The 144,179-nt window shown below is 41.8% G+C and overlaps 1 protein-coding gene across 4 annotated transcripts; it reads right to left on the reverse strand.

Annotated features, from left to right (window-relative positions):
* Positions 1-2,665: 2,665 nt before the first annotated feature.
* CLIP1 (CAP-Gly domain containing linker protein 1) lies at positions 2,666-117,984 on the reverse strand. Of its 4 annotated transcripts, XM_065904941.1 has the most exons (26): positions 117,845-117,984; positions 86,474-86,664; positions 82,753-83,324; positions 72,134-72,258; positions 70,703-70,925; positions 66,806-67,003; positions 65,436-65,539; positions 63,412-63,472; positions 61,945-61,977; positions 58,191-58,295; positions 53,586-54,530; positions 51,473-51,589; positions 49,221-49,278; positions 47,932-48,015; positions 46,852-47,008; positions 44,825-44,990; positions 44,502-44,717; positions 38,491-38,607; positions 36,310-36,416; positions 30,717-30,837; positions 14,880-14,932; positions 8,381-8,498; positions 8,152-8,302; positions 7,588-7,637; positions 5,171-5,295; positions 2,666-4,360 (listed from the first exon to the last, which is right to left on the reverse strand). In XM_065904941.1, the coding sequence occupies exons 2-26, from the start codon at positions 86,556-86,558 to the stop codon at positions 4,135-4,137; spliced, it is 4,317 nt and encodes a 1,438-aa protein (XP_065761013.1). In that variant the 5' UTR covers positions 86,559-86,664; positions 117,845-117,984; the 3' UTR covers positions 2,666-4,134. The 4 variants fall into 4 exon arrangements, with proteins under 4 accessions (XP_065761013.1, XP_065761016.1, XP_065761014.1 ...); XM_065904944.1 differs by lacking the exons at positions 58,191-58,295; positions 61,945-61,977 and adding an exon at positions 39,722-41,989; XM_065904942.1 differs by lacking the exon at positions 61,945-61,977.
* Positions 117,985-144,179: the final 26,195 nt, after the last annotated feature.

Below are 144,179 nucleotides of genomic sequence, written 5' to 3' on the forward strand. Positions count from 1 at the left end.
AGCTTCAACAGTACGTGAACCGTGCACTTCCAGATGTTCTAGTTGGATTTAGAAAAGGCAGAGGAATCAGAGATCAAATTGCCAACATCTGTTGGGTCATAGAAAAAGTGAGTTCCAGAAAAACATCTGCTTTATTGACTACACCAAAGCCTTTGACTGTGTGGATCACAACAAACTGGAAAATTCTTCAAGAGATGGGAATACCAGACCACCTGACCTGCCTCTTGGGAAATCTGTATGCAGTTCAGGAAGCAACAGTTAGAACTAGACATGGAACAACAGACTGGTTTCAAATTGGGAAAGGAGTACGTCAAGGTTGTATATTGTCACCCTGCTTATTTAACTTATATGCAGAGTACATCATGAGAAATGCTGGGCTGGAAGAACCAGAAACTAGAATCAAGATTGCCAGGAGAAATACCAATAACCTCAGATATGCAGATGACACCACCCTTAAGGCAAAAAGAACTAAAGAGCCTCTTGATGAAAGTGAAAGAGGAGAGTGAAAAAGTTGACTTGAAATTCCACATTCAGAAACCTAAGATCATGGCATCTGGTCCCATCACTTCATGGCAAATAGATGGGAAAACAGTGGGAAGAGTGACAGACTTTTATTTTGGGGGGCTCTAAAATCACTGCAGACATGAAATTAAAAGATGCTTGCTCCTTGGAAGAAAAGCTATGACCCACTTAGACAGCATTTCAAAAAGCAGAGACATTACTTTGCCAACAAAGATCCATCTAGTCAAAGCTATAGTTTTTTCAGTAGTCATATATGAATGTGAGAGTTGGACTATAAAGAAAGCTGAGCGCCAAAGAACTGATGCTTTTGAACTGTGGTGTTGGAGAAGACTCTTGAGAGTCCCTTGGACAGCAAGGACATCCAACCAGTCCATCCATAAGGAAATCAATCCTGAATATTCATTGGAAGGACTGATGCTGAAACTGAAACTCCAATACTTTGGCCACCTGATGTGAAGAATTGACTCATTTGAAAAAGACCCTGATGCTGGGAAAGATTGAAGGCAGGAGAAGGGGACTACAGAGGATGAGATGGTTGGATGGCATCAGTGACTCAATGGACATGAGTTTAATAAACTCTGGGAGTTGGTTATGGACAGGGAGGCCTGGTGTGCTGTGTAGTCCATGGGGTCGCAGAGTCAGACACAAGTGAGCAACCGAACTGAATGAGGCTTGAAAACTTTTGGTCTTGCCTGGCTCCCTTCAATCCTCTATACACTGTTATGAAGAAAGGATGCAGTAAGCAATTACCTTGGTGCTACTAATGCTAAAGCATCCACTTGCTAATGCAGGAGACTTAACAGAGGTTTCAGTCCCTGGGTGGGGAAGATCCCCTGGAAAAGGGAATAGCGGCTACACACCCAGTCCATCCTAAAGGAAATCCGTCCTGAATATTCACTGGAAGGACTGGAAGGATGCTGAAGCTGAAACTCCCAATACTTTGGCCACTTGATGCAAAGAACTGACTCATTTGAAAAGACCCTGATGCTGGGAATGATTGAAAGCAGGAGAAGGGGATGACAGAGGTTGAGATGGTTGGATGGCATCACTGACTCAATGGACATGAGTTTGAGTAAGCTTTGGGAATCGGTGATGGACAGGGAAGCCTGGCGTACTGCCGTCCATGGAGTTGCAAAGAGTTGGACACGATTGAGCAACTGAACTGCAGTATTATTACCTAGGGAATCCCATGGAGAGAGGCGCCTGGTGGGCTACATTCCAGGGGTCACAAAGCGTCAACCAGCACTGAGCAACTAACACACTCACTTTTTTTTTCTCACACATGAATAAGCAGAGTGGAATTTGGAGGTGATAATCAGTTACACATATTTACATACATCCACTCTCAACTTGACTCTATCAAAAATACTTGACTATCAAAAATTTTCGGACTCACCATGCATCATTAGGATCCAACCAGGGATGGAAACTGTGCCTCCTGAATTTAAACCACTGGGCCTCAACCACTGGGCAACCAGTGAAGTCCCAAGCATATTTAATTTTAAAATAATTTGTTTAGTGTTAGAAACTCTTCTTTTTAAAATGTATTTCTTATTGAGATATAATTGACATTTAACATTCATTTTAGGTGTACAACATGATTTGAAATATATATATATATATATATATATAGAGAGAGAGAGAGAGAGAGAGAAATGATCACAATAAGTGTAGATTAATAGTTTGAGTCTTTTCATCAGTTCTGTCAATGCTGAAGTCAAGGACTACTGTCAGGGTACTTTCTTGGTCATGTTCAATGTTCAACTGGTATCTCTGCTTTGGAAATATCCACCTGTGGGGGGATTATAGCTCATAAAACCAGATTGCTTGGTTCAGTCATCATTTTGGTAAATATCACAGCAGCTTTCACAGTTTCTTTGCACACTTCATTCTTTAATAGGTAGTTGGTACTCAGTGCCACTTACATTTCTGTCAGGTAATATAGTGAGACAAAGCAATGGATAACCACCTTGGGTATTTATTTTATGCTGAGTGGGTCACAGAATGCTTTGAGATCATTTCTTAAAAGCAGTTTCTCAACAGGCTGCAGTAGAAATTGCTATTTGGACCTCTGGTGCTTGCTCATTTAAAGAAAAACCATTAGGACAAATAAACCTGAGAATAATACCAGTCTACTACACTGTCGAAAAAGAATAACCATTTATTCAAGTAGATACAGAACACCTGTTTGCTTGGATTTTAATACTGCTTTACATTTTGTGTTTGTGAGACAGTTCCTATTATGATATGTTTGTTTATAATCCCAAATTTCAACTGATTACATATTTATTTTTCACTTGTCAAACACATAGCTGATAATCTGGAGGGGAAAATACATCAAAGGCATATATACAATTATAGAAGTTCTTATTATACATGTCTCCTGGAAGATACATTTATTTATTACTTTTTACATATTCTAAAAGACATTCAAATGAAGATAAATAGATTCAAACTGGTTGCTAAACTTGTGGTTGAGGTCCTTCATTTTATTTTTTGTGATAAGAAAATTCAAAACTATTAATGTTGAATTTCTCATCGTACATTCATCTAAAAACACAGTAAAAAAAAAAAAAAAAAACTTGTAAAGATTGTAGATTGGTTCATTTAGGTGTTTTAGAGTGGCTTATTATCTAATTAACCGACTGCTGGGGATATTTGTTGGAGAAGAAAAACAAAATCTGGAGAAAATTCTCCCAGTTACTTATTCCTGATAAAGAAAGAAAATGAAAAGAGAGAACACACAGCTGCAAAGCTACGTGATGCTGATCCTGGCCTAGCCCGTGATGTCCTGATGTTTTAAGTGTTTCCTTTTTCATAAAGATAAAAATCTGAAAAGAAAGACATACTGTATAGGTTTTTTCCCAAAATATAGATTTTACAAAAATATATACATATAATATATAGAGCTGAAATTATGCAAAACTGATAAACAAAACACCACAGTAAAGTGGGTGCAGCATCGAGATTATAAGAAAACGTCCCCACAGCAGTCTGGGGGCTTCCCCCTCCCTTCACCTGGTTCAAGATTTTATAATCACACCTAAAAGTCTCATCAAGCCTTAAATAAAGGCACTACTGACGTCGGGTAGTGCAAAGAACTCAGCTATTTCTCTGACTAAAAATAAAATAAATGAGTAGATGAAAATGCAAAGTGGCATACTTTTTTTTCAACTCATTCCAGTGTCAAAGCTTAACCCAAACATCTAAATATACAAATGCAGCCTGGAAATATTTTAGTGCAAATATGAAGAGGAACGGCATAATTTAAAGTTAACTTAAATAAGGTACTGGCAGGGTAGGAGTCGTTCTGTGAGGTCTCCCTCATAGGGACGATGAGTGTAATGGCATCTGGTGCAATGGAATACTTTTTAAAAATCAAGAAGACAAAAATCAGAGGTGAAAACCCCCCTTATTTATTATTCTAACTTATAAACTTAGAGGGGGAGACGAAAAGGGCGATTTTGTGGAAGATCAAAGTATTTTCTTAGATTTGTTGATGGGGGTCAAAAATAACATGAGTTCCCCTGAAGTCTGCACGCATAATGCTGGTGGTCAGTTGCCTACACGCTAGCACATCTGAGAGAGCCCAGTTCTGGGTGGGAGGCTTCATCAGAAGGTCTCGTCGTCATTGCAGTTGGTAGCCCAGTGCCCAAACGTCTCGCAGATTTCACAGTATGGGCGTTCCTCGCTCCGACTGCCGTGGTGTGTGGAGTGGGGAGGGTCCTCAGACATCAGGGCCTGGGTGGGACAATCCTCTGTGTCGTGGAGATCAAAGCAGTCACATATGTCACAGAAGAGGCGGGGTTTCTTCTTGGACTGTTTTTCCTGGTCATCGCTGCAAATGTTACCAATGTGTATGATCAGAAACTCATCTCCCTCAGCAGAAATTCAAGAGACAGTATCATTTGTAATGAATAAAACACAAGCAAGGATTCTGGCCCAGTCTGCAGAGCCTCAAGTACAAGTACTAGGGTCCACATTTAAAATCTTCAGATCAAACCATTTCCACTCTCTTGCCAGATTTGTGGAAGTCAGTTTATGGCCAAATAATCACAAAGCAATTGTTTCTCCAATCCATTGGAGAACCTAACTTTTTAAAGAAATATTGAAGTACAATTGATTTATAATGTTTCATTAATTTTCTGCTGCATAGCAAAGTGACTCAGTTATATGTATATTTTCCTTTTCTTTTAGTTTTTATTGGATTATAGTTGATTTACAGTGTTGTGCAACCGTCTGCTGTACGGTAAAGTGAACCAGCCATATACATGCATATATCCACTCTTTTTATAGATTCTTTTTCCATATAGTTCACCAGAGTATTGAGTAGAGTTCCCTGTGCTGTAACACTAGATCGTTATTAGTTATCTATTTTATATATAGTAGTGTGTATATGGCAATCCCAGTGGCAATCCCAGTCTCCCAATTTATCCCTCCTCCCCTTACACCCTGCTGACCATAAGACTGTTTTCTACATCTGTGACTCTATTTCTGTTTTGCAAATAAGTTTGTACCATTTTTTTTTTTTTTAGATTCCACATAGAAGCAACATCTGTCCTTCTTTGTCTGGAGAACCTAACTTTAAAAACACACACGTATTCAGACCGAACTGAGGTTCCACCCAGCATCGCTGAACACGAAATACCTGTCATAATTGTTCAGGTCGTCCCCGTTCCCGTTCAAGGCTGCTTCTGACATCATCTCCAACTTCATCTTGAGGTCCTGATTCTTCCTCTGAAGGTCTACTATTACTGAATTGAGGAAGTCAATCTAATTTGTTTGGGGGAAAAAATGTGTAAAATGCCTGAAATATGTACCCTGGAGCATCAAGAAGCAATTATACTCAAGCTGTGGATGCAGAGTGTGCTGAAGTCACAGGGGCCAGCAACAGCCGTGACTCAACCCCTTTTAAATATGTTTACACACACACACACACACACACACACACAATTGCACAAAAAGCACAACTAGTTACTTGTTCAGCTAAACTGTAGAACCAATCCAGGACTTTCATGTGCTGTAGATTTGAAAAAGCTTACGTAAATTCTCCTCAGACCACAATTTAACATTCACTTATTAGTTATGGTGGAATGGTAAGTGGGTCTTCAGAGAAAAAGGAAGGAGCTGTTTTGGGGTTTTTCTGTTTTTGGCCACACCCCATGGCATGTGGGATCTTAGTTCCCTGACCAGGGATTGAACTCGTGCCCCCTGCAATGGAAGAGAGGAGTCTTAACCACTGGACTGCCAGGGAAGTCCCAACAGAAGGATTTTAAAGAGAAGACTTAAGCTCTCCTTCAACTGATGCAGGCACACACTGAGAGGGCAGCGTTCAGGGGACCGGGGCCCAGACTCGGGGCAGTGGGGTAAGGAGACGACCACCAGGAGGAAACGCTCTTGTCCGACGTTTCAAAGCAAGGGCACTTTAACTTAAAAACGGTTTCTCCTCTCTTCTACAAAAATGAAAACGTCTCATTTCTCTAAATGTCCATCAGGAAAAAAAATCCTACTTTACAATCTAAAAAAATATTATGTGTATGTGTGTGTGTGTACACTCATACATACATATTGGGTTGGCCATAAAGTTCATTTGGGGTTTGTCTGTAAGATGAAAAATCTGAACAAACTTTTTAGCCTATCCAGTAGTTATTTTTCAAAGAAATATTTGGCCTTTTTCTCCCACTGGGGCAGTTACAAAACAAAGCTAGAAATCACTGGCTTTTTTATTCTCTGCAGAATATCCCTTCTGACCTTGAAGGCAGACCCACTGACTCTTATCTCACTTCTCAAACTGTATTTTGTAAGACTATATCCTGTTGGGAGCTACGTATCATATCAGGAAGGGGGAAAAATGCCATAAAGTGGAAGTACAGTGGGAAGCCACACATACACACACTCACATACATGCTCACAAATTAGGAAACATAAAACAAACCATTTGCTGATGGGAAGCAAAGTGTTGGCAGTGGCAGATGAAACAAACGGAAGCAGAAAGGAAGAGAGGGAGAGAAAACACTGTTAATTTTGTGCTCATTAGACATATAAACTAAGCAGAGACAATGCTAGCCAGGGTTAAAGTTAGGCTATTGGTTGAATTCTTACATGCCTTTCAAAGGAGATGTCACAACAAACAAATCACCAACTCACTGAGTTTCTCTTTTATTTAAAAGTGAAAGATGGCTTTTGTACCTTTGAATTTTAATGGGATAAATATGTCCAAAATATATAATTAAAACTGAAAATACATGTTTATTACTTCTGGGCCATCAGTTCAGTGCAGTTGCTTAGTTGTGTTCAACTCTTTGCGACCCATGGACTGCAGTACGCCAGGCCTCCCTGTCCATCACCAACTCCCAGAGTTTACTCAAACTCATGTCCATTAAGTCTGTGATGCCATCCATTTCCCAAAATAGAATAGCTTACCTCCATGTAATCCCACTTTTACAATTAAAGTTCTTTTGATAATTTTGGCTTTAGGAAACAGTTTTCAAGAACTGTCTTTTTAAGGTAAAGATGAGGAAGGAACCTTTAACAGAGTAATTCTACTTCTAGGAATTAATCCTAAAGAAATATCAGTACAGCTATAATATGATAGCTGTGCAAGACAGTACACTATAGCATTGTTTATAATGCACCTAAAAGATCAGAAACATCCCAAAGTCATGTCAACTAATAAGGACTGATTAAATTATGGTGTGTGTCTGTATATATATCTCTCTCCATATAACGGAATACTATACCCCTGTAAAAAATAAGAGATCAGTTTATATGCCATTTGTGTAACAAAGAAGGGGAAAGACTATTAGTCTTGGTTTGTATATACATTAAAAAAAAATCTCTGAAAAAATTTAAAAAGACAGTAATAACCCTGATTATCTGTTTAGGGGGTTGGAAACTGAGTAGGAGAGGGATGGTGTTTGGAGGGACAGTTTTTTTTTTTTACAGTGTATATATTTTTAATACTGTTCAATGTTCAGACCATATAAATACATTACCTAGTCAAAAGATTAAACGATTAAAAAAACAAAACAAAAAATCAAGCAAATCAAAAGGAAGGCATATTACCTGACTCTCCTGAGCTCTTTCGTCCTCTTCTGCCTGAGTATCAGTATTACCTTATGTTAAGAAAAAAAACGGGGAGGGGGGATATTTTAAAAAATTGCCATCCCATCTTGTTTCCTTGTTCTTACAACGAAAGGGCCAGCGGGAGACACTCATTCTGGTGTGGAATCCCCAGAGGCGCCTCTGAGCACACGCCTGGAGTTCCTGTCCCACATCTGGCCCCCCGAGGCACGGCGGCGCCCTCTCGGGCTGGCCCTCTGCCGGGTGGGTGGCCTATCACGTCCGTCATGTTCTCCTCCCGGCGGGGCACTCTCGACCCCCGGTCGCTCCCGACATGGCAGCGGTCCCCTACTGTCTCAGATAGATTTCCGCCAATGCTCAGGACCGCGGGAAGGTCCGGAAGTGCGCAGAGGCAGGCGCGCCCCCTTGAGTGGGGCCTTCCTGGATGAAGGCGCGGGAGAGCCCAGGCCCGGGGGCCCGTCGCGGGGGGCGGCGCGGGTGCCTCCTTCCAAGGGCAGCTCTACCCCGGGAAGAGCTCCTCCCTGGAGGCGGCGGCGGTCACGTTACCTGAGGAGCTGCTGAGCTGCCTCTTGTTTTCTTTGAGTTGAAGCTCCAAGTTCTTTACCTTGAGCTCAAGCTTCACCTTATCAGACTCTAGAGACTGAACAACTGAATGCAAGGACTTGGCGGACGCGTTCTCTCCCCTGAGCACCGTGACCTGAAACACATGGGCTGGCTTAGGCTCGGCCCGGGCGCAGGCAGGCCGCGGGAAGGCTCCCTGAGGCGGGTACCCTACCTCATTTCTCAGCTTTTCCAGCTCCGCATCCTTTTCTGTGAGTAAGGCACTAGTGATACCGATGGATTTCTGCAAGGAAGCTTTTTCTTCATCTGCGTCTTTTATTAACTTGGATTCTCTAAAAGACCAAAGAGTTCAAAAAAATTCCAGAAATCAACCGAGAGGGTGGTCAGAGTACAAGGGTCGGAGAAAAACATTCAATTAACTTTAGTTTAATGTAAGGGGAGAAAGTATCACAGGGAAGTCTTACAGGGGGTTAAGGCTATTATGCTGGTGAAATTTTACTTGAAGTTTTACTTACTGTGAGGGGAGAAAAAGTTTACCTATGCAGAGATATACCAGAATCTGCATATCATTGTATCCATTTGAATTTAAAGAAACAAGTTAATAACTTCGGAAGACGAATTAAAAAAACAAGACTGTTGAACCCCGCAAAGAATTATTAAAAAAAAAAAATCTAACCCCCCTCCCAGATGAATTCTGTTATTTCTTGATTACCAGGCAATAACAACAATTAAAAAACACACATGCAAAGCGATTATACAGACATCATGCAGAGCAGTTTTATGCTGGAAGTATCGATTGGTTCTCACTAATTTCAGTAACTTTGAGCAAGTTCCCAGAGTGTGTTTTGGAGATCTTATGGGCCAAAACAGTAGCAGAGATTATGACCACTATTCAAACTGAAGGATCATTACTTTTCGTCCATAAAGACTCTGAAGAGGACCTTCACTTGCTCATAGAAATGAAAGGTAAATTACCAAAAAAGCTAGGACAGAAATGTGAAGATGGATTTCCAGCTGCAGAATGGAAGCTTGGGGGGACACCTGGAGGGAGCAGGTCAGTGCATAGGGAGCCTGTTCTCAGGACGCCCCAGCATCTGGTTACCAGCACAGGGAGGGGCACCAGTCTTTCCAGGAGAGGAAGATGTTTCTTGGAGCCAGGGGAGTGGGAAAAGAAAGGGAGAGATGAAGGGAAGACAGGGAAGGAGGGACACAACAGAGACGACCCCAAAGGGCAGGAGGCTACTGTGTGTTTATAAATGTGTGTGCTTTTATTTACATTTTTGTGGTGAAAATTCAAAAGTGCCAGTGTCACGAAAGCCAAGGAAAGACTGCGGAGGTGTCATAGATTGGAGGAGACTAAGGAGATGTGACAACTAAAGGCGATGGGGTCTCCTAGATTGGATCCTGGGAGAGGAAAAAGGACATGAGTGGAAAAACTGGGGAAATCTTAACAACGTCTAGACTTTGGCTAAGAGGTCTGGACCAATGTTACTCTCTCAGTTTGAATCAAAGGCCCAGGGGTGCTAAGGTGGGCATGTGAAGGAAGATGAGAGAAGGGAATGTAGGACCCTCTGTACTAGATTTGTGGCTCCTGGAAACCTCAAATTTTGAAATAAGTTTTTTTTTTTTTTTAATTACATGCAGTGTGAAACAAGAGGAAAAAAGACCTTGTATCACAAAAATATTTGGGGAAAAGCATCACTGGAGGAAAATTTCCTAGCTAGCCCTCGGGTCTTACAACCTAAGGCACTGCCTTCACATGGATAACCATCAGTGAGAGTTCATGGTGCAGAGAGAAAAATCGCTCCCGGTTCTGTTGGGAGGAGCTGGGTGAACATGGAGCATGTAGTGGTTCGGTCTGTCTTAGAACCAACTGGAGGGATCAGAAACTGAGGCCCAGGTTAGAAATGGCAGAATGTATGTCTGGTTAGTGAGACCCAAGATATCCGGCACACGAATTACAGAATTCTCATGGTTTATGGTAAATTGAAGTTCTACACAAAGATGGGAAATATAAGTGTTGTATTTATCTCAGTGTGTGGCTTACACTTACACCCCGGAATAAGTAGTAAGAAAAGAATCTGAGACTTACAGATAATGTATTGAATTCAACACCAAGTGTTATATGAACACTTGGTGCTGTTAAATTACTAACTGCATGACACCTCACTACGAAAGAGGATCGTGTTTAAGTAAAACAAAAAACAAAACACCCCCAAAGAAAAAATTCCCTTTAAGTGAAAGGAATGTATAGGCATCTTTTTCTATCTGGAAAGTACATACCTGTTTTTATCTGAAGATTCAATAAATCTTCTGCTCCTTATGTTTCTATTAAAGGATATTTGGTAGTTCATTCTATTGTAAAATCTATTTCAATTCCTTGCTATATACAGCACATTAGGCAAAGTGTAATAAGGCCACGAAAAGTAAGAGCTTGTATTTCCATGATTTGGCCATTTTTACTTTCTGCTTCTTTGTAAAATAATAAAGGAATTATTTCAAAGCAAACAATTTCAAGAGATACACTTGTAAATTCAGCTCAAATTTGAACAATGTGATTTTAAATATTTTTACTGAGAAATACCAGGATTGGGGAATTAGCAGATTTAGATTCTTCTAAATCTTTGTGTTAGGGAGGACAAGGACGCCATCAGCTGGCAGAAGAAAAAGGCACAGGTGTCTTTGCTTATCCCCACATACATATGGCCTCTAAGCGAGGCTGCCTTCTAAGAAGATAGCAAACAGATATTTCTTGGACAAAAGTCATCAAAAGGTGGGTGGTTAAGAAAGGGATCTGACTTGTGATTTGTATACCAACTTCTGAAGGGACAAATAGACCCTGGCAGCTCCTCTTGGTGACAGGTCTTCAATGTCAGCATCTTAGGCGATTCCTCAGCTCAAATCTCACTGTGCAAACGAAGATGGTCTAAACTAAACTAGTTCTGCCAACATGACTGACACCTGAGTCACACACCACATTGACAAGAGGGCCTGTGTTACTTTAAAGCGACTCTGGCTTGAGTGACTTGGCCTTACTAAAAATATCAAGGAGGGAAGATAAACATAACATGAAAGAAGGGCTTCGGGGCCAGAAATCTTTCCCCCAAGAGAACGTGTAACCCAGATTCTTTCCTTACTACTTACATAAGAAATAAATTCCGGTAATGAAGGAAATACCTTAAAGTGTTACGGGGCAAGCTTTAAAAATGCAAGATAACAAGAACCAAATATTAGGAACATGAAGAGAACTGCAAATACAGCAAGGAGAGCTAAATTTGCACTGAAGTTCTGTGCTGTATATAGAGATATAAAAAAGATATGTGCGTGCGTGTGTGTGTGTGTGTGTGTGTGTGTGTGTGTGTGTGTGTGTGTATACTGCTGAGGATATTTTTCAAAACAAAAGCAAGACACAGAGGGACAAAGGCAGCCAAAAAATATATACGACAACTTGGTTTACTAAAAAATATATGAAATTTATTTATTATAACGTGGATAGACTTTCTTTAGTCTTACCATTAAAGACACACAGATAGAGCAAGGGAAGCAAGTGTAGGAAAGGGAAAAGAGAGGGGGTGAGATGAGCATTGATAAGTAGCGCAAGCTCGAGACAGTCAGACACTTAGCAACCCACAGCGAGCGGAGTGAGCTGGAGGGGCAGTGCCCTCTTCAGGACTGGCAGGCGGGAATGCCCACCAGTCTTCCTTCCTGACGGGAATCTTGGGGAGTCGCCCGCAGAATTAATCCTGACTCTAGAGGGAGCTCTGGGCTCCCTTCTCTGACATCAAAAAGCCTACAAAAGGGAGGGAAGCCAAACTGGTTCCCAAATCTGCCATAGGTTTTCTGGCCAGAGGAACATGTTTCTCTCCTTCTGTCAATTAGAGCAAGTCGAGGTCAGCCCTGCTTCATCTACTGGATGCCTTGGAAACTGCTTTGAAACAGGTCTGCCTAACTCAGAGTCTGGTTTTTCAAAGAAATGATTACATTTTCAGGCTAAGAGAAAAAATTTCACTGCATGTTGCCTGCGATTCAACGTTAGATAGCAAAAAAACCAGAGCAAATACAAGAAGGGGATACTAATGTCTTAATGATAACTATTAAGTTTCACTCCATGTCAGGAGTAAGTACTGCACTTCAAAATAATGAACAATATAGTTTGAATGAAGCAATTATATTCTTTCTTAGCTATGTATGTTGACTAAGATCTCAGTTCTTGCTTGAACAACCACATTTCAAATATCTTTTGTGATTTTTAAGTACTTTCCAGATTTTTTTTAAGGTTTTTTTTTTAATGTGGACCATATTTAAAGTATTTACTGATCTTTCTATAATATTGCTTTCTATAATGTTTTGGTTTTTTGACCACAAGGCATATGAGTGGGATCTTAACTCTCCAACCAGGGACAGAACCCCCACCCTCTGCACTGGAAGACAAAGACCTAACCATAGGACTGCCAGAGAAGTCACTCCAGACTTATAAGGAAGTATCCAATTCTTTTTAGTACTCTATGCTACATGTACTTAACTGTTACACACCTAGATCTACATACAAATCCTTTATAAAACTGACTTTCAGAATGCATTCATGGTCCCCCCAAATTAGCTAAAGCATATTTGCATCCAGACTTCTCAAACAGACCTAATTTTCCATAAGGGTTAATTAACAATTTGAGCCCCTCCCCCACCAAAGTTCTAAATATCAGAAACTATGTTTAAAACTTTTTCACTCCCAGAAAAAATTATCTTTATCTGCATTTTTCAATTAAAAGAATAATTTTCAAGAGAAATTCTCTTAAGCATACCCAGGACCTAACAGGGGAGCAGAATGAAGTAAGGAGAGAGGGCAGACAACTATCCAAATTTGTTCTATCTTTTAAAGCCCGGAAAAAAAGTCACATGTCTAATCACACTTGGAGAGGCATGTAATTTAGTCAAAGTCACAAGGAAAGGACTAACAAAGCCTCTCACCTTTCTTTTTAAAAAATATTTAAAAGTAAAAATAAACAAACATTAAATGTACAATGAGAAAAGACCCCGGGTCTTGTGCCGGCATCTGAATTTTTAATCAAGTTGCCCAAGTTTGGGTTTCATCATTTTTAAATGCAAGCCCCAAAATACATTTCAATGGTTTATTTAGAGATATGAGAAATCTATGAATTACAAGTGCTACATAAATGCAAAGGGATTAATTACATCAGTACTCACATCTGCTGATTTTGATACATTCCCTTACCAGAATGCCTCAAGAGTAAGTGCTATTATGTTTTCACATACCCTTGATAACTGCATATACGGGGTTCTTTTTAAAGAAACACAGCCCTTTTCATGTAAAATTAAATATCCCAAGGCCCCCACGGGCGGAGCTGTGCTTGTACCCAGGCCCCAGGGTAAGTCAGAGCAGGCCAGTCACTACAGCTCACGAGGGGCACTTGGTGAAGACCTGGCTGGACCAGGGGTGCGGTGGTTGTGAAACACATATGCAGTCTGATGTGAAACTTTAAAGAAGAAAGAGTTTAAGGATGTCTTAAAAAAAGAAAAGAGGGAGGCACCCCTGGACGGAGGCCTGATTTCCTTTAGAGTGTAGCTTATGGAACCCAGATATCTTTGTGGGCTAAACAAGGCCCTGGATTCTGCAGCAACTGCCATGCTCGCAGGAGGAACACTGTCCGCGTAAACCCCGGTGTCAGCGGTCAGCAAGGGAAACTCCCTCTGCCCTGACAGTCGAGAAGAAGGTGCTCTGCAAGGCTGTGAAGGAATTTTTCTTCCCTAGTTTCTTATGTTTTTAAAATTGAGGTATGCAGAAATTCTTCTCAAAAAACTTATTTATTTACTTTTGGCCGTGCTGCAGAAGCACCATGTGGAATTCGAACTCGTGCCCCCTGTCGTGGAAGCCAGGAGTCTTAATCACTGGACTGTGAGGCAATTCCCCAGGAATTCTTGATTGTACTATTTCTAAAGGTTTATTCCTCTTTTTGCATTTAATAAGACAGAAAAAAGCACATCACTGTTGTGATGTGCTCTATAGCAAACCGCTGTACAGGCTGTGGGTCTCAGCAGCAGTGCGCGCTAAACCTGCTTGGCATGCAGAGTAAAGCAGAGAGCTTCTCTAGACACAAACTGCACATTTTAAAAGAGCAGACAAGACCATCAGAAAGCATAAGCATCAGGCTTCTAAATGATTATTCCTGGGGCCCAGTTATCCTTACTCAAAAAGTCCTGGAAACTTCCATTTGAATAGCATTTCATTATCATCAAAGAATAAACAAATAACAAAGCTCTTTTTCAGAAAAAAAAAATAGAAATGTTTAAAATGGTGCTTCCCGTTACGGTGAAAAAATTAAACTTTTTATATAACTGAAATCAGTATTTATATGCAGATCAATTACTCTAGGTAAAATGGCAGTATTTTTAGTTACTGAAACTAGGAGGTACAGCAGTATGTGATATGAGACAATCTGACTTTAGGATACTTCTGAATAAATGCAACTGAACATGACTTAAAAAATCAAAAATCTTCTGTTAGTAATTCATACTGAAACTTTGCAAATTTGTCAATTATGAGTACCAAACTATCGTGATGCAATTTTCTGAGTATAAGAAGGTCGTATGTTTTCTACAAGTCACTTCACACAGCATGTTCTGACATTTTCCTTATTAAACACGCGCACACATACACACACACACACAAAACAATATACACAAAAAGAAAAGCCTACCTCTTTTTCATTTCTAACAACTGATTATTGAGCACAGATCTCTCTTCTTCCAGCTGGAAAAAAACACACACACACAAAAAAGTTCAGTTCATAACAAGCCCTCAGACAGGCTGATTTCTCATCCTGCAGGTCACATTCCCACGCTCCAGTGAAGCTAAAGCAACTGGCTTTCCCAAGAGGCAGTGAGAAAAGACCAAGTGTACATCACCATATGGATTGAACCCGTCCCCCTTGCATTCGAAGGGTGGAGTCTCAACCACTGGCCCACCAGGGAAGTCCCACAGTTACTAATTTACAAATCACTTATCACCTGAATGACTCCCCTTCCTGCGGGGACCTGAGAGTTAAAGTATTAAACAACACTGTGTACGTGCCAGATCTTAAACATTCAATAAATGTTTCCTTCACTTGTTAGATGCATGAGGGAAGGCTTCACTATTAGCATTCTACTTCCTTTCCTGAAGTAATAGAAGGCAAATGTCACTAACTTGAGTAGGGTTAGGAACTGGTAATTTATTCTACAAGGGCCTCATCTTAGGCCTATTATATTCCACGCATTTCTTTCTCACCTATAAAATAAAGTTACAAAAGAATTTCCAGTGGCCCATTAGTTCTAACATTCTGTTCTTCTATGGAGGATGAAAAAATAAAAGATTCAGCTAGTCAACCTTGTAAGAGAAGAAGATACACCTCTCCTCCCAAACTACACCACACAGAGTTGAGCCAGATACAGTCACACTAACACAAAAAGGTAGAAAAACTCTTACAGTTAAAAACATTATTTATTTTTTGGCTGTATTGAGTCTTGTGGCCATGGGCTTAGTTGCCCCGCAGCATGTGGAATCTCCCCAGATCAGGGATTAAACCCAGGTCCCCTGCATTGCGGGGCAGATTCTTTACCACTGGGTCACCAGGGAAGTCCAATTTTTTTTTGTTTATTAATCAAAGGATAACAGCAAAGACTCTGTAATGGTTTCCATTTATTTAAGAATTTATGGATTCTAGAATTTAAGATTCTAGATTCCTAGAATTTAAGCTGCTACTCACAGTAAGTAGTTGTGGTCTTATTTCTGATTACGTGTCAGTTATGTATGTGCTTTGCTATAAAGGTCTTTATACTTTAAAAATTCTTAAATATAAACATGCATGTTTTGAACAAAAGTCTATCAAGAAATCTACAGAGGTTAACATTCAGGTTTCTCTTCCCACTCTAGACATTCCTTTCCTAGTCCATTAAGAGAAATCCTTCAGCTGCATGAGTAGTTCATTTCACGGAAATATTTAGAAATTTTTAAAGAGTAAAAGGAAGGGAAAAGAGTGGGAGGCAAACTTTAAAAAATGAAATGAGAGGGAGAAGAACATCTGGAGAGTGTGATATGGAGATGAGAGGGGCTCTCATTCTCTCTGCGTCCTTTTATGTGGTTTGTATTTATTTTCTAAACAAGGAAGCCTGTTTTATTGTTATAAAAACTGAAACAAAAGAAAAAAATTAACAAGACTGGGAGATGACTACAAGGCAGATACAAATACATAAGTGTCATGGCAGGTAATAATTCACAGCAGAGAAAATACAAGCAATCAATTAACACTTGGAAAATCATTCAACACTGCAAAGAACAAGTATGAAGAGATTCTCCCAGTTTCTTAGAGGATGACGTTCTTGTGCCTGAATTCCCATGGAATCGAAATTTAAGGTACTTATTGTACTGACTCCTTTATTTATTTTTTGGCTGCGCTGGGTCATCGCTGCCTTGTGGGCTTTCTCTAGTTGTGGCAGGCTGGACGGCATTACTGACTCAATGGCCATGAATTTGAGCAAACTCCAGGAGATAGTGAAGGGCAGTGCTGGAGAAGACTCTTGAGAGTCCCTTGGACAGCAAGGAGATTAAACCAGTCAATCCTAAAGAAAATCTCAACGATTCCTATTGCAACTCTTTGTTGCGATATGTGGGTTTCTCACTGCAGTGGCTTCTCTAGGTTCAGAGGACGGGCTCTAGGGCTCATGGGCTCAGTAGTTGTGGTGTACAGGCTTAGTTGCTCCTCAGCATGTGAGATCTTCCCAGACCAGGGGTTGAACCCCTATCCCCTGCATTGGTGGGGGGATTCTTAACCACTGGACCACCAGGGAAGTCCTGTACCAATTCTTCATTGGAAACAGTGGTTTTTTTTTTTTTCCTTGTTCTGGCCCAGGATCGAATCCAGATAACAAGTTTCATTTAGTAGTCATATTTCTTTAGTCCAGCTGGTTCCTCATTTTTTCCTTGTCTTTTGTGACCTTGACTTTTTTTTTTTTTTTTGGCTGCACCACACAGCTTGCAAGATTTTAGTTCCCCAACCAGGGACTGAACTGGGTTGACAACACAAAAGAACTTCTTGGCCAACCCAACAGAGAGGCAAAACTATAGCACCATAGAAGAGAGAAATCGTGTTTAGGAATTGGGAAGTGATGATTGACTATAAAAAAGAGTATGAGAGAACTTACTGGGACAAAGAAAATCTTGATTGTAAGGGTATATTATATGACTGTACATGTCAAAACTCACCAAACCTATGAAATGTGAAAGGTGAATTTTATGTATATTTTACCTTAATAAATATAACTTTAGGGGCGGGGAGGCAAACCTAGACAGTATATTAAAAATCAGAGACATCACTTTGCCAACAAAGGTCCATATAGTCAAAGCTATGGTTTTTCCAGCAGTCATGTATGAATGTGAGAGTTGGACCAAAAGGAAGGCTGAGCCTGAAGAATTGATGCTTTCAAACTGTGGTGCTGGAGAAGGCTCTATTTTTTTTTTTTTCTAAATTCTACCTTTTTTTTTTTTTCATTTATTTTTATTACTTCACAACATTACTGTGGGTTTTGTCATACATTGACATGAATCAGCCATGGAGTTACATGTATTCCCCAACCCGATCCCCCCTCCCACCTCCCTCTCCACCCGATTCCTCTGGGTCCTCCCAGTGCACCAGGCCCGAGCACTTGTCTCACGCATCCCACCTGGGCTGGTGATCTGTTTCACTTTAGATAATATACATGCTGTTCTCTCGAAGGAGAAGACTCTTGTGAGTCCTTTGGACTGCAAGGAGATCCAAGCAGTCAATCCTAAAGGAAATCAACCCTGAATATTCATCAGTGGGAATGATGCTGAAGCTCCAATACTTTAGCTATCTGATGCAAAGAGCCGACTCATTGGAAAAGACTCTGATGTTGAGAAAGATTGAGGGCAGGAGCAGAAGGGAGCAACAGAGAATGAGATGGTTGGATGGCATCACTGATTCAATGGACATGAGTTTGAGCAAACTCCAGGAGATAAAGGACAGGGAACCCTGGTGTGCCATGGGGTCACAAAGAGTAGAACATGACTTAGCAACTGAACAACAGCAGGCAAATTTGAGTAATATATACAATATAGGTTTTGTAAAATACAAAAACTATTATTATATATATAAGCTGTTACACAAATGAAGAGCAGTATGGAAAAAAGCATTCAACCATTTATAATGGTGCCTCAATGAAAGAACAATAGGAGGAATAACTATTTGAGTAACCACTTCAAAATAACTTTGAAATGGTATGTATTTGTATAGTTTCATGTCACAAACATGTATCAGTTCAGTTCAGTTGCTCAGTCCTGTCCGACTCTCTGTGACTCCATGGACTGCAGCACGCCAGGCCTCCCTGTCCATCACCAACCCCAGGAGCTTGCTCAAACTCATGTCCAATTATTTCTAATTTAAAAAAAAATTACAATTTAAAAGAAATGAATAATTTTATTTTTAGAGGTATTAAGTTGTTCACAGATAAAATGATAGTATGTCTAGGATTTACTTCAAGTTAATCCATGAAAGAGTAGGTCAATGAGAGTAAAACTGAAACAAAAGTGACCAACAGGGACTTTCCTGCAGTCCATTGGTTAAGACTTCACCTTCCAATATAAGGGGCCAGGGTTCGACCCCTGGTCAGCGAGTTAAGATCCCACATGCCTCAAAACCAAAAAATAAAACAGACACAATGTTGTAACAAAGATTCAATAAAGATTAAAACAAATTTTTTTAATTTAAAAATCATAAAAAAAAACTTTACCAGAAAAAGAATGACCAAGAGCTGACTGCCTTTGGAGTTGGATATCTGGGAATATCACTGAACCTGTTCGTAATAAAAGGTTGAATAAAACGGAGGGTTATTTTACAGAAAACTAGAGTACATCATGAGAAACGCTGGGCTGGAAGAAGCACAAGCTGGAATCACGATTGTCGGGAGAAATATCAATAACCTCAGATATGCAGATGACACCACCCTAATGGCAGAAAGTGAAGAGGAACTAAAAAGCCTCTTGATGAAAGTCAAAGAGGAGAGTGAAAAAGTTGGCTTAAAGCTCAACATTCAGAAAACGAAGATCATGGCATCTGGTCCCATCACTTCATGGGAAATAGATGGGGAGACAGTGGAAACAGTGTCAGACTTTATTTTTTTGGGCTCCAAAACCACTGTAGATGGTGATTGCAGCCATGAAATTAAAAGACACTTACTCCTTGGAAGGAAAGTTATGACCAACCTAGATAGCATATTAAAAAGCAGAGACAACACTTTGCCAACAAAGGTCCATCTAGTCAAGGCTATGGTTTTTTCAGTAGTCATGTATGGATGTGAGAGTTGGACTGTGAAGAGAGCTGAGCGCCAAAGAATTGATGCTTTTGAACTGTGGTGTTGGAGAAGACTCTTGAGAGTTCCTTGGACTGCAAGGAGATCCAACCAGTCCATCCTAAAGGAGATCAGTCCTGGGTATTCATTGGAAGGACTGATGCTGAAGCTGAAACTCCAAAACTTTGGCCACCTCATGCAGAGAGTTGACTCTTTGGAAAAGACCCTGATGCTGGGAAGGATTGGGGGCAGGAGGAGAAGGGGACGACAGAGGATGAGATGGCTGGTTGGCATCACTAACTCGATGGACTTGAGTTTGAGTAAACTCTGGGAGTTGGTGATGGACAGGGAGACCTGGCATGCTGCGATTCATGGGGTCACAAAGAGTAGGACAGGACTGAGGGACCTGAACTGAACTGACTGATTAAGAATACAATGTTGCAGGGAAATAGTATACAAATGATCATGACTGGAGGGAACACTGGACCAGAAAACCTCGAAGAGCTCATCTGTCCACAAAACCTGTGGGTAATTTGTTTTAAAAGTATCATTTAAGAAAAATAGTAAAAAAAAAAAAAAAAAAAGAAAGAAAGAAAGAAAGAAAAATACTAGCTTGTGTGAAGTGAAGGATGTGCTAAAGTTCAGAATCAAGTCATACCTGCTTCTGCAGGTCCAGTGGAACCACTTTGTAATTTGTGTTATACATAATTATTCTTTTCTTTTGACTTTCATTTCAAAATGTGTATTTTCTGATTAGTATTATGAGCTCTAAAACAAGGGATCAATATCTGAAATTCTCCCAAATAACAAATTTTCAGGATTCAAAAAAAAGAAACCCAAAAACCTACTTGAATAAGAATTTTCCTGGATGGACTTCCCTGGTAGTCCAGTGGCTAAACTCCAGGATCCCAATATAGGGGCGAGGGTTCAGTCCATGGCCAGGGAACTAGATCCCACATGCTGCAACTAAGAGTTTGCATTCCTTAACTAAAGATTCTGCGTGCTGCAACTAAGACCCAGTAGAGCCAAGTAAATAAATGTTTTTTTAAAAATCTTCAAGGAGGAGGAGCAATGTTCTGTTTTGTTACTGGCAGGCACACAGTAGGTATTCAATAACTTCCCAGGTGGTGCAGTCACTAAAGAATCCGTCTCCCAGTTCAGGAGAGGTGGGTTAGATCCCTGGGTTGGGAAGATTCCCCAGAGAAGCAAAGGGCAACCTACATCAGTACTCCTGCCTGAAGAAGTCCATGGACAGAGCAGCCTGGCGGGCTGCAGTCCAGGGGGTCACAAAAGTCGGGCACGACTGAGCACACACGCACGGGCACACGGCAGGCACTCGATAACTACGTGGCACGTGAGCAACTGTGTCAGATAGTCAGTGAGCTGGCGCTGTCCTTGGGTGTGAGTGGCAGTGGCACTGGGGAGCCCGGGTCCTCCCAGAGGGAACTCTGCTCAGCTAGTCCAAGGGAGCCAGGGCTCAGCGGCTGCTTTTGTCTCTGACTTCCCCAGGGAAGTGGTTCATGCGTGGGCGACTTCAGCCTCTTCTCTAAGCTAGTGTTCTGAGGTCTAAAATAGCAGCTCTACCTTGACAGCACAAGACATGGCCCCAGCCCCAGCGTCTGAAGATTTCTAGTCTTGCCTCCCACACAGACAGACTCCTGCTTTCAGAAGTGGAGAAGGTAATGGTGGGGGGAGGAGGAAGAGGAGGATTTGGAAATTTCGGTGGAACAGCCCTTTCAGAGAAGAAACAATTAACATTAGCTGTCTTGCCTCACATACACACACACACACACACACACACTTCTTTTTGTATACAGAGGAAGGAGGACAGAGAGGGGAGAAAAAAGCAAATTTAACTTTATATGAATTTAACAGAAGAAAGAAAAAAGCAAAGTAAATATAAAAAATGATTGAGGGCAAAAAAATGTCTTTTTTTAAAAAAAAAATCTTTTGGCTGCAACATATGGCATGTGGGAATCCTAGTTCCCAGACCAGTGATCGAACCCCACCCTCTGCACTAGGAGCTTGGAGCTTTTAACCGCTGGACCACTGTGGAAGTCCTATAAACATGTTCTTTACCACAAAGACATATTCTTTTCTAAGAACTCCCACTAGGTTTATACTATACATTTATTTTGTAAAATTTTAAAGTAGAATATATTTTCTTAAAAACCTAAGATGTTAATATCATCTTCCTACATATAAGCAAATTTTAATTTTAAATACTATCAGACATCATCCTGATGGAAAAGATGAGGAAGTTTGCATACTTTCACTTGCTTTCAACTCTATCACCTCAAATTTTGTTAGTCATATTCTGTTTTTCTTATTTCTCCTTTGTCTTTGATCTTTTTTTCTTTCTGTCTTGCAAATATTTTGAAGTTACCTCCACTAAATGATCAAAACTGACATCACCAATAATGGGATAAAGCAATAATGGGTATCACTTATGCTATTTTTCTGCTAAAAATGAGTGACCCAAATATCATCATGAGGAAACACTTGAGAAAACCAAAATGAAAGATTTTATATGTACAGGCCTGTTTTGATTTTTTATAGTCATAAAAGACAAAGGCAGAGAACCATTCCAGATAAAGATGACTGAAGAGACCTGAGTCAACTGGATCCTGAATCAGGTAAAGAAAAATCCCACAAAAACTATAAAGGACACCACCACCAACTGCCTAAGCAGGAATAGGGCCCATACATTCGATAATAGTGTTCCACTTCTTGAATTTGACAATTGCACTATGGTTAGGTAAAAACAATTCCTTAGCCTATATGAGTATTCTGTGTTTTATTTTCACAACTTGCCACAAAGCATGAAATGATTTCCAAATAAAAAGTTGAAATCACAACTCTATCCCTCATCTGTAGTTTCCTAAACTGTCAGCTTAGCTGTCTATTTGCCTGGATTTAGTATTCACCTCCAGTCCCGTTGCCCAGCTTCCCTCAATCTATTAAGTCTTTGGGTTTTTTCTTTTCTTTTCTTTTTTTCCTTTAATGTTTTGGCTGTGTGACATGTGGGATCTTAGGTACCTAACCAGGGATTGAACCCACATCCCCTGCATTGGAAAGTAGGTTAACCAGTGGACCACCTGGGAAGTCCCAAGTCCTGTATTTTGAATCATGTCTTGAGTTTGACTAAATTTTATCAGCAAGTAGCTACTTTCCAGAAGGACTCACAGATGCTGCAGCTTCCAAGTTCTTTCATGTTCGGAAACATCTGTCTTCTTACCTGAATAATAACTGCCTGGATATGATGCTCATGATCATATTTTCTGTTCCTTAGAACTTGGGGAAAAATGCACTACATTGTTTTTCCTTTTTTTCTGGCATTGAATGCAGCTGCAGTTGGCTGTTTTTTCACTTTTTAAGGAATCTGTTTTTTCTGCCTGGGGACCTGAAGAATTCGCTGTATGTTTTCAGAAACATCTGTCTGGTCCATTTCTGACATATTTAGCAGTTCTGATACTGTATAGCTTTGGTTCTCAGTTTGTTTCCTTAACTCTTCCTTATCTCCGCTCAGCTTGTATTATTTCGTCATTGTCTCTTTAAACAGTTGTTTTATTTACGTCACTAAAGTTGTTTCTTTTTTTTAATATTTATTTATTTGGCTGTGTCAGATCTTAGTTGAAGCACGCAGAGTCTTTAGTTGTGGCATGCAAACACTTAGTTGATGTATGTGGGAATCTAGTTCCCTGACCAGGGATCAAACCCTGGCCCCCTTGCATTGGGAGTGTCCGATCTTAGCCACTGGACCATCAGGGAAGTCCCTACATCATTTAAATTTTTATATAACACACAGCAATATCTTACTCTGGGTAATGCTTTCTCATGGCCTGAATTCCTCATCCCTCTTTGGATTCCTAGGTTCCTTTCTTTACTTTTTTCCTCTTTTGGTACAGTATGTTTTCAGTTGCTCATCCTACCATGGGCAGCTCCACTTAGACCTTCTATTTGCTCACATGTAATGTCAGTGAATTGTCCTTTATGTCCTTCCTACTTTATCTGAGCCCTTTCATCTTCATGTTCAAGCTACAACTGAAAATTGGGTGCTGTGGTCTATACTTTCTGTAGTCAGAGGGCCTGGAGCAAGGATAGGGAGAGTGCAATTCAGGTGATGCATAGAGTCTGCTAGAGGTCTTTCTCTGAGTTTTCTCCTCTAGATCCTGCATCTCACCCACTGAGACACCCACTGAGATCCTGTCTCACCCCGGGACAGAGGTAACTCTATTACCTGGCAGGTATTAAAAGTTGGAGGGACTGATGCTGAAGGTGAAGCTCCAATACTTTGGCCACCTGATGTGAAGAGCTGACTCACTGGAAAAGACCCTGATGCTGGGAAAGATTTGAGGGCAGGAGAAGGGGGCAATGGAGGATGAGATGGTTGGGTGGCATCATTGATTCAATGGACATGAGTTTCAGCAAGCTCTGGGAGAGGACAGGGAAGCCTGGTGGGCTACAGTCCAAGGGGTATCAAGGAGTCAGGCACAACTGAGTGACCGAACGACATCATAAGTTGGCTCTTTCAACATCTACTCTCATCTCCTCTGTGTTTCCTTCCCTTTCTGCAGGAATGCAGACTCATTTCTGCAACTGGTGACACTATCACAGAGATCTGGAGGGTCCTCTCCAGATGAAGAGATAAACGCCGTGAAGAGGAGTCCTCTGCTTGTCCTTCCCCCTGCTTCCTTCCAGAAAGTTCTGCAATGTCTGAATGTTTAAGTCATTTAAAAAAAAAAAGACTCATTGAGATTGAAAGGATGAAAACTATACGCTTAAGGATGGCAGCAGAGCCAAGAAGGAGGGTAGGCATTCCTGAGGAAGTTCTGGAGGGGCTGGACCCACTCCAGAACAGGTAGGAACTACCTACCTGTGCATTTATCATCATTTGAAGGGGGGAAAAAAAACACCCATTCCCACCCAACCCTCATTTACGTAAGCCATTCTGTTGGCTGAACTAGCTGTGGAAAATGACAACTAGCACTTTCTTCCAGGTCTGGTAGAATCCTGAGTGGTAGCAGAGGACTCCTTAGCCTCAAAGATCTTTCCTTGGCTGCCTACTCACTCCCTTCGGTCTAATTTTCTCCAAACTGGGGGTGAGGGGAGTGAGAGTGAAATTCTGGGAATTTTGCTATCTGTTTTCCTTTCTCTTACCACTATGAACACAGAGTCAGGCCACAATTTTGTTTCTTTCCCTGTCAACTTCAGTGTTTACAACAGGAAACTACTGGTTGGCTTTGCTGGATTTTCCTGGAGCTCTTGTTATTTATTTATTCTTTATTATTTTAAAAAATTATTTAATTTGTTTATTTACTTATGGCTGAACTGGGTCTTTGTTGCTGCGAGTGGGCTTTCTCTGGTTGAGGAGCATGGGCTCAAGGCAGTCGAGGGCTTAGTTGGCCTGTCACATGTGGGATCTTCCCAGGCCAGGGATCAAACCCGTGTCCCTTGTACTGGCAAGTGACTTCTTAACCAGGGAAACCCCTGGAGTCCTTTTTAATAGTTGAAAAAGTGTGTGTCTTTCGTTAGGTATTGAGGGAGAGAGATTCTGTGATCGACCTTCACTCACCCCTTACTTGACCATGAGCACCCCCACTTCAGCCCAGATTAAAATTTGATGGCTGATGATCACTACATTTCCCAAAATGAAACATGACAAGCTAAAAATAGTGCTTCCTTTCTAAACATTCAGGTTTGGGAATGCAGGCTTATGTAAAAGGCAGGTAATTATTCATGGATCAATTGAGATGATAACCACAAGTCTTTTGTTTACTGCATCTGTTATATCCTCTGTGAGGAAGCACTGTTGATGAAACACCGCTACTGAGTCATCTAATATCTGTCCAGTTTCCATAAGCCAACTGTGACCTCATTTTGTGAATAACCAGGGGGGGGAAATCAGCACTGTTTCCATAGTGACAGTTCAGTGTCCCTGCAGCCCTCCCGGGGGAGAAAACACGTGCAGTTTGGGAATGATAAATCAGACATTCTGAAACTGACTCCCTAAGGTGACTGCCTCTATAGAAGAACTCACATCACTTGGATTATTTTTAGTATTTTCTCTATGAAAAGAAATAATGCACTGCATGGTTTCCTTAATCCTGAAACCAAGTGACCCTGCCTGAATTCACTGTACGAACCGACCATCCACACGGGGCGCATGGCCCGCTTATGTTGTGGTTGGATTTCGGCAACCATGAACTCTCTGCAACAAAGTCAGGAGACTGGAAGTGAGTGGACTCGTGTGAGAAAAGTGGAAGGGGCAAGTCTCACAGTCTCTGCATCTTATTCTGCAAAACAGGACTGAAGAGCCTGGCTGAAAATGAGGAACTTATTTCATCACCCGTTCACTCCTTCATTCATTCAACCTGCATGTCTTGCTCTAAGAGTCTTACTGTCTCAGTGCTGGGTGGGGAGAGAGCCTGAGTTCCGAGTGCCAAAAAGGAGACTGTGACCCGAACCAGGGAAGGCAGCGGCCACCTGGAGAGGAGAGATGACGACCAGCGGCAAGGCCAAGGGCACTGAGTGGGGGACGACCAAGAGGACACGGCAAAGCAGACACACGAATAGCAAGTGATGCGGTGTGGTGGGAGATGCAAGAGGAACACGAGCACATGGTGTGGAGGAAGCTGAAGGAGGAGAGTCAGAACGTCCGCAGAGGGTGCAAGGAGCCACCCGAGTGTGCAGACACCACAGGGAAGCCATCGTGCACGCCAGAGTGCGCTGGGAATGGCAGGAAGAGACTGGAGGGAGCGGAGAAAACCGGGGAGGTGAGAAATAGAGCAGAAAACAGACTATTCCAAGTTTGGAAGTAAAGATGAGGAGAAGACAGGGCTGCGAGTGTCAACAGTGTGGCTACGCTGAGCACTGCTTTTGGGAAAATGAGGAGGCCTTCCCAGCCCGAAGAAGACCCGAAAGGGCGGTGAGAAGCAGCAGCCCCTGTCACGGACGGAGACTTCAGGAGAGACGCGAGGCAGTCTGAATGTAGAAGGAGCCTCAGACACCTGAAGTAGACAAAATGAGGTCTCTCCCTTCCGTGAAATATAACTTGGCCACGAAAAGAAATGAAGTCCCGACACAGGCTACAGCACGGATGCGCCTCGATACGCTATGCTCAGTGAAAGAAGCCAGATGCAAATGGACGTGTACTGTCTATTGCCACTTATGTGAAATGTCCAGAATAAGTAAATATGTAGGGATTAAAAATGGATTAGCAGTTGGCAGGGCTGGGAGGATGGAGGAATGGGGAGTGGCTGCTTACGTGGAGTTTTCTTTGGCGGGGGGTGGGGGTGGGGGTGGAACATGAAGATGTTCTAGATAGAGGTGATGGTCTCACAGCGCTGTAAATGAGCTAAGTGCGACTGACTTGCACACTGTAAATTGGTTAAAATAGTACATTTATGCAGTGTGTATCTGAGCACGTGCACACACCCAAAACCCGAAGCAGCATGAAACCAGTCAGCCATCAGGCGGGAAACAACGTGAGAGCAAACTGTCCACAGCATTATAATGACAGTCCTCAAAACCGTCAGTCATAAGAAAGGATAAATTATGTTCTCTAGTCGGTTGAGTCATATGAAGTTGCAAACAATAGCAATTCCATATGTCCAATCTAACACAGCCTCTTTGAAAAGAGGAGGCACTCTGTAACATCTTATAAGGATTTCTGTCACAGGTGATGCCAGCTAACGCCAACACTTCCACCTCTCACAACCCTAACTGATCTTGGTTATCACTCCCCTCCCCTCTTAAAATGAAAATCCTGCTTGGGAAAGGGGACTTAAGAGACCCATTTTTCACTGGAAGGGACAATGTCTGATGGAGCAGACCACAAAGAATGCGCACATGTGGGTTCTGCTTCTGGCTTGGTTAGCTGGGTTCTCGAGGGCTACGAGCCAGAGCAGGTGAGCCTGCCAACTGTTCCAACACTTCTTCCAGAGGGGATCATGGTGCCCATGTGTCAATCAAGGCAGATGTGGGTTCTAGTGAAGCACAGAGTGGATCATCTCTCTACCTTCCATCAGCCAGTCCTGCTCTCTGTTAGCCCTCGTTATTTCAGAGCTTCCTACATCAGCTTTTAAGATGATAAAAAGAGAGGACATTCTACAAAACCACTGTCACAGGGACACAGGGATTCCTTTATTGCAACAAATCATCTCACTTGCAAATAACATACAGGAAATGAAATAGTTCTCTTCACCAAGGGCTTCTTGAGGAAATCAAAACCCTTGGCCAATATTCCCAGCAACAGCCTTAAGATGCAGAACGGATTCTGGGATCCCTTGGGTTTTCTAAGCAAAATAAGTATTTGAGGCAGAAAAAAAAGTAATGGTAGGATTGAAAGCACATTTTTATAGTACTATTTGACCCCACCTACTCCATTTTTCTTTTTTCTTTTCATCTTAACACTTAATGATGAAGTACAAAGAAATAAGTTTCATTCTCAGCAAAAGATAGTAGCAGGCCAACAGACTTACAAGTTAGTCAGACATGAGTTCTGAACTTGGCTCCTCTGCTCCCTGGCTGTGTGTCCTTGGTGGATTGCTTCATGTTTGAGCCTCAGCTTCCTTTCTATAATGTAGCCTCACTATTGCAGGTATGATGATTCTATGAAACAATGGCAGAGGAACCTGCTCAGCGATTGAAACATGGTCAGCGAACTGTGGCACCACTGAGCAAAGGGAACAGGAAGGAACTCAGGTCCAGGTCAGTGTTTATCTGTCCCACATTCAGTCTTTACTGTCTTCACTTTAGCATGAAATGCTGGATATTCCTACAGCACTATAATTAAAATTCTTTTTTTAAAACAAATTTATTTGGCTGTGCTAGGTCTCAGTTGCAGCATGCAGGATCTAGCTCCCTGACCAGGGATCGAACCTAGGCCCCCTGCATTGGGAGCATGGAATCTTAATCACTGACCACCAGGGAAGTCTCCCCCTCGCCCCAGCTCTTTTTCTGAAATAGGGTTTCAGACCAACTCTGTAGTATATTTCGAAACAAAGTTGATGGATAGGTTGGCTCAGCCATAGCAAGCAAAGAAGTGGAAATTCATGATTTTACACAAGTAAGCAGCTTGTGTAGACTGCTGGAGTCTAGATCTCTGGACTCTTGGAGATTATGTAGCAAGAGTAATAAGAGCCGATGAATGAATCAATCTTCTTTAGCCTAAGGTTGCTTCTAAGTTACTTTCAATGGGGAGATTCTCTCCACTCTTTTGAGACATACGCTCGTCAAGTGAAGTGTTATCTGCAGTCTTCCTCAGTGTTCACCATGAACAGTCTCTCATGTCACAGCCTATCATGGTTGGGTTCCCAGCCGCCTGCTTCTCTCTCCAGAGTAAAACACAAAGGACAAAACCACCCCCTGTTTAAATGGAAGTCAACTGCCCCGGCTGCTTCTTGCAGGTGTTATCTTCACTTCACTCTTCAAAGTCTCCGAGTTTCAAATTTTTAGTCACAAAACCTTTTCAAAAGGAAGGTAAACTTGAATCCCAAGGCAAAAGAGGAAGAGCTGGTGGATGGAGAAGAGTCCTGAAAACTTCTGCCTGAGGAACCATGAGGCGTCACTCCTAAGTCTTGCCAGTTCTGAGTGACAGACAAGAGAAATGTAATCAACGGTCCAGTCAAGGTCACAACATAAGACGAGACGCTGACCTCTGTGTGTTCCTCCCACCGGTGGGATCCACGCTCTCCACCAAGGATGTCCGGTGAGATGAGATAAAAGGAGACAGACAGACTCAGCGCTTGGCTGAGATCCTTCCCTTTCAAGTCCTTACAGACACGCTGATGGCAGAGGTGCACAGTGTTTCACACGCTGGTTTGGGCCAGGAAGAAGAGAACCTCGTCCAGCCCGAGGGCTTCTGTTTTTCAGGAACCCCACTCTCTCGCACACTGACCAAAGCAGGGTGCAGTGACCCTGTTTAAGTCACCCACTCTGATTCTCTCCCTGACCCAAATCAGGGAGGGCTTCTGACCCGCGTCTCTGACACTATCGGCTGAAGGAGGCTGAGCACGTGACTACCGTCTGGTGCTTCCGCTTCCTCTTTAACACGTGGGAGTGATGACGCTGCCGGCTCACGGGAACTACAGGACGGCTGTCAGGCGTTTGTGCCTGTCTCACAGTAAGGTGAGAGCCACTGAGTCTGAGCGATCATCACCAAGAGTGTCACTTGTCATCCTGGAGTCTGGAGAGATGGGCCATTTCTCCCACAAAGGAGGGTCATTGTGGAGAGCTCTAACGAAGACTTACAAGTCTGAAATCAACTCTCCAAAGAGTGCTTTCACCACAAACGATGCCACGTCAATGGACAGTCAGTATAAATTACTCCAGAATACTCCATCCAAATGAGAATTAATGTTTGCAAAGTATGCTTGGGGAAAAAAATTTTCCCCTTGACATGCAAAGCAAAGAATGATGACCACATGGTAAAATTCTCTTTAAAATGTCTTTTTTTTTTCTTTAGTTTCTGCTCTGAGGTCAGATGTGGCTAACAGTCTAGCATTTTGAGTCAAGAATTAAAAAAAAAGAATAGGGCATTCTCTAAAATCAGTTTTGCTTCACTGTTTAATGAACTTGTCAGAAACCTTTTTAATTTAAATAGGGAAACAAGTGGGTTGTGGTTAGCTTCTAGTTCATTCCAGGTATAATACACATTTCATAAACCAATGCATCAGTGCACAGGTATACACAGTTCCCTTAGGAGCTGTTTAAACATTGTTTTTTACTTAAAAGAAAAGCACAGTTCTATTTAAAAACAGCTTCCAACCTTCACACCAAATCTGTATTCTTGGAATCTTCTTAAAATCAATTTTAATGAAAGAAAAAAAAAATCTTAGAGAAAAAAAACAAAACTGAAACCAAGGCAGGAGGGAAAACATACTGTCCCTTTCCGTTTAAATGCACTGCCATAAGATCATCTGATAAAAATCTTATTTTCTCCTTGCTTGCAAGTTCCCGGTGGTTTGTTTTTTTTTTTAAAGGACCTGTCAACTCACTCCTACCCAAGTACTACAGCAGCATGCTTGAAAATAAGGGGACATAAAAGACAGGTGACTTGAGATCCCACTGGAATGACCCGACCACATCAAGCACAGTCTCCGAGGGGCCTCCGCGAGCCCTGCCCAAGGCAGCAGCAGATGCGGGCCTGGCAGGGCCAGGGGTGCCCACCCCAACGGACGCCCACTGACCTTTTGGTGACTGGTGACTTCGTCCCTGCTCCTCCCCAGCTCCTCGTTAAGTTTGACGTTCTCTTCTTGCAGCGCTGAAAGCTGCTGGGACTTCTGAGCTGCTGCCTGCTTTAAGGTTTCTCTGCAAGGACAGCGAGTGTGGGGTTACCATAGAAACAAGACAGGCAAGGAAACTGTGGGAGACGACCAACTCCACAGCACTGGGGAAAATATATCTGGGTCACGTGCTTGATAGGATCTGTAATAACAGGAGGCAGTATTGTCTACCTGCAGGAGGGGCCAAACGGCTTTAACCTCTTAGGGGGAGGACTGCTGCCTGCAATTATTACATTTTTTTTCCAAACCTAATCAACACTACATCTACTCTCTCACCACCCACACTTACCCCACTTCTAAATACTCCCCATACAGAAAAGCCATGTTACTCTCTAAAATAAATGACATATGAAATGGCCGGTATTCCCTTTGTTTCCATTAGAAAATTAAATTCACTACGTTGACAGTGATTTCCATCGCTGCCACAGTATTCTTCTCTAACTGTACAAATCTGTAATCTTTTTTTTTTTTTTTTTTGGAAGAAATGTAAAGCTGATAGTTCCATTTGCTAGTATTTGTCAGAATCAAGTGTTGCCGTAAATCTGGGTATATTTTCAGGACGACTAAAGGTGAAATGCCCAAAGGAAATGTAGTTTTCTAATTACAGAACAAATGTTTAATTTTGATTGTATTCTTTCCATACTGTTGACTTGTAAATAAAAGAAGCAAATAAAAATACAGCTTGCTGACCATACATATCATGAATATCGGCATATAAAATGTTAGCAGGGTAAACATATGTATTAAACATCTTCCCATTATTAAGCTTGACTGAAAATATACATCCCAAATTATCCTTTACATGTGGATATTCAAAATAGTTTATTGGATTGTTGGATTTTAGTTTTAAACCATAGAAGGTGGTTTTGATGCAATTATGAATTTTAAGTCTGGGTTGGCCACACTCCATTTAGTGAGCTGTCATACATGGCTGAATTCTGAATCAAGTCATCTGGGTATGATTCCATCTGCTGATGCATGAACACGTCTATTTTTAACCTCAGTTGTCTAATGGGTGGCAGTACTTGGTACCTGCAGTTTTCTTGATTTTTAATTCTCCATGTACCTATAACATACCTATGGGGCTGACCTTGTGAAGATATAGGGGAATATGTCAACACGAAAATTCTCTTAGCACATTAAATTTGGCATTTGACAGAGACATTTATTTAGCAAGTGAAGAAAAACTAAGAAGGAATTTCAGACTCAAAAGCTGGGAGGCTTGATTTCAATTATGGATCAACACACACACACACACTACAAGTAAAGTTTATCTTCTGGCTAAAATCCATCAATTCTTGATAAATTAGAGGATTTTACTTATGATGAAATCATCATAAGTCAAACCTTTCATTCCCAAGTGGTCACAACCTTCATTAGGAGCTATTTGGTCTCAGCATTTGTGTGGCCTATCAGTGGTAAGTTCTTGATCCTGTTCTTTCTTTCTTACAGATTTCCATCCTTTAAAAAATTTTAAAACCTTGGTTTCCATTAAGAGTCCCCAGTAAGGAAAATTAAAACAAGGAGTCAGGGGAGAAGGCGAGAGTGGGATGTTTCGAGGGAACAGCATCAAAACATGTATATTATCTACGGTGAAACAGATCACCAGCCCAGGCTGGATGCATGAGACAAGTGCTCGGGCCTGGTGCACTGGGAAGACCCAGGGGAATCGGCTGGAGAGGGAGGTGGGAGGGGGGATCGGGATGGGGAATACATGTAAATCCATGGCTGATTCATGTCAATGTATGACAAAAACCACTACAATATTATAAAGTAAATAGCCTCCAACTAATAAAATAAATGAAAAAAATAAATAAAACAAGGAGTCAGGAGATATTAAGATGCCCTAAGATTTATAAAAATGATATATGTTCAATGTTTTAAAATCTACAGCATGATTTCATGTACATTTTCTCATTTAATCCTCAAAGCCCAAGGAGGCTCATGTTATTATTTATATTTTAAAGATGGCAAAACTGAAGCTCAGGGAAGTGAAAAGATTTGCCCCAAGTAAGTTGTAGAATCAAGAGAACTAGAGGTAAAACTGGCAGACAGACCTCAGTTGTGATCTGAATATAGAAACACCTTTCAACTTTCCTTTAGACCAGAGGACATATGTACATTTCGTAGATGGAGGAGGCTCCAACAGCCCAACTCCTGGACATACTCTAAGGAATAATTCTGAAAATACCTACAAATATATTTCTCACAATTTTATAAGTTACTTTTTTTTTTTTTTTACTATATAATGATATCTTGCAAAACAAAAGTAGACTCACAGTTTTAAAACTGAGACACAAAATAAACACTGCTGATATTGACTTGCAAACATTCTACTGAGGAATCTATCATAAATTTAATAATTACCATGCTAAACATATTCTACTTCTTAAAAATATTTATTTATTTATTTGGTTATACCAGGTCTTAGTTGTGGCATGTGGGATTTAGTTCCTTGTCTAGGAATTGAACCTGGGCCCCATGCATTGAGGGTCTAGTCTTGGATCACCAGGGAAGTCCTAGTATATTTTAGTTTTACTACTCAGCCAGGTGAGTAATTAATGGCAAAAATTAGATCGCTTATATCGTTTTCCCTCAGAGTCAAAAGCTACACACCAGAGATAGACAATTCTGTTCTCTTTCCAACTAAAAATAGGACCTGGCTAGCCAAAATCAAGAGTTTTCCTAAAACCAGTTTAGGAAATGGCATAGGGGAAAAGGAACGTTTAGTTGCAAGGGCTGAGTTTCCAGGGCCAAGGGCAAGATTCTCACGGCTGGTTCCCATTAGAACTCCTGGGTTTGCAGAGACGTCCCTTTTCCTCCAGGAACTCCAGTCCTGGCAGGTAAAGAGAAACACCTGAAAAGCTCCAGTGGCCGTGAAGAGCCCGGGTATGTGGTCACAAAACACAAACAGCTGCTCCTTCTCCAGCTCAGAGCACAGTAAAATGACTGCTGGTCTCTTTCTGAGCAGCACTGTCCTCATGTCACAGTACATTTATATCAGCTGGTCCCTGAAATGTGGCCAAGTCTCAGGCAGGGAACAATGAGTCACGGGGTGTGTTGCGGGGGGCGCTTTCAACCCACTCCTCACACCTCCCTCCCGCGGCTTCTCACGAACGTCACCGCTTTGTCTCCCGCTACCCCTGTGTCCTGCTCTGAGTCCTGGCCATGCTGTGCCAAGCTACTGATACGAGGCAAGGTTCTCGTAGCCCTGGCGAGCCAGGAAAAACGGCAGACTATCAGTAGCAGCCCCTCCTCACGTGAACTTCTCCCCTCGGGGAAGGGAGACGTGGGAACCCAGCCCCTGGGAGGAAGCCAGGCCCAGGTGAGGTGGGCGGCAGTACGGCTCGTGGGTTTTTGCTCCCGTGGGCCTACAGGTGCAGGGCTCAGCTTTTGTTATTCAACGGGGTCTTTCAAAGAAGGGCACACACAGTGAGCTGCTCTCTTGGCAGAAGTGAGACCACCCCATGCTGACTACGGGTGGAGACAGAACGGAAAGACTTGAGTGAGGACAGCGACATATAAACCCTAGGCCAGTGTGACAACCCTTATGGGAGGCTCCTGCGTGGTGCACCTCTTACGGGAGGTGCTGCAGGACAGGGGAATTTTATCTTACTCCGCGGGGCTCTCTGTGATACGTCCGCTCTGGCCCTGCCCCTCCATTACCATGGCCCAGGGAGCTCAGAGGTGGGATTATGGCAGAGGGAAGTTGGTGAGGGAATCTTCTCCTGACGCTCAGATCCTCCCTCACCAGCTGCCTGTGTGACATAAATGAACTGAAGTCAATGTAGTGCTCCAGACCCTCAGGCCGGCAGAGCTACTGTGTCATGGGGTGGGGGGAGATCCTTAACTGTAGCTGAACCTCCCCTCTCTGAACAGCTTTGAATTTTTTTCCCCATCATAGGAAAACCAACAGTTGTTTCTATTTGTGCTGTTTAGCCTTAGCAGACCAGGAGAGTCAAGCCTCTCCCACTGGCCACCACCACAACTCTACACATATACGTAGGTGTAAATGGAACCGTTGGGAGCTGTTTAAATACCTTTTAGAGAAATATCCCTAAAACTAAGACTGACGAAAGGATCCATTGTCAGCGTTGTGAGCTGTCCATCTCCTCAGGTAAGTAGCCCTGAGAAGACCACTTCTAGGAGGATTTTAGGAACTCAGAAGAACTAGAGATAATATACTAATTTAACCCAAGCTTGATCAACAGATAGTACTGAGGATGGCAACTTGGTTTTGGAAATGACACTTTTGTTTCTGTTTATATCTCATCTATTTGTTTGATCAGAACTGGAAATAAATAATACAAACCCTTGAAGGGCAGAGTCCACATACAATTCATTTTTGGATCCTTCCTAGCTCAACTGTACCTAGCAGAAGGGGCTTACTCAAATGTTCACCAGATTAATTGGCTTTAAATGTTCGGTTCAGAGTTGATACAGAGCAGTTCTCAGAACAGATAAGCAAAATGAAATCTACTCTGTAACTATCACTTACAGCGCCAGATAAATAACCATCTGCAGCAGTTATGAGAACCAAACTGGAAAGGCGGTATTGACAAAGGAAACATGGACAGCCTGTCTGCCTAAAATATAGGCAGCAGACTGATGAGTAAACTTGGATTGGAAAGAGGCTTTCAAAGTTCTGCTCATTTAATGTCCACGCCAGAAGATTAGATTACTCTTAAAATCAAGACTATTTGATAATCTTCAAAGTGCATGCTTTCCCCCACCTCCTACTGAAAGAGTTTTAAGGGATTAATTAATAGAGGGTCTGATGTTTCCTAATGTTGAGATTAGCTACCACGTAAGCATACTATTTTTTTTTAATGTTATTATTGGGGTATAGTTGCTTTATAATGTTGTATAAGTTTCTGCTGTACAACGTGAATCATATATATGTGATTTATACATATATCCCTTCCTTTTGAGCATCCCTCCCACCCCGCCCCCGTCCCACCCCTCTAGGCCATCACGGAGCACCAAGCTGAGCTCCCTGTCTATACAGCAGCTTCCCGCTAGGATATCTGTTTTACACATGGTAGTGTACATAAGTCAGTCCCAATCTCCCAATTTGTCCCACCCTCCCCTTCCCTCTGTGGCCATGTGTCCGTTCTGTCTCTGCTCCTGCCCTTGCAAATAGGTTCATCTACCATATCTCTAGATTCCACATATATATAAACATACTACTTGAAAAAGCTCTAATTCCCCTTGTTATTTGCAAAAGGTTTTATCAAGTCACATTTGAATTCCAAGCGTTATAACTCACCAGCCAGCACATATTTCATTTTGACCCTGTAACTGAGCTATAGTTCCAACTTCACAGTGGTTATAGGGGTGAATTCTCAAGGTCTGCAACGGCATTTAGCGGGGGCAGGACGGAGATTATTACTTGGACTTTATATACACTTGTCAAGTACTTGAAAAAAGTAATTAGCACTGTTTCTACTTTTGCAATTTTAAATAAATAAGTTTCTTTCATAACAGGTAAACTTACATTTCTTTCTTGAATTCTTCTATTTTTTGGTTCTCTACCATCAGAAGCTCTTTTGATGTGTTCAGCTCTTCCACGTTTTTCAAGTTGTTTTCTTCAAGTGTATCCAACTTAAAGATCAAGAGAAAAAAACTTAATGAAATTATTTCATTTTCCAATCACATGAGTGGATAGACAAATCATTCATGAAAACATGCTTTAGACAGGTGAAATTAAAATCCTTTGCAAAAAAACAAACAAAAAGATCACCAAGTGAAGAGATTACAAATGATCAAATCTATTATAAACTCCAACCTCCCGCATAGGTTAAATCAGACATTCCATGTACACCTGGTCAAAAGGTCAAACTAAATTGCAACACAGGGTCTCTTTCACTTTTACACAATTTCCAAAATTTATCATTGAGCTTGCTATTCATGTACGATGCATCTTAAAACATGCATTAGAAAATAAAAACATTAGAAATAAATTGCAAAGGCATGACATCAAGGACTGATTTTTTGTAATGAAAACACACTCCTTTCTTCCCACAAGACTAGTAATTTAGGATATGATATTTTTCAATGTCAGTGCCAAATTTAAAGTTATATAATAATCCTCATTATGAAAATTCCTGGGATATTTGTAGATGGGAAAGATTTAATTATTCACCTGAGCTTCAGTCTGAAAAGGGAAAGGCCACATAGCGAGACTGAAAAGCACTCACTCACATTCAGTCCCATCACCTGCCCACGTGGGACGTGGCCAGCCTATGGCCTGGCCTCTGGTGGGAAAAGCAGACACGTTACTGGAATTAGTGGGGACATGACCAACCTCCGGCTCTGGCAGGTGGCTGGAGTTTCAGGCACGCAGCCCCCAGGGACGGGGGGCTGTCATGGTGACCCATCATACAATGTGTGCTCCTGGTGCCATGCTGGCTTTCGAGGACTCGTATAGTTATCTCCTTCAGCCAGAGGTCATTCTGTCCTACCACATGCTACCAGTCAGGAGCCCTGGGAATCAGGAGCCCTGGAAAGTGTCCTGCAAATTTTAACACCACCATCTTCCTTTTAATGCTCCCTCACATTCCAGATTCAGGGAATGTTCAGTGGAACCAGAAAATGATTCATCCAGTCTGTATCCTGGTTGTAACGAGACACCAAGGGATAAATTATGGAAACACAGGATTCTCCCTCAATCTACCTTCAAAGGTTAGGGACATTCCTTAAAATCTTATTTACTTTAGCTTCCAATCGATTAGCATCTATAATTTTTAATGCTTTGATGTTTTCAGCTTAAGTCTTGTTCTCTTAGGACTGTCAACTCCATCATAAATGTACTCTTTTCTGCGTCAAGCTTTATTTCCCTTCTAATTATTTCAAAATGTTTATGCCTTTATGGATTTCAGTCCTCGCTCTGCTGTCATGAGGAGGCTTGATCTTTGCGATAGCTATGCAGTGTGCCTGTCTGGATCGTCCCCGGCTTTAACTTCTTAACGTCTCACCTGACTGTCACTTTAAAAAGCATCTGAAGTTCTATAGAACTTCACATAACTATTCTGGAGAAGCAATCTGCTTTGGATTTACGTAACAGCTTTCCAAAGAAAGAAAGGGCTGGTATGGGGTGTGGGGAGGGGGGGCGGGCGGGAATCAAAAGAGAGGTGCAAGGATGAGAAATGCTACTTTTGGACAGAATCAAAATTACCCTGACACCACAAATCTGTCTGAGACCCAGAAGTGACTGATTCAAAAAGAGATATAAGGGAGGCAGTACTGAAATTGGCCAAGAAAAAGGCCTATGTCAAACTCAGGGCTGAGGGATGGAATCCGGTAGCTCAAAGTTGGAAGGCAGTTGGGAGAAAAAAAAAATGCATGTGATTTAAGATAAAAAACACAAGCTAGAGAATGCCATTGGTATCTCCTCCCAGTAGTTGTGTCAGTGAACAACTATCGCAGAAACCCACACTACCAGGGTTTTCCCCTCCTTTTTTAAAGGTTGGTCTTACTAAATAGGTAATGAAGTAATACACTTTATTTCATAAGATCATCATCCTGGTGTACATGCGACTCCACTAACATAGATCAAACCTGTGTGAGGCCACACTTCAAAAAAAATAAGTAAATAAACCATCCTGAGTTAGTCATCAAGAATTCCATGAAGTCAATAGGCTGTCCTTTGTACAAAAAGCCATTTAAATCTGATTACTTTATTCTGCAGTTTTTCGTTTGTTTGCTTGGAATCTTCCAAGGAGGCCAGCGTTTCAGTCTTCTCTTTGGTCATCTGTTCCATTATCTGCATGGCATCTTCAGCGGTTTGAGTGGCCTAAGTGTGAGAAAGCAGTGTGAGAAATGAGGGCACCCCTCAGCAACCTGGGAGGGGGTGACTAATGCTCAGGCCATGAGGCTCAGGATCTGTGTGGTGAAGGGAATCACACAGAGACGGTGAGCCGGTAACCAACCCCATGCCAAGACAGACAGACCAAGACGAACAAGCAGAACAAAGTTATAGACACTTTCTGTGCCATTTTTCAACAAGCCAAACTGAAATGTGCAATTTACGTATTTTCAGATCCCTATAAACCTATGCCTTCTAAGTTCTGAGTTCCACTGACAATGGCGTTCATCACTCTGACTTATGTTTGAGAGAAATGTTCACTGATAAGAAAGGTTTACATCCTTCTGTGGCCAAATTTCCTCTTAATCATATTAACTGTTAGAAGTTTAAAATATTCTTCTTGCTATCTCAAATTTGGGGCTTTTGAAATCACTTGGAATTTCGGTTGGGAACTTTTCAAATAAAAATGGAAATTATTTGGGTGGTTCCAGTGTTTAAGGCTCAAGTGTTTAATGAGAAGCACTGAATGACCAAGTCCATGAGAAGCTGTAGGCAATGAATACAAGCATGTCTGTGAATAAAAAAGATAATATACACATGGAAACAAATCTTTAGTTGATATAGTATTGAAAAAAAAAATCACAGAAGTGAATTAAAATCTTTTAAGACACTTGCTTACAATTTCCTGTGGTCTAATTCAGCTTGTGAGAATTCTGCCTTTATACCTTCCAGGTAACTGGAGGGAAGATTTATGAAACAATTAAAGCCACACAGAAGATACTATGTTTTAACATGTGACCATTTTACCATTGTTCTTAAGCCTTTAAGAACTATGGTTGCCTTTTCAGAAAAATTCTCCCTAAATTAAAAAACATCTATCCTTTTTATTCACAGTTTGCAATCTTTTCTAATGGAGAGAGATGACAGCAATCTGGTAAACACTTGCCCTTTCAGGTGGTGACAAACAGCTTGAGATATCTGACCAAGTTATCAAATGGGGTGCGTTTCCTTCTTTGGAAATGAAGGCACGTTCCCTCAGCCACTACAGGGTTAGTGAACAAGGTTAAGGCGAGGGACCCAATCCCTGAACCTCCCACTTTACCGTAAAGGACTGCAGAGTCTCGAGCTCTCTGATTTTTAGAGTGAGCTTGCTCTTGTCTTTCCTCAAAATACGGTTTTCGTTTTGAGACTCCAGGAGGTTGGCTGAGATGTGGCTGTTGGTTTTGGCCAGCTGGCTGATCTCTTTCTGGAGGAAGAAGTAGCTTTCGGCCAGCTTCTCCTTCTCTTTCAGGAGCTCGTCCTTTTCCAGCATCATCTCTCTTTTCTCGGCCAGGAGGTTCCTGTTGTCCTGCGTCACCTTGGCCTGCTCGGCCAGGGTTACCTCGTGGTTCAGCTGCAGGTCGCCCAGCATCTTGGTGAGGTAGTCGTGCAGTTCCTGCAGTTCCAACTTGGACTTGGACAAGGCAGCAAAGTCACTCTTCAGAGTCTCTATCTTGGCGGCCAGACGCGCCGTCTCTGCACTCAGGAGTTCCTTCTCCTTGATGATGCCAGCCACTTTCTGATCTGAGTTGGTCTTATCTCGGATGAGCGTGCAGTTTTCGGACTGGAGCTCCTGGGTGCAGGTTCTCAGCTTCTCCACCTCCTGTTCCAGAAGCGCCACCCTCCCGAGGAGCTTGTTGCTCTCGTACAAGGAGGACTCTTGGTCCTGCATCCTGGCTTCTTTCTCCAGCACCAGGGACTGTTGCATTGTGTGGATCTTCTCGTTTAACTTCTGACATTCTTCTTGCAGATTCAACCCGTCCCTTAACAAGATGGTCTTTTCAGAACAGCAGGCCTTGAGTTCAGCATTTAAACTCTCCTTGGCTTGCAGTAAGTCAGTGTGTTCTTTTTCTAGCATCTTTTTGGCGTTTTGGGCCTCTTTTAGCATCAGCGAGAGATCGCACTTGGTGGCTGTGAGCGCCTGGTTTTCCTTTTCTCTCTCTTGAAGTTCTTTCTTCAGAGCCTCGAGATTGCTGAGCAGTTTCATCTTCTCGTGCACAACGATTCTTCTGTTGGCTGACTCTTGATCATATTTCTTTTTAAGGTCTTCCATGGCCTTCTTGGAGTTCTCTCTTTCTACCAGTAACTCCCCATTCTGTATCTCCAGTACCGATTTTTCTTTCAAGAGGTTATCCTGCTGCTTTTTGAGCTTGGTGATTTTCTGACAAACCAGCTCCTTCTCAGAAGTGAGGTACGTGATCTTCTCATTCAGGTTCATCTCGATGTGGGCGGACTCTTCTGAGTATTTACTGAGCTTTTCCGAGATGAGCCTATTTTCATTCAGCAGTTCTTCTTTCTCAGCCAAGAGCCTTCTCTCGGATGAGGTTAAGGTCTCTTTCTCGTGCAGAAGCTGAATGCACTCGGAGTCTGTGATCTCCCGGCTGGTCTTAATTTCTTCCAGCAGGTTTGTGAGGCTCGTGTTCGTGGCCTGCAGTTGCAGAATCTCCAGCTCAGCCTTCCTCAGGGCCTTGCTGGCCTCCTCCAGCTGTGTGCGGAGCTCACCGGCTTCCGTGCTAAGCAGATGTTTAACCTGGAGGGCAGTCTCCAGACTGGTGTTCAGCTTTTCCTGATCTTGAAGCAGCATGTCCTTCTCGAACTGCAGGTCTTTGTTGCTCTGAAGAAGATGATCTCTTTCGACCTTTAGAGCTATACACATGTTGTCAAGACCTGACTGTTTCTCCAAAGTTGACTTTTTCTCTATTGTGAGATCCTCGATCTCCTGCACCAAGCTCTTCTGATCTTTGACCAGCTCCTCATAGGAGCTCTGAAGCTGCTGAATAATTTCATCTTTATCTTTAGCCAATGCGAGGTTTTCAGTGACCAGCTTCTTGATACGATTCTCCAGGCGGTCTTTTTCTTCCCGATACTTCTGAGATTCGGACATTAGAATATCTCTGCTGAACTGCAGTTCCTCTGTGAGTGCCTGCAAGCTTGCTTTGGAAGCCTGCAAAGACTCATTTTCTGTATTTATCTTCAAGAGTTCCTCCTGCGCGATATCAATCTCTTTCAGTAATTTCTCTCTCTCCACAGCCAAAGCTGCTTTATCGAGTTGTTCTTGCTGATAAAGCTTTTCAGTATCTTGCTTTTCTTCCCAGACTTTCTCCTTTTCTAAATTAAGAGTTTCATTTACTGACCAGAGCTTCTGTTGGTCCTCCTGAAGTAAAGTTATTTTGGCCTCCAGCTCTACAAGTTTAGACAGAAGTGAACCTTTTTCTAACTTTAAAGCATTCCCCTCCTGGGTAAGAAGCTGCTTCTCTAATTTCAGACCCCTCAGCTCTTCTGACATTAGTTCAATTTCTCTTTGGGCTGATGTTAATAAGTAAGTTAGCGACTACAGAGACAAAAGATGGAAAGAATGGAAACAAAATGAAATCAAGCAGACAAATGCAAGCCCGAATAACTTAACAACCTAAGTCATCAAAGTTAAAAAGAAGTTTATGATAAATGTCATAGAAACTACCTGGATTACAGGGGAAAGAAACTAGATGAACAGAGCCCATAAAAGGATAATGCAAAGCAACTGTAGCTTTGCCAAACGCTGATAACTCTATTGGTTCATCTTTGAAACAACCTCTGAAGTACTTACTCTTGACAGTTAATTAGAAGATACAAACAGTAGTTTGACATCAGGGCATGGGATTCTTTCCCTGCCGCTCCCAATTATCTAGTAATTTCTATCATAGGAGGGATTCATAGAAGAATTTTTAAAAACACAATCCAAAGAACTACAAACAGTGAGTATATTTTAACCAAAAAAGGGAAGAGGGAGGAGGTGTTATAAACTGTTGCCTTTCAAACTAACTTACAGACCCTTACTTACTGAAGAACCTGGCCCGAGACTGATTTAGTCCCAATGTTACATGTAACTTACAAAAATGCAGACCAATTTGCTAGGCTTTGATGACCAAAATAAATGGGCTTTTAAAAAAATGTATTGGTTTATAAAATAAACTGACCACAGTGTCTCTACCAGTGCTGTCCAGAACTTCCTGCCATGATGTAAAAGGCTTTGATCTGCACTGTCCATTGTGGTAGCCACTAGCCACATGTGTGGCACATGTGACTGAGAAGGGGAATTTATAACTTGAACTAGTTTATATTTAAATGGCCACATGCGTCCAGTGCCTACTGTACTGGATGGCATGGCATAGTTCACTGGCTATTAAACTAGGGAACACGGGAGCATCGCGGGCTCCATGAACTTCTTGAGATTTCACCCAAAACTGGTTAAGTGTGTAAATCAATTTTCCTGGGGAAAATATCTGAAGGTTCATCAGCTCTCAAAAGTGTCTGCTGAGCCCTTTCTGCTGACAAACACTGAGGTTCACAAAAATATGATATCCAGACTACTCTGGAAGGGAAACAATTCTGGCATTTTAACCAAATGATCCTTACGAAAACAACAGCAAACAAAATTAATGGGGCTTTACACAAACCTCTAGAATGCTGTGGTTTGGTCAGGCTGCAGCATTTTAAGGGATACATTAGAAAACTGGTGTCTACCAAGATAAAGGGAGCCTCAAAATCCAAAATTCTGGAAATTATATCTGGTATTAAATGTTTCATAAAACTGGAGATATTTCACAGGGAAAAGAGAAAGCCTTGATGGGCAGCATGTAGCTTCCCTGGTAGCTCAGCTGGTAAACAATCTGCCTGCAATGCAGGAGACCTGGGTTCGATCTCTCTGTTGGGAAGATCCCCTGGAGAAGGGAAAGGCTACCCACTCCAGTATTCTGGCCTGGAGAATTCCATGGACTGTATAGACCATGTGGTTGGAAAGAATCAGACGTGAATGAGCATCTTTCACTTTCACACATGACGTATATTATGATGTATTCCATTTTAATTTAAAAGGGATCTGTTTTGTTGTTCAGTCGCTGAGTCGTGTCTGACTCTTGGTGACCCCATGAACTGTAGCACACCAGGCTTCCCTATCCTTCATTATCTTCCGGAGCTTGCTCAAACTCATGTCCATTGAGTTGGTGATGCCATCCAATCATCTCATCCTCTGTCATCCCCATCTCCTCCTGCCCCCAGTCATTCCCAGTATCAGGGATCTGTTTTAAGTTCTACATATATTCTTCTGTATTTTATTCTACTCAACTCCTACATGTATATGAACATTTCTCTGACACATTAAAAACAATTAAAGACAATAATTTACTTTTCTTTGAGCAATTTAAATAGCAATAAGTGGGTCAGAAAACATATTGGGACACTGACACGATCCTGACACCATAAAATAAAATTCAATGTATCGAGTTCTACTCTACTCAGTTGTAGGATGTTTTCTCACAGTCCTTCAATCCAACTTCCTTGTTAATAAGCTTTCACTGCCTTCCTGGGGACATACGAAAACCTTCTCCAGAGGTCTCCTTTCTTTTTCCTCTGCTCTTCCGACCAGGCTCCATTCCCTGCCCACCTGCCTCACGTGTGGCCTCTGTCTCTTGCTTTTCTGCACGATGTCTCTCCTAACCCTGGGGCAAGGGGGCAGCAAGATGGCCAAGACTAGAGGGACATGCTTTTCCGCGACAGAGTCTGTTACAAGCAGGTGGACAGAGCTCAGGCAACAGAAGGCTCTTTGTGAAGCAACGTAGGGGGTGATGGCTACACAGTCCATTCAGGGTGGAAAGAAAGACCTGTAGCCACCACCAACCCTGAGAAGGGAGAGCGGCTGGTACGAAACACTTGAAGCCACAGGAGACATCATTCACCTTCCTGCCATGCTCTCTGACGGCCGCCGAACCCATTCCACGCGCTGCTGCTTTCTAAGCACCCTTACAACCTTGACGCAGGACGCAAAGCTCACTATACTGGGGCACACGGTCCTCCCCACCACATACTCTGGCTCTTTCGGCTTGCTTCCCCAGCTCCTCCAGCTTCTGCAGCAGCTCGCGGTTCTCCTCCTGTGCGGCCTTCAGCCGCTCCTCTGTGTCCCGGAGCAGCTTCTGGAGGTTCTGCAGGACTTCTTCGTGCTTGGCTCTGCTCTCGGAACTGGCTTCCTCGTACCTGGCTTTCAGATCTTGATACTCGTTGCGGCTCATTTCCATCTTCTTTTCCTGCAGATACCCCATGTCAGAAGGAAGTCACCTGGCCACAGCTGTCCTGCCAGCCACCCTCTCTGCCCCTGCTGGCCACCAGTCCCACTGGCTCCCTCTCTCCTTACCAGGTCTGACAGTCTTCTCAGCAGTTCCTTCTTTTCTTCCTCATGCTTTTTAGCTGCTTCTTGCTGACTCTGTTCGGCTTTGAGAGTTACTTCCCCGATACTTTTCTGCAGAAGGCTTGTGTTTTCATTAGCCTTGGTGAGTTTCAGCTGTAATTCTTCTACATTTCTAGAAAGAATTTCAAAACGAAGCGTCAGATTTTTCCAAAGAGTACTTTAAATCCTAGAATTACACTTTAAAAGATAATATTGATAATCATTGTCTTAATGATGATAAATGTTATGAGCAATAACATCTAGAATTAGCAAAAAAAGAAAAACCTGGCTTGTCCTGAAGAATACTTTTTAACGACTGTGATGGCTATAAATACCTCAGAGTAACAACTACTCTAAGTGTGAACGTTTATTATTTTATGTCCAGCTCAGACAGTAACGAATCAGCCTCTAATGGAGGAGACCTGGGTTCGATCCCTGGGTTGGGAAGATCCTCTGGAGGAGGGCATGGCAGCCCACTCCAGTATTCTTGTCTGGAGAATCCCATGGACAGAGGAGCCTGGTGGGCTACAGCCCACAGGGTCGCAGAGAGTCAAACACGACTGAACACAGCACAGCACATACAGAAAGATGAGAGAAAGGAAGACAGAAACATGAGAGAAAAGGAAACGTATTAGAGGAAGTAAGTACTTAGAGGTTTCCAAATTTTAGCAGACTAAAATATGCAAGATTCATTTGGGTGCCGATTCAGAATACAGATATGAAAATAACAATAAATAATTTGAAGTTCTAGCTTAAAGATAATCTTGTGGTCCGATGAATATGTATGAGGGCCATCAGCCTAGAGAGCGGGCTGTCTCATACATCAGAGGAGGGAAACTTGGATGGAAACACTGGATAAAACGCCGACAAAAACAGAACTTCTCCAAGGCTCTGGCCACAACCACCTTGCAGCTGTGCCCGCCTCCCGGCAAGTCTGACCAAAGTCGGCCAACCAAGGCCCAGGTGCCCATCACCACCACCGCGGACCCTGCGGGAGCGCTCAGCTCAATGTTTTTGTTGTTATTTTTTGGCCACACCTCACGCCATGTGGGATCTTAGGTCCCGACCAGGGATCAAGCCTGTGCCCCCTGCAATGGAAGCGCATTAATGGAAGAGTCTTAACCACCAGACAACCAGGGAGACCCCCGCATGGCTGGATGTAAATGTAACTGCCAAGTGTTAACACTTTCAGAATCAGAAGTCTAATGGTGCTAACATGTCTTCTAAAAAATGTGCCTTATAAAATAAACATTCGATTTTTATACAGCCATTAAAACAAATCAAAGCAACAAGAGCCTCAGAATGAAGACAAGGACAGAGATTTAATGTAAGAAGCTTTAGCGCTGAGGAAGTACGGTATAGTGATGAAGGGCAGCGAGGGCGCTGGGACCAGACTGCCTAGACTTGAAACCTCAGGCAAGTTGCCTAACCTCATTATGTCTCGATTTCTTTTTCTTTAATATGGGAACAATAATACACTCACCTCATGGGATTATGAGGAAAATATACAAAGTGGTCAGCATACCATGTGGTATGTGGTCAGCCCTTCATAATCGTTATCTATCATTACACTGCAATAGGTTAAAAATATTTTTAACTGCCTGTAAAAGATGTTACTGCCTGGACTTCCCTGATGGTCCAGTGGCTAAGACTCTATGCTCTCAATGCAGGGGGTCTGGGTTCGATCCCTGGTCAGGGAACTAGATTCCATAAGCCACAACTAATAGTTCACATGCCACAATTAAGACCCAGCACAACCAAATTAATAAATAAAAGAAAAAATTTTTTTAAAAAGATGTTATTGCCATTGGTAAACTACTGTCTTCCCCTTAGAAGGTTAAATAATTGATTCAAGAATACACTGAGACAATAAAGGACAAGAGACAGGCAACTTTTAAAACAGAACTATCCTGAAGAGTTTGGCACTCCTCCCATCTAGACCTTCCTTGAGAGCCTAACCTAAAGCAGACGCTCTTATTAATACTTGTACACACCTTTCTTTCAGACGTAGTTCGTCGTTCATTTTTGTCAGCTGAGAAGAACTGTCTCCAGACATTTTCATTATTGCTGCAATGTCATTTTCCAGTTTTTCCTTCGCCTTTATCAGCTGCTCTTCCCTTTCATCCCTCTCTCTGAATTTTGCCTCCATATCTGAATATACATATATATATAGGAAAAAAATAGAGCTGTTGTGTTATAACCAACAACCATGTATTAACTACATCCTGTATGCCAAAACTTGCTGTGGGAATATCTGTACGTAGCAATCCCTGCTCTCATGAAAATTATATTCTAGCAAAGAAGAGAGACAATTAACAAGAAAGAGAATCAATCATATATTAGAGAGTGGTAAGTGCTAAGAGGGGGAAAAGAATACAAGCAGAGACAGGAGCCAGGAAGGAAGCTGGGGAGTGTGAAATCTTAGAAACAGCCTCTCTGAGACAGTGACATTTAAGTAAAACCCTAGGGGAAGTGAGGGAAGAGGAATGCAGGCAGAAGAAAGGCAGGTACAAAGGCCCTGAGGCAGGATCATGCTTCACAATCAAGTATCTCCAAGGAGGTAGATACGGCTGCAGTGGAAGGAACTTGGGGAAGAACAGCACGGGATGAAATCAGAAAGCTAACAGGACCTGATGGGAGTTAAGGACCACAGCTTTCACTCTGAGCAAGATGGGTGCCACTGGGCCACCTTGAGCAGAGATGTGACATGATCTGACTTGATGCTGAAAGCATCTCTTTGGCTGCTGTGCTAAGACTGAAGAGGGCAAGAGCAGAAGTGGGCAGCCAGGTGGCCAGCTGTTACTACAGCTCGGACTAAAGATGCTGGCTGGCTGGGATGAAGGGTAGCACTGGGAGTGGTGAGGTGTGGTGGATTCTGACTTGTTTGAAAACAAAGCAGAGAGAATTTGCTGAGGTTTACAGACGTCCAACAAGTTTTTCATCACAAGGGAACACAATGAGAAAAGACTTTATGCTTGAACAGTAGATACACTGTAACCACACACTAAAATCATCTCAAATCCTAGGAAGCCTACTATATTTAATGTTTATAATAACCGGAGACGTGTTCTTACCTGTTACATTTTCTCTCAACTTCTCCAGTTCGGAAGACAGTGCGTTAAACTGTTCCTCTTTTTCGTGTAATTTATTTACAGTTTCTATTTGGGATTAAGTTAAAAGTTTAATACATCTCAGAGTTAATAACCCACCTAAAGCTTGATTGTCTTATAATCAAATCAAATCAAAAGTTTGAGATTTGGAGTCACGTGAATACTAAAGAATCCCATTAGAAATCAAACCACTATATAATGAACCTAAAGAAGCAAGCAAGCAATTTTCTGTCTCCCCAGATCTGTAGATTAGGGAGGCACTGAACATCCATTCTCCAGGGATCTCTTGCCTCCTTCCACTTAAAACTCAATAGAGCTATCAATGACTGAAGCTTAAGTAAGATGATACTTTACCCAAGTACATCTACATTTTAACATGAGTCAAGCTTTAGGTCAAAAAGAAGAAAGAATTAATGGGAGTCAACCTGACTACCCAGAGTTCATTACTGGAAATATCGTGGACACGATCCATTCAAATATCTCTGTTGGGGGTTAGTGTTGAATACATGTGCATATAGTTTTGTATGAGCTTCCCTCGTGGTGGTAGTCATAAAGAATCCACCTGCCAAGGGGATTTAATTAATGAAAGTTCAACCCCTGAGTCAGGAAGATCCCCTGGAGTAGGAAATGGTACGCATAGGTTTGTATAAATGGAACCATGGCGTATATACTATTTTGTAACCTGCTGCTCTTATCCAATGTGTCTTGGGTATATTTGACAGGGGTGAGTCCTTTAACACAACTGGGAAACTGGACTGTATATTTCTAGAAGGCAGGATAGATTTCAGGTGAAATGATTAGGCTGCAGAGGTGACAGCAGTTTGGGAAGGTAAGCTGTGTCTGAATGGTGTTGTTGGCTCTTTCCATGTCACTGAGAACATGTTGGGACTTCAGGATGGTGGGGACAGGGGGCTGAAGGCATGGACTGAAGGCTGACACAGCTTGGCTGACTGGGTGATAGTATGAGAGAAGTGACGATGCCTTTCAAGTCTTTTTTTAATGTGCGAATATTTTAATGTGTTAGACATGTTGGCATCTAACAGTACGTATAAAGTAGAAGGGGATAAACTGAAAATAAACCCATATACATTTTACACTGCTTATAAAAAAATAAAAAGAATTAATTTGAGGCTTTAAGAAGCCAAGGGAATGTAGTGTTACTATGCACTGTAGGGACTTTATTTGAGCTGAAGACTGGCTCCCGCTTGAGGACGTGACCTCCTCTAAAGTGCTCTTATGTTAGTGAGACGTACCTTGCATACTTCTCTGAGAAGAGACTGCCTCCTCTGAAGCATCAGCGAACTTTTCTTTCTAAAGAAAAACAATTGGGACATTCAGAATAGATAGATCTCAAATTATAAAAAGTTTCAATCACTGTAACATTATTTTTTGTTGCTAGTTTTGTTTCATTAAAGCTAACTTATGCTTAAAACATGTAGGTGTCAATTACTACCATATGGGTACTATGCATGTATGCACACGAGTGAATGAGGTTTGTGTCTATGTACCGGGCAGGGCATGCACATATGTCTGTATATGTGTATGGATACGCACACTTATGTCAGTATATGCATGTGTGGGTATATACATGTGGTGCCATGTGTATACTTTTTCTGCATGTTGCTACCCTCAAGTAGCAGAACTTCTCCATAAACCTGCCTGAGACAGTGACCAGAGTTCAGAAATAGTTTTTGAATATTTCTTTTTTTTTTTTTGAAGTTTAGTTGATTTACAATGCTATGTTAGTTTCAGATGTACAGCAAAGTTATTCTGTTATACACACACAAGTATCTATTCTTTTTCGAACTCTTTTATAGGTTATTACAAAACATTGAGTATAGCTCCCTGTGCTATACTAGGTCCTTGTGGGTCATCTGTTTTTTATATAGTCACATGTATACGACAATGACAAGCTCCTAACTCATCCCTCTCTCCCACCTTTCCACTTTGGTAACCCCAAGTTTGTTTTCTACGTCTGTGGATCTGAGTTCTGACATGTTTTACATCTAAGAATAATTAGAACCTAGTATCTGGAAACTAGGTCTGTGTCAACTACTTTACATTAATAAGTTCACCGCTCACTCACTATCTTTTCTAAACATGACAGGAGAGCAGGATAAAACCACTCTCCTGATTTTCCTTAGATGAATTCTGAGCTAGAGATACCAAGTGAATTTTTAAATGAATATTTGATTTAAAAAATGGGCTCACAAGCCACAAGCCCATCACAGCCCACAGGCTGTCCACCTGCATTATTCCCAAGGCCAAACTCCAGGAGGCATGTTTTCTTTTCAGAGGACACAGAGGAATACTCTATAACTTGAAAAACAAAAAAAAAGTAAGGCATCCTGAAAGTTTGGGGAGGAGGGCAGAGAAATGGAGTGACACCCAAAATGCATTTTATTAAAGGACACTATACTAAAAAATGGTAATTTCCAGGCCAACTTGTCTCAAAATGTACCTGAAATACTATGTATCAAAACTGTGGGGGTTCGTCAGAATTCTCTACAACGATACTGTGTTGGTCAGTTGGCAGCCATTGGTCACGTGTAGTTACCAAGCACTTAAAATGTGACTAGTGCAATGGAGGAACTGAATTTTCTGCATTTTTTAAAATTTTTCTGTATTTTAAAAAATATTTATTTATTTGGCTGCACCAGGTCTTAGTCGCAGCATGAAAACTCTTAGTTGGAGCACATGGGATCTAGTTCCCTGACCAGGGATCAAACCTGGGCCCTTTACATTAGGAACGTGGAGTCTTAGCCACTGGACCACCAGGAAAGTCTCAAATTTTTTATTTTATTTAATTTTAATTAATTCAAATTTATAGAGTCAAGTGGATGGTAGCTATCATAATGAATAGTGCAATTAACTGCATATGAACATTTTAAAAAGTAGAAATATGTAATATTGGCATTTAAATCAAAGAAATATCAAACACTTTTATTCATCACTGGTATTAGCACAGAGGTATAAAAAGTGGAAATCAAGAAGGTACATGGAAGACCCCCCATTCCAGTATTCTTGCTTGGAGCATCCCATGGACAGAGGAACCTGGTGGGTTACAGTCCATGGGGTCACAGAGTCGGACATGACCGAGCACACACAAACATCACTGCCTTGCTAATGGAGGGTGCCTGTGGTCCAGGGAGCTTGCTGGCTTTACTGTCTCAGGGCAGGCAGGACAAGGCACAGGGCAAGGACTACACGTGAAACCTAACATAACTTGGAAGGTCCCCATGTTTAGTGAAACTAAGTAGTCAGCAACATGTCAAAACGTCAATACATTACCAGAGGCAAAGGACAGATTAAAAAAAAAGCAATACTTACCTTTATTACTAGTTTGGGTTTGATCCAATTCCCCAGTCAATACTTTGCAAGAGAAAGGAAATAGGTGCCATACTTCTTTCTTTATAGAAATTTTCGTGTTTTGTTTTTTTTTTTAAATAGGAACGATTCAAATTGGCCAGAAACCCTGAGATTCAGATTCCTGACAGGTACTTACCAAAGTCTGCAGTTCTTTTTCCAAAGCCTCTTTTACTCGACTGACTTCGCTCAAGTTTTCCTGAAGGTTATTAAGCATAAGCTCTTTTCCCTGCAGCTCTTTGGTGATGCTACTAGCCTACCAGACAGTTACATGGTACAGAAGCCGATGGATCAAAGGAAACAAAAAGGAATGAGAAAGAAAACATAAGACAAATGTGAAAAAAATGTATGAGAAACAAACACAACCAAACAAAACTGAAAGGAACAAAGGCATGGGTAAAAAGTCATTTTAGTGTTGTTACTTTTAGTTCTAAGAAGCCAATGACTTGTCACACAATCAGTTCTAGATAAGACTGTCCATGGCTATTTGTAAACAATCAAAATATGATATTTTTCTATACCTAAATTTGGACTATCAGCACGATCTAAAACAGAAAAAACAGATGTTTACTGTATTTTTTTTTCTTTTTTGTGGTGCACAGGCCTAGCTGCCCCGGAACATCTCGGATTTGAGTTCCCAGATCAGGGATCGAACCCATGTCTCCTGCATTGGCAGGTGGATTCTTAACCACTGGACCACCCGAGAAGTCCCAGCAGCTTACTTTCTAAATCAGACAGTTGAACAATTTCACTTTCTGGATTTTTAAAGACCGTAAGACAGGAATGGTAGTAGACTCATGTGACTGTATCTCATTCTTTGTATACAAAATACAAATGCTTGAAGTTTTTCAACATGTAAAATAAAACTTTAAACATGTACTAGACAACAGCCATCAGAAAAATTGGCTTTCACTGAATCTTCATGTAAAAAAGTAGACCCACCATTAGCTACATATTCTTGATTAATTTAATTTTTGTGTTTGGATTGGTAATTTGGAACCAAATGAGGAAACTGGAGAAAAATTTTCTGGGATTGTCATCTTCGGCTAAGGTTACTTAGCATTCTGTGTCATTTGTCTGTCCTCACCTCTCCCCATTTAACCATCACAACCCTTCCTTCTTTGCCAATAGAGCAGCTTTTCCCACAAAAAGCTCAGAACATTCAGCATCAGTACCAGTGCCTCAACTAGTGGCAGGAGGACTGGGAAAGAGGATTCCTTCCTCGAACAATAGTTAAAAATGATTATGACATTTAACAAGGCTAGTTAGTAAGAAATGTAGCTGGCAAAGGTTTCCTATCATTTTCTATGGCTTGGTCAAAAACACACTTGTCCAGTCTTTCCTCCAAAGAGCAAGGAATAGACCTTGCTCTCACTGTGACATAGGAAAAAACTCCAATGAGACATAAGTAGCAATGTGGAGGGCTCCGGGCTCTTAACCTTCATTTTGCTGTGAATGTTATAAATCACAGCATGTTAATTTACAAGAGTCAAGTGCACTCAGAGTTCACATTCTGTTTTACCTGTGACTCTTGTTATTTAGTCGCTAATTCATGTCTAACTCTTTTGCGACCCCATGGACTGTACCCCACCAGGCTCCTCTGGCCACAGGATTTTCCAGGCAAGAATAATGGAGTGGCTTGCCATTTCCTTCCACAGGGGATCTTCCTGACCCAGGGATCAAACCCATGTCTCCTGTGTTGGGAGGCGTATTCTTTACCACTGAGCCACCTGGAAAGCCTGCATATGACTCGACAGACAGGCAATGGGAAAGGATGAGATTATCTTTTAAGCTTCTTATACATTCAATTCATTTACCGCAACACCATCATTTTGGGGTGTTCTCTATTTTCAAAAGAGTTTATAGACTGGAATCAAGCTGAAACAAGAGATCACAGCAAGTCCAGAGATAAAGTATCAGTTTGGTCAAAAGGTGAGTTCAAGTTTTTCCATAAGGTATTAATCGAAAGACCTGAACGAACTGTTTGGCCAACCCAACAATAAAGTATTCCGATACGAAGAAACCAGAATCCATCCACACCCCTGAGTTATTATTTTCTCTAATCTCCTCAGATGAAACCATACTCATGATGCTCAGAAGATACTCCACTCATATGGGAAATCAGGTCAGCACCAGTTTTAACTAAATCAGAAGATTGGAGGATGAATGACCTCAACTGAAAAATAAGGTACAACTCAAGATAAGAAATGGAGGTTAAAAAAAAAATAAAGATGGAGGATGTCGCTACAAACCTTGCCGCTTTCAGCATCCTTTTCACTCTCTAAGTTTTTAATCTGTTTCTCAGCTGCCTCAAGCTGCTGTCTGACGTTCTCGATTTCCAATTTACCTTCGGAGCTGGCTTTCTTAAGTGCATCAAGATCCAAGAGCTTTTCTTCGGCAGCCTTGAGCTGTGACGTAAAATGATCAATAACCTTGGTTTGCTCATTGCATTTGGCTTGTAGCACCTCTAGCTCCTTTACCTTTAGCTCGGCTTCCTGCAGTTTGTTTAAGGTGTCCTCCATTTCCACTAGGTGCTGGTCTTCCGCTTTGTCCAGCTTTGACTGGATGGCTTCCAGACTGTTCTCCTTCTCTTTAATGACTTGCATCAGCTTAGACTTTAGGGCTTCGAGCTCTTTCGTGTGAGCAGACCTTTCCGAGTCCTGCTTGTTCTGCAGCTTTTCTATTTCCTGCTGGTGGTCTAGTCTCATCTTCTCTATCTGCGTTTTTAACTCCGCAAACTCAGCTGTCTCGGTGCCGACCCCCTTGCTGAAGGACACCTTCAGCTCCTCCATGGCCTGCTGGTGGGACGCAATGGCTGTCTCCAGCTTGGACTTCCACAGGGCGATCACGTCTGAATTCTCCTTGTTGGCGTGGTCGAGCTTGCTTTTCAGGGACTCATTCTCTTTAGAAAGCGTCTCTGTGGTGGCCTGCAGAGCCTTTAACTCCTTATGGTGTGTTTCTTCCCGGGCTCCAAAATGCTCCCTCAGACAAGCGACTTCTTTCTGATGGTCACTATGGGTGACTTCCAACTTCTCCTGCAAAGCGCTGATCTCTTGCAAGAGGGACAGTGACATGTCCACATCCCCAGCCGGCTTATTGGACTCCAGCCGCCTCCGCAGCTCAGCTACCTCCTGCACTCGCCAAGCGAGGTCTTTCTCGAGCTCCATGATGCGGGACTTTTCTGACACCGTGGCCACCTAGTTAGCATCAGTCAAGGAGAAAGAAGAGACCATTTAAATGACGAATCACGACAATTTTCTCTAACCTTGGAGATCTTGAGTGACTACCCCATCTCAGGCAGCAGTCAAGCCACCAAGAATGTCTGTGTGTCAATCCAGGCGTGACTGTGGCTTAAGTCTGGTTCTAGATGCTCCAATTCAAAATACAGTCCAAGTTACAGTCTTTGGCAAACTTTTCACCATTTTGAGATGCTAAAGGAAAATAAAACTGAGCTTTATTGAGCTTAACTCAACCCCCAAATAGCTCTTTTCCCTCTAAAGAACCTTAAATCAGGAGGAGTACCCATTAACTATAGTTAGTTAATATAAACAGTACCTTTGAAAGTTCCCATATATTTGCCTTCTGGAAGAAAATCTTTGTTGTGCCTACTCTGCCCAAGGGGTATAAACGCTCATCTATCCGATGGCAGTGACTTTACCGAAGTGTGCTGTCCAGGACAGCAGCCAAGAGCCACATACGGCTACTCAGCATTGAAATGCAGCCATGAGAGTCACATATACATCAAATGATGACGACTCAGGGAAAAACAGAATGTATCTTGTTAACAATTTCTTATGCTGATTATATGATGAAACGATAATAGTTTGGATATATTGGTTTAAATAAGATGTTATTAAATTAATTTCACCTGTTCCTTTTAACCTACGCACGTTAATGTGGGTACCAGGAAATTTTAAATTGTAAAACCTCTGTGGCTCATGTCATAATCCTGTTGGGTAGCACCGCCATAAAAATACCTAGGAAACGTTTCAGTGAATACCATGAATGGGAAATGAAAGCCTCAAGTGGATAAAGAAGAACAAATTGAGGAGACTTTTTTTTAAGAGAGGACAAGGAAAAAATGGTTACTTACCCGCAATGATACGTAAGAATCTTATACAGAATCCCCCCCACTTTTAGGGTTTGTAATTCGTTCACCGTCCTGGCGTACATGTGTCGCTGCCCTAACCCAGTGGTTCTCCGACCTTAGTGTGTGCGTGAGTCACCAGCGGCCCACACAGGCTGATTCTTCCCGAGCTTGGGGACAGAACCTGGGAATCTCCTGTTATTTAAACTTATACCCCAGGATGAGGAAAACCATTTTCCTAACCTTTGTCCTTTTATTCTTGGAAGCTATTTCCCTCTGTTATCTGATAGGCAGTCAGTTCGGTGCACAAAAATGTGGGAAATGATAGCTTCGGGCACAAAAATTAATTACTGGGCTAACCAGGGAAATAGAAGGGGAACTTGAATGATTTCAAGATATCAGTGAGTCCCAAATTTCACAGGTCAAATGTCCTGCAGGGTGAAGGTTCGTTCCCTCGCTGCCTTTAACAGGACAGGAGACAATGGATGTATGTTTCCTTCAGCCCCTTGGCCCAACAACAGGCTGTGAGGTGGATAAAGACTAAAGGGTCGATCATGAACAAGAAAATAAAGCACTTGGGACTCCCAAGACGGCATGATCAAGTCACTGAACATTTCAGAGCTGGCTCTAATTGTTGTGTTTCAGGACTGTATGTAGGTATTTGAAAGATGGTAATTGATTGACTTAGCTTTTTCTGGGGTGGGGGTGGGGAGGTGAGGACTCGGAGAGATTGTTACCACAAAATAAGGTACATGATTAAACTCCATTGCTACGAGGTCTATAATACAAATAAATTGAACCCAACAGGGCACTAATTTTTAATCAGTCACAACAAAACTGTCAAACTGAGGAAATGCCAAGTGAAAAATGAGGGAAAATAATAGTTTGATTATGGAACATTTTCACAGCACTTCTATTTTTAACTTCCCCAAATCTGCCCTCAGGTGAAACTATCTATGTGTCTGCCTTTCCCACCATGAAAGTCAGGTTACTATTTCTAATTCTTGCTGCTGTCTCTACAGCACCAAGCACGCTGTTTATAAGCTGAGCTTACTGGCTTAGAGGAATTTTACAACACTTCCCAAAAATGAATGTGGGTGATGGGAAATTTATATGGGTCAGGAGTTAGTTCCATACTTGGCAGACCTAGAGTGAGGATCAACACGACTGTTACAGGAAGGTAACAGTTTGAATCTGAAATACTTGAATAAACTGTGCTGTGAATGGATGCTTTCTTATTCACAGAAAATTTAAAAAAATTGTTTGCTGACAAAGCTGTATAGGAGAGCACTTCGGAAGTTAAAAAAAAAAAAAAATCCTTACTTCAATAGCCAGCCACACCACAGGAGCTCAGGCTTCCTATCAGTTCCTTGTATTTCCCAGATCAAGTCTGACTCTCAGGTAACAAGTACATGGCACCAAATTACCAGGATTTTTCTCCTTACCAAATACACAGAAGACATCTTTAGTTTTGAGGCCGACTGAGAACATTTTCTTTCTTCTTAAACAATAAAAAACTCATGACTTAGAAAAGAAAAATGACTTGGTTTTCTAGATTTTTTTTAGATTAATGATTTCTCGAGAATTTTTTACAAACACTAATAATTCAAAAGAAAAAAATCAGGATACCAAATTTGATTAGAGATAGAATAATTTTTGAAATTTTAAAATTAAGGATCTGGGTGATTTAGCTACTGACAGTCAAATTCAGGATTTAAAAGGTATACATACATACGTGTTTTCTTACATGTGACTCAGATTAGTTCTTAAATCTTTTAGCACAAAATGACTTCTGTAATAGACAGACTCCATCCTGTAGTGGTTAAGAGCACAGACTTTGGGGTCAAATGGCCCAAATGCAAATGCTGGCCCCACTATCTCTATTAGCTGTGCGAGCTGGGACATATTAGTGCCAGTGCCTCAGTGCCACTCATCTGTAAAATGGAGACAACGCTACTACCTCCCTCATGGGACTGTGGTGAGACTAAGTTAACATTTGTACAGTGCTGGGAATAGTGTCTGGTGTAAAGAAAGCCCTTATGGGTGCTTAAATATATAAATAAATTTCACTCGTTTCATTTCTCAAGTGAACACATGACTAATGCACTGGCTCCTAGGGCCAAACTCTGTGAGCTGGGGGTTGGCAGAAGTCATTCTGTTCCCAACACACTTTTCCCTCCTGACCATTGAGAATTTAACCTACTGGGTAACAGAAATACAAAGAGATCAGGTGCCAAGGGAAATAAAACAAACAACAAAAAAAAAACTGGGGTGAAAATCCTTAACTCTCATTAAAAAGAGCCAATGTTTTCCAGTCTCTTCACCCAAGAGGTCAGGGAAGAAGGCAGAAAAAGAGAGCTAAAGTAAAACAATAACAAAAACTTACTTAGAAAACCCACTAGGAATATGCGGACAAGAGGACAATTGACTGCTGGTGGCAAACAGGAGAAAGGTTATTTCCTGGTATTCATACAAAGACCCTCAAATGCAGCTGTGGATGTCCATGCAGTCTGGAGAGTTGCAGAGTTTAGATGATGATTTTGGCCAAGTTAACCAAAGGAATGAATCTTCACCTTGGACAAAAGTTTCAACCTAAAGCACCTGGGCCCTCCCATCAGCCTACATCCATGAGGACCTGGGCAGTACCAGGACCAGCAGACGCAAGTCGAACCACTGGGTCAGTGCTGTAGGCCAACTGCAGGGCCCTTCACCCGCCATGTCCATCGTTCACAAACATGGATCAGCTTCGTTAAATAGTGAAAACCATTACCCTAGTGTCTTCTAACTCCCTCTGGAGTTTGTCAGCTTTGGTCTTTTCAAAGAGCAGGCTCTGTTCAAGCTCCTTAATGCGGGCATGCTCCAGTTTGGTCTGCGTCTGTTAGTAAAAAGGAAGAGGAAGAAACACAACAGTGCCACCGTGACATGCCAGCAGAGGAGGAGAAGGGCGCGGCATGCAGGCTGAGCCACCAGTACCTTCCGCCAAAGGGCGAACAGAAAGGGTGATGGAGAAGGGATGGGCGTGGACTGAGATGGAGAGGTTGGGGGCAGGGGTGATGATGAACACTATGGACAAGAGGATGAGGTGGGCAGGGGACATGAGCTAGTCTATTGAGAAAGAAAAAATGGAAAACACGTGAGGCAAGATGAAAAGTGTCAGATGCATGCAGCCAAATATAAGTTATATTGATAAGATAAGTGAAGTTTATCAGCACAAATTAGAATAGTTAATATTCCTCTAATCTATCATTTTCCCTCCTCCCCGCAATAGCTACTTGACATTAATGTGTATGTAACTGACTCAGTGACTTAAAAAAGTAGGTTGGCCCTCAAACTGAACATCCATTACCCAAATATGGACAAGATTAATGTCATAAGTCTACATCTGGTTGCTAAGTTCCTAGCGCAGATCTCTGTACTTCTGCATACAATTTGATGTGAGCAAGGGTCAAGTATTAAACCTAACAAAGGAAGTTTAGGAACTGGAGCTAAGGAAACCACACCAGTGGTGCTAGCTGAGATGAATGAGAAGAATCTGGGATTCTTAGCAACATTCCCATACATGACAGATGAGGAGCCATTAAAGTGGACTTTCCAAAGAGTGTCACCAGGAAAAAAAAAGAGGAAGGGGATTAGATTTAAAAGAGAAAATTCAATGATCATTCTTCTCTCTTTTTTGGGAGAGTGAGAGGGAAAAAACGCCGTCTGAGTGGTTTTGTTGAAAAAAATAAAAATAAAAAATAAAAGAGAAAATTCAGTGACAGTTATGCTTGAGAGCCTCCATCCTTGGAGCTCAACGCAGGAGAAAAGTTTAACTGGAACTGGGAAGGGGCTCATACTCTTAATCCTAAAACAATCATTTCACCTCAGCTCAGAGGTAAGAAACATGGTGACTCAATAGAAAGGTAAGAGTTTCAACTCCATGCAAAAAGAGCCAGTAAGATCCTCACATGTTTTAAAACCTCAGATTTTGATGGAACCTGATGGAAAACCCAGAGGGCCATCTCTTTCTAACAGTCTTAAGTGTGGCAAAATCTTAACCAATTTGAAATCATCTAGATCAGTCTGAATGGACCTCTTTCCCCACTCACCTCTCCAACCGAAGAGGTTAGCAATGTAATCAACTGACAAAACCTGTCGACAGAGCTGCCCCCGGCAGTTTCTGGTTATTCTGTGGTTTTAACTAGTTGGATCTCTCCATCTGGACAATTTAAGGGAAAAGACAACAAACCCTAAAGTGACAGAAAGCAGTGCAAAGCTTAAGCAGAAACTAGAATCTTTTACATTATAAATATCTTTAGTCATTCCAGCAGTACTCTGGGGATATTTCAATATATTCAAGGGGTCAGTTTGCTTATGAACCAGGTATAAAAAACCATCATAGAATATTTTGAAAGTAAACAAAAAAAAATGTCTATAAAACTTCTTCGCTTGATTCAGCTCTTCACACTCAAAAAAATTATGAAATAAAAATCAGAAACTTAATTGTTTGGAGAGTCCCCTTCATCTATATGTGCCTTGCGTGTGTTGCTGAGTCATGTTCCAATGCTTGTGACCCTATGGACGTGTAGCCCACCAGGCTCCTCTGTCCATGGGATTTCCCAGGCAAGAATACTGGAATGGGTTGCCATTGCCTCCTCCAGAGGATCTCCCCAACCCAGGGATCAAACCCACATCTCCTGCATTGGCAGGTAGATTCTTTACCACTGTGCCACCTGGGAAGCTCCGTATGTCCCTTAGATAGAGGTTGTTCAGTTTACCTGCTTTCACAAAAAAAAGAATCTCATCCAGATCTACGTTTTAATAATTGGGGTCATAGTCACAAGAACAGAAATGCAAAATTAACAGGAAGAAGCAAAGGCAACAGTACCTTTCTTCTCTTGACATGGAGTTCAGTGTCCTCTGGGTAGAAGGTCACTTCCCACCAGGGAAGGCCCAAGAACACCAGAGTGGGTAAACGGTCCCTTCTCCAGGGGATTGTCCCGACCCAGGGACTGAACCCAGGTCTCCCGCATTGCAGGCAGATCCCTTACAGTCTGAGCCACCAGGAAAGCCCAAAAAGTCGCTACTACTTCTAGATAAAAGGCAAACACCCACTGAACGTGATCTTCTCCCCGTTCCAAGATCCTCTGGGTGTCTCTGGACTGGTGAGAGAGTGCCCATGGATGATCTTGGCTCTGCACTGTACTTGGTCAGCCGTCAGCAAAAGGAACTAGCAACCTGCTTCCCTGTCCTTCCCTGTATGTCACAGAAATGCTCCACTGGATAGGACCACCCTGCTTTGAGGATTATTACTTTCTTCGACTAAGATAGAGTATCCCAAGAGGAGAGTCCTGGGGCCAAGGAGGGTGGGGCAGTTGAGAGGGAAAGCCAAGGCTCTGCGAGAAGCGCAAGGAGAGGCAGGAGGGAGGCCTCATGCAGACTGACTCTGGATGCAGCAGAAGGAGCCTACTTTGGGTGCAGAGGAGAGACCCAGATCACTGAAGTAGCTGCACAAAAAGGAACCCTTCAGAACGGAGGCTTTAAAAAAAAATTCGGTCTTGAGTTGTCTATTTCAGCTGCTGGGAAGAAAAATCCTTTGTTTTAATCTCATTCTCTTGTGGTGGTAAATCAGAAGAGGAAGAAGCTTTCAGGTTTTTTCAATTGGCATCTTGGATGGCCGGGTGCGCCATGAAGCCACGCTTTTAAGTGCTCTGGTAAGATCTGAATTGGGTGTTTGATACTAAACAGAGGGAGGAAGAAAAAAAAAAATCTCCGTATCTTGTGGCACTGCGACTCGAAAAAAATCTCACTTCAAGAATAATAAACTTAGAGGGAGGGGATATATGTACATTTATGGCTGATTCACCTTGCACAGCAGAAACCAGCACGACATTGTAAAGCAATTATCCTCCAATTAAGCATTTAATTTAAGAATAGTAAATTTAAAATACACCATGTCTTCACTGAAGAATGCCTGCCTCCAGCTTCACCAACTAAGGGGAAACACTGACCCAACAAACTGAAGTCTGAATTTCTTGTCAGCCGCACTGGCAGCCACTGGCCAGCAGCGGGCGCTCACACAAAAGGCAATCAGTCCGGGACTCCATGTTCCTTTATTCTAATGGGAATAAATGAAATTTGGGGAAATTTTACCCCAGAATTTCTGCAACAACTTCATCTAATATCTTTTATGTTTCAGTCAGCTATCATATATTTTGGAAGAGTTCTATTAAAACTAGAAGGCCTTATGAATTAAATGAAGTACGTTGGGCCACCAGACACAATTTTGTCTTTCTGCCAAAATTCTTTATAGAACAATATGTGCCTGTGTGTTAGACAAATGGGGTTACAGAACTTAGTCACTACATACAATTTCTTCAGGATTCAAATGTAACTGCTTTGAAAGCCACATGCACAGAAATATTAAGAACAATGTCTCAAGGTCAGATTATGAAGTTAGTATTTGAGTGTATCAATAAGCATTTTAATCTGTAATCAATCTGTGTTAACAAGGGAAGTATCCATACAGTTAAGTGCCCTCTTACATTCTCAGGATCTTCAGAAATCTGGCTCTTTTGCTATCAGTAAAAAAATAAAAAAATTAACAACAAAAGAGACATTCAACTAGAGTTTCAATATGTGTTAGGGTTTCAGCATAACTTTGATTAATTACAAGTTTACTGGACACACTAGCCTATCCAGTGCTGGTGTCAATATTTTAACTCTCTCCTCAAAACATTGTAGGCTGTATTTGATATGAATTAGATGATGATATGAAACTTCTAATGAGATTTTGGGGTGTTTTTAAAATGGATGAGAACAACACAGAAGTCAACTAAAGGAGTGTGACTCTATATGAAATGAGTGACAAAGACAGCTGTCAAAATTACTCATAATCCATTACATTCTGGGCCTTATAAAAGCAGACCACAGAAAATGTTTCCCTTACTCTCTGCTGACTGTAAAGATACATTTATTTCAAAAGAAATCAGCCTTCTTATTTGGAAGGACTTTGAAATTTAAGCATGGTGTGGACATTCGGTAGACTCTAAAATTGCAATGGTAGCAAAAATGTGTATTCTGAGAACTGCACAGACAAGAAACTTCTACTAAAATATTACAGATTAAAGTACCAAAACTCTGCTAAATTTTAAAAATTTAAAATTTGCATTTGTCATACATCTAGCAGTGGTTTGAAAAGCATCAAAGCCATTTAATTCTGGGGCCTTATTAAAAAACTCCTATGAATCACTGTTGTTGTTTAGTCACTAAGTCATGTCTGACTCTTCGAGACCCCACAGACTGTAGTCCACCAGGCTCCTCTGTCCACGGGATTTCCTAGGCAAGGATACTGGAGTGGGTTCCCAAGTCCTTCTCCAGGGGATCCTCCCAACCCAGGAACTGAACCCATGTCTCCTACATTGGCAGGTGTGTTCTTTACTGCTGGGCCTCCTGGGAAGTCCTGAATAGCTGTTAAGAGATGAGAAAACTTCATACTAAAGGAAAATCTCTGAATTGAAAGTATGCCATGAAATAAAAATTGGTCTTTTTTTCTGGAAATTACTAATACTTTAAAAAATCAGTTACCATAACATATATTTATTTTCTATAGGGTTATAAAGGATTTATCCTGCTCAATTGAAAAGGAAAGCTGAGACTGTTCTGAACTAACATGATGATATAAAAAATGCTCTTTAGAATGCTATTCTGATCATGGGAGGAATAAGTAGAGTCTCACTTAGAACACACTGCCAGATTTATGACTTGATTGACTTCAATGCAAGGTTTAGAATCTGGAAGCATGAGAAAAGGGTAGGGAAAATTTTACCCAGCTACCAGAGTTGAGATGCATAGTGACAGGCTGGAGGGCAGGCAGCCCCTCAGCCATAGCCCACAGCCCAGAGGTGGGGATTCCTGCCACCCCCTCTGCTGCCTGTTCTGGTCACAGTGGTGTTATCCATATTTCTGAATACCACACCCGCAGAAGCTTTAGATGGCTGGTGGGGTTTTACCTCAAGATCGCCCTTAGTAATTGATTCTTCTTCAACCCGGAACTGAAGGTCCTCAACCTTCCTGTGGAATAAAATCAAAACAAAATACTTAAGAAAGTAACGAAGGAACACCTCTGCCTTATTCCCCAAATTATATATATAAAATCAATGTCCTGATGAATTTAGCAGATGACGATGGAAAGAAATGCCTTAGCGACGTAGAAAATGAAGAAATGCATTTTAAAGCCTCTGGTTTATAAATCCACAAAGTGAAGAGCTCTTCTCCACTTAGGAAACGCCAAAGTTTTAACCAGGTATGGATCCCAGAAAGGGAAGAGTTGAGAAAATCAACTGGTTCACCGGGTCACAACCACCAGAAATGGATCTAATCAAGACAAGATCAACCTGGAGGGAAAAGGTCTGATCACCAAACAGACAGGTATGAGAAGGGAAGTCTATAATTTCTACTTCCCAGTAACAGAACATAGCGGGGAAACTAGCACAGAAAACAAATCTGTCTTTATACCACCCACATCAGATATTCCAGGGTGAGGTCAGCAGGCTACCCATGCAGAGATTTCCAGGACAACATGAGTACCTGTTCCAAGGCTGGGAGAAAAAGGCTTGGAATAATTCGGGAGAGAGGCGATCAAGGATTCTATTTCTTGCTTCTAAAAATGCAAGCTTTCCCCCCCACCTCACTCACATCATAAAAATCTCTGATAAGGGCTGTGGGTTTTGATCAATGCCATCACAAAGTCAATGAAATACGGTATTAGGAAGATTTACAAAACCTGGGTAACACCCACACTGAATCTTTACAAAATTGGGTATACAAGAAGGAAGAAAAGGAGGACAAAGTCCATCATCATGCTAAGTCGCTTCAGTCATGGTCAACTCTTTGCAACCCTATGGATTGTGAAAAGAAGAACAAAGTCCATAAGCTATGTGCAAAAAAAAAAAATTCATTAGCATTTCTAACAACGTTTAGAATAAAAAAATTCTACTCGGTTGAATCAAAAACATAATCGTAGGTTGATGCCCTCAAGCTTACTGAAGAGCTGGGGGAACATTTCTACTGTCCGGAAGTCAGCTCAGCAAGAGCTGGTTTAAAAACCCAAGCAAGTGGTACAGGGGCCTTGGCCTTCAGACGGGCCTGGGTCTATCAGTGTGTCTTGTTCACTTGCAGCCGTTTTTATGAATGATTTTCAAGGAGAACTTCCTGTTGTAGTGCTCCTCTCCCCAGTGGCCAGTCATCTCCTCAGTGAAGCACTGAATGTATGACCCACCCCTCCACCCCGTACCTCCCACCACAGCCAGTGTTTGTGACCGTCCTGAACACTTGGTCATCCTAGAGACCCCTGAGTTACATCACTGTGATCAGACTGACAGCAGATGGCATTAAGTGCAACTGAGGACAAACGTCCCATAACCCAGAGACAGTCAACTGATTCCAGGCAGACACCTTTCCCAGAGATCTTGTTTGCTCATGGCCTCAAAAGACCTTCTATGAGAAGCAAGCTTGCCTTCTTTGTCTCACACAGTTGAGAACTGGATTTCATTCTGCCCTGGAGAGTTCTCTAGCTGAGAGTTCTAATTTCCTATAAAGGCAGTGAGTTTCTCAAGGTCAAGGCCCCTCTGTCACTACCCCGTTCCCCAACACACATAATTTCATCAGATACTTGGACAATGTTTCATAAAGACCAGGTAACTGGGCCCAGGAAAAAAAAAATCCCCTCTCCAGGAATGCCTCAGGTGGAAACTGGGTTTGAATTAACTGACTCAGGCCATCCTCTATAGAAGATGTCTGGCACACAGTAGGTGCTCAATAAACAGCTGTTCAATGAATCAGGGCACATTTATCTGGTTCCAAACTTCTCAAGAAAGCCAAGTCAAAGCAAACCTTCCTCACACAGTATGGGGAATCCTATCTCCACTGAATACACAGTGAGTCCTCTGGTTCTAAGGGTTTGACACCAACAAGGCTGTGGATGGGAAAGCTCTCCCTAAGGTGGTTTAAAAAGGAGAGCAGGTTTTGGGATCACCTTTTCTCCTCTTCAAGCTGGTTGAGAAGTTCCACCTTCTCCTTGTCGGCAGCTTCTACCATCGTTCGCAGCTGGTCCATCTTGGCCTCCAATTCCAGGACGTGCTGGGAAAGGCAAGGGTGTTAGTGAGTGGCCTCCTCCCGACCCAGATGCTGGCCCAGACGTGCCTCCAAAGAGCCACAGCTAAGTGGTACAACTGTGGGTCGGCATCAGTCAAAAACCTTGTCACATTAAAGTGCTTTCTATGATCTCTTTTAACAGGTTATCCTTGGCAGCACTTCTGGGAGCCGGATGATGAAAAACCACACCATTAAAGCAAATGGGGGTAATGCCAAAACAACTCTCATCTCTTTTTAAAAGATTTTTTTTTCTTCTTTATTTTTATTAGTTGGAGGCTAATTACTTCACAACATTGCTGTGGGTTTTGTCATACATTGACATGAATCAGCCATGGAGTTACATGCACTCCCCATCCCGATCCCCCCCTCCCACCTCCCTCTCCACCCGATTCCTCTGGGACTTCCCAGTGCACCAGGCCCAAGCACTTGTCTCATGCATCCCACCTAGGCTGGTGATCTGTTTCACCATAGATAATATACATGCTGTTCTCTCGAAACATCCCACCCTCGCCTTCTCTCACAGAGTCCAAAAGTCTGTTCTGTACATCTGTGTCTCTTTTTCTGTTTTGCATATAGGGTTATCATTACCATCTTTCTAAATTCCATATATATGTGTTAGTATGCTGTAATGATCTTTATCTCTCCGGCTTACTTCACTCTAAAAGATTTTTTAAAGTGGACCATTTTTAAAGTCTTTACTGAATTTGTTAAAATACTGGTTTTATTGGTTTTATGTTTTGGTGTGTTTCTGTTTCTGTTTTTCGGTCACAAGTAGGATCTTAGCTCCTCAACAAAGGATTGAACCTGTACCCCCTGCATTGGAAGGCGAAGTCTTAACAACTGGGCCACCAGGGAAGTCTTCACTCTCATCTTTCTTGAAGCTGAAACTCATACAAAGCATAACCTACAAAACAGGAGTTGTAACCACTACTAAGGTCCTAGTATATAAGTTCATCTGACAACAGACAGGCCAAGATACCTGGATGTAAAGACCAAAGAGCACAACAGATTCAAGAAGAACAGAACTTCATCTTTATGATGATGCAAACTGGTACCCAGGGCACAGCTTTCAAACAAGCCCGGGAAAGACATCCATGCTCATTTCAGAACGCTCAGATCAGCTCCCTGGCTCCGAGCACCAGGTATGCTGCCCAGCCTTCTCCCTCAATTTAGAAACCGTCACCGACTCCGCAACAAGATCAGCCTAGAACCCGTCACCATCTCCGCCACAAGGTCAGGGCCAGACTTCACCTGGTCATGTCCGTCCCGGGCCAGGGCGAGCTCCTGCTCTATCTCCCCCACGTGGCTCGTGGCCTTGGCCACCTCCGCCCTCTCTAGATCCCGTTCGGCCAGCAGCTGCTCAATATGCTGCTGCTTCTCCTTCAGGGCCTCCTGGAGGGCGGTGGTGCCGGAGATCTTCCTGGCGTAACGGGAGGAGGTTTCGGTCAACTGCAAAGGAAAGTTAAAGATGTGAAGGGCAATGATGCTATGAGGGATGCAGGGAGGGGGTGGTGCATGCAGGGCGGGCGTCTCCTCGGCAAAGTAAAAGCGCTGCCACTGGCTCGCAGGCTTGCCCAGGCTTAGGAAAGGTTTTCCATCGTGGAAACAAGACGGCACGTGCCTTGGAACTGTCAATGTCACAAAGAGCCCACCAACGTAAAGAGGCCACAGAAAAACCAGAAAGATGTTTGTGGCTCAAAATCAAAGGTGCCCTGAGCTGGGGCTGAGGGGGCCGGGTGGAAAAGTCCCTCAGGACCCAGGTCACAAGCTTCTCAAGTCTCCATTTCTGCCTGGACTTCATGAATAGTTATCTTCTCATTAAGACAGTTTGGCCAATCTTCTGTTCCTTAGACTTTAGGATGAGACTTTTTTCAACTTCTTGAGCTTCTACACACCATTACGTGACCATGATGTCACCCATGGAATCACAAACCTTCCTTCAACTGATTACATAGTTTACATACTTGGAACTTTGTGAGATTTTCTTCACTTTTCTTCTAGAACGAAAGGCAGAGGTGATTTCACCCAGGGATCCAGCTGTGAGGACCTGATTTCCAGTCCCCAGAAAGATTTACAAGGACGAGATGAAAAGGAAACTTGTGTTGTGCCTTCAAAGCATGTGTGAATGGGTGAGTGAGTGTGCAAGTACACACACAAGAGAAAGGAAGAAAGGGCATGGGGCGGGGGGGGGGGGTAGAAAAGGGGGAAAGGAGAAGTTCACGGAGAAAGAGAAGTAGGGGGAGGAAGGAGAGAGAAAAAGAGTGCATGAGAGGGGGAAGGGGGAGGAGAGCAGGAGCTGAAGGAGAGACAGCAGCGGGGGGAGGCGTGGAGAAAACCTCTTTCTGCTCTCATCTCTGCTGTTTCACGCAGCAGACACCTCCTCAAGGTGCCTAACTGTCATGTGAAAACACAGAGAACAGAACCTTCTGTTAAAGAGTTCAGAGGTCATTTGGACAAGCTGAATAACACTCTTCCAGGCTGGGCTCTGGGGGGCTGGGAGGGGCTCCAGAAGAGGCTGCAAACCCTTGGCCAGCATTTGTCTGAACGATCTCTGGCTTGAGGAGAATGCCACTGTTTCTACTGAGAGAAATTTCTTGAATTACTTAAACATATGAGGAGGAGGGGGATTTCCTATTCTCTCTTTTAACCACCTGACCTTGACTTTCCAGTTTCGCTATGTGGTTATACTTTCTCGTACTAATATTTCCTCCCTTAAAAAAAAAAAGAATTATTTATTTGGCCGTGTCAGGTCTTCATTGCGGCATGCAGGATCTTCATTTGTTTCAGCACGTGGAATCTTTAGCGTGGTATTTCAACCCTCAGTTGTGGCATATGGGATCTAGTTCCCCAACCAGGGATCAAACCCCGGGCCCCTTGCATTGGGAGCGTTGAGTCTTAGCCAATGTTTCTTCCTGAATACACTAAATCTGAGCTTCCCAAACCCTGTAGGGAGACACACCCCAGGGTGCTACAGCTAACTTGCAGGGGAACAGTGACACCTGTTGGACATTATGCAAACTACTAGCTGCAGGCAATTCAGCTTCAACCTTGGATTCTATTTACAATGATACTACAATCCTTTCAGCCACATCTCTCCAAAGCTTGGTTTTGGCCACTGCCAGGACAAAAAGCCCAAATTAATGTAGCACAGAAAATTAGGGTAGCAATGTTCACTACGAGTCCAAGCTTTGATAGGATGTGCAATGCCCACGAGGAGCAACCTAATAGTAACTCATTGTGGTTATTTAAGAATGAATTACAAATACTATTTTTGCTTTCAGCTAATGAGTATCATTTTTTTTTGAATAGTTACTAAACCATGAGGACATAAATATTAAGCTGTTTGGACTGAAATACGTAATAAACAGAACTGTTAGCTATTTTTTTTGGCCTATGGGCACTGTGAAAAAATAACAGAGACTCTAAAGGTTCTGTGGAACCGTGCTAAATACTGTCAGAAGATCATTTTGCATTCAAGAATCTTCCAGCTTTTTTTACATACGTACAATGGATCATATTGCTGAGCTGTATTTTTAGGAAATCATGCATTTGATTATCCTATGTTTTTCACATATTCATTTATGGTGATTTCTGGTTTAGAAACTATAACCACTCGATATAAAGAGATACAAAAACAAGCTGCTTTAAAAGGCAATGAGACTCATTTCTCTTTTGCTAATTTTCTTCAAAGAGGAATCAGAACTGGTCTAAAAAATAAGAGGAGAGGTTGGGGGGACAGGAAGGGCTTGGGGAATCTCCAAAGAAATGAACACAATTGTCACATAAAAAATATTTCTCCAACAAAAAAAAAAATAAGAGAGTATTTGGAATCCAGAGTAGACATGTCCACGGAATTGCTCCTGAATTAGTCCTGAGAATGTAAACTCATGTCCTGAAATGTAAACTCGATGTTCACATTAGAGCTGGTTGACTGACTCTGAACGAGGCTTCATCCAAATAGAGGGTTTTCTTCACCTCCATTTCACTCAGACATTCTAAGAGTTCTTGTCAAGCTTTTCTTATCAAGTTCACTTGTAATTTACACAGATGCAGGCTTTTATATGAGCAGAATGACAGAGTCCAAGCAGGTACCTGTATCACCTGAACGTAAGGGGAAGAAGTCCAATGGCTGCAGAGGAGGGTAGCCCCTGCCATAAAGAAAGATGCCCCAGAAGGTCCCGTCCCAGCCCAGTGTCAACAGAAAGAAGGCCAAGCGAGATCAGGGGCCAGCAGCCTTACTCCCCGATCTCAACACTTCACATTCTAATTCTTGTCTGCAGTTCATTGTCATGAACCAGAGACCCAGAATCCAGTCTGGAGTGTAATCTCACACAGTCATGTCAAATTTGAACAGTATCTGCTTCACTTTAAGCGAACAAACTAAACGGCAGGGGGTGGGGGTGGGGAAGCAAAGCCAAAAAGTCACTGCTTTGGCCCTAAGAAAGCATGACATTAACAAACAGAACAAGATGCTGCCTATTTTGATTCTGATGATTTTATCTTACTGATCAAAGCCGGAAAGGGGGAGAAAGAGAGAGGGAGTAGGAAGGGGAGATGGAGAGAGGTGACAACACAAAACAGGGCCTTTCAAGCATCTTTTCCAGTTGCCTACGTTCTTCTCTGCATCCTCGGGCCTGAGGCAGGAACACTCCACACCCACTGAACCGTTTTCAGTGGGTGAGACTGCATGAACACAACATGAAAATTCTAAGAACATGCCTTTTCTCAAAATACTTTTAGTTCCTAGTCTGACAACAAAGAGAAAGACACCCAGGTCCTTGGGGAAAGGGATCCCTCCAATTTTCCTGTCTTCCGGATGCCAAAATAATATCAGAATAATCAATCATCTCATAGGTTAGACTAGGGAGTTGTTACTATGGATTCACCAGGCACTGTGGTATCTCCCAGTCTTAGGAGTCTGAAAGGGGCTGTTCAAAATTCTTTATTTCAAACTTGTACTTGTGCTAGAGGTTTGGGTTCTCTTTTGTTGCAAAATGTGTAAGGACGTTCACAAGCTATAGCGAAGGAACATTTCATACAAGGGCGAGGGGAGGTGTAACCTTTCCTGAAGCAAAGCAGGCGTGCTGATGGGGGTGGCGGGCACCTGACGTGCCTGGAATGCAGAGAAAGACAGGAAGGGAGGCTCACCAGTCCTGTCCGGCTGGGCTTGCTGCTCACGGAGGAGGCCACGGAGCTCATGGAGCTGAGAGAGGAGGCGGATGGGCTGCGCTTCATGCTGGCGGGCGTGGTCGCCATCACTCGCCTCACCGCCGCGGCCTTGGCTTTGGCTGGCGTGGTGGAGGGGAAGCCAATCTTGGTGACTTTGTGGACCGGAGCAAACAGGCCGTATTTGGGTTGACACTGAAAATACCTTGAGGGGACAACAATTAAGGACAGGAACAAAAAGCGGCTTAATGACAAGAAAGAAAAACTTGTAACCAAGAGGCTCTCCTGACTCAAACTTGTGACTGGCTTGCTGTGAATTCTACCAACCGGCTGGGGTGCTGCACCCAGTCTGCAGTGTTCACTGGATGTGCAGGCTGATAAATAACTTCAGTAACGTCTTCAAAGACACATGAGGAAACAACAGTGTGATACGCAGAGACGGACTCACTTGTCTATTGCTAAGATGCTATGTAAAGAGGAAGTCATTTCTACTATCTGATAAACACACAGCAGAAGAGTTCAGCAGCCCAGTGATCCCACTTAATAAAACCTTGCTAAACAAAGGGAAAAAGAAATCAAACAAGCACCTAGCTGGCAGATTCACTCAAGTAAAGGTGGAGAAGTATCAGCTGGTTAGTCAGTTATCAGACTGACACCTGGAGACGTTACGACTCTAGCGAATTTTAACATCTTAATATCAAGAATATGAACGCGATGGCTTCATAATCATTGCAGCACTATGAGATTTTTTAAAATCTCAAGGCATTATTACTGTATTTGGTGCATAGCACCTATATACTTAAAATCATCAGCTGTAATAAATGCATCCCTCTGGATATTGACAATGAGGGGAGGCCTGTGTACAAGCTGGGGCAGGAGGTTGAGAAGGGCTATCTGCATCTTCCTCTCAATTCTTCTGTGAACTGAAAACTGCTCTAAAACAAAAACAAACAGATACATAAACCCAGTGCTTGTTCAGAATCTACTCAGATGCACCGCACATATCACTAAACAGAGTCAGGGGGCTTCTCTGGTGGTCCAACGGTTAAGACTCCGTCTTCCAATAGAGGGAGTGTGGATTTGATCCCTGGTCGAGGAACTAAGATCCCACATGCCACAGATCCCATGTGCTGCAGGGTGCGGCCAAAAATTTAAAAAATAAGTAAGTAATTGTTTTCTTTAAAAGCACACACGCACACATGAAATTTTTAAAAAGAGAACAAGGTGGGGGAAAAGACAGAGATACCATCTAAGAGAGAACGACTAATCCTAGCGGAGGGGAAAATCAGTAGATGAGTCTTAGGAGTGTAGCTCTTCAAAACGCTCATGGCCATTTTATTACACACACTGGGTGGGGCTGGCTTGAGCATCTTTACGTGCAGGAGGGAGAGGAAATTCCAACAGCAAACGCACCTTGTTCCAGCAACAGCCCCGTCATTCTTCCCGAGAGGCTCATCCAACTCCACGCCGCACCACTCCCCCTTCGCAAAGTCTGTCTCCCCAAGAAACCGGACTACACCAGCCTTCGTGCCACCAACCTGGAAGCAGGAAACAGTAAAAGGAAGAGGTGAACAAAATCCCACAGCTGAATCCTTTGCACTTAGAGCCAGTCGTGAATACTGTGTTCCATCATTGCTGTAGGCAGCTCTTCTCTTCACCTCCTCTCCAACTATTTAAAGAGTTCTCTTCAAAGGTCAGCAAAGGTGACCCGGGTGACTTCGGTTGCTAGAGTGATCTGATACCTGGTATAGTCCAATAATGAAATTGTCCAATAATGAATTCTTTAAAAAAAGGGAATAGCTGCTATTATTACTATTACTTCATGCCAATAGTAATAATTATTGTTACTCCAGAAGGAGTTTCCTGCTTCAAAATAAATATCTGCTAAAAAAAATAAAACCCTTACATTACTAAAAGAAAAACAAAATTTGTCTATAATCCACTGTAACAATGGCTGTGTTCATTTTCTCAAACTTCCTTTACATCATTACCCATGTAAACCAATAACATATACATATTAAGGGCAAATATTCATACATCCACACACATGAAATATAAATTCTTCAAAATACTTAAAATATTGATATTTTTTACTGTGAGGCTCTTCATTGCTTCACAACTATTAAAATGACAGTTCTTAAAAATAAAATAAAATAAAATAACAGTTCGTCACATTTTATTTTACATGAACTGGTCAAAGTTTTGAATTTTTTTAAATGTATCTTTGTCCCAGCTGCTGGTGATATAACATGCAAACATTATCCCATCACCATTTACTAATCCTTCCTTTGCCACTACTTTTGTTTCAGATACTCATTTTTATCATATTCTCTCTCATGTAAGAGAGAGAATAGATCTGAGTCTTTTTACAGTTTCAGAAATTCAGTATCTGTGCTACTGCCATAGCATTTTAATTACTGCTACTTCACAACCAGTATCATATTTGCTAATGATGGTTTTCCTTACTACTCTTCTTCAGAATATTGATCTTTCTTACTTTTAATTAAGCTTCTTTTTTCTTTTTAATTTTGACTGAGCCTCATGGCTTGCAGGATCTTAATTCCCCAACTGGGGATGGAACCTGGCCACCTTTTTCTCAATTAAAAAAAAAAAAATTCCCCAATTATAAAAGTGGTGAGTCACTGCAGGCCACTGAGAACATCACAAACAAAAAATACATGTTATTTGTGTATTCTCAACACCCAGGGACAGTTGCTGTTGACATTTTGACATTTCACTTTCCCTGCTATATTATGGTAGCTGTTTAGTATTTCACAATACAGATGTATCACAATATGGACTTCACTCAGTTTTTGTTTGGGATGTTCCCTTTTTTCTTATTGATTAAAAAAGTAACTCTTTATAATAAATTAATTCTTGAAGAGACGATGCATTCTCACGGTTCAAACGCTTTCAGATGTTAAGTATACACCAGGACTTCCCTGGAGCTCCAGTGGTTAAGACTGCCTTCCAGTGCAGGGGGCGCAGGTTCAATCCCCGGTCAGGGAACTACGGTCCCACATGCTCGGGGTGCAGCCAAAAATAATATTTTAAAAGGTATGTATTTAGAGAAGAGCCTCTCTCCTAGACTTCTGTCCCTATCTGCCCCCTCTCCCCACCACAGGTAACCTCTGCTATTGATGTACAGTATTTCTTCATGCCAGCATTTTTTCATGATCAAAAAGCAAATGTTGATTCGCATTTTTACTCCTCCCTTTCATTTTTACACTAAGGCCAGTGTACTATACGCGCTGTCCCGCACCTTGCTTTATTCCACATCAAGACACGGAGAACGTCCTGCTTGTGTTTACAGTTGCATGTTTTTCCACGGCATGGATTCACTCCAGTTTATTAAATCAGCCCTTACTGGGAGACATTTAGGTTATGTAGGTTTATCTATTTAATAAATTTAAAAGTCATTTTGGTTAATTAAAAAAGAGTCCAGGGGGACTGTGTTAAATGTAGATTATCTTGGGAAGATAACCTATTTAATCAACCTTGACAAAGAACCGGCTTTTCAGTTTTTCCTTTTTGTTTTTAATGTTCTCTATTTTATTTAATTCATTCTTTATCTCACTACTTCCTTTCTCTTACTTCCTTGGGGTTTATTACTCTCCCCTTCCTAATGCCTTAAGATCAATACTAATTTGCTTTTTTTAAAAAAAAAATTAGTTTTCTTTGGCTGCACTCCACAACTTGTGGGATCTCAGTTCCCTGACCAGGGGGATCAAACCCAGACCCTTGGCAGTGAAAGCACAATGTCCTAACCACTGGACCACCAGAGAATTTCCTAATTTGCTTTTTAATACCAAAGCTATTTGTTTCCAGTTTTTCTCCAAACACAGCTTCCTAAGAGTTCGGAATGACACGCGTTTTTTTCCCACCTGCTCTATTTAACCTCTGTTGAGGATGAAAAATATTAAAGCCTCAAAGCCATTGTGTATACTTTTTCTCTGAAAAAGAAACTCTCTGTGAGTCTGATTTGAGGACCCAAAGCAGTTATGGTTGCAGGTACTGCAGGCAGGAAGGGAATGTGAAGGGTGACAGAGGGCGGGTCTGGTGTCATGACAGGCGTCACTGAGGAAAGATGAAGCTGGAGGTTGGAGAAGACTCCTCGCAAGAGCCGCTGTGTCCAGCGCTGCCACCCACAGCGCACAGCAGAGTGGAGGAGCACTCGGCAAACGCTTGCTGAAGAAATGAAAGGAGACTTCTCCGTAGGGAACTACACAGCAAAGGCCACCTCCCCACGTAAACCAATGAAAGGAAAAGGTATGCCGCGGCTTGAGGTTGAATTTGATGGCTTAGAAGTGAGCAGAGGAAGAGCTATGCTAACACAGGTTAAGTGAGCACAGGCTCCGAATTGGATAGATTCACATGCCGGCTCTGTCTACGGATGAGTCAAATCGTTTAATTTCTAAATCTTAAGTTTCCTCATATGTAACATGGGGATAATTATAGGACTGTTGTGAGGATTAAATAAAATCACCCACATAAAACTGCCTTGTGCAGTGTCTGACAGATAGGGTAGGAGTCTGACATATATTAGCAGCCAGTGTGTCCATGCTAAAGAGAATACTAGTTCCAGATCTGGCAAACCGGACTTTTTAACACACTTCTTGGTAACCATGGAATGTATGAATAGCAACCTGCATAGAACTGGCCTCTGTTTCATCGGTCCTCTTATTCCACACCTTCCTAAGCAGCAGACTAACCAACATCACATGAGCAGAACACAGCACATTAGTTAAAGATGAGGCAATCTCTCCAGATAATGTGCTGGATTCTTTGAGGGTGAGTCTAAGTTACTGTCATGACCACTGTTTTTCCAAGAGGCGTCAGACAGGTTGTGGGCTTGTTAAACGAACCAGCAAATTCTCCAGACAAACCACCGCTTCACTCAGTTCAGAAGCTTTATAGCAAATTACCACAAACAATAGATCAGCAACGTTTCCTCTAAATGCAGGTAACAGACTATATGTCTACCCTGAATGCCACAAAGTTTGTTTCAAATGGATGATTACTGCTTCCTAGAATGGACAGTTTTCGTATCCCTTTCCCTCTCCCCTAACCTGGAATTCTTGACTCATATGACAGATGAAATGCTTTCTTTTCCCCTATAAAAGATCCTCAGTGATTATTCGAAATATCCTCAACAGAGACAGAAAGTCACATGAAGTCCTAAATCACTCTCTCTTCCACTTAATCATTTTACAATTTCTTTTCTAAGCATCTAAACATGATTTTCTAAAGCTAAGTTTTATTTCTCATGTGTTGAAGAGAACTCAAAAGTATTACAGTATGTGCATTTACATTAAGTATAAGCCACAATTTTCAAATCTATGTCTCAGAGGTAGATAACAAGATTATTTTTTTAAAAAATTTTAGAACATTGAAACAAAAAAATAGGCAAACACAAATGGCTACCATTCATTCTCTTTACTTTTGGAATATATATATGTGTGTGTGTCAGGAGTCATATATATATACACACAGACACGTGTTAGGAGTCATATATATGGCATGTACACACATATATGACTCCTAACACTGTGGTCAACCTAAGTCTAAATTAGAGGTCACTACTGGGGACCTCTAATTAATTCAAACTATACCTCTTAACTCAAACTAGAAATTTGGCTAAAGGAAAACCTACCTGTGCTCATGCTTTAGCAAATGTCAGATTTTTAAATTCTCATTCAGTCATTCAACATATATTTCTTGCATGCCTGGGCCCTCGGATACAAATATAAACCAAAAGAAGTGTTGACCCTGACAGAGAGAAGTCCAAACAAACAATTCCAGCAAAAAGTGATAAGCACTTGGAGTTTCTACAAAATGCTGTGAGACCAGAGACAAACATCCTCCTTGAATACTCTTAGGAAAAGTAAGAACTTCAATAAATTCTACAGGGCTAATGAATTGAAATGGAAAACCTTGAATCCTCTCTCAACCCTCCCATGTATTCATCAAGTTCCAAACAAGCCATTTAACCTCACTGTGCCTCAGTTTATAAAGCTATAAAATGTCCAATGAGTGGCAATGCAGGACTGTTCCACGGGGCTCTCTGAGCAACAGAATTCTGTGAGGTGGCTGCTTAGCTGCCAGGTCGTTAATTTAAGCAGCTTAATTTAAAAAGGTAAACATGGCTAATTGGTATTTACCAATACAAATTTAGCCCTGACTTAACACTTAATCACCTGTGAGATGACTGGTCAGTATTTTATGTCACCTCAACTAGAGAACAATCCAGCTTTGGGCAGCCCTACGGCGACAAATTCCTACAAGACAGGTAAGGTCCGCCTGGCCCGGTTTTTATCCTTGGGTCCTAACTGCATCTCCCATCATACATTACAGTCTTACTCCTGCCCTCTAAGGGTGTCATGTGACAACAGTATTTAAAACACTCTTTTTTTCTTTTCTAGTTTTTGGCCACATGTGGGATCTTAGTTCTCCGACCAGGGATCAAACCCATGCCCCTTGTAGTGGAACTATGGAGCCCAAACCACTGGACTGCCAGGGAAGTCCCAACCCTCTGATTCTTTTGACAAAGTTTTATGAGTACCTACTGCGTGCCAGGCATTGTTCTAAGTGCTGAGCATAAAGCAGTGAATGAGACAGTTTCCAGACTTTCACAAAGTCTAAATTCTGGTCTGGGGAACTGGACAATGAACAAATAAATAAATGAGATCATTTTCAATACATAGAGGGCTATGAAAAACACACAGCAGGGTGAGGTGATAGTGTTTTGAAGGGTCTTCAGTTGGGGTGACGGGGAAAGGATCCTTAGTGAGGTAACATCTGAGTCAAGGCTCAAGGACTTTGAGACATCGGTCATGCACAGACCTGGGGGCAGAACATTCCAAGCAGAAGAAAGAGCAAACCCTAAAGTGAGAATGAATCTGGGTGCTGAGGTGACAGCAAGGAGGCCAGCGTAGCTGGAGTGGAGTGAAAAAGGAGACGAGCAGAGAGAGCTGAGCTTGGATGCGTGGGCAGGGGCCACAGCATCAGACTCTGCGGGTCCCTGGAAGGAGCTGAGATGTTTATTTTAATGCAGTGGGACATCCATTAGGGAACACGGGGCTGGTTCTGGTCACTGCCAAGGCTACAGCACCTAGAACACTGCCTGGCACACACACGGCAGACACTCAAGTGTACTCACTGGATGAGCTGCGGGGTGTTAAATACAGCTGTTTAGCCATCTTATTTTCTCTAGGCAAAATAAATAGAACCTTCCTACCACTGTTTCCTTTTCATCATTTTGAGTCTCCCTATCTACAAAATATGACGGTAAGTAAGTTCTCTTAAAAAATTGAAAGAGCAGATGACGGACATTCTCTTATACTTTAATTCTCCCTAGAACAAACTGGTAAACCAAAGATGACATAATGAGGAAGATGCCACTTAGAAGTTATGCTTGACTTGCACTTCTAGCTCTTGAAACTAATCTTTCCTTCTGAAAAACATATTAACTCCTTCAGGACAGGACCCCAAAAATACCAAGAAACAGGAAAGAAAAAGTGTGTGTGTGTGGGGGGGGAGGCGGGGAGATTAACTTGTTACCACAGAGAGTGAGCATAGAACTGCTTTTCAATATAAGATTATAAGCACCAACACATGACATTTTAAACTCTAAGCAAGAATTCGCTTAAGGGAATAGACAAATCTACTTGCGGGTCAGAAACAGATACACAGACATAGAAAACAGCCTTGCGGTCACAGGGGTGAGCGGAGGGAAGGGTGAGCTGGGAGATGAGCACTGACACCTGCACCCTGACACGGGTCAAAGGGACGGCGCGCGGGAAGCTGCTGCGGGCTCAGGGGGCTCAGCCTGGTGCTGCGATGACCGAGGGGAGGGCGGGGACGGCCGGGGGCTCACGAGGGAGCGGGCACATGTATACACACGGCTGAGTCACGCTGCTGTGCAGCAGGAACTAACACTACACTGGAAAGCAATTATACCCCCATAAAATGCTTTAATTCATTAAAACTAAATAGGTGAGCAGATAAATAAGATGTGGTATAACCCTAAAATGGAGTATCATCAGTCATAAAAAGCAATGAACTACATGATGAACCTCAAACACTCTGCTGAATGAAAGAAACCAGGCATTACAAAACTACGTAAGATTTGGGGGCATTTATAGGAAATATAGGATTCTCTGGTAGCTCAGCTGGTAAAGAATCCACCTACAATCCGAGACCCTGGCTCGACTCCGGGGATGGGAAGATCCATTGGAGAAGGGATAGGTTACACACTCCAGTATTCTTGGGCTTCCCTGGTGGCTTAGCTGGTAAAGAATCCGCCTGCAATGTGGGAGGCCTGGGTTCAATCCCTGGGTTGGGAAGATCCCACGGAGAAGAGAACAGCTACCCACTTCAGGATTTTTGGCCTGGAGAATTCCATGGACTATACAGCACCAAAGAATTGATGCTTCTGAACTGTGGTGTTGGAGAAGACACTTGAGAGTCCCTTGGACTGCAAGGAGATCAAACCAGTCAACCCCAAAGGAAATCAATTCGGAATATTCATTAGAAGGACTGATGCTGAAGCTCCAATACTTTGGTCACCTGATGCCAAGAGCCGACTTATTAGAAAAGACCCTGATGCTGGGAAAGATAGAAGGCAGGAGGAAAAGGGGACGACAGGGGATGAGATGGTTGATGGCATCACCAACTCAATGGACATTGAGTTTGAGCAAGCTCTGGGAGATGATGAAGGACAGGGAAGCCTGGCATGCTGCTGTCCGTGGGGGTCACAAAGAGTCGGACACAACTGACTGAACACCAAAAATAGGAAATAGCTATGAAAGGCAAATGTGCAGAGATAGAAAATGGATCATTGATTGCCTGGGGCTGGAGGTGCAGTAGAGAATGACTTGCAGACTGGCAGGAGGAACTTTCCAGGGGAAGCAAATATTCTAAAACTGGATTATAGTGACTGCATAACTGTGTACATTTATGAAAAATGACTGAATGTTGGATGCATAAATTACACCTTCATACAGCTGCTTAAGGAACAAAACAGATCCAAGTTAAATAAAATGGAGGATTAGCTTAAAATTAACATGGAGGTGATGGATACATGTCAGAGCAGCGAGAATGGGAGGGACTCCCCGAGGGGCTGACAATGCAGAAAACTGAAAAGCCATCTGCGTGTCCCACAGCATTTATTTATTTACTTTTTTAAAACAAAAGACAGGGACTTCCCTGATGGTCCAGTGTCTAGGACTCCACATTCCTAACACAAGGGGCCCAAGTTTGACCCCTGGTCAGGGAACTAGATGCCACATGCCACAATTAAGACTTGGTGCATTGGTGCAGTCAAATGAATAAATACTTTTTTAAACAAAAATAAAATCTATTTGTAACTGTTTAAACATTTAATAGGAACCAAAAAAAAGAACCATCTGAGGTTGATAAAAGTGCAGAATATTTAATTGCAAGGGTCACACTCTTACAGAGCACTAAGATCAAAAAGTTTAGCCAAGACTCTGGTCTTGGAAGCAGACTAGTCTTACTCATGACCAGTTTTCGAGATAGACTCCTTGACCAACTGCCCCAACTCTCATTTGGCCCTACCCATGGGCTCAGCACGTAATTAAAATTAAAAACATACAGATCATGGCGCTCCACTCTTTTGAGCAGGGGAATTTGGGAAACTCGGGGCCAAATCCTCTTTTGCTAACAGCAGAGGGAGAACCCAGGGCTACCCTGGTGGCTCAGATGGTAAAGAATATGCCTGCAATGCAGGAGACCTGGGTTTGACCCCTGAGTCGGGAAGATCCCCGGGAGAAGGAAACCACAACCCACTCCAATATTCTTGCCTAGAAAAGTTTCATGGACAGAGGAGCCTGGTGAGCTACAGTCCATGGGGTCACAGAGAGCTGGACACAACTGATCAACTAAACACACAAGCATCAAAAAACCTCCAGTGCAACAAAACTGCAGCTGGGACAAACTCAAAGCTGGTACAGAAGTGAACTGTAACTGTATTACTCACTCAGTTGTGTCTGACTGACTGTGACCCCATGGATTGTAGCCTACCGGGCTCCTCTGTCCATGGGATTCTCCAGGCAAGAATACTGGAGTGGGTTGCCATGCCCTCCTCCAGGGGATCTTACCCACCCAGGGATTGAATCTGGGCCTCCTGCATTGCAGGCAGATTCTTTACCGTCTGAGCCACCAGGAAAGCCCCAAAGAAGTGAGTACATGCCAAACAAACAAGTTACAGATTGACCCTTGGTAAGCACTGATGTCTGAAATGATGCTCTAAATTCTGAAACATCAACTGCTAAAGTTCATGACTATTATAACTGGAAGAAGTAACCACTAACCTTGAAACTAACAGATCCAGAAGGAACTCCTTGAAGGTAACAGGTATAAAGGGCCGCCACAAGTATGAGGGGACTTGTGAATTCACAGAATGCTACTCATGGATGCTACAGGACTGGAAGTCCTGAATTCTAAATCTAAAACCTGCCTTCAACGCACTGTATGTCCTTGTTTGTAGGACAAGATAATCACAAAAACTGCCTATTTCAAAATTACGCTATCAGTCATCAACTCTACACAACAGGTTCTAGAGTAAAACACCTAAACTTGAATTGCAGAAACATCACTCTGAAGGTTGTACAAACTTGGGCAAGTGACTATACTTCTTAAAGTCTATTTTCTCATCAGTTCTGTGGTGCTACCCCATTCATTGCTGAAACAGAATTCCCTGGTGGTCTAGTGGTTAGGACTGCTCACCTGCTGAGGGTCCAGGTTCGATCCCTGGTCAGGGAACTAAGATCCCACAGGTTGTTGCAGCCCAGCCAAAAATAAATTTTTTTAATTAAAAAAAATAGAGGATCCACTGCTAAAACATTAAATGAAATGCATGGGATACTCCAAAGACTAACAGCCATGTTTCTTTTCCTTTTTTTTTTTTTTAAAGCAGTTGAACAGATATAAAGGATATTGAAAGAGCACAGGGTCAAAGGCTTCAGACAAATGTTATGCCGTGAACTTAACAAAAGTGTTGAAAAAGTAAGAGTAAAGCTTTAAATTTTCAGTGAGAAAAAGAGCTACCATCTCTTGAGTGCTGACTGCTAAGAATTATATATGCATCATCTAATGATGAGATGTTTGGACAGCATCACTGACTCAATGGACGTGAACTTGAGCAAACGCTGGGAGATAGGAACTGGGAGGCCTGGCGTGCTGCAGTCCATGGGGTCACAAAGAGTCAGACATGATTTAGCAAAAACAACATCTACTTTAACCCTCACAACAATGCTAGAGGTTAGCACTATTATTCAACCTTGTTTTCACAGACAAGAAAACTAAGAAGTTAAATAACTTGTTCAGGTCATAAAGGCAGAGTTAGACTCACCTTGTGTTTTTAGCACTGCTATACTGCCTCTTACGTAAAATAAACAAAAAAAGAATAAACCAATTATTGTGTCAAATTCAGGGATTCTCAAATGTACAGCATATAGACCATATACATTGTGTTTCCTGCTTTTTTAGCACAACAGAACCTAGTGTACATCTCCTTCCTTTTAGTAGACCAAAATCTGATTGTTTAAAAGGCACAGAAGTTCTGAAATAACATCCTGTGATGTCTGAGTTTTTCAAGACACTCAAGGAGACAGGATCTCATATTTATCCACATACTATTCCGAAAGCAAAAATTAAAAACCAGAGAGGAAAAAAAAACCCTTTGTGAAAAAACATCTCAGTCCACCTCTCAGCTTGTTTTGTCAAATAAAACTATCTTAATATTTACAAGCTAAAAATTCAATATTCTTTTAGCTAAACTGGAAGACAAAACTAGGTTGATCACTGCAAACCTATGCTTACCCTATGTACAAACTACACCAGTTTCTAATTTGTTGCATATTCACACAAACAGAACCAGAAAACCTGATTATTTTCTCTAGAACTGAGTGAACAGAACAGATTCTGAGCCCACACTTGTGTATTTCATCCCCTTGCCAGTGATTATCTCTCAAGTCAACACGACGACCTCGGAAGGTTTCTACACTCACCAATACTCGGTCTCCGATTTTGAGTTCTCTCTCTCCTTTCTTGATTGAGCTGGCCTCTGAAAGGTTGGAGATAGATTCGCTGGCGGTTTTCGTAAGGTTGCTGATCTGAGATGTAGCTGAAGGTTCCTTTGCAGCTGGTTGGGACGATTTGTGGGGAATATTTGAGGGGGTGGCTGGGGACGAGGACGCCATGCTGACTGCTGAAGTGGACAGAGGCGAAGTCGTCCGGGAAGCGTGAGTTGTCTGCGGGCCATCAGCTTCATCCTCTGCCTGCACCTTCCTCGTCAACTTTGAAGGTCGGGTAAATATCCCCTTTAGAGGCTCACACTGGAAGTACCGAACTCCTGCTACTGAGCCATCGTTCTTGCCTATGGGCTCATCCAAAACGATCCCGGCCCACTGGCCTGGTGCAAACTGGGTTTCTCCCAGGAACTGGATAAATCCAGGCTTATTCCCATTCACCCAAACTCGCTCCCCAACTCGAAAGTCATCCACAAACTCCTCTTGTGTCTCAGAGGACGGAATGCTTGATGCTTTTTCACTGGATATTGTTTTTTCTATTGGAGTGGCAACTGCAAACAGAGGAAAGGATCAGAAAAGATTCAGTTTCATATTTAAGCAGACAACTCCTAAGTTAAGGAAAATAAACTAGAAAAGAAGAGTCAAAAGCAACAAAAGTAGCCACAATACTTCAAGAGATGCTCCGTTTATCTTTCTTCTTTTTTTTTTCAGCAAGGAGGTAAAAAGTATTAATACTTGATCCATCACTACTGTTTTCAATGCTATCAAACCTCAGTGAGCTGATAAGACTTAATCCTTACTTGTAATTTAGATTGGAAGAAGTAAAAAACAAGGGGGAAAAAAGTAGTCCTTTTCCCAGAATTTGTAACGTAAGTCTGATTTCATTGCTTCCCCATATCCTGCACATTAGTGAACTCAGACCCATTGAAATGGACTCTATTCCCCCATCTGAGAGGTCACCTAGAAATGACAGGACTAGGCCAATAGTCACAACAGAGATTCTCAATAAACTTGACAGAGGAGGAGATTTGTTGCTGGAGTACCCACCATCACTGTTCCAAGACTACTCTTTTGTTACCAGAGGTGGAAGCTCCAGCAAGGAAAAAGAGAGCCAGACTCCCTGTAAAAGCAAGATGACTTTGCAAACTCTACCCGATGGTTAAGACAGAGTTAAAATTTTGCCAGAAATGTGGTATCTCCACCAGAAATACATTCATGCATCCAACCACCAACCACTGATTAATTATTTAGCGTGAACTGGCAAACAGAGCCTGAATTCTTAATGTCTGCCATTTACCGGGCATATCCTGATCTTAGGATGTCAGATGACCTGAGTTTTTTTTATCTGTAAAGAGGGAGAATAGTGTTATCTTGATGGTTTTTTCTTCCCAAAATGAGAATTAAATGAAATAATGTATCTATTCATGTTATACATCTTTGTTGAGTTCCAACCACTCCGGAACTAGTCCCAGGCACTGTTCTTAACTGGGGACAAAGCAAGACAGTATAGTCCATGCCTTTGTAGAGCTCAGAGTCTAGAGGTAGAGAAGCAAACAGTTAAGAGACACACCAAGTCATTTCAGGTGGTCTAAGTGCTGTGGAAGAAATAATGCCTTTAGGTAGAATAGTCAGGGAAGGCCTCCTGGAGAGGGTGACATCTAGTCTGAGGTCTGATCAGCAGGAGTGAATCACACAAAGCCTGGGGAGTAGAGTGGCCTGGTTGGCTGAGAGTGGGTGCTGAGCATCTGAGCATCCCTTTACCCTACACAGAAAGGGAAACTGGAGTTTCTGATTGTGGAGGGTTTTTATTGTTGTTTTTTTTAGAAGACAGTGGGTACTCTCAGATAGAACAGATAATAACCTGCCAAAGATAGGGGCTAGTTTTTTTTTTTAAGAGTTAGTGCTAGCTTTGCACATCAACAATCATTCTTCAGAGTGCGGCAAGCATGAATTTCTGAAAAACCATCTTCATAAAAGTGTCTTGAATTCCTTGGCAATGACTTCCTTTCAAGCATATAAGTTTTAGTCTTAATAAGCTACTTTAATCTCTAATGTGTGCCAAGGAAGGCTGGGGAAACCAAGTTCAATCACATATGATCCATGGACTCAAGGACTCTATATGCTAAAAGGTGTGCACAAAAAATATTAAAAGTGAAAAAGACAATTCTAACAGGGGTTAAGTATAACAGTGGATGGCTTCATAGAAGGTTTGGCATTTGAAGGGGTCTTAAAAGAGGAAAGATTTTGAGGAGAAGAAGGGGATGCCAAAATTAGAACTGATTTCCACCAAAATTAGAACTGACTTCCACAAGGCTAAATAGCACTGAAATAAGTCCATTTCTTCACAATCCTTTGCCTATCAGTAAAGCTTTCTTTTTATGGCCTCTCTGAAAAGAACCAGGTTTTATCCTGATACATACAATGTAAAGAACTCAACATCTCTAATCAGTCAATACTTACTGAACTCCTGTTCCATGCCAGGAAATTTTCTAGGTGTGTAGATGGAATACAGCAGTGGAGGAGGGAAAAAAAACAAAAAGATTCCTTTCCTCAAGGAAGCCCAATGAATGTCTTTATGAAAGAACTTGAAGAAATAATGTTGGACTTAATAGATTATGGTGGGCACCTGTCTAGAACGGCTGAAAACCTAAGATTTATATTTAATAGTGCATAAATCACATAAAAAGATGACAAAAGCAAGCATCAGATGCCCTCTCCTCCTGCCTCTCTGATCACTATGGGTGGAAATTCATAAAAAAAAAATCATTAAGTGGAAACAGTAGAGGAGGAGATGGAGAACAGATGAGGAACAGGTTGCTGAAGATAATCAAAGGCACGGGCTCACCTATAAACTGCTGAAGGCTTCCCTCGTGAGCCAGACACGGGCCGCTGGAGTACCTGCTCCCTGATGACAGTGGCCAATTTCGGGCCAATGACTGTCATCCTATCTTTTAAGTCTGACTAGTCTTTGCTTTCTCTACATATCCCTAAATCCCGAGCAGAAAGGTCCTGATGGGCTCAGGAAGATACATGGGGAGGAAAACTGAAGAAATACTGTAACACTGTCAGGATCAAATACTGAAGTGAACTTGACAACGATTTCAGCACCAGTGCACCAGGGATCCCTAACCTTTGGGCCACATATGAGTGCCTCCTGTCAGATCAGCAGCAGCATTAGATTAGAAATAAAGTACACAATAAACGTAATGCACTGAATCATCCCCAAACCCACCCCTCCGCCAAGTGTGTAGAAAAACTGTCTTCCATGAAATCAGTCCCTGGTGCCAAAAAGGTTGGGACCGCTGCCTTACACTGAAGAAATGAAATTAAGATAGACTCTTCATTGAATAAGACTTCTAGATAGAAAATTTGGGACTTCCCTGGTGGTTCAGTGGTTAAGACTCCATGCTCTCAATGCAGGGGGACGGGGTTCAATTCCTGGTCAGGGAACTAGATTCTACATGCCACAACTAAGACCCAGTACAACTAAACAAACAGATATTTTTTTAAAAAGACTTTTAGATATAAAATTCTATGCCTTTTAATTGAAACTTTTTCAAGTATTTTCAAGAATATGATGTTCCGTAAGACTGTCTTCTTATATTTTTCAAATCTTGATTTTTCAAATCAAGGTTTCAAATAGAAGTCTTCACATAGGATTAAAATTTACTTGCTATTAAAGAGAAACGTAACGCATTACCAGCAGCAGGTGTCTTCAAGGCTGTGCTTCCAGGCTTCAGGATCTTGGTGGGGGCCTTAAGCCCGCTTGGTTTTAGCATACTCATTGCCTTCTGTGTCAGGGCTGTCTCTCCGTTGCCTGTTGCCACTATCTTTCCCCGGTCCTTGATACAACTGTGGGTGATGCTATAGTGAAGTCAGTCTCTGGGTTATCTGCAAAGAGATAAACAGGAAAAGAGTTTAGAATCTAGAGAAAGAAAATAGAAACAATTATGGAAAGCCGCTTTCACAACCTAAACTCTCCCTTATGTCTCCACAATGAACCTAAAAACCTAGAAAATTCCAGATATCAAACAGATTGAAGATGCTGGAACTTCCTGGTGGTCCAGTGGCTAAGATTCCACGCTCTCAAAGCAGGGGGTGGCATGGGTTCAATCCTTGGTCAGGGAACTAGATCCCACATGTTGAAACTAGGAGTTCACAATCTACAACTAGAGATCCCTAAGCAAACAAAAATATTTTTTAAAAGTCTTTTAGAAAAATGAAGATGCTGTTGAAATAGATTTAAAAGCAATTTACTATCCTAAAGACAAGAGGCTAAGGCTGGCAATATGATCACTCTTCTTTATAGCATCTAATAATCCCAGTTCAGTACACTGCCCAAAAACCACATAACCCATAAAGAAGTTCAGAAAAATGCCCACCAGACTTAACAGAGTTGCCTTTCAGTTTTCACTTCATTCACTTCTTTGTTGCTTAAGATTTATGAGCACAAGCCTATATTAACTATATATATATAGCTTAATCCATAGAAATACATAATAACTCAATATAAAACCACATATATGTTAAATGAGAGAGAGGGTTCAAAGGCAAACTCTTTAAGAGGAAAGCCGTATCTAGAAAGTACTAAAGAAAAATAATCTTTATTCTGAAACACAATCATCTGATTTAGTCAAGACCAAGCATGAATCTACAAATTTTGGGCTCATGCAAAACTGTACCTTGTCATTTGCTCTTTAAGAGAGAAGGAAGATCTTTGGATTTTGGAATAGGGAAAAATATTTCTAGACATAATACCTAAGAAAACAGAATTCAAAGAGAAAAATGCTATTTACTGACACTCTCTCAAATGATTGCATTCTGTGATTTTTTTTTTTTCCTGCTAGTTGAGTTTGGGTGATGAAGCACAGACATCACTCTCTTTTACAAGCAATGTGCAGCAACAGTAAACAACACAGCCAGGGCTGACAGAGGTGCTGCTGTGGCCCCATGATCCCTGTGGCGGGTTGAATGGCAGCCTCCCCAAAAGATATCCATCTAGGAATTCCCTGGTGGTTGAGTGGGACGAGTCTACATTAACTATAGGCTAATATTAACTATATTAGCCTATATTAATGGTGGGAAGCCATGCTCTCACTGCCGGGAGACCAGGTTTTATCCCTGGTTGGGGAACTAAGATCCCACAAGACATGAGGCAAAAAAAAGAAAAAAGGAAAATCTGTTGACCAAAAGAGATATCATCTGGAATCTGTGAACAGATGTGAGCGCCTCCTGGATGACCTGCATGCCCTAAACCTGAGGACAAGTGTCCTAATTAGAAGAAAAGAGCACAGAGGAGACAGCCAGGTGAAGACGGAGGCAGGGATTACAGCCATGTGTCTACAAGCCAAGGATGGCCAGCAGCCACCGAAAGCTAAGAGAAAAGCCTGAGATGGACTCCCTGAGATGGATTCTCCCTCAGAGCTCCAGAAGGAACCTACCCTGGCGACACCATGTTTCAGACTTTTGGCCTCCAGAGCTGGGAGGACAGATTTAAGTCACCAGGCTGGCGGGTGCTTGCTATGGCAGACCTGGGAAACTAATACAGCCATGTACATTTTTCTAATCAAAGCTAATCAGACTGAATGGAAATCAAACCACGACAGCAGCTTCATCAGGCTCACTCTGCAGATTTCCCATGGTTCTCGAGAGGGTTCAAAATGGCACAAAAGTGGCTTTATTTTTTTTTTAAGTCAAAGGTAAACTGTGTGGTTTGAGAGAAGACTGTGACTAACAGATACCGAACCGCTGTGAACCCTGAACAGTGGTTGCCTGTTCTGACCATTAACACAAAACTCCCCGGCTCCTTACTATCACTACCATCACCATCGCTGCCAGGATCGTGGCAGTGGGCTGGGAGTCTCTGCACCAGGTCGGGTGGTTCTGACTCAGATTTGAAACCATGTGCTTTACTGCTAGATCCTCACCACCCACAGTCTGTCAGATGCAAGCAGAGGTACCTGCTCCTGCTACTGCCTTAGACAGATGGAAGGGTTTGGCTGAGTCTCCTCTAGACCAGGGGTCCCCAACCCACCAGCTCACAGACTGGTTCCTCTTAGGAACCAGGCTGCACAGGAGGTGAGCAGCGGGTGAGCAAGCAAAGCTTCATCTGTATTAACAGCCGCTCCCCATCACTCATATTACCTCCTGAGCTTAGGAAAACAAGCGCAGGGCTCCCACTGATTCTGCATTATGGTGAGCTGTCTAATTATTCAATTATATATCACAATGTCATAATAATAAAGTGCACAGTAAATGTAATGCACTCGAATCATTCTGAAACTATCTCCCACCCCAACACGGTTCATGGAAAAATTCTCCTATGAAACCGGTCCCTGGTGCCAAAAAGGTGGTTTGCACGTGCAAAAAATGTTTGCGGAGGATGGGCATAGGCTAAGTGCAGGGTACCAAGGGGTCTGTGTCTTGCCAACTCTTCACCCTGGTCCAACATCATAAAGTGATGCCGATCAGGGAGGGAAGGACAGAACAGATGGAGGAGGTACAAAGGTCCTGGAGAAGCTATTACAGTGGTGAGAAGAGAGAGTGAAGCATTCCTTAAAACATCTCACTCAGGCGCAACACTGAATTCTTGAGCTCACATCAAGTGCTCCTCCCTAAAGAGAAATTCTGAAAACCGCCACAATAAGTGACTAGGTCAGCCTCAGCCAGTTTCAAACCTTGCAGCTCAACACTCTAAGCTCACAAAATGCTGCCCCCTAAAAGCCTCAGCCTAAGAAACAGAGGTGTGTTGTTATCAGGAACCTAAGAATGGTCATAAACTCAGGCTCTTTAAGTCTTCTGTTGTCTAATCTTTGTGCCTCTGGCTCTCAATCCACCTGAGCCACTTGAATCCCAAAACATGGGAACTGTGACCAAGATTTAATGAAGGAGAAAATCTATGTCTCAATAAAAGAATTAGGAGCAACATCACCAATGCTGGCTTTTAAATCTTCCAATTTAAGTTTCTTTTTCATGCATTATTAATGCATGCCATGTCAGGCTTGCTTTTGGGGGGGAAAAATCAATTTAGTGAGAAACAAAAGATCAAAGTTCTTGGTCATGGTACCCACAAAATGTAATGACCCAGAAACGATTGCTCTGCATAATGTTTCAAGGTCAGTCAATGTCATATTGAAATGAATCAACTCCAAAACACATGCAAAGAGAAAAGAGATGTATGTGCCTCACTAACACATTGAGAATATTTGAAATTCTGATGCTTATGGTCACTTAATCAAGAAGTTTGGATCTAAGGTAAGACCCCCTCCACCCTCCCAACACGTGAAGACCACACCACCAGAATATTATCATTTAGAAATAAATGTTATCCTTATTATCCCAGTTGAGCCTTATAACACTATGATATGCGTACACGCGTACTCAGTCATGTTTTACTCTTTTGAGACCCCATGGACGGCAGGCCCATGAGGATCCTGTGTACATGGGATTTTCCAGGCATGAGTTCTGGAGTGGGTTGCCATTTCCTACTCCAGGGGATCTCCCCAAACCAGCGATGAAATCTTCATCTCCTGTATTGTCTGCATTGGCCAGCAGATTCCTTATTGCTGAGGCACCTGGGAAACCCAATTATTTTCTTTTTAAAAAAAATTTATTTATTTTGACTGCGCTGGGTCTTACTTGCAGCTCGAGGGATCTTGTTGCAGCATGTGGGATCTAGTTCCCCAACCAGAAACTATGGTTACTCAGACTTGGTATCCCGCAGCTATTTCCTTAAAAATGAATCACGTCAGTCTGTCACTTCAAGGAAAACAATTATTTGTTGACAAATAAAATTCAAGCTATTCACACATCCTCTGTGAACCTGAGAGTGTCTCCATACTACAGGTATTTCTCATGAGATCGACAATACTAACAAATATAATTACATTGTATAAATGAAATATGCCAATATTTGCAAGATCTCATAACTCAGTGAGTCAATTTTTTTCCAACCAACAATGTATAATGTTACAAAATCACATTCATTCTAAGCACAAATTAGAACAGTGGATTTTTATGTAATGAAAGAAGTTCATTCATACAGTTTGAGATTTCACCTTTAAGAAACTACAACCTATCAAGTTTTTGGAGAAGTATTAAAAGAAAAAAATCCATAAGTATCTGAAAATGCTCTGCCTTTCTTATAAATCTGAATAAGGCCAATTTTCTTCATGGACTTCAACCAAAACAATGTATCACTACAGTTCAAATGCAGGAGTTGTCTTTTACTAAGCTTGTCTTCTGTTAAAGCCAGTCATTTAGAGATATTGACAAAAATGTAAAACAATGCCATCTTGTCATTAATTCTTTTTTTACTTTAGAAAATAGCTACTCTTCATTAAAGACATATAACATGTTAGTGGGCTTATTATTATTATTTCTAATGAATTAATAAATATTTTAAAATATTTTCAGTTTTAATTTCTAATATAGTAAATATCTAAAGATAAAACCAATATAAATGAAAACTCTTTGGAGACCTCAATTATTTTTAAGGATGTACAGGGGTCCTGAGGAAAAAACACTTGAGAACTGCTACCGTAAGCATTTTTGCTTTACATTGTGAGCCACAGAGGTCTTCCCAGTTCCTAAGTGCTTCCAGAAGCATGTGCTTCCCCTTCAGATCATTTTTAGATCTGGAAATCAAGTTAGCAAGTACAGGGTTTACTGCTGTATTACCTGCATTGTTACAGCACTGTGCCAGGGGCTGAGTGATGGAAGAAGCCTGAACCTACAATCTATACAAGACCAGATGGAGGTATGGAAAGCAACGTGAACACAATGATGAACTGACATTGGGGTATCTACATACGTAAGACAGACATTTCTCTAAGGCAGATATAAGATGGAACGGAGCTATCAGCACTTTTCAAAATGTGCAGCAGCAACAGCATCTCCTGGGAACTTGCTAAAAATGCAAATTATTTGGGATCTTCCCCAAACCTACTGAAATGAACTCTAGGGGAGGGGCAGGCTATCTGCATTCCAAGCCCTTCAGATAGTTCTGAGGCTGACGTTTGAGAAACACTACTGAACAACTGGTAAGATCAGAGGTTCATTTTCTCAATTACACACACATGAATCACCCACGTGACCAATTTGGCAACTATTCCTATACAAGTCTTGGTGCTTTCACTCTATGCTTTTGTTTCAGATTTCTCACTCAGTCCTGAAAGCTCTTTCCAAGCCTGGTGGTTTGGTGGTTCAGTTGCTAGGTGGTCCAACTCTGCAACAGCCCCTTGGACCATAGCCCACCAGGCTCCTCTGTCCACGGGATTTCCCAGGCAAGAACACTGGAGTGGGCTGCCACCTCTTTCTCCATTTCCAAGCCTCCTTATTTTCATCTGCTGAAACCTTACTTAAGGGCCAATTAGGGACGCAGCTGCCCCACAAAACCTTTCACCAATGAAAATGTGTTCCTCTTTCAATTTCCCATAGAACTAAGTCTTTATCTCTTTCCTATCACCTGGCACGCCGAGCTGGGTCTATATGGCCATAGATTCTGTGTGTGTACAACTGTGTGTTCAGTCATTCAGTCATTAGACTCTCTGAGACCCCATGGACTACAGCCCACCCGACTCTCCGTGGAATTTTCTAGGCAAGAATACTGGAGCAGGTTGCCATTTCCTACTCCAGGGGATCTTTCCGACCAGGCAACGAACTTGTATCTCCAGCGTTTCCTTCATTGGCAGGTGGATTCTTTACCACTGAGCCACCTATGAAGCCCCCTAGAGATTCTGCCAGATTAAACATGCCCTGGGTGGGATGAAACTGTATTTTAGTCATTCTTATATCCCTAGTTGTACTTTATAAACAAAGCTGACTACATAAAAATAAGAAAAATAGTCTCAATATTTTAAATGAGTTAACAAACCAGTTGGGACATAACCAATATTTTAAAAAGTTATTTAAGAGACACAGAAATACAGAACAGACTTTTGAACTCTGGGGGAGAACGTGAGGGTGGGATGTTTTGAAAGAACAGCATGTATATTATCTATGGTGAAACGGACCACCAGCCCAGGTGGGATACATGAGTCAGGTGCTCGGGCCTGGTGCACTGGGAGGACCCTGAGGAGTCGGGTGGGGAGGGAGGTGGGAGGGGGGATCGGGATGGGGAATACATGTAACTATATGGCTGATTCATGTCAATGTATGACAAAACCCACTGAAATGTTGTAAAGTGATTGGCCTCCAACTAATAAAATAATATTAAAAAAAAAAAAAAAAGTTATTTTTGGTGCTTGCCACAGGTGACAGAACAACATATAACACAGGCATAAGCTCAAGAATTTATGATGCGGTTGGAGAGAAAAGACCCAAAAATATATAATAATTAAAAATACAATGCCACTCATGAGAAATACCAAACTACGGGATGTGATGGTCCTGCAAGTGTCTTAGAAGATGCAAAGATGAAGTGGACTGACGTAGAAAGAAAAGACTTTTGGGGCAAGGCAGAATTTGATGGGGTGGGGGTCAGCAACAGCATTGGACAGGTGTTGGCAGTCAGGATTTTTTTTTTCAAAGGCAGAGAGAAAAAATTTCAGAAAAGAAACGAGGGAGGAGGAAAGGTATAGAGCATGTGAATAAGATGCTCAGTATGGCAAACATTAGAAGATTCTTGTAAGAAATCACTTTAGAGAGTTAAATAGGAAAGAGACTTGGAAGAGTTTTAGAGGGAATTCCTTGGTGATCCAATCGTTAGGACTCAGAGGTTTCACTGCTGTGGCCTGGGTTCAGTCCCTGGTTGGGGAACTAAGATCCCACAAGCCACGCAGTAGGGGGCAAGTGGGGGCAGGATTCTCTTCTTTTATCTACTGGTCCAAAATGAAAAGATGTCTACAGTTTCCCTTCAGGCCTTATGTTTATTTCATTTGTTCCTTTCATTATCTTAACCTAACCACCATTACACCAAGCAAAGATTTTAACTGACAATTGGCAGCCTCTTTTCCGGGGACAAGTCGAATTTTCATTCATTGCAGCCACAGGTGCTGGTAACAGATCAGGGCTGGCTGCTGAGACAGGTCTTAAACAGCAGGGAAGAACCATGAGCATCAAAAGACAATGATTAAACTGCAAACACAAAGAAAGCTTCTCATCTAAAACCCTTCGGATAATACCTTAGCCAGGATAAACTTGGGAGAGGCTATAAAGATTAGATACCACTGAATACAAATGACAAATTCCAGACTTTTCTACTACTCTTCACACTGCAAGAGGGGAGGGGGATCAGATATTTCACAAGCTACTGTGGCTTGATAACTTTTGGTTTCTTACCATAAGCTGCTCACCCTACTTTATAAGTCTAGCAGGAAGCTAAATATTCTAGGTCTGCACTCTCTAATACAGTAGCCACTACCCACATGCACTGTTTAAATTCTTTTAAAATGAAATCAAGTTAAAAATTCAGTTCCTCAGTCATGCCAGCCACATTTCAAGTGCTCAACAGCCTCAAGGCAACATAGAGAATAACTTCCAGCGCCACATAAAGTTCTATTGGATGGCCCTGCTGGACAGCCACCCCCATCTCTGTGCCATCTATGTGCCAAAGAGTGTCCTTCAAAGTAAACACCTGAGGACACAGGAAGTTTGTTTGAATAATACTGCTTTGGTCAAAAATATTTTTATCTCTTCATTTAGAAATAACTTCAGAGACAGTTTTTAAGTTGCACCTTAATAGTGACCCAAGGCAATAGTGACCAACAATCTCAATGGCTCAATACTCTTCATTGGACTTGGCTCTTAAAAATACTACTAGCTAAAAAAAAAAAAAAAAAAAAAAAACAAAAAAAAAAAAACTACTACTAGCTGTTTCCAAAACTTGAATCCAAAAACCTCAAAAATACAATGATGTGCAATTACTGAACATAGCAAAAATGTATCCAAGGCACATGGGCCAATTCCAAGAGTTTCAAAAAGGGTTTATGAACGGCTTATCATTATAATTAGTGAACAACGTTTCCCTAGATGAAACAACTAAAGTTCTGGTGTATTTTTTTCATTTATTTTTAAGTCTGTCACATTATTTTATTATCCCACTTTCCAAACTATAATATTGCAACACATACCACACACCAACCCCCAGAACCTTTTATTTATACCACTGACTGGTGCCATACTTCTAGTATTTTTTCAAGCCAAAAGCCATGTGTAAAATGTTTGTCTCTAGAACTGAACAGCTCACTTCTGAGCAGTTAACAATAGCCACTATTTTGCTTGTATGCTTCTCAAATGCCAGACAGAGAAGAGAGATCTACTTCCGAGAACCAACCATGTAGCGGGGAGAAGGGCCCCAGGACACAGGCGGCTCAGCGGCACAGTCCCCTGTGCCTCCCTCCTTCTCACCCAAAGGTTTACATTTCCACCTAAAAACAGGAATCCTTGTTGTCAAACAGCAACACCAGAAGAACAGTTTTTGTTTTGCTTCGGTGTAACCTACAGGTTTATTTAAGCCAGGCCTGAAATATGCAAAAAATTTGAACTGGGTTAATAACCTGTGTTTGTGATTAACTCCAAGATCTGATCTAGATAACAAATACAAAAGGACAAGATATTTATTTCAGGGAAGCAAATAACCTTACCAGACCAAGCCTCTTTGGTATTTCTAAAAAAGAAGTGTAGTATTGTATTTCTTGAGAATGTCAGCTGTACCTAAAGGTGGGATTTCAGAAAGAAGGACTGTTCTGCCACCCAACAAAAAAGAAATGTCTTCTACCCTCTATGAAGTCAAGGATTGCTACCCATTCGGCCAGTGTGTTAAGGTACTGGAAAATATCAGCAAGGGGGGGAAGTTTCACGAGATGAAAACAATGCCAGGACATAGAAAGCATCTCAAATACCAGCTATTACTAAGAATCCAAGCACCCCATTTTCCTCTCAAATAGAACCTCTCTCACTGCACATGACTGGACAGGAAATTACATACAAATCAGTCTCCCATTCTAAACAAGCAAGTTTTCAGAGGTTAAAGATACAGGTCAAGACTATAGCCTTCTCCAAACACAGAAAGAATTGCTGTAGTTCTTCGTTTTAGTAAGCAATTTAATAAGCAATCACCTATCACCTGCCTCGTAAAGGTAAGAATATTGAAAACATCCAGATAAAAAATTTTTTTTTTTTACTATAGTAAGGACAGTGGGTTAGTTATCAGGACCTTGAAAGGGAAATGAAAAAATAAAACAACAAAACAAAACCACAAAAAAGACCCAGTAATGAAGCCTAAGTTTAAAGGTGACTCTACTGCCATCTAACTTTATACAAGACATACAGGGCTAGTACTGCTCCAACCGCCCCAGGAAACTGACACAGTGCCACTTCAAGATGCCTCTGGGGGCTTCCCTGGTGGCTCGGTGGTAGAGATGGGTTGGATCCCTGGTTTGGGACGATCCCACATGGAGTGGGACAGCTGGGTCCATGCACCACAACTGCTGAGTCCACACGCCCCAGCTACCGAAGCCCATGTGCCTAGAGTCCGTGCTCTGCGACAAGAGAAGCCACCGCAATGAGAAGCCCGCACACCAAAACGAGAGAGTAGCCCCTGCTCTCTGCAACTGGAGAACGCCTGCACACAGCAACCAAGACCCAGCACAGCCATAACTAAATAAAAATAAAGAAAGAAGTCTTTTTAAAAAAGACCCTCTGGGATCACCCCCTGCACCCAACTGCAAATACCCACTACCATTCAGACTCCATCCCAGTTAACCCTTCCATGAAGGAGGTCTTGCAAAGCAAATAAAAATTCAAAAGTTAAAGATTCAGTTCTCCCTGCATTAGAATACACGCTGAAAGCACAGAAATATTTTCAACAGTGAACGCTGACCTAAAGCAGTTAAACAGGAGTTCCATATTGTACCCTAGATAAAACTGACTTTGGTGATTCAGGGGGTCTACAACCTACATGTATAGGACGACTCATTTCCAAAGAGTTGTCTTGGGACTTCCCTAGTGGTCCAGTGGTTGAGATTCTGTGTTCCCAATGCAGAAGACCCATGTTCGATCCCTGATTAGGGAACTAGATCCCACGTGCCACAACTAAGATTCAGCAGTCAAATAATTAAAAACTAAAAAGTTGCGTTAAAGACATCCCAGTCCAAGACACATTTGGAAGGGAACACACCAAGTGAAATTAAAAAGGGCTCCTAGTCTCAACGAGTAAGTGTTTTGAGACTCTAGGTCGTATGTGTTTAGGAAAATAGGGCCATGTGACTGTGATAGAGGAGAAATAAATGGAGAACACACAGAACAATGCTTTAAAAAGAGGTCTAATCCAGAAACTGGAATGTTGAGTCTCTCAGATACTGACATGCTTTGCGGGGAGAAAAAGCGATGACAACAGCAACAGAATTTCGGTCACGTGATCTCTCAATTCAAACTCATGGAACCAAACTAAGAGAAAGGGTCCAATATCTACGTAAATAAAAAATAGCTGGGGGAGGGGCTTCCCTGGAGGTCCAGTGGTTAAGACTCTGAGCTCCCACTGTAGGGGGCACAGGTTCGATTCCTGGGGTGAAACCCCCCCAAAAAAAGACAATTAAAAAAAATAGGAGGGGTTAATTTATCAAGTGCTTAACACCCAACACACAGGAACACAGGTTCCTGAAGTTTTTGTCTGTTTAAAGACAGACAATTCTTTAGAAAATTGTTATGTATTAACCCTCAGAGACTAAATTTCTGGGTATCTGTGTGGACCACCACCTTTTCTTCCAACTTCAACTAAAACATGTTCAAAGAGCAAAGTAATACATTCAAAACCAAATGATGACAACTTCTCAATTGTGATGTATCAGAATTCAGGACTCCGGGTCATAAATTAATTTATACCACTAACAAACAAGTCTAATCATTTCAAACTATTACTTGGCTGGTGCTACAGATACATTTCCACAGAACAAAAACTTGTTATGTTTATTTGCAGTGAATGGGAAAACAGACAGCAAATTTCATAGCAAACAGAGCCACTGGTGAACCACATACCCATCCACACGGTTAAAATATTTCTGCTCTTCTACTGCATTTTGTTTTCAAATGTCCTGCCAGAAGTGCTTTTAAAACGGTGATCTTACCATTATACACTCTTTTTTCAATAAAATAGGGAGGGCCCAATGTCAATGTCTTTACTTTTTAATCTACTGAAGTTGCAGAAAAGTCAACACAAATCCAGCAAAAAGAGACAAACCAATATCTCACGGTGTCTGTAGAATCGGGCCAGGCCTCAACTCATATCCTGGCAGGAGCTGGGCAAATATTTTGAGCAGTCCTGGCTGTGAGGTCATGATGCTGACATCACAAACAGGAACTCTGACGAAGGTCGGCCTCTAGGATGCCACTCACCACGTTAAAGGAAAACCAGGAGGTTCTGTAGCCTTGAATCTGGAGCTGATAACTCAAAAAAAGTACCTCCTCCCAAGAAATTATCGTCCTGTGTAAAATAAAGTAGCTCGTTCTCCACTACAGACCACTACAGGCAATGCAGGTGAAAGAGAACAGCATATCCCCCTAAGTTAAGGATTTAGCTCACCACCAGGCACATATTTTTATATACTTCAAGTTTGCAAACTGTTATTTCGCTTCAGTTTCAAACACTTTTTCTTAGTATTCTCTCCTGGGAAATTAAGCTATGTTTAAGAATTCTGAAAACCCAAGAGGAAGTAAATCATGAACTTAAAATGTCATCTTGGCCTCGCCACTCCACCACATCCCTAACTTCACCAAGTCCAATATTTATTTACTAAGAAGATGGAGGCTTCTGATGTGTAAGCTAGAGGTTGACTTCACCAGGACTTCCCTGGTGGTGCAATGAATAAGAATCCGCTTGTCAGTGCAGGGGGCATGGGTTTGATCCTTGGTCCAGGAAGATTCCACATGTCAAGGAGCAACTAAGCCCACAGGCCACAACAACTGGGCTGGTGCATTACGGCCTGTGCTCTGCAACAAGAGAAGCCATCACAGTAAGAAGCCCATGCACCGCAAGGAAGGGTGGCTCCCGCCTGCCGCAACTAAAGAAAGCTTGTGAGCAGCAACGAAGACCCAGCTCAGTCAAAAATTACTAAATAAATAAAATTATTTAAAAAAATAATTTCCCCAGGGGATTTTCCTGACCCAGGAATCGAACCTGGGTCTCCCACATTGCAGGCAGATTCTTTACCATCTGAGCCACCAGGGAAGCCCTTAATATAAACAAGAATTTTTTTTTAAAAAAAGGGAAAAGAAAATGCCAGAAATACAAAGCCTCACCACAGTTCTGCACAGTGTCTCTTTGCTAAGAAAAGCCAAAATTGCCAGATTGCTGTCATTGTTGTGGTTCCCCACCACCCCAGGAGATCTGGAATTTGCAATCCAGAACAAAAAAAGAACTAGTGACATTTTATTGTTATTTCTAAGTGGTTCAATTCAGTTCAGTTCAGTCACTCAGTCACGTCCAACTCTTTGCGATCCCTCCCAGCATCAGGGTCTTTTCCAATGAGTTAAACATTCTTAAATTGGAGGGAAATATAACAAAGGATTAATAATCATTATCTCCAGGTGACGGGATTACTGGTAGTTTTAATAACTTCTTTGTGTTTTCTTGGGTTTCTCAAATTTTATTTAATGAACAAATATAATTATTTATACCTCCTTTGGATTTTCTTGGATTTCTCAAATTTTATTTAATGAACAGATATAATTACTTAAGCAGGAAAAAAATATTTTTTTTTTTGTTTTTCTGGCCAAGACACACAGCAGGTGGGATCTTAGCTCCTCAAACAGAGATTGAACTCACACCCTCTGCACTGAAAGTGTGGAGTCTTAACCACTGGACCACCAGGGAAGTCCCAGGAAAAAGATTTTTAATGACTTTTTTTGAGTCACAATAAAATGGACTGCTTCCTAAGGCCCTCCTTGAAGAAACATTATGATCAACCTAGACAGCACATTAAAAAGCAGACACTACTTTGCCAACAAAGGCCCTTCTAGTAAAAGCTGTGGTTTTTCCAGTAGTCGTGTATGAATGTGAGAGTTGGACTATGAAGAAAGCTGAGCACCAAAGAATTGATGCTTTTGAACTGTGGTGTTAGAGAAAACTCTTGAGAGTCCCTTGGACTGCAAGGAGATCCAACCAGTCCATCCTAAAGGAAATCAGTCCTGAATATTCATTGGAAGGCTGAAGCTGAAACTCCAGTACTTTGGCCACCTGATGTGAAGAACTGACTCATTGGAAAAGACCCTGATGCTGGGAAAGATTGAAGGCAGGAGGAGAAGGGGGTGACAGAGGATGAAATGGTTGGATGGCATCACCGCCTCAATGGACATGAGCTTGAATAAACTCCGGGAGTTGGTGATGGACAGGGAAGCCTGGCCTGCTACAGTACAAGGGGTCGCAAAGAGTCGGACATGACTGAGCAACTGAACAGAACTGAAAATGGGTTATGGCCAGGGAGTGAGGAAGCAGACTCTAGTGTGCTCTGTGCACAGGAAAAAGAAACCAGCACAACAGGCCGGTGTAAGCAATAAGAAGTGGGTACCCAGGCAGACAGGCTCGGTGTTTACCAAGCCTACTTCTTTCTCTTCCTGGAGTCACAGGCCACACTTCCCAGCTCCCTCTGCAGCTCAGTGTGACCGTGTGACTGAGTCATAGCCAATGGAAAAAGAGCAGGGCCTGCAACGTGTATACTTTCAGGCCTTTCCCCAAAATCCTCCCACTCTTGGCCTTTCTGGTGGCTTGATGGAGATGAGCAGGGCGACTTCAAAAGCATGGATGGAGAACACCAAAGAAGCCTCAATTCCTGCATCACTTTTCTTCATTCCCCCGCCATGAAATACCTACCCCTGGTTCTTCTATAACTGAAAACAAACTTCCATCCATTTAAGTCATTAAAATTAGTGGAGTTTGTTACAGCAGCTAGCTTTTCTTATCAAGTGACAAAGAGATCAAAACTCTGCTCAGACCTTGGAAAACATCTCAGCTAAGTAAACTCAAAATAAATTTGAGGATAAGCTCCTGAGACAGAAATGCTTCACACTACAAAAAGCATGATTATATGAAAGACAAGTAAAAGTACTGTGTTTTTTTAAAAGCAAAAAGACATTTTACTGGCAAGAGCAAAAATATGTTTAAAGAACACAAGTGTGATTGTAAGATAAAACTGATGGTGAGTTGATAAATGTTCAAGAGTTAGGTGGTGATGGGACTACTTGTCTACATTTGTGAATGAAACTGTCCACAATAAGAAGTTTTTATTATAGAAGATATTTTAGTAAAATTCAAACTCCACCTTTTTCCTCACCGGTCATAACCTAAAGAAAAAAGCTTAAGCACTTTACAGAAACAAGAAGTTCCTCAAAAGAAGCAGTCCCCCACAACAAGTGTGGTGTAAATTATAAGTCCAAGTGAAAAGGAATAATCATCTTCATAACTCTTAACTGATTTCCTAAGGTCTTGTTCCCTCTTTTGCTGTTGTTTTGTGGGTTTTCTTTTTGTTTACTGTTTTTTTTTCAATGTAAAAAAAAAAAAAAAAAAAAAAAGTGGCTCCAAAAAAAGAAAAGTATGAGAAGAGGGTTAGATTGGGAAATGAGACAGCTGGATTCTGTCCCAGCTGAATGACCTTCAGCTAGCACTTAACCCCTTCTTGGAACATGGCGTGCTAAGGATAACTCATTAAATAAGATCAGTTTCTAAGTCTGTCCTTTTGTAGTTCTACTGTTTTGGATTCAAATACACACTCCCTAAGTGAAAGAGCAAGGATTCAAAAGTGAAAGGAAAGCTACCGTGACTTCAACTTTGCCAGAGTTAAGAGTACCCTGCCCGTTGGGGAAGAAAGAACCACACCTGATAAGATCAGCCTCCGAAAAGCACTGCCTCTCCTCTGGCTCTCCAGCATCCTCCAAGGCAAATCAGATCTCCTGCACTTCCCTTCAGCCCCTTCACAGCCCATCAGCAAAACAAAAATACTATATTTACGAAATTGGGAAGTTCGGCTGGGAGGCCAAGGAAGAGTCGAAGAATTTGCAATGAATTTAACCTGCCAGGAGAGGGAGTTTAATGCTGAGCCTCCAAAAACAAGGCGCCCACAATGGCAGAGCGGGCACCTGGGCACTTGGATTTCTGCTCAGCCCTGCCGGGCGCCCGGGAAGAGATGGAGCATCAGGCAGGTTAAGTGTCTCAGCTGCAGGCGGCTGCACGCTGAGACTTCTGAGTGTCCGTCTAATTCTAAAATGTTAAAAGTCTATGCACTTAGAAGGGAAGGGGAAAAGAAGTTCTGAGAATAAGGCAAAGCCTAGTTGAGAGAAAAAATGTTTCTGAAGCTGATTTTCAAGTCACGTTAGAAACAAAAACTCACATGGCTGTGTTTTAATATCATGTTCCCGAGACCGGGAGCTTCACTCACAGCCTAATCCCGTCCCCTGAAGTCGCGGTTATGTAAGTGTCTGCTGTGTCACTGGCCGTTCCCCACCCCACCATGGGAGACGCTGTGTAACCTGAGCGCCCCTGCTTCACCCACTGAAAACACTTACAAAACACTCCAAATTGACTTGTATTTATACCAAGGAAAGGCAAGTTACTCAGTTTTCTCCATCTTTCAGTTTCATTCACACTGATAAGTCTGTACATACATAAAACACAATTAGAGCTGAAGTTCATTTATACATTTTCTTCAATTCCTGAGTAAAACAAGGTAAGTCAAGTGTTTTCAGCTTCACAGAAGGATATCAAAACCCAATCAGTAAGCTGATGGGCTTGCCTGGGCCAAGTGAAACAGTTCTCATCTCTCAGCTGAACTGAGGTGAAAGTCCTCATATGGCAAATGCAGAGTCATGCCTGTTTATGCACCCAAGGCCCATATTCCACTGCTCATCCCCTCATGCCAGGGCTTCCGGGGGACACAGGAAATGACTCTAAAAGAATAAAAGCAGACACATCATCTCCTCTCTCGGTCTCTTCTGACTGAGAGTCCTGCCCTCTCTCCTCTGAACTGCCCAAGCCACCATGCAGTCTTCTATAACTGAATGATGAATCAGTTTGCTTTGTACACTGTGCGATGACTAAGTTTCTCCTGGTCAGGGATGAAATTGGTCTCTGCATCCAAAGAGCCTAAAAAAGTACTTGATACACCGTAAGAGTTTTTAAAAGTCCTGAACTGACTCAACAAAACAAGAACCCCTAAAATGATGCAATACTGGGATTCTCAACCTGAAGTAACCTGTATCTCACCTTCTAAGCATCTGATGAAGACAACAACATTAGAGGGTTTCCCAACCCTGGGATCTCCTTCAAAAATTAGACCAGTGAGGCTTTGGGCAAACGATTCAATTACCACCTCCAGTGAATGCTGTGTAAGAGCTAGAAGTCTCGAATTAGATTTCCTCTGTGGACACAGAGATACTGGCTCTTTGCAACAGACATAAAATGTGAGGCAAATGTGTAATTTTGAACTTTCTAATCAATGTATTTAAAAATTTTAAATATCAGGTGAAATTAATAACCTATTTTTGTTAATCAAATATATGCAAAATATGACCTCAAATGTAATCAATATGAAACTGTCAATCAGTTATTTTATCTTCTTTTTATATTAGGTCGAAATCCAACTGTGTTATTTTTTCATTCTATCACTGGAGGACAGTTGCTTTACACTGTGAATCAGCCGTATGTACACATATACACCCTCCCTCGCGAGCCTTCCTCAAGCTGAGCGCCCTGTGCTATACGGCAACTTCCCATTAGCTACCTACTTGACACATGGTACTGGATCTATGTCAACGTCACTTCTCCAATTTGTCCCACCCTCCCCTTCCCCCCTGTGTCCACAAGTTCCTCCTTATGCCTATGTCTCTATTCCTGCCCTGCAAACAGATTCATCTGTACCATTCTTCTAGATTCCATATGTATGAGATAATATACAGTATTTGTTTTTTTTTTTCTTTCTGTCTTATTATGAAGACTCTAGGTCCATCCACATCTCTACAAATGACAATTTTTTCCCTTTTTACAGCTGAGTAATATTCCAAGGTCCAATTATGTATCTTATACTCAGATATCAACTTGGACTTGCCAACAGCCATACATGGCTTATGGCTACTGTAGTGGGCAGTGCGGCTCTAGAATTATGTGTAAGGCAGACTATAAGGACGTTCTCCCCTTGACATAGATAATGAAATTGCCAATCAGAAATCCGAGTGCCCCTGGGTATGCAACATTCATCTATCCTACCACATTACAGGCGTCCCTGGTAGATCACACAGTAGAGAGCCTGCCTGCAATACAGGAGACCTGGTTTCGATCCCTGGGTCCGGAAGATCCCCTGGAGAATGGACTGGCAACCCACTCTAGTATTCTTGCCTGGAGAATCCCATGGATATAGAAGCCTGGCTACAGTCCACGGGGTCTCAAAGAGTCAAACCCCACTAAGCAACTAATACAACACAGTAACAGCAATCACATTACAGCACGCATGTGAAAGGAAAAGTGGATAAGCTCTTGAATGCAAAGCTGTGAATAATTGAGTTGTTCTTAAGATAAAGATGAAAAAAAAATGACATTTCCAGTAAGAGGACCTTTGAAATATCTATTTGACAGGGATACATGATGCATGAAGAAGCCCTGCTTATAGCGCAAGGCACTGCTCAGTAAAACTCATGGCTCAACACAGTTTGAAAACACACCCACACAAAACTCAAAGCAAAAATCAGAGACTGAGTTACAGATGAAAATTTAATAAGTGTGTCTCAGGATACAAGAAGGGAACCTGAGAGGTAGCACCTGGCAGATTTAAGAGCGATGGAGCAGGAGGCAGCATTTCAAGTACAAAGAGGCTAGTGAAAGCATCTTTCTACTGAGGCGGCTCCACGCTCAGCTGCTTCTGGCATTCTGACTGCAGGAAGCCGACACAGATTCGGGGAAGTGTGGGGTGAGAACATGCGGAGAGACAGGACCAGAGGCTGGAGGGGAAGACTAACAGGAGAGAAAGAGGGGCCAAGGATGAGACCTCACTGCCAGTTACTCATTCCCTACTCATCTCTTGTTCCTTCCCCCGTGAACTTCAGTAAGCTGGCTTTGATTTGGAGATAGTCTAGTGGCTAAAATGTAAGACTCGGAGAGGAAAAAGCACTGTCCCAAGTATCAACACCAGGGAAACGTGTCAGTCTACTGAATGAAGACACAGAACACGTCTTGTGGGATGAAGAGAGGCACATCTCCTCTGGGACAGAGTATCTGGCAAGTGTTCAATGTGCTGGAACAGTGATGAGTGACATGGAGCCACCTGCGGTCATCCTAAGGCTCAGGCCTCCTGGAAGCTTGCCCCGAGAACATAGAGAAAATGTGTGTGATGTCACCAGACACAGTTTAGGGCACAGGCCACGAAAGAGCCACTGCTTCACATCACTGCAACTCCAAGTGAGATAAACTAGAATAAAGAGTGAGCAGGGAACTGGAGGCATCTGGTTTTAGCAGCAGCTAACTGGTTGGCTTAAAGGGTAAAGCAAGAGGTAAGTCTGCTAAGGCTGGGTGATGACAGAGGCAGAGATCCAGATGGCCCCTCTGTTTCCTATTCCACCACCTCCAGCAGAGCATTCCAACACCAGGGACTAGCGGGGAAGACCAGCCAGGGGAAAAGTCACACAACCCTCCCCAAAATAAACATACACAAGACGTGAAGACTGACACTTTCCCTTGTAGAATGAGAGGAAACGAGAGAATCCATCTTCCAGAGAGCTGACTGTCCTGCCGTGCAATATGCCTAAAGGTGGGGATAGAGGGGCGGGGAGGCAGTGTCTGGTATTTGCTCAGGAGGCCAGAGCATCTGGAAACACCTTAGAGAATTCCATCAAGGGACTTCCATGGTGGTCCAGTGGCTAAGACTCCGTGCTCCCAATGCAGGGGGCCCAGGTTTGATTTCTGGTCAAGGAACTAGATCCCACATGCTGCAACTAAGAGTATGCAGGCCACAGCTAAAGATCCCTCCTGCCACAACAAAGATCAAAGATCCCAAATGCTGCAACTAAGACCCAGCATGGCCAGATAAATAATAAACAAAATAAATATTAAAAGAAAGAGAATACCATGAAATACTGAGACACAGTACAGAGTCTGAAACATCTTAAGACATCCATAGCAGCAGGAGACTAAGACTTAAACTAAGAAGTCCTATACAAGGTAAAAATTGAAACAGAAAACTACTATTCATTATTTAATTTCTCATATAAATTAGAAAAAGCAGCATCTCAGTCTAGCCTGAAGATTACAAGCATTCTCCGAAGATCACCTGGCTAAAGACACAAAACCTTCTAAGGACTTAAAGTTGCCTGATGCCTTTCTCACAGTTCATCCAACTTACTTTGGTACTGCTTTTGATAAGTTTATGGTTAATCCACAAACTGAAGATGGAGCTGGTAATAACTTATATTCATGGAGTGCTAAATTTATACTTTTCAGAAATCATTATAAAGCATGACACAAAACAATAACGCAAGTTAAAGGGAGAGAAAAGGAGACATGGGAGACAGGAGTGAAGTGAAAATGTAAAAATTACCAACTTAACTGCAATGCCGTTTTTCAGTACTTCCATTCAGTCCCACATCTACCAACTTAACCACCTTGTTTTTAAAGGGTTGACTTATACTAACTCCCAGGAGACATGTATCTGAGTAAGTGCACTAGCAGCTATTCCTTAAAAATATGGTCCTTATAGGACTTCCCTGGCAACCCATGCTCCCACTGCAGGGGGCATGGGTTCCATCCCTGGTCAGAGGACTAAGATCCCACATGGGGTGGGGAGGGGATTAGTCAAAAACAAACAAACAAACAAACAAAAAACCATGATCCTCACTGTCTTCACTTGCTGACTTCAGATCAATGTGCCTTTCACATGGTAGATTATTTAACAAATATTTATCCAGTATTAAAGACATGTCTTTTTTTAAAAATTCCATTGTCAAAAGAATTATTTATAAACACCAGTGTTTCCTCAAAGATTTCCAGCCCCTGAGTAACCCTTGCTATCCAGAGTGACAACAGCTACAGGACCACCCAGATGTCAAAGAACTCTTGATGGGTTACTCTGGGCTGGAAATCCTCGAGGAAATACTGGTGTTGATGAAGAGTCCAGGAGGCAAAATTCTGGGTCTTCTTTAGCCTTTTGCCACCTTACTGTACTGGATGACCACAAAGACTCATTTTCACTGAAACTTATCTAGGTAAGTATTTATATATATATTTCATACACAATATATAACTTTTTAAACAGGCCAGACTCCAACAGCCTTAAAATTAACACAAAGATTAAAAACACAAGCTACACATCTCTAGCCAAGGATAAAGTACACAAGATGAAAACAGTGTAGTCACTGTTTGCCTAAAAGGATCAATGTGAAAAAACCCACTTAGACACTCAAGGGCGGACACAAGCAGGGAAGGATCAGAAAGTTAACTGGCCTCTTAATTCAAATGGTGCTACAAGGAAGTTGTACTTTCAATTTCTAACTGGTAGAGCCCTTATCGAGGAATTTATAAAGTCAGTCTACCAATCGTAAGTGTTGGTTTGAGACTGCCACACAATAGAATGCTGAAGGTAAACAGAAAGTTTTACATCTTTCCATCCAACTCAGAAGTAGAATGTTAAATGATTCAACACTCAGTTAAAGGTGCCTGCCAAATAAAGTCAGAATGGGATGTCAATAAAGAGACATAACCCTTTGAAAAATTATTCTGTGCTCGAAAATTACATGTTTTTAAATTCTGAAGCATATATGACATAGTACCAAACACAAGTTGTACCCAGAGTTTCAAAGTCTACAGCTGTTTTTGAAAGGAGGGGGAGGGTGCCAAAACCCAAGCAAAGCAAAGAGAGCTAGAGCATTAGACATTTTTTTAAGACGGAATGGTGAGCCATGACGCATCGGCCTGCAATTATGAGTGTCTCTGCACAGTTCAGTTTGAACGAAGACTTATTTCTGTTCCTGTTACTTAGATAAACAGAAAATAAGCAATCTCCCAAAGTTCCTCCATCTGCAAAGGGCCTTTTTTTTTTTTAAGAGCTGAACAATTTGAGCTATTCTAGTCATTTATACAAGTTTTCACAAAATTCCTACGATCCTGTAACTCTAATGCCACTAGCTTAGAGACAGATCTTAAATAAGGAACTGGAATGACTAGGCCTGGTTAGTATCTCCCAGAAGAACTTACTTAATAGGTCGGCAGCAGTCAATTATACTATTGTGTAAAAAGGAGCAAATGTGCTTAATATAGCATCATAAAATTTTAGAATTAGAAGAGACCTGCAATCTAGTTCAACTTCCTCATCACGGAGGAAACTAATTCTAAAAAGTGAAACCACTGGTCAAGGTCACAGTTACTTAATGGTCCAGGACTTAAACCCCAGTCTCCAGTTTAAAGACTCCTGACCTTCATCTATGCAGATGAATAAAAGTTTTCTGGTCTGTTATAAACAGCAATGAGATGAGTAAATCAATCTCAAGGCAGGTTAAAACTCATTTCCTTTTCCAGCCTTCACAAAGGAATCAAAATTGGCATACTTTTCACTTGCCCTTCAACAGTCACACGTGGCCCATTCCAAATGCAAACGCTCACCAACTGTTCTGAACAGGGAAAGGGTACACAGACAACAGAAGAATCAATGACTTCCTCACTGTTTTTGTTTTTTTTTTTTTTGGCCTCTTTATAAAAACCTTCTTGCTTTTACTTTGCAAATGAGCAATTTTAATAGTTGCAGGCTGGGAATTCCCAGGCGGTTCAGTGGTTACTACTCAACGCTTTCACTCATGGGGGCCCGGCTTCAATCCCTGGACAGGGAACTAAGATCCTGCAAGCCAAAGGGAAAAAAAATAGTTGCAGGTCTTTAGAGGGAATGGAAAAAATAACCAAATTTCAGTTTGCACAATCCTGAAGGATACTTGGCTATTTCAAATTTATTCAGTAAGTCCCTAAGACAGTTTTCTCGTACAACCACCCCTGATGTTGTCAATGGAAACTAGGAATTGGTTTCATTTGGATCTTAATAACCCAACTTCATTCTTGGTTATTTTTTATCTTTGTATATAATCTTTCACACAGACACACGGCAAGTTCTAGCAGATCTTAGGAAGAAACTCCTTTTAGTTAAACAGTGGGAAATAAAACTGACAAACATACAAAAGGGCCTGAGGTTTGGCAAGACACAAGTTCTGACATGAGACGCACAAGTTCCTACCCCATGCAAAATACTTAGCTCCTCATAAATTAAGCTCATCAGTGCAAGCTGTTGTCTAAAAATGTGCCCTTAGACAGTGGCGAGGCACTCCGACTCAAAGTAATTTTCTATACATGGCAAGAAATAAGGTTTTCATTTCCCAGACTAGTAGAAGTGGGTTTTCCCCCACTCAACTTACATGAGAGAAGAAAACTGAGGTGCTGAACCCCGACTTCCTTTAGGAATGGGCATACGGGAAGACACAAGGGATCAAAGGGGAGAGAAGAGTTCTGATACTGTTTTACAGATATTAGTTCATTTAATCATCATGACGACTATTTGAAATTCCTTTTATCCCCAGTTCAGAGATGAGAAAACTAAGTTCCAGAGGTTATCAGTTTGAACCAGATCTTCCAGAAAGCATTAACATAAAGTGAATAAAGTAACAAAGTAATAACAGAGCTGGGATTGGCTGCTGGAGAAGACTCTTAAAAGTCCCGAGGACTGCAAGGAGATCAAACCAGTCAATCCTAAGGGAAATCAACCCTGAATATTCATTGGAAGGACTGATGCTGAAGCTGAAGCTCCAATACTTTGGCCACCTGATGTGAAGAATTGAATTACTGGAAAAGACCCTGATGCTGGGAAAGACTGAAGGCAGGAGAAGGGGACGGCAGAGGATGATGGTTGGATGGCATCACCGACTCAATGGATATGAGTTTGAGCAAACTCCAGGAGTTGGTGATGGACAGGGAAGCCTGGAGTGCTGCAGTCCATGGGGTCGCAAAGAGTCAGACATGACTGAGAGACTGAACAACAACAAATGCCCAGAAGTTTTCCTATTTCCCGCCTACAACCAGACAGTTTTGAGCAATCATCGTAAGAAAGACGCAAAAACTTCAGGATCACAAAAATGCTGTGGTGTTGTGTTCAGTCGTGTCTGACTCATTTCACCCCCACGGACCTACAGACCAATAACAGGGACTCCTGCTCAGAGCAGGGAAGCCTCTCCTTGATACAAACCCAAACGTCTTAGTTTTATTTCCTATTACCTGCCCTCAAAGTACAGTGCAGTAGACCATCTATCTGCTATGATTTCAGCAGGCTACCCTTTATGCCTTTGCTCAATCCAATCCAGCCTAGAATGTCTTCTCTAGAATGTCATCCCTGCCTAGAGACCCTCCATCGCCATCAATGCCAAACACAATAGCTACTTCCTACTTTGTTGTTACTGTTAAGACGCTCAGTCATGTCCAGCTCTTTGCAGTTCCACGGACTGCAGCACGCCAGGCTTCCCTGTCGTTCACTATCTCCCAGAGTTTGCTCGAACTCATGTCCAATGAGTCAAAGAAGCCGTCCAACCACCTCAAACTGTCGCCCCCTTCTCCTCCTGCCCTCAATATTTCCCAGCATCAGGGTCTTTTCCAATGAGTCAGCTCTTCACACCAGGTGGTCAAAGTATTGAAGCTTCAGCATCAGTCCTTCCAACGAATATTCAGGGTTGATTTCCTAAGGACTGACTGGTTGCAAGCTTCCTTAATCCTCTCTCACACACAGAAAAATCCCATGGACAGAGGAGCTTGGCAGGCTACAGTCCATGGAGCCACCGAAGAGTTGGACATGATTTAGGGATCAAACAACAAGCCGTGTGAAACGGACCGTCTTCCAGGGCCCCAGTATGCCTCCGCTTTAGCATTTAACTGGCCCACTGTTAGCTGCCTCACCTGGTGAGACAGCTGTTTTATACCCAGCACAGAGTCCACACAGCTCTCAAGAGATGCTTGATAACTCAGTATTTCTGGGGTTTTCTCCCATCCCACAGGACACTTTTGATTGGTCACATTCATCTGAAAAGCTTTACCATAATAAATCTAGCCATTTGCAAAATATGCCAGGTGACTCACAGTCAATCAGTGATACAGGACTGGTCTTTCCTCTGTCTTCGTGGGCCTCTTTCATATTTGAAAGCGCTGGTGACTCCCTTAGTACTATTATCATCACCAACATCCCCACATTAAGACAGTAACCCCATCAGGTGAAGAGGACAGGTGTTACCCCCACTTTACAGAATGAGAGACTATAAGTCAAGCAACAAGTCCAACTTCACAAGATTCACGGAGCTGGGGATGAAGCAAATTCAGGACCACAAACTGTTTTTTTTTTTCTTAAATCTTTATTCCCAAGGTTCAAACTTCACTGGAGAAAGCAAGTGCTTTCAGTTCAGTTCAGTTCAGCCACTCAGTCGTGTCCGACTCTTGGCGACCCCATGAATTGCAGCATGCCAGGCCTCCCTGTCCATCACCAACTCCCGGAGTTTACTCAAACTCATGTCCATCGAGTCGGTGATGCCATCCAGTCATCTCATCCTCTGTCGTCCCTGTCTCCTCCTGCCCCCAATCCCTCCCAGCATCAGGGTCTTTTCCAATGAGTCAACTCTTCACATGAAGTGGCCAAAGTATTTTTATACCAATATAAAAGCATGCATATAGCTAAGTAATTTGGCACTATGAGGCTTGTGGGATTTTAGTTCCCCAACCAGGGCCAGAACCCTCATCCCCTGCATTGGAAGGGGATGTGGATTCTTAACCACTGGACCACCAGGGAAGTTCCTCAAACTTAAAAGTAGTCCTGATTCCCCCCATGTTGGTGCGCTGAGAGTATTTCTTGTGAAAATATTACACTTTTAATTTTGTCAAAACAGAAATACAGGGCTTCCCTGGTGGTTCAGTGGTAAAGAATCCGCCTGTCAATGCAGGAGACACGGGTTCAATCCCTGATCCAGGAAGATCCCACATACAGAGGAGCAACGAAGGCCCTGTGTCACACTAATGAGCCTGTGCTCTAGAGCCCGCGGAGCTGCAACGACGGAGCCCACGCACCCTAGAGCCTGTGCTCCACAAGAGAAGCCACCGCAATGAGGAGCCTGCACACGACAACTAGAGAGTAGCCCACACAGCAACAAAGACCTAGCACAGCCAAAACTAAATAAATAAAAATATTAAAAAAAATATATATACATATATATATATAAATACAGATCCAGCCATAAAAACGTTTTTTAAGTATAAAGAAAAAGATTAGAAGGATGTACTCCAAAACACTGAAATAATTTTCTCTGGGCAGTAGGATTATGAATAATATGCTTTTTTCTCTGTCTTTTAATATGTGTGTTTATATCTTATGCACTGAAATCACATATCATAGGATGACTAGTATATGTTATTAAAATGCAAAGGTCCTTGTAAAATGGGTATCCAAGGCGAAAATAAACTCGAGAACCTCAAAAAAGGGATCACTTCACTAGAAAAAGTTTTTTTTTTTTTAATCTAAATTTGATTCTAGATTCTCAATGTTGAAACTCAGGCAAGCCACATATGCCTTACAACAGAAATTAGGAATACACTTTTTTCCAGTCACCCATGTGTGAAAAAAGTTTTCTTTCACTCAAGCTGTAAAAAAAATAAAATAAAATTACCCTGCCTATAAAGTTAATTTTTCTATAGTCTGGAAAAGTAGGGTGTATGTATCTTCCTTCCTGACTTAAGTTACTAGAATGTAATGTCTCCAGTGAAAAATCATTCCATGGAGGAAACCAGATAAAGAAAGAAGGCAGGAAATCAAAAGATTTGATTCAAATATTTTAAAGAAAATTTCCCTAATATCTCATCTTTCCTGAGAAGACAGGGAAAAAAAGTATGCCAAATATTTTAGTGTTCTACTTGACTAGGGATCTGTAGAACCAGGGGGCGGGGCGGGGGGAATCTATTCAAGTTGCCTTCCGTTTTACATCAAACCCAAATTTTGGATGATCTGCACGTCCTGAACATCTGGATCTTCAGGCCTTTAACTTCAGAAAAGATGCAGTAAAACAAGCACTTGGCAATTTTAAGTGTAAAAAATGGGCAGAGTTAAAACTGGGATCTAATCCAAGCTATATTTAGACATAAGTAAGCAAAGGAGAATACAAATACCAAACTACTTAATTCAAGTCAGAAGTATATTAGACCTTATGCTTATATAAAACATTAGGGCAGCAAAATGCCTGTCTGTAGTCTCATTAGGATTCCTAAGAAGAGGCAGATGAGAGTACACTTCTCCAGGGAAAGAGATATAGGAAAGGGTTCCCAACAGGGATTCTGTAATAGGACTACTACTTTTCTAAGATTTTGCAAAGACTACTTTTAAGACTGTGTTGCTGAACCACCATAAGACAATCAAAAAAACAGACCCACCCACTGAGTTAGTGCTAGTGGAATCTGTCTTTCTCTAAGTGCCAGATGGAGATCTGAAAAAAAAAAAAAAAAAAAAAGCTCTTCACTAAATGTGGCCAAGATTCCTTGGTACTTGGTGCCAGGGCCAGGATATTAACCCAGATGTCCTAGCCAAATTCAAGGTTGGTTAATTACAGTCTGCCAACCCACCGGGAAAAAAAAAAAAAAAAAGGCTCTTCTGTTCCCGATTTGAAATCTGAAGAGGTCACTCTTGAAATTCTTGTACAGTACCATCAGGCAATATGTTTTCCCTTAAAAGTGCATTGTAACTCAAGTGCTGATTTAAAGCACATGGATTCCTTGAGCTCCATTTACATGGGAAACATACATTATGTATATTAAAATACATATATAAGATGCTATATTAGTTTAGAACCTCCCTAAACAGTCATCTAAAAAATTCATTTGGAGACTAATACCGTCACTGCCTTCCAATTAAGATTGAAGACACTTAAAGGCTTATTATCAAACACAGATTCTGAATCATGAATCTTTTAAGACTAAAAAGGAAGGCTTTGCTGCCAGGAGCATAATTCCAGGAAAATGCAATATATGCAAATGTCAGTTACAAGGTCTCCCAGGGCTGAGCAAAAATCCTGCATACAAACAGGAAAGTATATTCTTAATAGCAAGTCTGAACATCAAGTACTGAACTGGCCTTTCTGCCAGCCACTTACTTAAGGTTTCATTGCCAATATAGTCTGTGCATTGCTTAAAATAATATAAACTAAGGTTCAATCTCTAGCTCTCTGTTCACTGGCTGTGCGGCCTTTAAGGCAAGTAACTAAAATTCTTTAAGCCTTACTTCCCCCACATTTTCAACTTTTTCTTGAACAAAATCGCTAGTATCACGGCACAAAATTTTTTATCTTTCACTATTTTAAAACATTTTAGGGACTTCCCGAGTGGTCCAGTGGCTAAGACTCCAAAGCTTCCAATGCAGAGCAGGGGCCTGGTTCAATCCCTGCTCAGAGAACTAGATCCCACATTCTATAACGAAGACCTAGCACAGACAAATTTGTAAATAGACAAAGATAAATATTAAAAATAAATTAACATTTTAATACATATGTATTTAATACATATTTAAGGACTAAAACCTTAAATACAGCCTTAAATTATCTAGCCCCTCCCAAAGCTCCTGCCTTGGGACCCTTGCAACTGATTCCTCTGGGATGCTCTTCCCTCAGGGATCAACATTCCCTCACTTCATCTAGATCTCTATTTAAAAGCCATTTTCTCAGCAAGGTCTCCTCTCATCACCCTATCTAGAATTCGCGTTACCCTACCTATTCCCGTTACCCTACCTCTTGTCCCCAAAACTTGTAGTATTTAGTTTTACCATGTATCACTTTCCAACATACAATAAATTGTATTAACATGGTTACTGTCTGCCTTCCCTACCTGTAGGAAGTTCCAACAACAGGCTTTTCCGTTTTTATTTACTGCTGTATCACCAGCACCCAGAACAGCAACTGGCACACAGCAGGTGCTCAATAAATACCTGCTGAATGAATTCCAAATAAGGCCTCAGTACAGCCCACGTACAGGGGCACTACAGCCCCACAAACTCCCTCTGGGGAGACTACCACACACTACAAAAAAACACTGAAAAAGAGAACTTACTGGTTTGCAGTGATTACAACAGTGTCATTCTTTATACTAGAGAAAAACAATTGACTTCCCACCTCCTTTGTACAAGGAAGAGGAGAAAGAAGCTGATAATTCAGATAAAGTGGAAAATTATATGAGGTGAAAGGCTCATTTTAACACTGCAGAAAGTTTTCTTTTAATGTTAACAAATAGTAAGCCATCTTCCTAGGACTTTACTACACTACCTCCAGTTTTGTTTTGTCTTTTTCTACAAAACCAGTCCTGGGACTTCCCTGGTGGTTTTTATAAAACCAGTCCTGGGACTTCCCTGGTGGTTTTTATAAAACTAGTCCTGGGACTTCCCTGGTGGTCCAGTGGCTAAAATTCTGTGCTCCCAATGCAGGGGACCCAGGTTCGACCCCTGGTCAGGGAACCAGATCCCACATGCTGCAACTAAGATCTGGTACAGCCAAATAAATAAATATTAAAAAATAAAAAACAATCCTGAAACTTATGGACCTTATATTTTCAATTAGCTGAATAAAAAATATTAACTGAACACATGGGACTCTGCAGAATTCTGTAGAGGGTACGTACCATAAAGTGAAAGTCAAGGTCCGTGAAATATACATATAGACACATATCATATACATATATATACACACACACAAAAACACAAATACCTTGAGAAAGATACACACAATCTCTGGGAAGAACAGAAATACATCTGTAATAAATAATGAAGAACAGGCAGCCAATATATGACAAATTACAAAACTGCCTACCTTTTTGTGAAGCACAGGAGGACCAAGCCACCTCTTACACATCATGATTTGGGTTTGGAATCCCAACAGAGACAGAACTTAAAAGCAAGAGTCAAACATTACTTGCTTAAGTTCATATGCATTCATGGATCACAAGGGATGGGCACAGACTCAATGTTTGACAACAGGTTAAAAAAATTTTTTTAAGGTAAATGAAAAAAGTACCAAATTCCAAACTTATAAAGAACAGAAACCAGATCTGCCTATGTCTCTCTCACTGAAGCACAGGTAAATGCTTAAGCAATTGTTGGGGGGAAAAAAAGAGGGATGGGCGATCTTTATCTTTAGACAGAATACCTTCACAGGGTCCATCCAGCTTGTTGTTCACCCTTTTGAACTAGGCCTAGTGAGAAGCCTAAGCTGTACCTTACCACTTTCTCTGAACCTCAGAAACTCAGGACCAGCCCTTAGCCAAGTAATCACCCACTGTCTTTGCTTTAAGGAGGGCAGACTTGCTCCTTGCAGGAGAGTCACTATACCAATTTAATTACCAAGCACCAGGAGTCAGAATAGTGAGTGAGTGAGTGAAGTGAAGTCACTCAGTCGCGTCCGACTCTTTGCGACCCCGTGGACTGTAGCCACCAGGCTTCTCCGTCCATGGGATTCTCCAGGCAAGAACACTGGAGTGGGTTGCCAGTTCCTTCTCCAGGGGATCTTCCCGACCCAGGGATCGAACCCAGGTCTCCTGCACCTCTGAGCCACTAGGGAAGCCCAGGAGTCAGAATACCAGAGCTTAAATCCTGACACTACCACTTATCAGCTATGTGACCCTGAGCAAAGTTCCTGACCTTTCTATGCCTCTTCTGTAAAATGGGATAATAGCACTGGATAGCACCATCATTGGGCTAGGTTAATTGAGACAAAACACTTAAAAGACCTGCCCAGAGCTTGACCACAGGAAGCCCTCAATAAATGTTAATATTTCCAGAGAAAAATGCCCCAAAGCTGAGAAACAACATATACCTGAGGATTCTTGCAAAAGGTTATTATTATACCCCAAATCCTAACAGACCTGGTCTCTGGACTTGTGCATACTATAGGTAACAGTAGTAATTAAAGAAAAAGAAGAAAAAAACACCAACCAGAACCACAACCATAAAAGCAGCAGCAGTAACACTAGTCCTGAGGTCTTACCGGCCAGGAACTGTCCTAACCTGAAACAGGCAGAAGGCAAGACTGCTGAATCCAACAACAACCAAAAAAAGCAGCATATTTTTTTCTCCACCCTCCTTTTTAAACACGTTAATTGGCGCCCAGGTTTTGCTAAAAACAGGTAACTAAAGATTACAGATTTAACGTGTAATTTCTTCATACCAAAGAGGTGGGGCTGGGAAGGGAGGAAGGGGTGGTGCTCGGTCCCTGCCAGATGGAAAAGCCACATGAAGTGGAGCAACAGCGGAGTTCAGGGTTTCTCCGCGGATCAAAACCCACAATTTCTGAAGCACAGGACCTCCAAAGGAGGGCAATCAGGAGGCTCTGCTTTGAAAATAACGTCTGAACAAGTGTCATCTGTCTCCGGAGCCAATCCCCTGACGAGGCAGAAGGTTCGGGTTACGGGGCAGCGGTGTTATTTCGGAAATCCCTGTCACCTCTTGTCATCCACCTTCGCCAAGAATCACGGTCCCATTCGAGGGGGTGGGGTGGGGGACAAAAGCCACGGCCGGCCGGGCCCCAGGCCAGCGAGGCCAGCCCGCCGACCGGCGCCCGCCTCAGAGGCCACGGCCAGCGTGCCCTCCATGCCGGCTCGCGGGCACCGCTGTCCACGGCCGGAGGAAGGCTCAGGTAACCGCCGGGGCAACAGGTCCCGCTGGGCCTCGGCCCCCCGGGGGTCCGGCCCGCCGCCCCAGGACTGAGGGGAGCGAAGAGGGGCGCCGGGGAGGAAGCGGCGCCTGGGGCGGCGCAGGGGCAAGGAGTCCAAGCTCCATCTTGAGGCGGGCGGAGGAAGGGAAGGCCGGGCTCGCCGCTCACAGGGCCGGCCACTTTCCGGCTCCGGGGAGAACACCCCCAGGGACTCCTGGCCTCCAGGGCCATCTCCCCGGGGCCCCCCGCGGCCCCACGGGGATGGCCCGGCGCCCGGGACTCGGTCCTCCCTCTTGGATGCCAGGCCCGGTCCCCCCGGCCCCGAGCCGGGCAGGCAGGAGCCGGTCGGGCAGGGAGAGAAGGGAAAGGTGAGGAGGGGATGGGGAAGGAGAGAGGGCCCGCGCCGCGCCCCACTCACCGCTCGTCGCCGCCACGGTCGCCGCCAGTCGCCACCACCTGCCCCAACTGCAGCAGCAGCCGCGCGGCCGCCGCCTCCCGCCTCCCGGCTCGTCAGCTCCGGGCGGGGGAGAGCGTGACGCGCCGCCGCGGGGCCGGTAGGGCGCGCGCCGCCTGGAGAAGACGCCGCGGCGGCTCCTCCCCGCGCGCTCCGCCGCCGCGCCCACCGCAGCCAGCCCCGCGCCCCGAGCCTCGCGGCCGGCACCCCGCAACCCGCGTCGGGCCCAAACTCCCCTCCCTCAACACACACACACACCGCCTCCTCTTTGTCTGCACCCGCCGCGGCTCCCGGGAGGCGAACCCCAGATCCCGAGCGCGGCCCGCCGTCCCGCCCTCAGAATCCAAAGAGGACCGGGACGGGGAGGAAGGTACCGGGAAACCCATGAGGCCTGGACTAAGGGGCTTCTCGTCATCTCGCTTCATTCCCCATTTTCTGAAAGTGTGCCCAGGATTTGCAAGTCACACCCGATAGATCCATTCAGCCGGATCACACAGCCGGTTGGTTTAGAGCTGATCTCCCCCCCCCCCCCCCCCCGCTTAGACCCCCAGGGTGAGAAACCCTTTGAAACAAGCTAGGAGGAGCGGCCAACAGCTGGCTAAGTTTCAGGAGCACCCTCTTCTGCCCTCCTCGCCCTCCAGGGAAGATTCGGGATGAGGAATCCCTGGGGAAAACGCTGAAAGGCGCTGCCTACAGCAGGTGAAGCTTGGCAAGGACCATCTCTGCTCTCCCTTTCCCTCCAGGGAGAGACCGAAGCCCAACACTTGCTCTATACTTTGAGAAAAGCCTCTTTTATTCGCCCCAGCCGCTTGCACTGAAGCCCTAGTTAAGGTCCTGGTCCTCCCACCTCCCCCCGGGGATCTGCTTTAACAGCTTTTGAAAGGAACTGGAGGAAAGGCATCAGCAGCCTGCTCCTGGCTGGTGCAGCGGAGGGCGGCCAGCATTTCACTCCCATGGACCATGGCAACCCCAGAAGCTTGGCAGCTCCTGGGAGAGGAATTTGCAGCTGTCAGTGGAAGCCCAGGATTTTGCAGCGATTCAGTGGTGGATAGGGGGCCAGGGGCTTCCTCCCCCTCTCTTCTAGAAGGGAATAATCAGGAGGGTGACCCCTTTGCTGACCCTTATTCAAAGCACCGGTGCTGCCTGGACCAATAGGCGTGCACAGAGCAGGGGAAGGAAACTACATTGAAAATGCATGGAGTTCTGAACAAATAACTCTCTGGCCTCTCCCCTCCAGTCACCTTTAAAGACACAAAAATTCTGTCTCTTAATTCAACATCGCATTAGTTTGCAAGTCTTGAAGCCAAAGTGTGGTGGCACCCAAATAGTATACAGTGGCTTCCGTGGTGACTCAGATGGTAAAGAATCTGCCTGCAATGCAGGAGACCCGGGTTCGACCCCTGAGTTGGGAAGATCCCCTGGTGAAGGTAATGGCAACCCACTCCAGTGTTGTTGTCAGGAAAATCCCATGGACAAAGGAGCCTGGTGGGCTACAGTTCAGGGGGTCACAAAGAATCAGACGCAACTGAATGACTAACACACACACACACACACATTCCTAATCTGAAAGGCACACCTTCCTCTCTCATCTGAACATTTTTCAGCTCTAATACACAACCTGTGTAATCATAGATGCTATAGAAAGAGGCACAGACCACCGTTAATTGTGGGGTGCAAATATAAACATTTCGGAGGACTTCCCTGGCCACCCACCATCCTTTTCAGGGGGTGCAGTTTCAAACCCTGGTCAGGAAACTAGATCCCACATGCCGCATGGCACAGTGAAAGCAAAAAATACGTTTTTCACTTTTCTCCTCTACTCATTCTTCTGAGCCTATCTTTATTTCTAAATGCCTTTATTTTCTTCATTCTGGACTTTTTTTTTTTTCTTTTGCATTAATTTTTGTTTTTAAAGTATTACATCAAAATAGTAGCTGTCTTGACTACTGAGTTTTTGATGCCCCCTTAAATTTTGTGACCAAGGCCTAGTCCCAGCCCTGCAACCTAGGCATTGACTGTGTTCAGTCCCATGATTTGGCTGGTGTTAGGACAAAAGAAGTTTCTCAATTCTGTTTCATAAAAAGCATTCACATTCCATTTTCAGAGATTTCAGAGCTTAGCCACTGAGTTTTTTTTTTAATGTATGTCTGCTGTAAAATTATTACAACTCAATTGACAAAAGTTTGGAAGATGGAGGGAAATGGCAGAAGTTGAAAGCCAGTAGGAGTTCCCAGATCTTCATTTTACCAAGTGGGGAAATCATGAAATACTTTTTTTGGTAAAAAAAAAATAAAGGTTTACTCATATCATTAGGGCTTCCCTGGTGGCTCAGACGGTAAAGCAGGCCTCCGCCTGCTGTGCTGGAGGCCTGGGTTCGATTCCTGGGTTGGGAAGATCCCGTGGAGGAGGGCATGGCAACCCACTCCAGTATTCCTGCCTGGAGACTCCCCATGGACAGAGGAGCCTGACGGGCTACTGTCCATGGGGTCGAAAAGAGTAGGACACAACTGAATGACTAAGCACATATCATTCAATTATCCCATAAGAATAACCACAAATAGTAGTAGACTTGGGTGCAGGGAAAGAGGTAGTAGCACTTCAGTCATAACACAAAGTCAGTAGATAATGTCTACAGACGCTAAATAAATAGCAATATAAGTACACTTTTACATACATGGATGTTACTTCCTGAAGAACTGAAGACAAAAAATTAATGGTGTCTGTGGAACAGGATTGGGGGGCATTCGCAGAACAACGTAACCTTTCATTAAAAACCCTGATGTTCTTTATTTTTTTTAATGTGCATGCATTACTTTAACTTCTTTTTTTTAAGTATTTAAGGTCCTCAAACAAATGAATTTAAGAGTGTAAGGTCCTCAAACAAATGAATAGAGAATATTCTCTGCAAAGTGATGCATGTCCATAGTTTCTTTCTAGGCAGCTCTTTAGATTCACTCTTTCTCTGACAGCTTTCTGCTGTAGAGCAGGTTTATTTATTACCTGTCCTACTCCACCCCTCCTAACGTGTAACTTTCAAGAGAGCAAGGATTGTTAGTTCATTGCGCTAGCTGCATCCTCAGAATATATTTGGTTCATAGTAGTTTGGTTTCTTAAAGGATTTAGTGTAAGACTTTAGGTGCTATGTAACTAGGGACATTTTTCCAGTATTTGTCTCTATTTTTTAAAAGAACAATAGGCGTTCGTTATTTAAATTAAAACAAGCAAATGAAGAAAACAAAGCAGTTATAATCCCATACATCCAGAGAAAATTACTATAAACAATGGTTCTAAATTCATTCATTACTGTCTATTTTAAATATTTCACTAAGGCACAAATAGTTCTTATCGCCATTCAGAAACAATATTCAATATAAAATAGTGGTTGAAGAGTACTTTGTAAATTTCTGAAAGATGTGAGGATTTATATAGCTTTTAAAATGGAAAATGAAACAAAAGCTGTAAAAACAAGAATACTCTTTTAATTAAAAGTAAATTTTTTTCTTTTTTTTCCTTTTTCTTAATTTCCTGAACTGTAACAGATATCAATTAAAAATGTAAATTCTTCAGTTATAAAATAAATAAGTCATGAGAATATAACATACAATATGGCGACTACAGTTTATAATACTACACTGCATATTTAAAAGTTGCTAAGAGAGTAAATCTTGAAAGTCTTCATTGCAAGGAAAAAAAGCTTTTTTTGCAACTGTGTCTGGTTAACTAGCCTTATTATGGTGATCATTTCATAGTATATACAAATATTGAATCATTTTTATACTTGATATTATATGTCACTTATACCTCAATAAAAATTTGTAAGTATAACTCCTAAGAGATACTCCATAATTAAAACAATATTTATAAAGAAGACACAGGAATTCATTTTCACTATGGTATTTTTAAAATCACATCTACTTTTATTAGCATTGTTTCATAAACCAGAGTCAAATTAATTTCATTCACTCATCCATCAAATATTCACTGACCTCCTACTGTGTCCAGGCACTGTTCCAGGTATTAGGGGAGCACAGCAGTGAAGATTAAGTCCCTACCCTTCAACCTTGACTTTTACTGCTCTGTGGTTTACTAAGTCAAGGTGGGATAATCACTGTTCCGTGAATTTCACTGGTTTTATGTTCAGAGTGGATATAATACACCAGACCATACTCCCTGTCAATTTCATTCAGTTGCTAAAAATTGAAAGATTTACAATGTCGTATGCAAAAAAAATGTTTAGCCTTGGTGTTTAAAGAAATATTAATATTTCCTTGCAAAAGTACTATGTGCTAAGTAACTTCAGTCATGTTCAACTATTTGTGACCCTATAGACTATAGCCCTCCAGGCTCCACTGTCCATAGGATTTTCCAGGCAAAAATACTGGAGTGGGTTGCCATTCCCTCCTCCAGGGGATCTTCCTGACCCAGGATCAAACCTGCGGATCTTACCTCTCCTGCATTGGCAGGTGGGCTCTTTATCACTAGCATCACCTGGGAAGCCCCAAGGTGAAAGTCATTCGGTCATGTCCTACTCTTTGCTATCCCATTGACTGTGGCCCACCAGGCTCCTCTGTCCATGGAATTCTCCAGGCAAGAATACTGAAGTGGGTAGCCATTCCATTCTCCAGGGGATCTTCCTGACCTAAGGATTGATCCTGGGTCTTCTGAATTGCAGGTGGATTCTTTACCATCTGAGCCTCCGTAGCAGCCCAAGGTGCTGGTTCATTTAATCAAAAATAGCTAATCCAGGGACTTCCTTGACTGTCCAGTGGTCAAGACATTCGCTTCCAAGGCAGCCAAGTTCGATCCTTGGTTGGGGAGCTAAGATCCCACATGCCTTGTAGTCAGAAAACCAAAACATAAAACAAGTAATATTCTAACAAATTCAATAAAAACTTTAAAAATAGTTCACATCAAAAAACCCGACTAATCCAGAGCAAGACAGCGTCTTAAAGCTCAGAAAAGAAACCAAAAAATAAATCCAACAACACAACGAAGCATTTGGACTATTTTGGACTGAAAATTTTTCGAAAATTTATCACTGAAACCAATTAAAACTATCTGCCATATCTACTTTATACAAAGAATGCTGATGGTGGTGGTTTTTTGGAATTTTTTATAAAGAAAAACAATGAAAGAATGACAAGCTGCTAAATTTAAATTCAGAGATCACTTCTCAAGGAGAACCATCTGTGACTACAGAAGCCGTATTGTGCCCATTCAGTTAACAAAGAACAATATCAGTAGGGCACCACATACAATGGTGTTAACTGTATTTAGGGCCTTTTAAATAGACTCCCGCTTGGAGAGCGTGCACTTTCACGATGAGGGGGTTGAACAAGGTGACTTATAATGTTCTTATCACAAACATTTAAAAAATTCTGTGACTTCTATCCAGTGAAGCAAAACATTTGTGAAATCAGTGGTTGATGCAGCAATTTTAATCTAATGCAACAAATATTTGCTGAGTACATGAGAAGTTGATTCTGTCTGCAGCAAAAAAAAAAAAAAAAAAAAAAGTCAAGCAGACTCAGACAAATACATGTACACACAGGTTCACAGAAACACTATTAACAATAGCCAAAAGGCGGAAGCAAGTCAAACGTCCATCAGTAGGTGAAAGGATAAACAAATTGTGATATATAGGTACAATGCAGTATTACTCAGTCAAAAAAAATGAAGTACTGATACATGCTACATGAAAGATGGAAGGGAAAGGAGACTAGGGCAGCTGAGGATGAGATGGTTGGATAGCATCACCAACTCAATGGACTGATCTTGAACAAACTCTGGGAGATAGTGAGAGATAGAGAGGCCAGGTGTGTGCAAAGAGTCAGACATGACTTAGCAACTGAACAACAACATGCTATAAGTTGGGTGAACATCGAAAACATTATGCTGAGAGAAAGAAGCCAGACACAAGAGATCACATATTGTCTGACTCCATTTATATGATATATCCAGAAAGGATATTTATATGAGATAGCCAGAAACATATAAAGCCATAGAGACAGAAAATAGATTACTTGGGGATTAGTGGGAGAGAGGCAAGTTGGAATCTACTGTTTAATGGGTTTAAGTCTCCTTTGGAGTGAAAAAAAATGTTTGGAACTAGATAGAAGTAGTTGTGGCATACTAAATGCTACTGAATTTTATACTTTAAAATGATTAATTTGGGGGACTTCCCTGGTGGTCCAGGGGCTGAGACTCTTGAGTTCCTAATGCAGGGGGTCTGGGTTCAGTCCCTAGACAGGGAACTAGAACTCACGTGCTGAAACTAAGATCCAGTGCAGCCAAAAAATAAATATTTTTAATGGTTAATTTTATCTTATGTGAATAGTATCTCAATAAAAATACATAGATAAATAAATGAAAGTAATAAAGATTCAAAAAAAAAGAAAAAGACAAGTAGAGGATATGTGAAAACCAGGTAGGTAGGAGATTTTAGAAAAGAGATTTTTTTCATTGGAAGGATTAAAGTCTTTCCCAACTTTAATATTCTGTTATTTTAAAAATTGAGCCTCTTTCTTAGCATTCAATCACAACTGTGTTAGGTCGAAAAAGTCCAACTGTACAAAAGATACTAAAATTAAATTTGACCTATAAATTAAGGAAATGAGTACCAGGAATTGTCAGCCACTGCCAGTGCTTGTATTCCAATAAAATGACTAAATCTCGTTTAGACACCATGTAGAAGGAAAGGCTCAAACCAAACAGCCAGATTTGGGCTTCCCTGGTGGTTCAGTGGTTGGGAATCTGCCTGCCAATGCAGGGGGCACGGGTTTGATCCCTGGTCAGGGAAGATTCTAAGATTCTAAGTCTGTTCTCTAGAGCCCGTGCTGCCCAACAAGAGAAGCCACTCCAACGAGAAGCCCTTGCACCTCAACTACAGAAAGCCCTCTCATAGCAACAAAGACCCAGTACAGCTAAAGTTAAATACATAAATAAATAAGCAGATTTAGTATGCTCCTCATTCTTACATCCCAGTTTTAAATACTAGTTTTAAATTGATTTCAAACAAAAAGTACTAGATTAACTAGTTTATTTAACTCATTAATACTAAACTAACTGATTTCATCCCTCACCGTCTGTGTGGGTATGTGTGTCTTTCTGAGTATTACTTTTTTTTTTTTTTTTTGAGTATTACTTTTATTACATGTGACGAGATCAGAAAGAAAGAGAATATGGTACCAAAGAAATAGAGAATGCTGTATTTCCATGCTTGGGAGTTGAAGCGGGCAAAGATCAGAAGAACAGGTGAGGAAGGCAGATCCGCAGGCTGAGATCTGGGGAAGAGAAGTGGGGGGTGACCCCCAGAACAAGGCTGTTTGTCTCTACTCCACATTTGAGAGTCTGGAAGAAAACCCTTAGGCAGGGTGATAGTTCTATGCCAACGTTGTTAAGAAGATGGGCAGCAAGGTCAGGCATAGCCAAGATCCAGTTTGCACTTCTGGGCCTCCCTTAGGCATGAATGGCTGGTTGGGAGCTTTCTGTGCCTGTTCTGGGACCCACTGTGGCAGAGACTCAGAGGTGCTAATTGTGCCAGTAACAGGAGGGGACTGCTGAGTCAGCAGGAGAAGGCGCCGAGTCCTGACCGAGCCAAGAAAGAGCGTATGTTAGGAACAGACTCCAAGGGGGTCCAAGCAAACACTCAGACACAGAACTAGGACTGCTGCCCTCAAAGAGCTCAGCTGTGGCTGACGTTGTCGATTGCCCGCTGGAGATCCTCTCCCCTCCTGTGACTTGACAAACCCGTCATATCTGATACGGCAACGTGCCCAACAATTAACGTTCAGTTACACTTTTCCTAGCAAATTAGGCTAGAGGTGCTTCTGGGACAGCCTTTGCTTCTCCAATAGATGGAGACAGACACAGATGTGCTATCTGGAGCAGAAGCAGCTATGTTGTCATCCCAAGGTAGTGAACATGGAGACAAAAGCCAGCAGGCCGAAGTGTCGGAGCAGGAAGATTGAAAGGACAGAATTCCTCTCCTAGAAAGAGAACTATTTATCTGGGGCAAATATTTGAGAAGAACAAAAATAGAGCTGCTTAGAACGAGAAAATAAATATTTGAGAGCTAACGGACTTGTTTGAAAAGGAACTTTGTGAAGAAAACAGAAGTGGCTGGTGGGAATTTTTATTGTTACTATATGCTGTGTGTAACTGTATTTTACTCCAATTTTTAAAGAAAATGTATATATATATATAATATATTTTTGAAAATGTATATTTTTATGAATTTGAATTTGCTTTTTTTTTTAATTTGCTTTTAAGGGAAAGCCCTGTAATCCTGAATCCGGCTGCAGTGTAGACATGGGCTCAGGGGAAACCAAAAGTTAGTTATAGGACTTTTTCCTTAGTGAAGAGTCCTCAGATGACACTTGCATGCTCTGTAATGTATATAGTCCATGTACAAGTAATGTATGTAATCCTTATAAGTAATGCATGTTCCATATATGAACACAAGCACAAGTAGAATTTTCATGTACAAGTCATTTCATTCTTCTGGACTTTGCCAGATAAGGTAGTTTATCATATTTTTATTTAACTTCCTGCAAATCTAGATTGATCTCAGGTTGAACACTAATGCCAAGCATATACTTAATCATTTTTTAAAAATTTATTTATTTTTTAATTGAAGGATAATTGCTTTGCAGAATTTTGTTGTTTTCTATCAAACCTCAACATGACTCAGCCAAAAATTATTCATTTTTAAAATAATTTTTTTCTTTTTATACAATTTTAAAGGTTACTTTCCATTTAAAGTTATTACAAAATACTGACTATATTCCCTGTGAGCCTGTTACAGTCAATAGTTTGCACCTCCCACTCCCCCACCCCTAGATTGCCCTATACCCCCCAAAGTACCCACTTCATAATCACTCAGAATCTACCCCCAGTTTCCCCAAATTGGAATGTCATTTGGATCCTAGGCAGCAAGAAGTAATAAATGTTCACTTCCCCTTCTAGGACTTTAGTGTTCCAGTTCAAAGCTATCGTAAAAGCAACTGCTGTATTTGAATAATCATCTCACCAATCAAAATGGTTAGAGTCTTTCATCAACCTTCCCAAAATGTTAAGGATGATAATTGCATGGCAGTGATTCTCATGTTGTTATCCTCCAGAAAAGATTCCATAATTCAACAAGCTTATTAAAAAAACCTCTTTTCATTTCTTTATTATTGCATGCTAAGTTGCTTCAGTCATGTCCAACTCTTTGTGGCCCCACAGACTGTATAACGTGCTAGGCTCCTCTGTCCACGGGATTTCCCAGACAAGAATACTGGAGTCGGTTGCCATTTCCTTCTCCAGGGGATCTTCCCAACCCAGGAACCGAACCTATGTCTCTTATGTCTTCTATAATGACAGATGGGTTCTTTACCATAAGAACCATTTGGGAAGCTTGGGCTGAATTATCATTACTCTCTCAAAAACCATAAGCTGATGTTACAACTTATCACCTCACATCCATTTTCCCCATATGTCCACCAAGCCCTAAGGCTTATAGAATCTTTTTGGCAGCTGAAATTAGTTTCCTATGTGTTGTACCACAGTGAGTTTTCCCTTTGTAACTACGTGAAAACCATAAAAGCAAAAATTGGCGTCTTTGGTGAGGAAGTTAATTTTAGTTTAGAATGTTCCTTTTGTCATTATGGAGCAAGGCTTCAAGCTGCTTAATGTTAATTCTCCTCCCCGTGTTTATATCAAGGAACTTAAGTGCGAAAGAAAATTTTTGTTTTTTTTTTTCATTATATAATCTGTATACAGTGCTTCTAGTCTGGCAGTAACATTACAAACATGAGCAGCAGTAGCAACAACAAAACACACACAAGCGCACACACACAGAGGCTTTAAACCTAAATGCACAGTCATAAGGCCAATTTTATCTAAGTGAATTTATTCACATATGATATCTCCTTTAGAAAACAGAGCCAAAAAAAAAAAAGAAAGAAAACAGCAAATGAGGAAGATGTTCAAGTTGTATTGCTCAAGAGGAAAAGGTACAATCTCTTCCCAACAGACACCTTTTACTTTCCAGCTACTCATGCCTGTAAAAAGCTGCATTAGAGGGATTCCCCGGCAGTCCAGTGGTTAAGACATTTCCTACCAATGCAGGGGGTGTGGGCTGGGTCCCTAAATGGGGAGCTAAGATCCCACATTCCTCCAGACCAAAAAATCCGAACATAAAACAGAAATGATATTGTAACAAATTCAATAAAGACTTTAAAAATGATCCACATAAAAAAAAAAAAAAACTTAAAAAAAATAGGCTGCATTAGAAAACTACCTCCCAAGAAAGCCAGCCAGTTATATTTTCCATGTCTTCCAGCTATAAATACAACCAGGATAAGAACAAACAATAATGCCCTGCTTTAGATCTCTGCCTCTGAATAGCACAGGCTAATTACTTGCTATAATACTGTGTCCTTGTGAGAACAGGAGGTAGAGTATTATTATCCCCGTTTCACAGATTTAAGAACTGAGACCATGGAAGTTAAAAGCTCAATGCTACTGGAGTAACTGAAGGCTGAAACACAAAGAGTTCATAGGCCTTCCTCTAAAATTGATGATTGTGCTTTTCAGCAGACTCCTGGCAACTGTCAGGTTGAACCAGGGGAAATTGCTGGCAATCTTTTCCTGTGCGTTAGTAGCTTAGTCGTGTCTGACTCTTTGCAACCCCATGACCTGCCAGACTCTGTCCATGGCATTCTCCAGGCAAGAATACTGTAATGGGTTGCCATTCCTTCTCCAAATCTTTTCCTATTGCCATTCAATATATCTTCCTGTGTGGTTTACCGCTTTATATCTGTTACCATTATTCCATTGGATTGTCTTTAATTTTTTAATTTGATTACAGAGGTTCTTTATATATTCTGGATATATATGTTTGTATATATGTATACATGTATTCTTTTCCCAATCTGTGGTCTATTTTTTTCACTTTTTGAAAATGATGCTTTTCTTTTTTATTTAATATTTATTTATTTATATTAGTTACAGCATGAGGGTTCTTATTAAGTTGACAAAAAGGTAATTGCGGTTTCAGGCCATAACTTTTAAATTATTATACCTAGGCTCAAACACATTATTATTAATCAAAATAGGAACCATTACAATCAACATATTTTTGCCAACAAGAAATAAGTTTGTTTATTCCTGTGGCATAAAAATCCATGCTTCAGGATTTGACAAACCCATGGAAAGCTGCTTTCCAAGACCAAATTTCTGCATCCTGCTGGTTGTGGAAGTTATTTTCCCTGCTAAAAGTTGTCAAGATGCTTGAAGAAGTGGTAGTTTCTTGGCAAGAGGTCCGCTGAGTATGGCAGATGAGGCAAAAGTTGTAGCACAATTTGTTCAACTTTTGAAGTGTTGGTTGCAGTTCAGTGTTGTTGTGGAGAAAAATTGGGCTTATTCTGTTGACCAGTGCTGGCTGCAGGCATTGCAGTTTCTGGTGCATCTCATTGATTTGCTGAGCATACTTCTCAGATGTAATGGTTTTGCCGGGATTCAGAACACTGCAGTGGATCAGACAGGCAGGAGACCATTAATCAGTGATTGTGACCTTTTTTTGGTGCAAGTTTGGCTTTGGGAAGTGCTTTAGAGCTTCTTCTCGGTCCAGCCTCTGAGCTGGTCCTTGCTGGTTTTCATATAAAATCCACTTTTCGTCACACATCACAATCCAATCAAGAAATGGTTCATTGTTGCATGGAATAAGAGAAGATGACACTTCAAAGAGACGATTTTTTTGATTTGCGGTCAGCTCATGAGTCACCCACTTATCAAGCCTTTTCACCTTTCCAATTTGCTTCAAATGCCACATGACCCTACATAGAACGGTCAATGTGGAGTTATTTGGCAATTTCTCATGTAGTTGTAAGAGGATCAGCTTTGAAGATTGCTTTCAATTGGTTGTTTTCAACTTTCAATGGCCGGCCACTACCCTGCTCATCTTCAAGGCTCTCGTCTTCTTTGCAAAACTTCTTGAACCACCACTGCAGTGTTCATTCATTAGCAGTTCCTGGGCCAAATGTGTCGTTGATGTTGCAAGTTGTCTCCACTGCTTTATGACCCATTTTGAACTCAAAAAAATTGTTCAAATTTGCTTTTTGTCTAACATCATTTATATAGTCTAAAATAAATATAAAATAAACAGCAAATAATGTCATTAGCAAAAAAATAAAGTGAGAAATGCACATCAAAATGATGTATAATATAACCACATTTATTTAAGAGTGTATCCTGATGTCAAACATCAAAATTCAACAGTGTAAAACCGCAATTACTTTTGTACCAACCTAACAGCTGGAGCATGTGAAACCTAGTTCCCTGATCAGGGATAGAACCCGGGACCCCTACTTTGGGAGCATGAAGTCTTAGCCATGGGAGCACCAGGGAAGTCCCTGAAAATGCTGCTTTTCAATGAACAAATGTTTTTAAAACTCTTGTTCACAAAGTACTCTGCTATGCTCACGCTTAGTCACTCAGTCGTGTCCTGCTCTTTGTGACCCCATGGACTATAGCCTATCATCTCCAGGGAACCTTCCTGACCCAGGGATTGAACCTGGGTATCCTGCATTGCAGGCGGATTCTCTATTGTCTGAGCCAGGAAGCTATATTTTCTTATATAAAAAAAAATTTTAAGGACTTCCCTGATGGTTCAGTGGTAAAGAATCTGGTTGCCAATGCAGGAGACATGGGTTTTATCCCAGACCCAGGAGAATCCCACATGCCTTGGAGCAACTAAGCCCGGTTGCCACAGCTACTGAGCCTGTGCTCCAGAGCCTGGGCGCCACAAGCACCAAGGCCACGTGCCCCCTGGAGCCCATGCTCTGCAAGGAGAGACCACTGCAATGAGAAGCGCTTGCACCAGAACTAGAGAGTAGCCTCCACGCGCTGCAACTAGAGGAAAAAATTTGCACAGCAACTAAGACCCCGCACAGCCAGAAATAAATAAATGAATTTAAGTTTTGCTTTTCACACTAAGAATTTATTTTCCTGGGATAGATTTTTGGGCATGATGTGAGGCAGGAAATCAAAATTGTTTAATCTTATTAACAATATAAAATTACATACATATAACTTAGTTAATGTTTATGGGTACTATATAAAAGTTAACATATATTACATAATACATATTATATATGTTAACTTACATATAAATATATATTAACATGCATATATATTCACACATACTGTTTAGTTAACACATATATTTGGGAGACAACTCTCTTTCCATGTCAGAAGATGCAGAATTCCTCATTTTTTTCAATTATTACAGGATCATGAGTGCGCTATGATTTAGTGAGACTCCTATCAATAGATGTTTAGGTTATTTTTAGTATTTGCTACTACAAGCACTGCTTCATTAAACAATCTTGCACATGGTATATTTTGTATTATGGACACATATTTGCAGGATTAATTATTAGATTATAACTATTTAATCTAAAGTATGTCATTTAAATTTCATTTTTAGGTTGCTCTCCAAAAAAGAATGAATCAATTTACAGCTCCACCAGCAATGTCTGAGAATGTCTGTGGCCCTATACCTGAACCTTTTCTGAATGCAAAATCAATATTACTCCATCAAAGACAGGCCATCAAAACTACCTGGAAATCACTATGCATAGCTTCCTGTCAGATAAAGCTGTTTGAGTCCCTGGTGAAATTCCCAAAGCTAAGAGAAGATAAGGGCGCTTAAATCTGCAGTGGCCAGTCAGATGCAGAGGTTCCTATTCTGTTCAAAACTCTTATATTGTAACAGCGTTGATTTCAGCACCTAGTCTAACTCAACCTAGCTCAAACAATAAGGAAATCTGTTTGTTTGCAAAACAGGAAGCGTGGAGCAGGGTTGAATTTCAGGTCTGGTTGATTCAGCAACTCAACTTTTTCAAGAACCCACAAACTTTTTTTTCCCTGCCCTTGGCAGAGTCTCTTCCTAAGGCTGGTGGTAAGATGGTTACCAGAGCAATGGATAATATACATTTCCTTATTCATGTTTTCATGTGGCTTTCTAAGAACACACACACACACACACACACACACATATCCTCTGGCTTGCATCTCCTCGCCTCTAATTTGGCTCAGACTAACATACATCTGTCCATTCTGAACATACCACAATCAGGGTAAATTGAGTATTGCATTCACCACATGTGCTACACTGCTTTGGTTTTCAAAGGCTATGGTGGAGACTATTAGATGCCTGCCTCCACCAACTGGGAAAAAAAAAATCTTCCTTTTTTCTGCACCTGAATTTTCCAGCATATGGACATACAGAATGAAGGCTGTTTCTAAATGTGGCCCTGAGACTAATCTGGCCAAGCTTAAGTAACATGTGCAACATCTGGGAAGTGTCCTTAAAGGTAGAAGGCAAACTCTTCCCTTTCTTTTTTCCTTCCTGCTGACTGGAATACAGATGTGATGGCTGGAGCTGGCGCTGTTATGTTGACACTGAAGGGGAAAACCACTTGTTGTAACTGACAGAGCACCAAGAAAAGAGGGTCCTGTGTCCTTGATAATGGAGGTACAGAAGCATGCTAATTAGCTAACTGGGCATTATGCATCTCATGCGATCACCTTAAGAAAGTATTAGGAACTGAATGGCTTAGACAACTGTCATTGTCTCACATTTCTGGAGGAGGAAGTCAGCGAAGTTAATTCCTTCTGGGTCCTCCAAGGGAAAAACTGTCTCATGCCTCTCTCCTGCTTCTGGTATTTGCTGGCATTACTTGGCTTGTAGATGCATCTTTCCAGTCTCGACCTCCATCTTCACCTAGGAGATGTGTCTCTTTGTGTCCAAATTTTCCTCTTTAAGGACATCAGTCATATTGTATGAAAGGTTCACCCTCCACCAGAATGACCTCATCTTAACTAAATATAACTGCAAGAACCCTATTTCCAGATAACGTCACCTTCTGAGCTCCTGGATCACATTCAACTAGGTAATGCCAATGGTAACATCTTCAAATATAAGCTAAACTGACTCTAATTCTGGTACTAGCTGTGTGTCTTCCCCAGGAACATAGCCCAGCACCTCTAAGCTGTTATCTAAGAACCAAGTCTAATCATTAAAGTCATTAATTTCTTTTTTTTAAGTCATTAATTTCAACAAGCATCCCTTTCACTATATGATGGCTTCAAGAAATATAATCTTTTCTTGAAATTACTCTTGGATTTCTCATCTCTATTTGACTAAAGTCTAATGCATTCTGATTAGATGGCAGCATTCTCAGCCACTCTGAACTTTCAGTCATACTTCATGGTCAGCATCTGATGTTTATCATGTTCTGCTGCATCTAGTAGTTAATCATGTGCTTTCTCTTTTCTCCCAGGACTAGAGGCCTTATTCCCCTCTGCATAAAGATGTCTCAGAAGGGACTACCCTGGCGGTCCAGAGGTTACGATTTTGCCTTCCAATGCAGGGGATATGGGATATGCAGGGATCAGGGATCCCTGATCAGGGAGCTTACATTCCACATGCCTCACAGCAAAAACATAAAACAGAAGCAATATTGTAACAAATTCAATAAAGACTTTTTAAATGGTTCACATCAACAAAATATTTTAAAAAAGGAAAAAAGAGGTCTCAGAAAGGTATAACGCATAGGGTAGGTGCCGCACAAATATTTATGCCACATATACTATCTTTTTCATTTGAATAGGATTCAGTTTGTGTCAACTTGAAATTTTATCAAACTAATGTCTCGTGTCAATCATGTGACACAAAATATATGACTTTAAACTTGGATGTGGTACTTTGGGCCAATCATAAGACAAACAATCCCTTGAGTAATCTATTTTTGCTAGCCAAATAGATAAGGGTAGAGTGTTTTCAAAATTTAGTGTACTAAAATTAGGGTGGCTTGTTAATATTACCATTCGACATTGTTATCCCAGTGGTTTCTGATTTTAAACATTATCTCATTCCACTTAATTTTTTTCCTATTCTGGAAGTTACTTGTTTTTAATCTCAATTTCCAAAATAGATGAGTTTCAAAACCATTTTAAAGTGTATTATCATTCATACTTTCTAAACTGAACAGATTGCACTGTTAATGTGATACATGAGAATTCTCAGCTAAAGAACTGAAGTGACTTACAACACTTTGCTTGAAATATATATGGTAGTAGATTTTTAAAAATAGCCACAATGTTTTATGGATCATCTCCTCAAGAGGTGGGATTTTTTTTTACTTTTTAAAAATATTTTGGCCTCATGGTATGTGGAATCTTAGTTCCTAGATCAGGGATTGAACCCACAACCCCTTACAGTGGAAGTGCAGAGTCTTAACCACTGGCCTGCCAGGGAAGTCCCAAGAGGTGGGATCTTCTTTCCCTTCCTTTGAAGCTGAGCTGGTCTTTCCAACTTGCAATAGAATTTGGTAAAAGTGACATTGTGTGAACATCACAGTGTAGGCCTCAAGAGACTTTGCAGCATCTGCTTCTGCCTCCCTGGAATGCTTCTGCTATAAGTAAATGAACTCATTCCAGACAACTGAATGGAAAGAGGGGTCTAGGTGACAACACATACCAAGTGCCCAGCAATGGGAGTGAAGTATCTCAGGCCCTCTGTCTCCAGTCAAGCCACCAACTGAATGCAGCACCTGAATGAGCTGCTTTGAGATGAGCAGACCCACCCACTCAACCTACAGGATCATAAGCAACAACGAAATGCTGATGTTTTAAGTCACTGTGTTTTGAGACCATGTGACACAGCAATAGGTAACTGATACACAATCTTTAATATAACATTATTAAATTTTTAGCCAAGTCTCAGTTTTACATATCAACAAAAGTCAGCAGTAGATGTGAAATGCCCAGAAAGCAGATGCTGGAGATAAAATCAGCAAAAGTTAAAGAATGTGTTGTTTGTTTACTATTAATTCATTTATTTATTTATTTTTGGCTGCACTGCACAGCTTGTGAGATCTTAGTTCCCCAATCAAAGATTGAACATGGGCCACCACAGTGAAAGCACTAAGTCCTAACCATTGGACTGCCAGAGAACGCCTGAAAGTTAAGAATTTAAATTCAACTAAATTGGATAATAAGTACATTACATTTATAAATAAATTTTATTTTGGGGGGGCTCCAAAATCAGTGCAGATGGTGACTGCAACCATGAAATTAAAAGATGCTTGCTCCTTGGAAGAAAAGTTATGACCAATCTAAAGAGCATATTAAAAAGCAGAGACATTACTTTGCCACCAAAGGTCTGTCTAGTCAAAGCTAAGGTTTTTCCAGTAGTTACGTATGAATGTGAGAGTTGGACTATAAAGAAAGCTGAGCAACAAAGAACTGATGCTTTTGAACTGTGGTGTTGGAGAAGACTCTTGAGAGTCCCTTGGACTGCAAGGAGATCCAACCAGTCCATCCTAAAGGAAGTCAGTCCTGAATATTCATTGGAATAACTGATGCTGAAGCTGAAACTCCAATACTTTGGCCACCTGATTTGAAGAACTGATTCACTGGAAAAGACCCTGATGCTGGGAAAGATTGAAGGCAGGGGGAGAAGGGGATGACAGAGGATGAAATGGTTGGATGGCATTACCGACTAAATGGACATGAGCTTGAGTAGACTCCAGGAGTTGGTGATGGACAGGCATGCCGCAGTCCTTGGGGTTGCAAAGTGTTTGACATGACTGAGTGACTGAACTGAACTGAACTGATTGAGATATCCTTTGGCACATGTGTATGAGACCATAGAATGGAATATATCATTGCCCTTAAGGTTTATAATGAGATAACTTTCTCAATAACTCTTCAATAATAATAATAACTTCCTTAATAACTCAGAAAAATGAAAGATGAAATATTTTTTAAAATAATTGTTCAAGGATGCAAGTTCTTAGATGATTGGATTACTATCCACAGACTCATTTATCTTCACTGTATTTTAAAAATCAACTCAACAAAAAAAGAAAGTTATGCACCAATATTTTTTATAAATATAGATGTAAAATTGTCAACAAAACACTAGTAAATTGAATCCACTAATATATAAAAAGGGTTATACATTATGTTCAAGTCGGATTTATCCCAAGAATGTAAAGTTGGCTTAGCACCTGAAAATCAGTTCGTGGGATACACTGTATAATAGTGAAAGTGAAAGTCACTTAGTCGTGTCCGACTCTTTGCGACCCCCGTTAACTATACAGTCCATGGAATTCTCTGGGCCAGAACACCTGGGTGGGTAGTAGCCTTTCCCTTCTCCAGGGGATCTTCCCAACCCAGGGAGTGAACCCAGGTCTCCCATACTGCAGGTGGATTCTTTACCAGCTGAGCCACAAGGGAAGCCCTGTATCAATAGAATGAAAGACAAAAACCACATGATAGGGACTTGCATCATGCATCTTCATCATGCTCAGTGGTGAAGAACCCTCCTGTCAATGCAGGAGACACAGATTTGATTGTTGGTCTGGGAAGATCCCACATGCCTCAGAGCAAATGAGCCCACGCACCACGACTACTGAGCCTGTGCTCCAGAGCCCAGGAGCCACAACTACTAAAGCCCACGTGCCCCAGAGCCTGTGCTCCACCAGAGAAACCACCACAATGAGAAGCTGGCGCACCGCAACTACCCCCGCTCACAGCCACTAAAGAAAAGGCCGCAGAGCAGCAAAGACCTAGCACAGCCAAGAAATAAATGATAAATACAACTTTTAAAAAGAAAGGTTTTAAAAAAAAAAAAAGAAAGAAAGGTTTTTTAAAAAATCAACACATGATAATCCCCATGCAGAAAAGGTATTTGACAAACTTCAATACTGCTTCATGAGAAAAGGCTCAATGAACTGGGAAATCAGCGTGACCCATCCCCCTGTACGGAGGACTCTTCAGTAGATCATGTTTGGTGCCTCCAGTTTTTCACGTATTCTTTTGTGAAATACACTTGGCTACAACTTCTCCTTGAGAGCACAATATGATCTGTCTTTGCCTACACACCCTATATACACCTGAGAGTGTAAGATTCACACAAAGCATATTAAACATGAGGACAATTTTGCTCTGAATAAAGAATGAGCTTAGGAAATTGCTTTGGTTCCTCAAACATGAAATGTGGTTCATGGGGAAGGAAGCTTAAGTGAGGACAAAACTCAGAAATACATTAAGTTGGAAGGGATCTTAGAGATCACAGTTTACACTCTTTCCTTGTGCATGGATACACTTCTCAGCCAAGATGCCAGCCTGTCTTTAAAAGGTAATAAACAAGTAGGATATTCCAACTTTCAAATCTAGTCACTTAACCAGCAAAGATTTATCGAGCATTTACTAATGCACCAGGCACTGTTCTAGGTGTTTGGGACATATCACTGGACAAAAAGATTTCTGAGTCTGTCTAACTTAAATTCTAGTAGGGGACAAAAGTCAATAAACAATGACTGAACTAATTTGATAATATGTTAGAGAGTTAAAAAATCCTTACAGAGAAGACTAAATCAATATTGGAAGTAATTGGGTGTATGCATGTGTGTGGAGGTTTATTTAAAAAAATATTTATTTGGCTGCGCTGGGTCTTAGTTGTGGCATGTGGGAATCTTCATTGCAGCATATAGAATCTTTCAGTTGTGGCATATGAAACTCATAGTTGCAATATGTGGGATCTAGTTCCCTGACCAGGGATCAAACCTGAGTCCCTTGCATTGAGATTGCAGTGTCTTAGCCACTGGACTGCCAGGGAAGTTCCAAGTGTGTGGCCTTTTAAATTGGTGGCCGGGCTGGTCTCAGTGAGATGAAATTTAAGCAGAGTTGAAGGAGCTGAGGGACTTAGTCAATTCGATTTCAGGGAAAAAGCAGTCATGGAAGAGGAGACCGTCAGAACAAAAGCCCTAAGGCAGGCCCTAGATGCCTCTCCTCTGATTGCTCTAATGTGAGGTTCTTAACTGTGAGTCCCCACAAGTGCAGGATAGAATTCAGGGAAACTGTTTCTTTCAATTATGAAGGTTGGCAACCCTTTCTGCTCCTACTAATGCCTGCTGTGTCTGTCCTAATCTTTGATTCTCTAAATTACGAAACCACATTATGTCATGAAAATACATTGTTTCAACCACTCTAACACAACAGAGCCTCAGGATTCCACTGTATATTCTCATATAAAAGCATTAAAGCAGGATAAATAACAATGTCCTACTGTATAGCACAGTTTTCCCAAGTGACTCAGCTGTTAAGAAACCACCTGCCAATGTAGGAGACTAGGGTTCGATTCCTGGGTCAGGAAGATCCCCTGGAGAAGGAAATGGCAACCCACTCCGTATTTTTGCCTCGGGAATCCCATAGACAAAGGAACCTGGTGGGCTACAAGTCCATGGGGTCACAAAGAGTCAGATACGACTTAGTGACTAAACAACAGTATTGTATAGCACAGGGAACTATATTCAATATCTTGTGATAAACCATAATAGAAAAGAATATGAGAAAGAATTATATACATACAACTGAGTCACTTTGTTGTATAGCAGCAATTAAACACAACACTGTCAATCAACTATGCTTCATTAATATTCTTTAAAAAATCAACAGAAACAGCCAAATGAAGACGTTGCTTATTAGATAATTGAAAAACATATTCTAGAATTCAAGAGGATTTTAGCAGCTAGTCATGTAGATTTAAAAATCATTTGTACCTAGATGGACTGAGAGCCATGTGGTTGAATGAGATCACAGAGGTTTGCAACAAGCAACTGTGCCAACCCTTTCTTTTGTTCATTGGATGTTATTGCCTGTCATTAATTAAATTCCCAATGTTAAAAAATATCAACAGAAAATTCAAAAGTCCACAACCAAAGCAAAAAACGAAACCAAAAAACCCCCAAATTACCACCACCACCAATACCAAACATTAAAGTAAACTGGACCAATACAAGAAGCAGAACTGTAACTGTCTAGAGTCAAAGATCAGGACAGGCATGGAAAACATGAGGTAGGAACAGAAAGACGCTTGTTAGAAGGCCGTGAGAAATTTGCCCCAGGTCTAATCCCACAACCTGTCCTAATCTTGTTTCATTTGTCATTCTCGCTTATGATTCATGAACTAGCTTCCATCGAAAAGTTTACGGACTCACTCTGGCATGATGTCACCTCTCTGGAGGAGCAATCTCAGCTGTCTGCTGTGACAGAAAGCTGACTCAGGGTTAGACCCTTGCTTTTTCAGTAATTCTTCATGTTACCAAAACCCCAAATGTGGCCAGATTGTTCAATTTTATTTTATTAATAAAAAATGCATTTCCAGGAAATTCCCTGGTGGTCCAGTGGTTAAGAGCTCGCCTTGAAAAGCAGGGGACGCAGGTTTGACCCCTGGTTGGGGGCCTAAGATCCCATATGCCGCAGGGCAGCAAAGCCTGTGCACCATACTAGAGAGAAACCTGAGCACTGCAACTAAGACCCAATGCTGGAATGAAAAATATATATATATATTCTTTTAAAAATGCACTCCTGATAAACAGAATCTCCCCATTACCATAGATATAATAAAATAATTAGGTTCATAAAATTTTTTTTCCCGCCAGCCTGATCTGTTTTTCTGGTTAGTTGGGTTATAAGATATTTTGAGTAGTTTTGTGTTTTTTTTTAATCCTATGAAAAAATAATCCAATAAAATGAAAGACAATGTCATTGTCTTTCCAGTTTATTTCAAAAGAAAATCCAAAAGAGAGTGATATATTAGGGTAGAGTAGACCAAATCTAGACAGCAATTAGTCAAATCTACATGAAAATAAACCTGGAAAATTGCATAGAGGGATAGTCTTGCTAATCATACAGTTTAAATAGGAGGGAGGGACTTCCCTGGTGGTACATCCAGTGGTTAAGAATCCACCCACCAGTGTGGGGGACGAGGGTTCCCAAATACTTCGGGCAACTAAGCCTGTGCACTGCAACCACTGAAGCCCGAGCAGCCTGGAGCGTGCCCCTCAACAAGAAAAGCTGTCACTAGAAGTCCACACGCCGCCACTAGACAAGGAGCCCCCGTTTGCCACGACTAGAGAAGGTCCGTGCTCAGCAATGAAGACCCAGCACAGCCGAAAATAAATAGGTATTTAACAAATAAATACACAAATACCAGAGGGGAAGTAATTTTTCAATAACAGCTTCAGTCATTAGCTACATTATTGGAATATCAGCTGGTGAATATCCTACAAGAATGTGAAGCTTCTGTACTTCAAAGGATATAATAAACAAGTTAAAATATACATGACAAATTAAGAACATAATTTTGCAGTGCACCTGCAAACAGGTAAGTTTTTTAACAAAAGGATTATATATCATTAAGTAAACTAGTATAAGAATGAGCAAAGGATGTAAAGACATTACAAAGAAGAATAAAAATTGCCCATAAACATAAGATATTGAATTAGACTTATAATCTAGAAATGATACATTGCATGCACATATTTCCACAAATATTCAAAGATTTCATTGTATTATTATTATAAACAATATTTAATAAAATACAGTACACTACTGTGCAGCCATTAATAATAAACATTTAGATTTCAAATACCAACAAGGAAAGTATAGTATAACCTAGCTTTTGTTAAAAACTGCTTATACATACAACACATTAATAAAAAAATTCTTAGTTACATATATTTGCACAGGAAGAAAATATACCAAACTATGAACAAAATCTTCTCTGAAAGTTGTGGTTATAAAGGATGCTTATAATATTCTATATCTCAATTTATAAAGCAAATGTGTATTACATTTATAAGCCACAACAAAATCAAGAATTTCCATTTGGGGAAAGAAAAAAAATTGGGGGGTTTAGAAAATTATTTGGTGAGAAAATACATTTCTATACCTTATGAAGAAAAAAGGACATGGGCTTTCTCTATGGGTTATTTTCCTTCCAATTTACGGCTTTGTTATTCCTTCTGCTTATAATTTTAAAAGTAAACATTTTAAACCAAGAGAAATCAAGCATCATATTTATTCTTTAAATGGTTATGAAAAGGTGTAACTTAATTGCAAATAAGAATGTCTTAGAAGTTGAATCTAACTCATAGACATTGAACATCAGCTAACAGAAGGGTATGGAAGGTAAATTTTACAGATTTTGTGGATGACAGAGACAGGCTTAGACATAGAGTGATGAAATACAGTTTATATTTTAAGGCATGACAAAAAACAGTTAACACAAAACATTCTCTGCTGGTTTGGGTCTCTTCTCTCCTCTCTAATGTGTACTGTGCATACACATTGTGTTAACCAGATATTTACAGCAAAAATAACTGCTTAACCATAAAGGTCAGTTTTCCCTTCTGACACCAAACGTAACTCCTTAGAAGATAATTTACTTACTGATGACCTTATTAATGTCACAAGCTATATTATTTGTATTCTGCCTATTTTGCAATTTGCATTCTGCCTATTTTTTCTTGCATTACCAAATGTGTGACTGAGCCTCTAATAAAAATGACTAGGTGACTTAATGAAATGTATAGTTCCATAAGATCCATGATTATAATAGTATAGCTCTAGATATGGGAAGAAGCAATAAGAAGGAACAATTTCCTGGACAATAACAGACCAGTAAAATAGATTAACAGGGGCCTAATTCAGCAATGGCACATTGAGAGGCCTATCAACAAAATCCCCATCTGACCTCAGAATGAGCATTCCTAGTGTCATGAGACAAATTGATCACAAAATGCCTCCCAAAACCTTAGTCAAAATTAAGGTCAAAAGGGAGGGGACTGTAAAATAAAGAATGTTGTCCACCATCCAGTTCTACAGGAATCAAGTCATGAGCCACTGTAGTCATCGTCCTACAACACACCCTGAAAGGAATTCAGGGCAAAGACCAGGATGAGGCATTTTGTGCTCTGAGAAAACTGGTAGAACTGGTTCTTGGATAGATATTTTCAGGAGAAAATTTTATGAACCCAGTTTCTTGCGGTTTCCCATACTTAGAAAAGCACTCAAACCATTAACTGAGGTGTCTATTCCTTTCGAATAGCAGTCAGTTTCGAAGATACGTGCACATATCCCCTTGCCAAAATCACATATATCCTGACCTTCACCCTTACCTCTTTGGAATAGTCCTGAGATTTCTGCAAGACTGTCTCACAGGCTATAATCCTCTGGTTGGCTTGGATAAAATATTCCATTTCTTTCTCAGATTGACTATGGATTACTTTTTTCATCAATATGAGAGAGGTATTTCAGCTTAATCTTATTTCAGAGCCTCACTCCATTTCTCCTATCTCCCTCCTACAAAAGTCATTTCTCTAGGAGACAAATAAAAAAAGATATTTTCTTTAAGACAGCTGTCACTGTCCCCCCCCCCCCACACTCCAATATTTCAATATAAACATTCTAGCTAGATTGCTGGTGATTTTCAAAACATGCTTATTCAGAGATCTCCATGTTATTCATAGAAAGAGCTCTGTAATTAGGAACTCTTTAGAAATGCTTTAACAGAATAATTTAACCCTAAACATTTAAAAGTGAATTTGTACCAGTAAGTCCAATGAATACCTTGAAAAAAAAATTTTTTTCTTAGAGGCTAAAAACACAAGTTCTTAGGAACTGAGTCCTACCTTATAAATTCACAATTGCTACAACACCCTTGTTGGTTTTATGTGCTAATGATAATCTACCAAGTATGAGATAGAAGGGCAAAATGACTCCAGCAGAGAAGCTGAAGAACAGAACCAGCCAGGAGGAAGCTTCCCGTTGGCAAAAGTAGACTATACTTTTGCCCACGTAAGGACATGCAACCTTCTGAAAAAAGAAATCAGTCCTTTGGTATTTTTAGAAAGGAAAGTGCCTTCTTATTTGCTCAAGGAGATGACAAACAGCTGGCCTTGTTTTAGCAGCCTGTGAGACAATTCACATTCCTTTTCACTGAAAGGCAAAGATTAGATACGGGTCCCCACCCTGGCTCCAAGTTCATCCTGAAGTACAAGTGTTTGGTTATGACCTCACCTCCCCACACCTGGAGACTTGTCACAGCATGGCCAAGTCCAAACAATAACTCGCTCCTCCACCCAACACTCTCTTCCTAATACTCCATGGGACAGAACACATTTGAAAAATGGGGCACCTTCTTAAGGCAACTACTTACTGCTCTTTGAGTTCCCTTCCATAAAATGTCTCCTCTCAAATTATTCTGAATTCTGCTTTAGGATTCTCTTCCTCAAATATGACTTGGATGAGGTCAGGTCACGTTGCACGATCTTCAGCAGATCCTTTGTCTTAATAAAATTCCAACCCCATAGTAAAGCAATCAAGAGTCCTCAGCATCAAAGAATAATGCTTTTAAGTCTTTTTTTTCCCCCGCCCCTACCATCCTACATTTCTTTGAGTGTTCCTGCTTGGTTTCCCTCATGCCATTTCTTGTATATTCCAAAGCTCATCTGTCTATGGAAATCTGTAGTTCTACTTACCTTTTTTTTTTTTTTCCTACCTACCTTTCCTAAGGATTAGCTCAAAGGTTCTTTTTTCCAGAAGCTTTCAAATGCCCTTCAAATGAATATTGAAACTCCTGGCTCTGTGAATTTAAAAGTAGTCTTCCCTAGCTGCCTCTCCTACCACCCCAAAATAGCTGAGGTACCTTGCCCACTTCACATGGCCATGTGATGAATCTCCTAAGAGGAAACCATCCATTTTCTCTTACTAGTATCTGTTTTGCCCGATGTCCGAATCCCCGAGCGGGAAGAGAGAAGACTTCCAAGACAATGCAACTCGCAGGAAGGGAAGTTTATTACTGACTTGAGTCAGGACTCCCTGCTGCAACCAACGCAGTGGTGCAGGTCAGAGAGCCCCGAGCCCAAGCTGTTACACAAATTTATAGGGTGAGATGCGGATTGGTTACACGTTTGCAAAGCAATTTCATTGGTCAATACTTCTGAGCATGTGGGACTTTCCTGGGGGTTTCCGCCCCCGTTCCTAATTTCCTAGTTGGCAAACATCGGTCAGTGTTAAGTGAAAGCTACCTGATAATCTTACCAAGTAGGAAGGCCTACTCCTAATCTAAGCTTCTGTTACTTCTGCTCGCCTCACATTCCCCCCTGTCTGTTGTTCAAGTAGAGGAATCTTCCTCTTCTCCATCTTGGGCCACTGACACTATAAGTGGACCCAGGAGGGTGGATTCCTGAGGTCTCGTTGAGCAGCTCATGAGTCTTCCTGTCGCTGATCAGCAGGAGAATTAGGAGACCTCCCGGCGGACGAGTTTCAGTACAGGTGAGGACTCGTCTTCCATTCTGCTTGCGCTTTTTCCTGTTCTTCTGGTGTGGCTTGCCGCACGTGATTGCAGTGAACCCAGGGTCCAATCCCGTCAACCTTGACAGCAGTAGGAGTG

The sequence above is a fragment of the Muntiacus reevesi genome, chromosome 13 (assembly GCF_963930625.1).
Source record: "Muntiacus reevesi chromosome 13, mMunRee1.1, whole genome shotgun sequence".
Lineage (NCBI taxonomy): Eukaryota > Metazoa > Chordata > Mammalia > Artiodactyla > Cervidae > Muntiacus > Muntiacus reevesi.

What these genes read in the sequence shown, in the direction of transcription:
- CLIP1 (XM_065904944.1), bottom strand. Translation starts at nt 86,558, where the DNA reads ATGAGTATGCTAAAACCAAGCGGGCTTAAGGCCCCCACCAAGATCCTG. An exon ending in AGCCCAGCCGGACAGGACTG is followed by an intron (nt 67,004 to 70,702) that starts GTGAGCCTCCCT and finishes TTTCCTTTGCAG; the next exon opens with TTGACCGAAACCTCCTCCCG. An exon ending in GCAGCTCAGCAGCTCCTCAG is followed by an intron (nt 7,638 to 8,151) that starts GTAACGTGACCG and finishes TCTTAACATAAG; the next exon opens with GTAATACTGATACTCAGGCA.